The sequence below is a fragment of the Lepisosteus platostomus genome, chromosome 16 (genome assembly GCF_059453375.1).
Source record: "Lepisosteus platostomus isolate fLepPlt1 chromosome 16, fLepPlt1.hap1, whole genome shotgun sequence".
Taxonomy (NCBI): domain Eukaryota; kingdom Metazoa; phylum Chordata; class Actinopteri; order Semionotiformes; family Lepisosteidae; genus Lepisosteus; species Lepisosteus platostomus.
In genome coordinates, this window is record NC_142626.1 from 12169109 (window position 1) to 12277113 (window position 108005).

Here is a 108005-nt window from a genome sequence, read left to right on the forward strand (position 1 = left end):
ATTGCTGCTACACTGTTATGGAGGAAGCTTTCTGTAAAAAAGTATAGCCATTAGGTGAGGCTTCAACTAAAGGAATAGTATCAGTGGGTCTAAGCCAGGTTTCTGTTAGTAGGCACAGGTCAGAGTTGGTGTCAAGCACCATATCATTAACCAGAACTGATTTGTTGCCTAGTGAGCAAACATTTAACAGTGAGCATTTAATGGTTGTTTTCATTTTTAACTGATTTAGGTTTACCAGTGGAATTAAGATTAAATTGTCAACACAGGAGCCCCTAAGGGAACATCTGAATTTTAATCTAGGTCTAGTGATAGCTGCAATACTCTGTCTATTCACACTCATACCTGGTTCTGAATAGTAATATGATTGATGGGATGCCGTGTGGTAGAGAACCTGGGTTGGTACAGGAGGTGAACTAGAGGTGAGAGTACAGACAGCACGTGATTTAAGATCACATGGCTGAGACTTGGGTGGTGCTCTTAGTAGTCAAGCAAGCAACTTCTCTGCTATATTCTGGGATAGAATTAATAATACCCTGTGGTTAAAGTGGAGACCATCCCGTTTATGAAAGCCAGGCTGTTCCCAAAAAATGTCAGAATTATTAATAAAGGTTATTCTATTGGATGCAGACCAAGTCTCTAGCCAGCGATTTAGGGAGTATAGCCTACTATAGGGTACATCCCCTCTATATAGGATTGGTATATTAATGTCAGAAACTCTGGCCCCAGGGAGGCATTTTACAGAGACCACTGCTTTTTGATGGTTAGGAATTCTAACATTCCTGGTTATCGAGTCGCCAATTATGAGCATCTTATCCGCATCTACAGATGTGCTGCCTAAAGCAGAAAACCTGTTGCTGAGTCGGATGGGTGACTAGTGTGCAGGGGTCTAGTCTTTGAGCTCTTAGACCCCTGTCTGACCGTGACCTAGGGCTCCCGTGTGGTTGCTGCTGATGCCGGCGCCGAGCTAGAGACTGCTGGGCCGGGAGGGACTGCAGCCAATTCTAAATTGACTGAGTGCTCCGAGCTGAATCCCATCCCTCAGTCTGTTAATATCTAATAGTGTGCTAATGCGCCCCTCCAAAACACAAATTCTGTCCTCCAACTCTACTCTAACTAAACATTTCTGGCATTTAAAATTATCTATTTTGTTGGTGGAACAGTCTACACTGTACATACCGCAGGACTCGCAAAACACAGGAGTGCTCTCAGTGGAAGACATAATCACAACTCACCCTTTGTCCTTATCCTGCCCAAGCCAGGTGGTTAGTCATCAGGTTTTGGAGTTTGTTTTACGGGGAGACGCCGAATGCCTAAGCCAGTCGCTGAATACCAGGCTTACTCTCTGCAGTCGGTGTAGTTAATCGACAACGGCGTAGTTTATCGAAAACGTGAAGTAAAACTTTACATAAAACAGTGTTAGTTGTTATATTATAGATATACAGATGCAGCCATTCAAAGTGCAGACACGTACCGCGGGTAATTGGCTACATCCTTGCGCATCCTGACGCGCGATGACGCAAAATACCGCAGTACGTGATTGGTTGACCGACAGGGGCATTCGTGGTGTGTTGGTTTGTCGTAGAAAGATTTAAATGTCTTTACTGTGCCAGTTTTAGTATTGAATATTTATATGGAATTTTACCACTGGAGGGAAATCTTAGTAGCTGACCATAAAAAGGGGCGGGGGGGTTCCCTTTAGATCTCCCTTCAGATTTAAAAGGTTATTAATCATATCTTCGGTGTTGCATCTTTACATTGGCATTATTAGTTTTTCACTTGAGTGTATGGAGGATTGTCAGCTGTCACTGAGAGTAGACCTCCCATCTTAGGCTCTTTTAAATTTTTATAGAGAAATGGAGGCTGTACAGTATGTGTTACAATATAAACATTTATATTGATTTAAATCGCGTTTTGATTTAAATCGCAAACAGGTGTATAATTATATGTATTTTTTTATTCACAATCAGACAAATGCAACATAAATTGTTATATGTGTCTTCTAAGTATATTAATAAACTTTCAGCATAGCTTTCTTCCCGTTTAAATTTATTTATTTATTTAAACGCGTCGCGTTGTGAATCTGTTTTTCCGTTTTTTCAAAGAAAGTAGAATACAGTGACACTACTTGCTATATACTGTAGATACATATGTTTAGATATTTAGACCCGGCGCGGCACCGAGAGAGGGAGGAGGCGCGGAGCTCAGTTCTGCTGCCTGGGGCGCTTAATACATCAATCGCGTCTGCTAACTTAGTTTTTAAAATTAGTCAAGCAATATGAAGCATCTCTTTTTACTTTTAAGTCCCTTAATTATCATTAAGCACAGCTTTCTCACCACTTAGACTACTTTTTGATACCATCCTTAGACAAAGCAGAAACTTCTTGTACTTTCTAATGACATACAAGTGGAGAGATTACAGATTTTAATCGTCTTTAATATTGTTACGTTATACATTTTAGAAACGTTTCATCTATACAAACACCACAAAACTATTCTTGATTGTATTTCTGAATGTAATGTTACACTTAGTTCACTGATTTAAATAAATCTAATTAAGAAAGTTAGGTGTTAGCATAAACTATTAGTAATCAACAATATTGAATTTAGCACTGTAATAAGTTGTTGCACTTTCCCCCGCATCTTGTAAAAATATATTTTCATTGTTCAAATATAAATTAAATCTGACTATCATATAATAAGTTAAATACAAAACTAAAGAAAAAATAGGGTAAAATATAATTCAAAATATTTTGCTAACAATGTATAGTGTGCGCTCACTAGGCACCGGTTCTGTAGGGGTTTGGGCATTTACTGGGACAATTATTAATTGTAGCAGTAAATCACAAAATTGATTGTTTTAATGGACTTAGAATCCAGCCATGCAATATAACTCAACGCACACACAGGTACTAATACTAGAGGATACATTTATTAATACATAGAATATGCATGTAAACCTAAGAGATCTTATCGTGAGGGTTATCAGAATACAAAAGATATATATTCATTCAGTTACGAAGAGTTACATATATCAAGAGGACATACGTTCAGTATATCATTCATTTAGACCGTTTCGTAAATGAACTTGGTTATAACTTCTACATTAGATACTCAAAAACAAGTATATAACTCTTAGGAATTAAATTGATATCAATTGGTTGGGATAACAATTGAATTCTCAAGTGGTAATGCAGAAAGTTGAATACTCATCCAATCTGTGTGGATTCAGATCTTCTGCGGACAAAGAAGCAGTGGAAGGCTTGTTGCTGTCCAATCCGCGCTCTCTGGCTCGGTGCCAAGCAGTGCTCGGTGCGGCTGGAGTGAAGTGGGGGAGATCCCTGCTGCTCTGCTGATGCTCTCTGAAGACTGGCTAGTTAATGTTGGCTGCAACTAGCAAAGTTTGTGCACAGGGGAAAAGTGACTGCGGGTCCCAGCAGGTCAGGAAGAAGACAGGTTCGTTCCTGAAGAAGTGCTAGTTTTGAATACTGATTCACGAGGCTTGCTGGTGATGCTAACCTCGGGTGGATCCTTTGGTTATGCGATGGCAACCTCCACTCTCGACTCTTAGCAAACAAAAGAAAGTCCTGCACTCGGACACACTGGCCGTTACGTGGTGGTTCGGTCTGAGTCGGAGGATGTTCAGGAGCAGCCCTGAGACTGAATGTCCAGGCATGCTGCGAGAATGTCCTGCACCCTTGGGAACTGTGCTACAGGCGTTCTGTGTTGCCTGTTTTACCTGGAGGAATTGCAGGCCATTCATTGGTTGAAAGTTTCATGGGCATCAGAGACCCACGTGGGGTTAACCTGCCCTACCAGTTCCTGATTGGCTGATGATGAGTAACCATGCACTCTGACCTTAGGGTTGTAAACCAACTTTGAATAACACTTTCCCTTGGAATCTCAGACTTTAAGGCGCCAGAAATGAGCATTTGTTAGAGTGGTTGATGTGGTTCAGCTTTGGGAGTTGCTTCTTATCAGGACACTCTATTAGCTAGAAAAACACCTTAACTGTGAACCAAATGGAATGGCCTCTCTGTATCAGGCACCACTGAGATGAAGGAGAGAGGGACTGGCAAGGGAGCAGAAAACTTAATTCCTGTACCTTAATAAGCCTCGCCGCTACACAGGCAATGCACTGGGATAGGGCGATGCTGTTCATGAGCCAATAGCATTTAAACCACAACACCCATAATGCTGCAACTAAGTGTTTTACACACTAGGCAGGTCCTCTGACTTTTCACAATTTTGCTTTGTTTTCTGAAACCTTATTTAATTTTTTATGATTTTTTTTTCAATACACCACCATTAGACATGCAATACACTGGAATAGGGAGGTCTTCTTCATGATTCAATAGCTTTTAAACACAACACTCATAATGCTGTAACCAAGTGTTTTTATGATTTTTTCAATACGGCATCATTAGACATTAGAAATTTCTTTTTTCTAACCTTGGTTTCTTATAAGTTCAAGTTTATTGTAATTATACTCATACACAGGTATATGGTATAACGAGGTGCTTTTTAGCTAGCTCTCAGACGGTAAGTAGTGCAAAACACCATACAATTGAAAGAAAAGAAAGAGAAAAATGACAACAGACAACGTGCAAAACAACAACTGATAATGTGCAAAACAACAAAAGTTGTGCAAAATTGTATGTCAACATAATTAAATAAAGCATACAAAATTATGGAGAGTAAATGTCCTGACATGTGAGGTAGAGGTAGATTTCAATGTGCATTTGAGAGGGTTCAATCTGAGGGTTCAGAACTTAGATGAGAGAGGCTGGGAGGTTAATAGTTTGATAGTGCGGGGGTAAAAACTGTCTCTGAGTCTGGTAGTCCGGGCCCAAATGCTCCGGTACCATTTTCCAGATGGTCAAACAGTCTGTAGCTGGGGTGTATGGGGCTTTTGATGATGCTTAGAGCTTTCCTCAAGCACCGTTTGTCATAAATATCCTGGATGGATGGGAGAGCAACCCAGTGATGGACTGGGCAGTTTTCATCACAGGCTATAGGGCTTTGCGGTCAGCAATACTGCAGTTGCCATACCACTGTAGCGGTGAGGCTTATTAATACATTAATACATATCCCCCCTTTTTGACGGTCACGAGGTCCTGAGGCGTTGTTGCCTTCAAAACAAAACAGAGTTAAGTGATGTCCCTTGTCATTAGAACATTAATCTTAAATGTCCACATTACTCCTCGAGAATTCATACCGGAACCAGCATTGGATACAAACATGATGAATAACATCTGGAGTATGTATAAACAAGGTAGGAGACATCATCTCAGTCTAGGCATTACACATCAGGAAGTTCACTGTCAATATCTGATACCTCTGTAGTAGGCAGATATTTGGGGAGAAGTCACTTCCTTTCTTTTGACATGCTACCTTTGACTCATTCATGCTACCTGGAGTACAATTTGATGTGAGAGTACAGCATTCAGAGTACACTGTCATTCAGGATCCAGCTACCAGGCAGTAGTGTTACAATAACAACAGTTCCTGTTCCCAGCCCCGCGATAAACCACGACACCTGTGTTGGGTATCTGCTAGGGTGGTTTGGAGGTTTGTTCCATTGAAGCAAACTAACTACCTGTACCTCTTCAGGGCTTACTGTTTCTTGGATTTCTATCCAATTCAATAGTGTGGTACCTGAAGGCATCCATGACCTCAAGTTTGGTCTTATGTGTCTGGTTCTAGACAGTACAGTGTTAAGTCACCAAGCTGTACTATGGCCTCCTCGGGAACTTGCAGGAAAACTGTTTGATTAGGTAGCTGCATTGTGGTAGCTGTATCATGCCTGTCACAAGTCATAGTGACAGTTAAATGTGGTGTGCTGACCAGCCATTTACTTCCCACCTGCTCTTCATGGGGTTTATTAACCTCCCTCTGCTCGTTAGTAGCTTTACACCCTTCATTGGTGAATCGTTTAGACACAGCCAATGGATAGCTTTGGTAGCCATACCCATCTCAAGATTTGGAACCGAATTCAATCTTGGATTGCCTTCTGGGTGAGCTATGAGCAATAGGGTTAATGTCACATACTCCTCTACTGAGAAGAGTGGAATCAAGTGGTTTGGGAATTGTGCCATGGCTAGACTGGCTACAGTGGCACTAAACTCCCTTAACAGGTCTTGTGTCAACATTCTGGCCTGTTGCACACAAGCATAAACCCACTGTATAACACCAACAATCATGTCCACTGGTTGGGGAATAAGATTGAACCCTGTTGCATAGGAAGTTGCCTGTAGGATTTTCCTTAAGCTTTCCAACTTTTGCTGCTGTTGATACAGCCTGTTACTACCCTCTGGCATCTCTGACACCTGCCTTCTTGGGGCAGTCAGGGTGAGAGTGGCAGTAGCAAACAAACCTACCAGAAATAGCAAATGCACAACAATGGCGGCAGCAATCAGTCCTCCCAAAAGTCTTTTAGGGTGGCTGATCCCAGTCATCTCCTTCTGAGTGACTGTCGCCTTTCTAAGCTGGCGCAGCGTGTACATGGTGTCTTTCTCAGTATGCCATGTGGCATCTTGGGCACCAACATCCTGGAAATCTGGGGAGATCTGACGCAGCTGCTGATGCTGCTCCTCCATTTCCAGGGCATCTGCTTTTTCGATTTGTTCATGCCTGTGCTCTAGGAACCCTGCAGGGGGCGGTGCAGCGGTGGAGCATGCCTGACCCTCGGCTGAGTGGTCATCTGGAGCACCTGAGTGATCTGGGATTGTTACCCCATTCTCACTGTTCAGGTCCACCCTGCACACTTCTTGATTGAGGAATCCCTCTATCGGCATGTTTACAATCGTTCGCTGGGCGTGGGTGTAGGACACCTGCCCTCTCCCCCCTTCCCACTCTAGGGGTTCAGGGAGCTGCCCCAGCACTGGGATAGCTAGTTCACAGTCTTTGAATTCACTATCACTCACCAGGCCCATGTCAGTGCAGGCAGGGATTCTGACATCCCTCTTTGCGATGTCCTGCACTGGCAGGCGGGTGGCTTGACCATCCAGCTCCAGTCTGGGTGAACCACTGTTGGTCAGACTCAGACTGACAAACTGAGCTGGTGGCTGTAAGAAAACCGGCTAGGCTTTCATTCCCTGTCCCTTCCTGGGGACTGGGTGTGTTGATATACGACTTCTCTGTATATCCGGGGAACAAGAAAATATTTTTATTTCTTGTCCAGAGGGAACAGAAGGAATCTCCACATAGGCTTCTGTGTTCGGTGGGCACTGTGTGAGCACAGTCTGCCTCTTGGCCCCCCTTTCCTTCTGTACAGAAGGCTTAGGAGCCTTGACCTGTTTCCACACTTTGCTTTCTGGTGATCCACCAAAGGTTCCACTCTGAGTCGCATGCCCTTTTCTTTTTCTACCCGTTTGAGCTTGCCGTGTGACATCAAACACCTTTCAACCTCAGTGTCAATCACTCACTGTGTAAGACATCTCCCATGGCAGCCTTGAGGTAAAAGCTTCCTGCTTTTCCTCTGTGTTTTACTGCCTGCTCTGTGACTTCAGGGGTGGAGTCAGTCAGAACCCTTCCGCTCAATCAGATAGACTGAAGGAGGGAGAGGGGGCGGGTCTCCACCTCCTCCAGTGGAGAGTATCAGCTCATTCACGCTTCCGGAAGCCTTGGGGAGCGGTTGTCTCTGTCCTAATAAAACTTGTTCAAGCCTGGCCAGGTGGGCGGCTACTGAATCCTTTTGTTCAGCCTTTTCTAGCTCTTTCCCTCCCCCGTTGTTCTCATGGCACTTAGGACGCTGGGTGCGGTCCTGTGTGCCTGCTTTGGAACGGGGCTTAGCCAGCTCAGGAGCCTGTGCTGTACACAGTCGCTTTAGCAGCTTTTTGCTTAGAGCGACTTTGGACATCATACTCCCAGGCTTTCTGCGCGAATCTCCTAATATCAGTCATTTTCATGGTCTGTGCATGCATTAAGATCATCTTTCTGACTGACGGGTGGAGATTTGCAATGAATAAACCCTTGAAATGTGTGTTCTCTTTGTAACCCTCATTTTTCGCCCTGCAAAATAAGTTTGTCTAAGTCTCTCGTAATATTCGTGAGGGGACTCGGCTCTCTCGTGCTTAATGTTAAGGGCGGCGGCTATCACGGCGGTCGGGCCAATAAACGCACTGTATTCTTGGATAAGTGCTTGACAAAGCTGTTCAAAGTCATTACAGACTTTCTTCATCTGCCTATCCATCCACTCATGTACGGCTCTGCTGGTAGTTTTCCTGACCAGAAACACTTTCTCCTGTTCTGTGGCGTTTGGCAGGTACTGCAGGGTATACCTGAGGTCCTGAATATAACTCTCGATATTATTCTCTGACACTGCAGGGTCAAATCTCTCTATGTCCTTCGCTAGCTCTCTCAGAGAATGGAGATTTATTCTTCTAGCTTCTCTGCTGACGGAGATATGTGGTCAGACCTGTCGCTGCTAGAGAGAGTGCTTAATCTTCTTCTTCTTCTTCTTTTTCACAGCCTTAGTCCCAGACTGTTCTGATAGCGACTCGAATTCAGACCTTTTAGCAACCATCGGAAACTTAAAGAGTATTACTGTTAAGTACGAAATCACAGTTCTACCACAGAAAACCACAAGATCAAGTATGCAATCAACCCGGTAGATCGCAAAAGATCACAAAACAATCAAGCACTGCTTAAAGAGCAAGGGGAACTTTTTGTCTTTCGGCTTTCAGCATACTGTATTGTCGCGTATGAAACCAGCGGCATTTTATATGAATTATTCCGCTTGGTTGACTCATTTCAGTCTTACCACGCCCATGTCAGGGACACCAAGTAGTGTGCTCTCACGAGGCACCAGTTCTGTAGAGTTTGGGCATTTACGGGGACAATTATTAATTGTAGCCGTAAATCACAAAATTGATTCTTTTAATGGCCTTAGAATCCAACCATGCGATATAACTCAAACAACGCACACACACAGGTACTAATACACGAGGATACATTTATTAATACATAGAATGTGCATGTAAACCTAACAGATCTTATTGAGAGGGTTATCAGAATACAAAAGGTATATATTCAATCAGTCACGAAGAGTTACATATATCAAGAGGACATATGTTCAGTATATCATTCATTTAGTCCGTTTCATAAATGAACTTGGTTATAACTTCTACATTAGATACTCAAAACAAGTACATAACTCTTAGGAATTAAATTTATATCAACTGGTTGGGATAACAATTGAATTCTCGAGCTGTAATGCAGTGAAGTTGAATACTCATCCAATCTCTGGGGATTCAGATCTCCTGCGGGCTCTCTGGCTCCGTGCTAGGCTGTGCTATGTGGCTTGCGACGGTGCGCTGCTGATGCTCACTGAAGACCGGCTAATTATTTTTGGCTGAAACTAGCAAGAGTTTGTGCACAGGAGAAAAGATGACTGTGGGTCCCAGCAGGTCAGGAAGAGGACCGGTTCGTTCCTGATGAAGCACTAGTTCTGAATACTGATTCAGCTGTCCACAGTTCCGACCTGTTCACGAGGCTTGCTGCTGATGCTAACCTCGGGTGGATCTTTTGGTTACTCTCTGGCAACCTCTGCTCTCAACTCTTAGAACAAAGAAAAGTTCTGGCACTCGGACACACTGGCCGTTCCGTGGTTGTCCGGGCTGAGTCTCAGGATGTTCAGGAGGCGCGCTGCGAGAATGTCCTGCCCTTGGGAGCCTTCTGCTCCTGGGCCGTCCTGCCCTGGAATTCTCCTTAGAATTCTCCTTAGAATTTTTCCCGAATAGTCTTGGAGCTCTGTGTTGCCTGTTTTTACCTGGAGGAACTTCAGGTTGTTCATTGGCTGAAAGTGTCATGGGCATCAGAGACCCACGTGGGTTACTCAGCCCTACCAGTCCCTGATTGGTTGATCAAGGTGCGATATGACTTACTTACTCCTGACACTTAGGAATGCAGTCCAGATTTCCATCTGGCACTCCCTAGACAGCTAGGCGCCAATGGATGACCATTGATCATGATAGCCAGGCTTAGCTAAGTGCATCCCCATTTGGGAGCTGTCCCTTATCAAAAGAAAACATCTTTAAATCAGCCTCCATGAATAGCTTTTCTGTGGCTGCACCACAGCGATGAAGAGAGAGATGGGGCCTCATTTGGGAAAGCACAGCAACACTTAATTCTGTCTTATTAATAAGCCTTACCGCTACATCGCACTTTGATGCAACTTATCAGTATGCTTTCTATTGTGTATCTGTAAAAGTTAATGATTGTTACGAAGAGTCTTTCAGGACCCTATGCAGACAACACAATCCGGAAGGGAGTGAACACACACAAGGAGGAGACAAGGAACAGGGCTAGTAGACGAATGGGGGGGCGTGCCGATGGTGCTCCGAGGGGCATGGTCCTGGAGAACTGTCCAAAAAAGGAGTCCGAAGGGAAGTCGTGTAGGCAGATGACCAGAGCCGGGTGATCGATCCAAGACAAACTAGACAAAGTTAAAAGCAGAAGCAGGATCCGTCCGTTGAGGGGTTGTAGACAGACGAGACAAAGTTAAAAACCAGAGCGGGATCCGGTGAAGGGTCAGGGAGGAAAAGGGGCAACAGAACAAGGCACTCCAGGCCCCAGACTTGGCTGATTCAGAACACCTAGGAGACGAATGCCACCTGAGAAGCAGAAGTAGGGCGACTCGGTGGTAGGCGAGCCTCCGGGCATCTGTGTTCCAATGCAGAGCCCGGAACAGAGTAAGCATCTGGCTTTTGTAGGGAGGCTGGAACAGGGAGCAGATGCACAAAATCAACTAAAAAGTGAACGAACTGGAGTGCCCTTAAGGGGGAGGGACTACAATTGTGACAGTGATGATCTGGGGAGATATCTTTGCCTTCTTCATCCATCTTAGGATGTACAGGCACTGTTGCATTTCTTAATCAGACAAGTGGTGTTGAGAGCATGTGAAGTCCTCAGTGATATGGATGCTGTCATGGAAACTTTATCAAAGAAGAGCCAGGAGAGGGTTCTCATTCACTCAGTAAGGCATTTATTTATATTGCAATATGGGAAAAAGCAATCACTGGTCTGTGCAGAGAAGTGAAGGCTGAGTCAAAGCAAGCAGGGAGAGTCCCTTGTTTTTTTATCTTTTTTAACACTTCAAGGACAGGAGAAGCAGTAATTTACCATTCCTTATAGCTTTCTGCTTTAGGCAAAGAAAGAGAGTAGTTATGCAAATAGTTTCTCATCCTCCTTTTTCAAGCAGCAGAGATAAAAATTATTAAAACATCTCATGCCCTTGACTTGCTGGGTGCAATCACACTTTGTTCTAAAAATCCAGCTGCATCTGTAACACAGCTCTGCCTGTAAACAACATTTTTAGGATAAAACACTTTTTCTCAGTAACTTTCCATTACATTCCCTCCTTTTTATCCTTAAACATGTTCACACCACAGAGTCCTCATAGGGGTCACCTGGTGGGTCCCAGGGCTCCTCAGAGTCTGTTCTGAGCAGTGCACATTGCTGAGTAAACCTTTTCATTACCATAGATCGAAGCATAAGAATCATACAGGACATACAACAGCACAACAGCAAAAACAGTACAACAACAGGCATGAATAGTTTCAAGAAAAACATTCCCCATGACCCAAATAACGATTTTAACAATGAAAAGAAGGGGAATTCAGAGGCTGAGTTCTGGAGGTCTAACAAAAATCTATTTTATAAAGCCATCAGCCTGACTCCTCTTAATTCTTGCTTAATTCCGTCAAGGCCATCCAGCATTACATTATATTAATAAAGGAGTACATTTCATAGAGGGTTATTTGCAGTCAGCGAGCATTAGCTATGGATTGGAGACTTAGACCTGACGAGAAAATCAGTTCCGCCGGTGAGAATAGTCTATAATCATCTGGGATCCCTACCATAGTTTGGGAATACCTTTCTGCTGAGGTTAAAGCCCTCTTGGCTCGGGTTCCCTTCTGGGTAGTCAAGGGCTGGGTGGAGTCTAGCAAGTGGGAGTCTACCTGAACTACTAGGATTGGGTGGTGCAGGGTAACGAGTGCACAAACACCCTTCCACTGAGGAGGAAGGCTATTATACACCTTTGCACCACATTGCCAATACCAGTCTATTAACACCATAGTTCCATCGGACAGGGTAGGGTTGGTGGTAGTAATATTACAGCCTAGGGTTCGTCTTAAGGATGGACCCTGACATTTGTTCTCATAGCAATGTGAGTGGTAGATCATGGATGGGAGGTGAACTACTATTTTGATTGGGGAGTCAGTCCAAGTAATGTGTTTTATCATGATTCCAAATCGGAGGCACTCAGGTTTTTTTGTCGCTGATGTAAGACATGTGAAGACTGAAACTCAACCCTCGTGAGGTAGTGTCAGACGTGTTGAAACTTAGTTCAATGGAGCCTGGGACATGTCCCCCAGACCCATTCATTGTACTGTAGTTGTACCCCTTGGAGTAGGCCAATGAGGTTAGGACAAATCCTCCGGGGTCAGGCCTCTGAAACCCCACAACTAAACTTATACACTCAGAGCAAATACCTGCAACTGGCTGAGGGATGAGCCTTCCTGGTGAGGCTGTGGAATGAGGCATTAGAGAACACACATAACAGGACGCATTCGGTCGAGTACTTTTCACAGTATAGTTCATGTAACAACACCACAAATTGTCCTGGAAATCAGCATGATCGGTCTCATTCAGCCACTCCAGTGGGGAAACAACCTCTCTCTTCTGTCTGCTTTTTGGAACTGGAGTAGTCCCGTTTGGCCCTCCAGTAGTCAGAGTCAGTTGTCAACAAAATGGGGACAATCGTGAACAGACTGAGGGAGATGGGTCCACACAGGCTTTTACCGAGTGACCACCCAAAGCATTGGAATGGGTGCCAAAGACACTGAGACACTCAAACGTCATCATTGCTCTGATAGGCCGTCTACTTGTAGGCCTTCTTGCAGTGTGATGCATGGATCCAGGGTACTCTTTCTGCAACCTTCACGGCGGTGATTGTGGTCAGTAGAACTGGTATGGGCCTCTCCACCTGGGCGAACAGCACTTTTTCCTCCTGAAGTCTTTCACCAGGATCCAATCTCCTGGCTGGAGATCGTGGCAGTAGTCTTGGTCTGGTGTAGTTAGGGCAGCTTTAACCTGTTTGTGAATATTACTGGCAAGTCTAGACATTTTCCAGCAGTATGCCAGCAGACACTCATCAAGTTGCGTGAGGTCTGTGGGCATGCCCCCTTGTATCCCACTGCGTACTTACTCACCATCCCTCCTTTTGACACATGGTCCTTTCCATGTGTCAACTTTGCGATGTAGGGAAGAAAAAAAAAGGAGGGGTAAGCAGGGTTTACCTGTGGGTCCCAGCCACACCCCGTTGGAGAACATCCAGATGTTTTCCACTTACCTCTTTCCGACGCGGGAGCAATGGCTTGCATGTCAGGTAGAGAAGCCACCTGGGGCTCCGGCTGGATGGGGATGGAGAGGAGGAAGCAGCAGCAGCCTTCACGGCCACATCAACCCGAGCATTGCCCTTTGAGACGTCGTCGGTGGCACTGGTATGGGCTGCACATTTACACACAGAAATGGCCTGAGGTAAAAGGATAGCCTCAAGCAGATTACTGACCATAAGAGAGTGCTGAATGGGCGTACCTTGAGAGGTGAGAAACCCTCTGTTCTTCCATAGAGTGCCAAAGTCGTGGACGACGCCGAAAGCATATCGACTATCAGTTTAAATAGTAGCTGACTGTGAGGCAGCCAAGACACAGGCCCATGTGAGGGTGAAAAGTTCGGCGGCATGTGCAGACAGGTGAGACGGAAGGCGGCAGGCCTCAACTGTCTTGTGATCAGAAACAACCGCATACCCCACGTGGTTCTGTCCCATTGAAGAATCCTTCCTAGCTGATCCATCCACATAAAAATCCAAGTCAGAGTTAGGAAGAGGGGAAGAGCAAAGATCCTGTCTGGGGGTTACCTGAGAGGTAATGGCCACCAGGCAATCATGTGGCTCCCCTCATCCTCCGTAGCCAACAGGGTGGCTGGATTCAGCACTGTACACCGTTTGATAGTGATGTGAGGAAGGGACAGAAGGATGTGGTGGTAATGGAGGGTGGACACGGGAGAAAAGTTTGAGGTCTTACTCTGGAGAAGGATGGAGGCCACCGCATGAGGTATAAGGACCGTAAGAGGGCAGTAGCACACCAGGGAAGCAGAGGCTGGCAGGCTGCGGGCCACAGAAGTGAGGCACTGAGAGTAATAGGCCACAGGCTTAAAATGATCGCTGTGGGCCTGGAAAAGTACAGCGCTGTAGAACCCATGTTTCTCATCAACAGTCAGCGTGAAACCCTTAGTCATGTCAGAAAGGCCCAAAGCAGGGGCTGACATCAGAGCTGTTTTAAGGTTGACAAAACTTTTTTCTCCGTAGGGAGTCCACGTCAAGTGGTCAATCATGGTTAGACCTGGAGCATGAGTCACGTCAGACAGGGGCTGTGCCAGTCGGGCATAGACAGGAATCCAGGATCTGCAGTATCCCGTACAACCAAGGAAGGACATCATCTCCTTTTTCGTTTGAGGCTTTGGAATCTTTTGAATGGCTGCCACTCGTTCAGTGCCAATCGAATGAGAATTGGCAGAGATGTCGTGGCCTAAGTAAAGCACACATTCTTTAACAAGCTGTACTTTAGAAAGTGAGGCCTTGTTACCGGTTTCAGATAAAAAGATTAAGAGATCTCTGGTGTCTAGAATGCAAACCAACAGGTTGTCCACATATTGGACAAGGGTGCTACCATGCTTAAAAGAGAACCCTGAAAAACACTCTTGCAGTGTCGAGGAGAAAATAGTAGGTGCCTCGGTATACCCCTGGGGCATCCGAGTCCATGTGTACTTTTTTCCTTTAAAAGTAAAAACTAACCAAAACTGAGACTCAGGATGAACTGGAATGCTGCAAAAGACATTTGCCAAATTAATGACAGAAAAAACTTTGAGTCCCCGGAGATAAAAAACCGAATGGTGGTGGGGTTGGGGACCACTGGAGCCCGAGCATGGATGGCGGCATTTACTTCATGCGTTTACTGCACCAAGATTCCCCATCGGCCTTTTTCACGGTGAAAATTGGAGTGTTACATGGACACGTTGGGCAGGGGATGAGAATCTTTTCAGCAATCAGCTTATCCACAGGTTCCATTCCAGCCTCAGCATCAGGTCTCAGTGGATACTGTGGTCTGCAGGGCCTAAATGTAGATTTTGGTACCACGTCTAGGGGGACAACACCCTTTATCAGGCCCACGTTGTACTTGTGGGCAGCCCAGAGGGAATCCGGGACTCCCTCCAGTGCAGGGTATGAAGTGTCAACTGGGACTGAGGCAAACAATCGGCCCATCCTGTCATCAGAGGCAGTCAGGTGCACTGTCCTCCAGGTGTTAAAAACAGGTGAGCAGGGATGCCAGCTAGCCTGGAGAGCAGAGTTACGCCCAATGCCTTCAGCATCTGGGGCTGTCCATGCTTGGCTAGTAACGCACTGTTGGACAAAGACGCCCACATCTTGCCAGCAGAAGCCTGCAGCTTTTGCCAGAGACATGTGTGGGTGCGTCCCTACCCGATACAGAGACTGCTGCTCAGTAGTCAGGGTCACGGCAAAGGCAGCAAAATCCCTTGAGACCAGATAACCATTCCCTTTTAGTCTATCGCTACACTGTCCATTTCTAAACCAGACTTCCTCAAAACCTTCATCCGGGCCCCCGAAATTAACCGAGGCCGTACACTGCAACTTATCAATAGACCATTTTGAAAATTGCCCTGGCCAGGCCACAGCCTGGCTGCATCATTTAGAATCGTCTGGGAAACCTGACCCACATCCTTTCCTAATAGGTCCCAGCTGTAGTAATAGTCCGGGACCGTGGGGGAGAGTTGGACAACCATGGTTCGAGGCAAGCAATCTTCATTGCAGGTTAGCTCGAGCCCTTGTTCTGAACAGACAATGATGAGGCCGATTTTACAGAGCAAATCTCTGCCACACAGATTAACAGAGCATTCTCTTGAGAGTAAGAATGAATGGTTGGTAGGCCCAATCCCATGCTTCTGGTATTCTACAGTGAGTGGTGTGGTGAAATGAGCCTTTGTCGGGGTGCCAGTTACTCCTATAGTCAGGAAAGATTTCGATGAGAGCTTGAAACGGTGTACGTCGTCTCTAAGCAGGGAACGGGTTGCCCCTGTGTCAACTAAAAAGTCATAGGGATCGCCATTAATATGCAAAGTGACTTTGGGCAGCTGGGAAGGGGAGGAGATGGCAGGCGGTATGAAAGCGGTGTCCTCAGGGCCTACCTCTTCTGGTGGGGACCGTCAGTCTTTCTTTTCTCGTTGCCATGGTGTGCTGACTGTTACTCCAGCTGGGGGGCCTGAATCCCAGCCCCCATCATCTTCCTCTCCTCCCTCCTTGTTGGGGCATTTTCTTGCCCACTGTTTTTCCACAGTGAAAACATGCATCGTGGTCTCCTTCTCCTCGGTCTCTCCCTCTTCCTTGGTAGCCTCCTCATCTGCCACGGCCCCATCCTCTTCCTCTTTGATGGAACTGGAGCTGGGCCATCTGGAGCTGGTGTAGCTGATGGCTTTCTTTTCATGCCTTTCTCTCGTTCTTTGATGCTAATTGTCTCTCAGCATGATAAGCATGGCCACACACCTCTGTCAACCAGGCGATGTCCCAACCGATGCATGAGTTTTTTTTTACCATGCTCCCTATTTCGAGAAGCAGGCCATCCACAAAAAGACGGGTAAGTTGAGTTTCATATACTGAGCCGTTGTCAATAGGGGCAGGCGGGGGCAGGCCACTGAGGTTACTGCAGAGGGGGGCCAGTCTTTCCAAGAAATCATTACATGTTTCTCCAGGCTTTTGCTTGGTTTATCTCAAGGTGAACCAGTCCATTTTAGGGGGATACTTTGCTTCTATTCTCTGGCAAATGGCGTTTAGCTGGTTCTGATAGCCACTGCCTATGGCAGCGTCATATACCACTCCTGGTTTTAACGTGTCACGCACATCGCAGTAGTCAAGCTTCAGGGTCTTTTTGAAAAAAAAAAACAGTCTCTAGTTCACTGCTCATGGGCTTACATTGAGTGACTAGACGCCGCAAGGCGGTGGTGTGTTTTCGCCTGTTTGTCTTTTGTCTTGGGGTTTAATAGTTTAATAGTTCGCCAATTACGGCTGCCAGTTCCTCTAATTTCCACGGACGAAAAACTAAATCAGGGTTACTGCCCTGGGCGTTTGGACATTCTATCATAGGAAACTGAAGACCCAGAGTTTGGTCATCTTTTTCTTATGTGCTTCTTTTTTTTTTCCTAGCCTGTGCCTTGTTTCTCCACAGCTCAAAACATTTCCAATCTACTTTCTTTCCCTGTCCTGCAACTTCTCCATAGGATGTTCATCCTATCGTGGACTAAAGCTGCCATTCTCTGGAAAACCCAACTTACTCTAAAGGGGAGGACACTTTATTCCCACATTACCAAATGTATCGTACATGAACTTGGCTGGGCCATACTGCCCAGCTTTGCCTTTAGAGCTCTCTTTACCCATTGTCGACAATGCCTCACTGTTTCCAGAACAATATCATATTATCTACTCAGCAGAGCAAAAACCACACGTCTGTGTTAAGATATGTTCTTTTCACGAGTCCCAGACTTGCCAGGTCCCAGACCTGATATAAGTCCCTGACTTATTGAAGGGACACCCCTATGGCTCTCTTTTCAAACTATTAGTTCTTTTAAAGGATCACTTACTGATGTCATACGACCACGGATTTCTCCAGACGCTTCTCTAAAAGGATAAGTATTTATCCCCTGAGGTTCGTCCCATTCACGAAAATTGTCCAGGTCCGGATGGAGTTCCAATAGACGTCCGCAATCAGGTTTGTGACCCCATCCTCATCGCCAAAGTTGTCGTGGAATCTTTATCAAAGAAGGTGTTCTCATTCACTCAGTAAGGCATTTATTCATATTGCAATATGGGAAAAAGCAATCACTGGTCTGTGCAGAGAAGTGAAGGCTAATTCAAAGAGAGCAGGGAGAGTCCCTTGTTTTATATCTTTTTTAGCTGATGCTTCAAGGACAGGTAAAGCAGTAATTTACCATTCCTTATAGCTTTCTGCTTTAAGCAAAGAAAGAAAGTAGTTACGTAAATAGTTTCTCATCCTCCTTTTTCTTCAGCAGAGATAAGCATTATTAAAACATCCCGTGCCCTTGACTCGCTGGGTGCAATCACACTTTGTTCTAAGAATCCAGCTGCTTCTGCATCACAGCTCTGCCCGTAAACAATATTTTTAGGATAAAGCACTTTATCTCAGTAACTTTCCATTACAATGCCAAGGAATCTGAAGTTACTGACCCTTTCCACTTCAATCCCATTGATGTGGATAGGGGCATGACTGTTTTGCAGTTTACTGAAATCAACGATTAGCTCCTTGGTTTTGCTGACGTTGAGGGTGAGGTTGTTGTCTTCACACCACGTTGTAAGGAGATTGACCTCCTCCCTGTAGGCCCTCTCATCATAGTCTGTGATCAGACCTACAACTGTGGTGTCAACTTCAAACTTGATGATGAAGTTGGTGTTATGTTTGGCCAGTCATGACAGTCATGGGTGTAGAGGGAGTAGAGCACTGGACTAAGCATACAACCCTGGGGGACCCCAGTGTTCAGAGTTAGTGTGCCTGAGGTGTGGTTTCCAACCCTGACAGCCTGGGGTCTGCCTGTCAGGAAGTCCAGAATCCAGTTGAAGACCCAGCACACTGAGTTTCTTGACTAGTTTCTCTGGAATGATGGTGTTAAAAGCTGAGCTGAAGTCAATGAATAGTTGTCTTGTGTATGTGTTCTTTTTATCCAGATGGGATAAGCCAGTGTATATGGCAATGAAGATTGCATCATCTGTGGATCTGTTGGGAGGTAAGCGAATTGGTATGTGTCCAGTCTGGCTGGAATGGTGTCCTTAATGTGCCCCATGACCAGCCTCTCGAAGCACATCATGATGACAGGAGTAAGTGCCACCTGGCGGTAGTCATTAAGGCATGTCACTGTGGTTTTCTTCAGTATTGGGATGATGGTGGTTGTCTTGAAGCAGGTGGGGACTACAGCCTGGGCCAGGGACATATTGAAAATGTGTGTGAATATGTGTGTGAATCCTGCAGCCTTGTGTGTGTTCACTTTTAGCAAAGATCTCCTCACCTCATCTGCAGACAGCGAGAGCACCTGGTCAGCTGCGGAGGGTGCAGCTATGTTGACTGGTTCTGTGTTGCTGGCTTCAAACCGAGCTTAAAAGTTGTTGAGCTCGTTAGGCAGGGAGGCATCATGGACAGAAGCACAGATGTTCTACCTGTTGTAGTCTGTGAGGGTCTGTATACCTTGCCATGGGTCATTAGTGCTGAAGTGTTCCTTTAATTCCTGTTTGAGTGTGTTTTTTGCATCTTTGATACCATTCTTTAGAATTAGTTCTGATTTATTGTCTGATCTGAATGCTGCATCCCTTATTTTGATTAATATGCGAACCTCACTGTTCATCCACAGTTTCTGGTTGGGAAAAGTTATTATTTCTTTTGTGAGTGTAACATCATTAGCACATTTCTTGATTTAGCTAGTGACTGATGATGCATATTCCTGTATGTCAGTGTGTGATCCTTGAGTGGCTGCCTCATTGAAAACATACCAGTCAGTGCATTCAAAACAGTCCTGCAGGACTGATTCAGCTCCTTCAGGCCACACTTTTATCGTTCTGACCACTGGTTTCACTCAGAGTGATGTGGTCTAAGTTTCCAAAGTGCAGGAGGGGGCCGACCTCTGGTTTTACCGGACTCTGTAGTTCTGTCCATGCGGAAGGCAGAGAACCCGTCTATTGTGTTTAGCCAAGTCTGTAATTTTCCATTGTGTGGGGAGTCTCAGTCTGAGTTCATTTTGTTTGTTGTCAAGGGATCGGACATTAGCAAGTAAAAGGGTTGGTAAAGGGTGTTTGTTGCGTTCGTCCTTTAGTCTAGTTTGCAGCCCAGCCCGCTTACTGAATTTCCTTTTCGTTCACATCGCTTACGACACCTCCTTGCTTGGTTATCTTACTCAGGTGATACTGTAGCTTCCACGCCTTGTTGGCGAAGTCCGTACAAGCTGATGCAGTCCAGATCTTTCAGACTTAGTGATAGTCCTGCGGATCTTGTTCAGATGTCTAAGAGTCTTGTCGATCGTAAGTTATGTACTTGATCATTGATGAGAGAGAGACTGAGAACTAAGAACAGCAACAACAATAACAGCAACAAAAAAAAGAAAAAAGATCCATTTGAGAGAGATTGCTGGGCTGCTGCCTGCATGGGCGCCGCCACAGGTAGATATAATATACTTATAATTAACTTGGTTCGTTATTGTTGACCAAGTAAAGTACTCTTCACCAGGAACTCTGCCCTGCTGCAGTGCTCAGGGATAAAGTACCTTGTTTGCTTCCTCTCGCGTGATCAGCTTCCAATAATTCAACAAAACCATGCGAGTTCATGTTTTTAAACTACATGTTATGTTTTGACTGAGTTAAGTGTTTCTATCTCAATTTTACATCACATTAGCACTTAAAAAACTGCAGTCCTTCCTACATAACCTTCTGAACACTAATGTTACAAAATGTTGTTCTTGGAGATTGAGAACCTGAGAATTATAAACAAAAAGGCACTAAAATATTATTCTATTAGTTTAAAACAATAGTCACAGTATGAAGGCTCAAATGACAAATTCTACAGCACAGAAAAAAGTGCAATGGCATGACTGTCATCAGTCAATCAATCAATCAAAGTTTACTTATCAAATGCACAACAATACAGCATACAGCAGTAGTTACTGGCAATAAAATGTCTTTTCTACGAGCTCACCAGAGTGAGGGGGGGAATCACAAAATAAAGGTTACAAAAAATAAGGTTACATAATAATAGATAATAATGTAATGGAAATTGAATAAAATAAACACAGACAAAACTAGAGCTGCTAAGTGTCCATGGTGTATGCAATATATTATGTCCAAGTAGTGCAGTATGCACAGTACAGTGAAAACAGTATGTCCATGTAGCCATTATGGGTGATTTGCTAAAGGAGCTGCATGTTGGCTATTTAGCAGTCTTATTGCCTGGAGGTAGAAACTGTTCCGTAATCTGTTGGACTTTGACCGAATGCTTCGATACTGTTTACCGGACGGTAGGAGAGAAATCAGTTTGTGACTGGGATGACCACGGTCTTTGAGAATAGACCTGGCATTCTTAAGACATCTAGCTGAGTAGATATCCGGGATGTTTGGTAACTCATAGCTGGTAATGAGCTGCGCTGACTTCACCACCCTCTGCAGTACTTTGCGATCCTGGGCGGAGCAGTTCCCATACCAGGCAGTGATGCAACCAGTAATGATGCTCTCAATAGTGCACCTGTAGAAGTTGACCTAGATATGTGATGGCATGGCAATTGCCTTTAGCCTGCGGAGAAAGAATAGGGGCTGCCGTGCTGTTTTGACCACGACATTGGCGTGTTGAGACCAGGTTAATTCCGCTGTGATGTTAACTCCCAGGAACTTAAAATTGCTGACCCTCTCCACTGAAGTCCCATTGATATAGATAGGTGTGTGATCTCCTCCCTGGTGTTTCCTATAATCCACAATCATCTCCTTAGTCTTACCGATAATCAGAGAGAGGTTGTTCTCCTAGCACCATGCTGCCAGGGTTTCAACCTCCTCCCTGTATGCAGACTTTTCACCATCTGTGATCAGGCCGATGACTGTTGTATTGTCTGCAAACTTAATGATGGAGTTTGAGTTATGCCTGGCGACACAATCATGGGTAAATAAGGAGTAGAGGACAGGGCTAAGGACACAGCCTTGGGGGGCACCAGTGTTTAGAGTCAGGGTAGAGGATATGTTGGTGCCCACCCTAACCACCTGCGGACGTTCCATCAAGAAGTCCAGGATCCAGTTACAAAGAGAGGTGTTCAGTCCTAGGTCCTGGAGCTTGATGTCAAGCTTTGAGGGCACTATGGTATTGAATGCTGAGCTGTAATCAACAAACAGCATTCTCACATATCTTCCTTTCATATCCAGGTGTGAGAGGGCGGTATGGAGGGCAGTGGCAATAGCATCTTCTGTTGACCTGTTCTGGCAATACGCAAATTGCAGTGGGTCTAGGGTTTCAGGCAGTGAGGAGGTGATGGATGCTTTGACCAGCTGCTCGAAGCACTATATGATAACTGTTGTGAGTGCAACGGGGTGGTAGTCATTCAGGCAACTGACTCTGGGTTTATTAGGAACAGGGACAATGGTGGTTTTCTTAAAGCAGGAAGGAACTATAGACTGAGCTAGAGAGAGATTGAATATGTCCGAGAAGACATCTGCCAGCTGGTCTGCACATGCCTTCAGAACACAGCCAGGGATAGCATCAGGGCTAGGAGCCTTGTATGGATTGGTCTTTTTAAAAACTTTACACACATCAGCTCTGGATATGATCAGTGAGTTTTCATCTTGGATTTTTGGAATCCTCCTGGCTGGATCTGCATTACTAACCTCAAACCAAGCATAGAACAAATTTAGCTCATCAGGAAGACAGGCAGACTGTTGTGCTATATAGCTTGGTTGCGTTTTGTAGTTTGTAATGGTGCGTATACCACTCCACATGTTCCGTGTGTTGCAGCCATGATAATATGACTCTAATTCTACTCTGTAGTTGTATTTAGCTACTTTGATAGCTTTCCTAGGGTCATATCTGGATTTTTTGTATCTATCCATATAGCCAGAATTGAAAGCAGCTGTCCTAGCTTTAAGTTTGTCTCGTATCTTGCCATTTACCCATGGTTTCTGATTTGGATATTTGAGAACAGTAATCCTGGTAGCAAAACAGTGTTTTAATATAAAATCCGATTCATCTGACCAACATTGAATGGTTCTTAACACTGGCCTCTCCTGTTTAAGCTTCTGCTTGTAAACGGGAAGTAGCAGAATGGAGGCGTGATCGGATTTGCTGAAAGGAGGTCGGGGGAGGGCTTTCTAACCATCCTAGAAGGGAGTGTAAACATTGTCCAACATGTTTGTTCCACGCATTGGACAGTTGATGTGTAGCAGTAACTGATGTGTTGATGTAGATTAGGCATTGTTTTCTTCAAGTTTGCACCATTGAAATCACCCGCTATGATGAATGTGTAACGCTGCTCTGTAGAGGTGAAAAGGATCCAATGCAGATGCAGGAGTCGTTGGGAGGTAAGTAAGCGAACAGAGCAAAACCAGGAGCTGAGTCATAGTCCGAAGGTGTAAGGTAGGTCGAGATCCGGTAAAGGCACTGGTGGCGAACAATCCAAAATGTGAGACAGAATCGTGGTTGAAAAGAGAGCTGCAGGGTCAAATCCGAAATAGGCACAGATAGCAAACAATCCAAGGGGCGAGACGAGATCAGAAGTCAGAAGGCAAAAGGTGTAGACAGAATTCCAGGATGGCAAAAGGGTAAGAAATGCTAGGCAGAGCAACAAGAAGTGAACTCAATACCGAGCAACGGGAAGAAGGTTAGAATAGTATAAATAACCCGGCGTGCTGCACGGTAGAGCAATTGCAGGTGTGTTAACTCGTGCGGCGGCGCTTGTTAATAGTAACCCGCTGCTGATGCTGATTAGCTCGCTTACGCGTTGATCTCTGCTGGCTGGTGGTCATGACAGAATGCTCCTTCAGGATGTATATTCTCGTGTCTGTTAAGGTGACAGTGTAGTTCATCCAGTGCCTTTGTGAAATTTCCAACAGTGGAATATACACCACTGTGAGAACTACCAATGTGAACTCCCTCGGTAGATAGAAAGGGCGACATTTTATTGTCAGATGTTCAAGATGTGTAGAGCATGATGCTGAAATAATCTCCACGTCTGTGCGCCAGGAATTGTTTACCATGAAGCATACCCCGCCACCTTTGCTCTTACCCGAATCCGTTGTTCTGTCCTGACGGTGAATAGAAAATCCTCCCGGCAGTATAGCAGAGTCCGGAACAGATGGGTCAAGCCAGATTTCAGTGAACGCCAACACGTTGCAGTTGATGTCCCGTTGGAAAGCAAGCCTTGCTCTTAGTTCATCCAGTTTATTGTCCAGTAACTGGACATTAGCAAGAAGTATACTTGGGAGCGTGGCACGATTGCAGCACTGCCTCAGTCATACCAGAACGCCTGCCCGTTTACCCCTCTTCCTATGACGCCATCTTCTTCCCAGTACAGGTACAGGTGAGACACCACAGTCCAGATAGTTGGCAGTAATTATTGGTGTAGATTTAACTGTTCCAATATTCGATCTTGTGTCTATAAGTGTTTGTGGGTCATATCTAATCACTGAGTAAACAGTATGTGCAGTTAGCAGTATGAAAAACAACAAAAAAATGAAGAAATAGACAAGGACGAATGGGAGCTCACAGGATGGCAGCCTTCCGTGTCGGCACCATCTTACCCATACTGTATATACAGCAGATGTCATGAAAATAGCAGTAACTGATGTTCTGTGAAGAAGGACTGGTGAGGTCCCCCACTTCAGGAGACCGGAATGCAACAGAGTCTAAGCTAGAGAAAAGAAGTAATCAGTCTTTTATTTCAGTACTGACATCAAGGCACAGTGCACCAGTGTGCAAGAGCAAGATACCTCTCTGCCACTTGTCTCACTTGTCTTTTTTATGGCTTGTAATGTAACAGGTTGTAGTGTGCTCTCACGAGGCACCAGTTCTGTAGGGTTTGGGCATTTACGGGGACAATTATTAATTGTAGCCGTAAATCACGAAATTGATTCCTTTAATGGCCTTAGAATCCAACCATGCGATATAACTCAAACAACGCACACACACAGGTACTAATACACGAGGATACATTTATGAATACATAGAATGTGCATGTAAACCTAACAGATCTTATCGTGAGGGTTATCAGAATACAAAAGATATATATTCATTCAGTTACGAAGAGTTACATATATCAAGAGGACATACGTTCAGTATATCATTCATTTAGACCGTTTCGTAATTGAACTTGGTTACAACTTCTACATTAGATACTCAAAACAAGTACATAACTCTTAGGAATTAAATTGATATCAACTGGTTGGGATAACAATTGAATTGTAATGCAGTGAAGTTGAATACTCATCCAGTCTCTGGGGATTCAGATCTCCTGCGGGCTCTCTGGCTCGGTGCCAGGCTGTGCTGTGCGGCTTGCGACGGTGTGCTGCTGAAGCTCACTGAAGACCGGCTAGTTAGTTTTGGCTGAAACTAGCAAGAGTTTGTGCACAGGAGAAAAGATGACTGTGGGTCCCAGCAGGTCAGGAAGAGGACCGGTTAGTTCCTGATGAAGCGCTAGTTCTGAATGGTGATTCAGCTGTCCACAGTTCCGACGTGTTCACGAGGCTTGCTGCTGGTGCTAACCTCGGGTGGATCCTCTGGTTACTCTCTGGCAACCTCCGCTCTATACTCTTAGAACAGAGGAAACTTCTGGCACTCGGACACACTGGCCGTTTCGTGGTTGTCCAGGCTGAGTCTCAGGATGGTCAGGAGGCGCGCTGTGAGAATGTCCTGCCTTTGGGAGCCTTTTTGCTCCTGGGCCGTCCTGCCCTGGAATTGTCTCGCACCCCTGGAATTCTCCTTAGAATTCTCCAGAATAGTCTCGGAGCTCTGTGTTGCCTGTTTTACCTGGACGAACTTCAGCTCATTCATTGGCTGAAAGTTTCATGGGCATCAGAATTCCACGTGGGTTACTCGGCCCTACCAGTCCCTGATTGGTTGATCAAGGTGAGATATGAGTCACTTACTCCTGACACTTAGGAATGCAGTCCAGATGTCCATCTGGCACTCCCTAGACAGACAGGCGCCAATGGATGACCATTGATCAAGATAGCCAGGCTTAGCTAAGTGCATCCCCATTTGGGAGCTGTCCCTTATCAAAAGAAAACATCTTTAAATCAGCCTGCATGAATAGCTTCAATGAAGAGAGAGATGGGGCCTTATTTGGGAAAGCAAAGCAACACTTAATTCTGTCTTATTAACAAGCATTGCCGCTACAAGGTTGTAATGGATAATGTTTCATACTATTTTTCTATTTTCATAATTTTGCAGTATTTGGTTAGCAATGATAATCTGTTGGACTAAGTTTGGTTAATTCTCATTGCAGTGCTATTTTATTCTATTGGTGTGTCTGTTATCTACTAGTAGAATTTTCATTCAGATCAGTACCTTATTTATTGCTTATGTCTGTGAAACATGGAGAGAGGGAGTTCTCGTTGCCTTCCTCTTCCTCTTGTGATAAATCCACTGATGAGGAAGCAACAAGTTTGAGTGATTTATTTAATCATTTCCCTCTTCAGGGACACTACGATTTTGGAGGCACCGTTGGGATTGGCTGCAGGGCGGACCATCACCATGCCAGGCAGAATCCTCTCTAGTAGAACTCAACCTTTGTGATCATTCAGGTCAGCATCATAGTGAGGTAGTTGATAGTGGTGGAGATGAGGCATGGAGCTGGTGGAGCAGTGAATGCACTTGAGGTACAATGACTACCAGAGGCAGGAATCCAGTCAGCACCAGGTAAACACCCAGCCACAACAGCACGGTTCACCCTTGCTGCAGTAATGTATGCACTCCGAGAACTTCAAGAGGAAGTTGGTGAAATACTATGCACACTATTCAGAGAGACGCTGATAGAGCTCATCCGCTTTCTTAGTATTCCTGGAGAGAACATAGCTAATAAAACACACTTATCCCTCAGATCTCAGCAGCATACCCGCAGCCATATCACTCTGCAACTCACAACTGGCAACCCACTGAAGCTAAACAGGTGTGAGCCTGGTCAGTACCTGGATGGGAGACCTTCTGGGAAAAACTAAGGTTGCCCCTGGATGAGGTGTTAGCGGAGCCAGCAGGGGGCACTCACCCTGCGGTCCATGTGGGTCCTAATGCCCCAGTATAGTGATGGGGACACTAAACTGTAAACAGGCGCCATCCTTTGGATGAGATGTAAAAGCAAGGAACTGACTCTCTGTGGTCATTAAAAATCCCAGGGTGTTTCTTGAAACGAGCAGGGGTGTAACCTTGGTGTCCCGGCCAAATTTCCCATTGACCCTTACCAATCTTGGCTTCCTAATAATCCCCATCTATGAATGGGCTTCATTACTCTGCTCTCCTCCCCACTGAAAGCTGATGTGGGGTGAGCTTTCTGATGCACTATAGCTGCCGTTGCATCATCCAGGTGGGGCTGCACATTGGTGATGGTTGAGGGGATCCCCATTGCCTGTAGAGCACTTTGAATGGAGTGTTCAGAGAAGCACTATAGAAGTGTAAGCAATTATTATTATTATTATTATCTCTGATCAGTACCCACATTGTAAGAGGTGAATTAGAGGACTTAGAGGACCGTGGCATGGCTGAACTGTTAAGTGCTTAAGATAAATTGAGTGAGTAATTACTTGCCCCTGCCACTGTTGTCGCTGAAACAGCAAATAAATGGAGAAACAGAAAAACTGGAACAAGAAATAAATGCACAACAAGTGTCACTAAGAGAAAAACAAGACAAAATGGTACTACTCTCCAGTGTGAGCATTAACCCTACAGTACCCCCAGGTACAAAACTCCGCCCACTATCTAATGACGTGAATTCTGGTAGCTCCCAGTACTCAGTGCAGAGACAATCAATCTCACAAAAATTTTAAGACTTCCGGTCAGATTGAGGAACCTGGTCAGAAAGACAGGTTATCATTCTCCAGCCTTGCTCACCAGATAGAAAGTGGATTAAATAAGGGCTATCCAGAGGAGGAAATAATTGATGCTGTAATTAGGGCCATCACACCTGGGCTCCAGTTGCGCAGTTATCTTGAGGGCTAATGGATTTGACCTTACCTACGCTAAGACAAATTCTTCAGTGTCATTACCAAGAAAAGGGGACAACAGAATTGTACAAGCAGCTTACCACAGAAGCACAACATAGTAAAGAGACACCACAAAGTTTTCTAATTTTTGCTCTTGATCTGAGACAGCAAATTATCTTTGCTTCACAAGAAGCTGAGTCTGGCCTGAAGTATGATCCTGCTCTAGTCCAAAGTATGTTCTTGCACACATTCCTCACTGGTCTGCAGAGTGACTGCATCCAACATGATCTTCAGCCCTACCTCTTAGATACCAATGTTACTGATGAAGTGCACCTAGAGAAATTAACCCTGAAGGAGAACGGACCCAGGGGCAGCGAACACCCGGAGCCTGAGCAACTCCTGGGTGCATCAGATGGCAAGGGCTACCCAGCAGTGGTCCCACCTGTGGAACTGGAGCGACTCCCGTCCAACAGATACCACAGAGAGAAGATGCCCTTCCACAGGGGCCTGCCAGCTGTGCCCACACCCACCGGCGTGGGTACGACCTGGTCGCTACAGTGGGGAAGTGCCATGGGAGACTTATGACTGCTAACCCTACTCTGGCCCGGCGTCCTCCCCAACACCAAGGGCACCAACCCCCCAGGATGGGAGGCTTTGGCCTGCGGCTGAGGACAGGTGCTGTGGTCCGGGGGGAAGCAGATGCTTGTCATCTGTCTGAGTGCAGCAACGGTGCGCCACCCCTGCTACCTTGCTCCCATCCAAGAGGACTGCATCCAAGAGGACTCCCATCCAAGATTAACTGCAGCGAGTGGGGACCAGTTTGGACTTGGGCTAGCAGGAGTTGGTGTGGCAGGGGGAGCGACTTCACCTGGTGGAGGGCAGGCCCGGCGAAGGCCGAGGGACGCGGGCTTGCTGGAGCCGGGAAAAAAAGCGGCGGCTAAGGTAGTCGCCAGGGCGGACCGGGCCTGCGAGCCGGGGGGCGAACATGCCGGATCCTGCCCCTGAGTCACCCTTTTTTTCTTTTTTCTCCTCGATTACACTGATTTCTAGTTTATCTATTTTCATCCGCTTCACGTTACAAATTCACAAATGCGACTTCCACTGCATTGTGAACTTACTCAACTGAAGACCTTCACCTCTTGCTACCGCCTTCTCTGGATTTCCTTCCCGTCTCGTTTCATCAATCATGTCTCTGAGGTACACTGCACTGCAACTTCTTCAACTAAAACAAAGCTACTTCCTGGTCAAAGACACATTCGATTACTGCCGTTTTACTGGGATTTTACGACCGACTCGCTACATCCATCGCAGCACAGGACGCCGTTCTCTTCGTTCGTCTGCCTGCGGAGTCTCTATCCCTGCCTTTCGGCGCACGTCTGTAAGTCCATCACGTACCGGCGCCGATCTAAAAAATCTCCTCTCACTACCGCACCTGGACCGCACTCCGCTTCCCCCCGCATCCCCGAGACTGGCCAGATCAGCGCTACTCAACACCCGCTCCGTTAACAGCAAGGCTCTTCTTTTATGTGACATTATCAAAGAAAAACAACTGGACCTTCTGTGCTTAACCGAAACATGGCACAAACAAAACGATGGACTCCTGTTCAACCAACTAGTTCCTCCTGGATATGGTTTCTTTGACCTTCCGCGTCTTTCAGGCAGAGGCGGGGGCATCATTGTTATTTACAACCTTTTTTACAGTCTAAGTCCTATAGCTATACCTCCTCCCTCTTCTTTTGAGTGTCTTGTTTTAAATGTTTCTATCCCCCAATCTACTATTATTGCCACAGTTTACAGACCACCCAAACCCAGTGGAGTCTTCTTAGGTGAGTTTGGTGATTTTCTCTCATTCTTATCCCTTAAATTTAAAAGGATCCTTATTCTAGGGGACTTTAATATACACATTGATTCAACCTCTTCCAGTCTGGCTAAAGACTTCCTTTCTCTTTTGGGATGCTTTGACCTTGCTCAGTTTGTTTGTACCCCTACACATAACAAAGGACACACCTTAGATCTAATTATTGCAAATGACTCCTTTGTCTCCCACTGCTCCCCCCTTGATCTAGGCCTCTCTGACCACTTAGCCATTCTCTTCAATCTGGAATTACCTGTTTCTAACACTTCCCCCTCACGCTCTGTAAATTTCCGCAACTGGCGATCAATTGATCACCCAAGGTTTGCAAATTCTGTTCTGTCCTCCTTATCCTGTTTCTCTTCCTCTGACCCTCTAGAGGACAAAATACAGTTACTTGACAATGCTCTTTTATCTACCCTCGACACCTTTGCTCCTTTAAAAACTCGAACCATCTCCTTCTCTCGCCCTGCCCCCTGGTACAATGACCATCTGCGTTTCATGAAGGCAGCCTCTCGCAAACTTGAGCGTAGGTGGCGTCTTTCCGGCCTAAATGTACATTATCAGGCCTGGAGAGATTACTTATCTGATTATAAGGTTACTATAGAGTCTGCTAGATCCACCTACTTCTCTCACATCATTGAAAATCACCAAAACAATCCCAGACATCTTTTCTCCACCATCAACAGACTGCTCAAGCCAAACTGCCCCACCACATTACCTGCCTCATCACAACTTTGCAACACATTCTTAGATTTCTTTAGTTCTAAGATTGACAACATCCGGCATCACATTCTCTCCACTACGGATATAATTTCCACACCTCCTCCATCCTCATCCAACTTCTCTGGTTCCCGTCTCTCCAGCTTCTCTCTTCTTGACTCAGCATCCCTAAACAAACTAGTTACGCGCATGAAACCCACCACATCTATTTTAGATCCCATTCCCACCACTTTATTCCAGTCCTGTTTCTCTTCTCTCTGTCCCATTGTCCTCAATATAATACATGAATCCTTGAGCACCGGCATTGTACCAACGGTCCTCAAAACTGCTGCTATTACCCCAGTGCCAAAGAAGCCTAACATGGCTCTCGACAATCTTAACAACTTTCGCCCCATCTCCAACTTACCCTTTCTCTCTAAAATTCTAGAACGTGCTGTCACACTTCAGTTACATAACCACCTCATGACAAACAACCTTTTCGAACCCTTCCAATCTGGCTTCCGTCAACTTCACAGCACAGAAACCGCCCTAGTCAAAGTCACCAACGATCTCCTAATAGCTTCTGATTCTGGTTCTCTTTCCATACTCATCCTTCTTGATCTCAGTGCTGCCTTTGACACTGTTGACCATAACATCTTGCTTTCTCGTCTCGAGACTGTGTTTGGAGTCTCTGACACTGCCCTCAAATGGTTTAAGTCTTACCTCACTGATCGCTGTCACTTTGTCTCTCTCAATGGGTACAGGTCTGAAATTGGTCTTGTCAAGTCTGGTGTCCCTCAGGGCTCAATACTGGGCCCCTTGCTCTTCAGCATTTACATGTTCCCACTTGGTCAGCTTTTAAGATCACATGGCCTCAGCTTTCATTTTTACGCTGACGATACTCAAATATACATCCATACCAAACCCGACACTGATGTGGCTGTCTCTATTCTATCTAATTGCATCTCTGACATAAAAATTTGGATGACTCAAAACTTCCTTCATCTTAACTGTGACAAGACTGAAGTCATGCTTATTGGTACCCCCCATCAACTTCGTAAAGCCAGTCCTGTAACCCTGTCTGTAGATGGCTCTGTACTTGAGCTCCAATCAAAATTGAAAAACCTTGGGGTTATATTCGATTCTGGCTTAACATTCGACCCACATGTACAGCATACTGTCAAAACATCTTTTTTTCACCTTAGAAATATCGCAAGACTACGCCCTATGCTATCATTAACTGTGGCTGAAAAGCTAATCAACATATTTGTATTCTCTCGAATTGACTACTGCAATGCTCTGCTCCCTGGGGTATCTAAATCTACTCTGAACAAGCTGCAGTATGTCCAAAATTCAGCAGCCAGAATCCTGACCAGGTCTAGTGCAAGTGTTCACATTACTCCTATCCTGAAGTCCTTGCACTGGCTTCCGGTCAAATTCCGCGTAGACTTTAAAATCCTCATGCTCACCTACAAGGCTTTACATGGCCTGGCACCTCAATACCTGTCTGAACTTTTATCGCCCTACTCCCCACCTCGCAACCTCCGCTCTTCAAATTCTGCCCTCCTTACTGTCCCCCAAGCCCGTCTACATTGTATGGGCGACAGGGCCTTCTCCTGCTATGCCCCCAAGCTCTGGAACTCTTTGCCCAAGGATATTAGAGAGTCACCTTCTCTAAACTCCTTCAAATCCAGACTCAAAACCCTCCTTTTCAGAAAAGCCTTTACTTAACTGGTTCCATTCTTCACCCCTCTGCTCTTCTTAATACCATCTTCTACGGTCTCCTCTATTGTTACTGTTGTATTGTTGTAATCATAATTGTGTCCTGTCTTGTGAAATTTTCTTATTTATTGTTGTAGTCTTCTTATTTATTGTTATTGTCATCCTGTAAAGCGCTTTGAGAAGCCACCTTTAAAGGCGCTATATAAAATAAAGTTTATTATTATTATTATTATTATATTTGTGATAAACTAAAATTCTAAATTTTATAATCAGTTACATTTAAAACTGATACATTAGATAATGTATAAATTATATATATAACATTCATTGTATATAGATGATATCTATGTTCCAATTGGAGTAACTAAACAAATTGTACAAATGGTGAGATAACCCCAACACTAACCTGTATGTAATATCTATATATATATTGTAGTAGCTATACTGTACAATTTTATTTTCCATTATTTTTCTGAAAATAATGTCATTGGCATAGTAATGTAATGTTATCATTGTCAATGAAATAGAAACCATGAGTTCCTCAAAGCTCTTATCATCTCACTGCATTCAACATCATTACAACTGTGTGTTATTTCTGTTGCAGAAGTTTAAACTAAACAATCAAACTAACTGGATAACTTGAATGGTCTCCTAAATTATTGTTAACTCTTGAAAGCTATTAACCCTCATTATACTGTTGGGTACGCGGGGCAAACGTTCGAGGTCAAATTTTTCCACAAGGAGGGTACCTTTAAAGCGGAGACGAAAATTTTTGCCGCGCCCTCTCTTTAAAGCCCTGGCCAAATACAAAGACAGTACGTACAGTTATAGTTCAAAGTTCAAGTTATAGTACAGTTCAAACTGAATTAAAAACTACACATCCCAGGTAACATGGTGGTGCTTGTGATCCTTGCATTTAACCAACGAAACAGGGTGAAAAATCAGTCACATGCCTTTGGGGCTGAGTTTCGAAAGCTTAACCTATCAGCAACATAGCGAAATTTGACGATAGGCTACTTCAAACTGTCAGTTACACGACTGTGTATGTCTGTTAAGCCACTCTTATTTGCCTCCTCCTTCTGCGTGCCTGATTTCTTGCCATCTTTAACAGTTCCGTGTTCGAATCGCAGTAGGGAGAGACACGTATGAAGAAAAGTTCATCCCAGCTACAATACAAATATATTTTTGTGGTAAGAGGGAGCAAAACATCAGCATTTACTGCTAATAATTAATGTACGATTTATAGATGAAATTTGACCATAAATATAAAGTTAAAATCTCCACAAACGAAGCAATGTAGGAAATGCACACTTTTTCTGCAACAGAAATACACAAAGAAAATAAATCCTTTCTGACATCTCAAATCAGTTTTGGTCAAGGTCTCCAAAACAAACAAGAAAAAGAACATTTTCAGAGAGCAATTACACTGTGTTTATGTAGAATAAGTGATTAGATTTATGAGCAATCTAATTTCTTATTCATTTAAAATAGTGAAATTTCAGCTGCAAAAGATCGCACCAGAGACAGCACTAGCACTGCTTGTCATAGACTTTCAGAAAGGGGTGAATGAAAGAAGTCATGTCAAGTACAATAATTCGGTGATCAATAATAACAGTTGTAGGACAAGAAACAAAAGATAGTGAAAACTTAAACTTTTTAAGGCTAAAACTAAAATTCAGTTTAAAAATTAAGGCAAAAGAAAATTAACGACGTTTAAGTGCTAGAGGTGTAAAAAATACAAAAATGCACTTTTTTTGCAGTTTTAGAAATGGAGCAGGTGTTACTTGAAATAAGTAAACAGAAAAAAGCCACGACTAGACATAGTGCAGAAGAGGGACATATAAATATATATCGTTATTAATTTCTTTAGATACGCAATTCATATTATATTCCCTATTACTCAAATTCTAAGAAACTCAATAAAATGTCCATAATATTTGCTATTTTAGTCTTTCAAAGAAGCCTTTCAAAGGCTTGAGGCGTATGTTAAATTGCCACACTGGATAAATTGTAAAGAAAACCTGTTTTACAACTCTTCCTCCCTCTTTTATTTTCAAAGAATAATAGGCGAGCCATCCAGTAAAAGACAGTCCCCCTTCCCCCCATGGACAGACTGACAAATGTTTTCTTAGAAAAAGAGATTCACAACGCAAAGCTGTGTCAGTCTTCACAGCCGAAACGTTGCGTTTTCTTTCTTCTCTTTTCAGCACGGAATAAACCTATTGTTCCTTTGCAGACTACACTACTTCTTAGTTAAACATTTGAAACACTTTATTTTTTTAAATTTAACACGCATTCAGTACAGAAATTAAATCATGTTTTCTACAGTTGTTAAGCAGATTAGCAGGTTACTGCCAAAATAGTGCAGCATCCACCACTGCCCAGTGATATAACTTTAATATAAACAAGATCTAATACCTGGTGCAGTTTTTACAAAAATACGTTTTTTTAATTAATCGAATCCCAGGTGTGAGTTCATAAAGCCTGAATTGCGTACTATGCTTACGTCTGCGAAACACCTGATCATCTACTCTAAAGATTTCCATCCTTTGTGTATATTCTAATCGCAGCGGGGGCAGAGACAGGCTAAGGCTGAAATTTAATTGGTGATCTGTATTCTTCACACGCTTCTGCAGCGCCGGGGAAATGTGCTACATTGATGTAGGGCTTTCGGGCTCACATGGGTTTGCGCCCTACACCCTGCGGTACCACTGTGTACATACAGTACGAACATGTTGTGATATTTAGAAATATAAAAAGGTCAATATAGTGCCCATAATATTTCAAAGAAATGTTTATTTGTTAAAAGAAAACTTATGGCAATAGCTGGATTTGAACACCCAACCTCACGCTTATAAGTAAGTCACTTAAACCATCACACCACAGACACAATGACATATCAAGTACTGAAACAACCATACACATATCAGTATAAAGTCTTATACTACTGTTTGTGCTACAGTACATGAATATAATTATATCGTTATTCATTTCTTTAGATATGCGATTCCATATTATATTCCCTATTAATCAAATTCTAAAAGTATGCTTTTGTTTACTCCGATAACGAGCGTACTCGCAGAAAAGCTTAAAAGTATCACTATTCTCACAAAGTAAATAAATGTATAGTAATATTGTCAGAAGGAGCACAGAAAAGCGTTTCCAAAATAACCACATGTAAGACTGATGCTTAAAATGTTTAGGGAGAAATGGAATGCTGGTGTGTATTTTTTCTTTAAACTACCAATACCAGCCAGATACAGTACAGTTTACATAATTTGTTTATATTCCTAAAGTTCCTTTACTTTAGTTGTAAAATTCCATATAAATATTCAATACTAAGAGGATTAAAATGTGCACAGTAAAGAGATTAAATGATTTAATCTTTTTACCAACGACCAATGCGCCACACGTGTCCCTGTCGGTCATTTTGGCCAGCCAATCATGTACTGCGGTACACCATGGTGGCCTGTGGGTAGTTGCGTGCGGTACGGGTTTGTACCGTGAAGTTTGAATGGCTGCATCTGTAGATCCTGAAATGACGATTGTATTTTAGATTTTGTGTAGTTGCTAGCATTGAACTGTGTGTTGGATGCGCATGAATTGAAGGAATGGGCAAATAAAGCTGATGCTGATCCACAGAGCCAGCATCTTAAGATGTTTATATTAAGAGGCAAATTGTTTAAATAACTAACTAGGTATGGATACTGATGTGCAAGAGAGGTGGAAAGGCTGTTTCCTTAAGCCAGCACTATAAAATAATTTATCCTCAGTGAGATGCTGCCATCTCATAGTGGGTTTCTAACACTGTATAGTCCCATCCACACATTCCTTTTACTTCCATCCATTTTCTAATCTTTTTATCCTGTATGGAGGATTTGGAGCCTATCCCAGCAAACAACGGACACAAAACAGAATACACCCTGGACATAGCGCCTGTCCATCACAGGACAGACAAACACGCACACACACGCACACACGCACCAGGGCAAGTTTTCCCATAATCCAATTAACCTACCAGTATGTTTTGGAGTGCGAGAGAAAATCATATCACACATAAGGAGAATAATCAGAGAACCCAGAGAGAACATGCAAACTCCACACACACAGGACAGCAGGAATTGAACCTATTCTTTTTATGCTCAGCTACTAAGATTTCCCTTCAGTGGTAAAATTCCATATAAATATTCAATACTTAAACGGGCACAGTAAAGACATTACATTTACATATACATACTGTATACAGTACAGTTTGCATACAGTAATATGTTTATGTTCCTAAATCAATATATTTTATGAGCATGTGAAAGGCATGGTGAATCAGAAATTCTCAAAAATTACTGTATTTTGCATGATTGGAAACAAATGCGTGATTGCAAAATGCTGTGGTGCTACTTTTACAAAGACGGTCAATGAAAAAAAGAATGTGGACCAGGGCAATACTTTGAGTTTACAGCTTGTCCAAGGTCATTCATTATTAATACTATTAGTAATATCTTCGGTAAAGACTTTGATGGTGACAGCTCAGACATGAGAGATTGAGCTTTATTAGCTCTACCTTGCGGAACTTCCAGATACTATTATTTTACTTGCGGTACCACATGGTATCATGCGGCACTATGCAAGAAATTACAGTATTAATACGGTAACTTGCGGTAAACTGCGTCAAGCGCACTGCAAAATAATTCGGTATCGCCTGCTTGTTTTGAATGGCTGCATCTGTATCTCATTTTTTATTTCTTTTTTAAAAAGATAGAAGACATAGTGAGACATGTATCACACACATCATCTAGAACATGAGAAAGATTAAATATTGCAAATTGTGCTCAGCAGGTAATTCTGGAACTAAGTAAATATGATGAATAAAGAGGCTTTCACTGTAACATATCAAAATGTTAAGTATACTGGGCAGTATTATCTGTTTGACTCTGTAATGGAAACACAAACAAAAAAGTGAACTTCAAGTGCCTACTTTTTGACTATTTTGCTACTTTCATTCTTGCATATTATCAGGAAGTTTCAGAGACAGTCATACATTCACAGCCAAGGATGAAGCGATAATCTTTGAAGCATCTGCAGTTCCATTTTTTCTCAACACTAAAACTTTTCCATCAGATTAAAAGTGGTTTATCATGGTCTAATTTAATAATAATAATTGCTTGCACTTCTATAGTGCTTTTATGGGTACTCCAGTGCCACCAATGTGCAACTCCACCTGGATGATGTGAAAGCAGCTAGAGTGCACCAGAACGCTCACCACACATCAGCTCTCAGAAGACCAGAATGATTAAGCCAATTCATAGATTGGGATTATTAGGAGGCCATGATGGGTAAAGGCCAGGGTGGAAATTTGGCTAAGACGCCAGAGTTACACCACTACTCTTTTTAAGAAACACCCTGGGATTTTTAATGACCAAAGAGAGTCAGGACCTCGGTTTGACATCTCATCTGAAGGACGACGTCTTTTTACAGTATAGTGTCCCCATCACTACACTGGGGCATTGTGATCCACATAGACCACAGGGTGAATGCCCCTTGCTGGCCCTACTAACACCTCTTCAAGCAGTAAGCTTAGTTTTTCCCAGTACGTCTCCCATCCATGTACACTTTTACCACTGTACTCAACAATGGTAGGAAAAGACTCTCTCTTGTTTCTGCACAAGGAAATTCCCAACACCGAACAAGCAGCTGACAAGTCAAACAAGTTAACCCAGCTCAGTTCTGTCTTCAGAGGGAAATTCAAACTCATTAAGAAATTTATTGTGAAGAAAGAAGAGAAAGAACTTTTTCCTAGCAACATGAGGACAGATTTTCAAAGGAGTTACAGTCTTGATGAACTTTGGTTTTTAAGTAGCCTGAGTGTGCAGGTATAAGCAATATTTTCAGAGCACTATTTAGAAAAGCCGTACTTTTCTGATACAGGTTTGAAATTGCTAAGCCGCATATGCCATTGGCAGCTAAAAACATCGCCATAGATGTGGATAGCAACGTTACAAGCACTGTCATGTCTAAAGTGACAGCACCACAACAGGAAGGATCAGGTCTTGCTTACATTAGAAGGGGTGTCAAGAGAAGAAGACAGATGTCATCATTTCATCGTGAGGGGCCACCAAAGCCTGTTAAAAGACAAGTTAAGAGAAGACAGACATCTCACAAAAGACATACAGTAGGACAACCAAGAAGAGGACCGTGACTCGTTTCAGCTGACAAGATTTTAAACATGACTTTTGTTCACAGCGCATGTGTACTGTAGAATGCGCAAAGTCAGATCTGGACATTTTTCAATTGGCCTCTACACAAACAAGCATCAAGAAAAGCTTTTACGTAGAAGTTCCACCCCTCACAGCCCTAGCAGAAAACTCTCCTCTGGAATTCTTCATTGCCGGCAATTACTATTTACCTGACAAGTGATGGTGGAGCAGAATGTTTCGACAGCACATACAACTTTGTTTTTTCATACTTGGTCAGATGTGAGTTTTGAAGAATGTCTCTCATTTCATCATCCAGCCTGCGTGTTGTATTTTTTCTCACATCACTCTCATTGCCAGGCCACTTTCAGAGCCAATCAAGCTGTTTCTGGGGTACAAGGTACATTTTTTCAGTATGCTTCACTATAGTCTTTATAAGCTTTCGCTTTCTCTTCAGGACCCTAAACTGTTTAGCAGTTAGTGGAATGTTCCCTTTCAATGTGTTCAATACGATTTCAACGGTTGTCTGAACAAGGTCATCAGAAGCCCCACAGAGAATAGCTTTCTGCTGACTGGGGCTGGCTTTTGTCAGAAACTGTAAGACAGTCAAGTTTCTCCGAACGCGTGTCGACGACTGGAATGTGGTTTTTCAACTGAGACTGTGGCAGTGAAGTCATCAGCTTTTAGATTTTTTTTAATACATAAGCCGCTGTAGGAAAAATACCTGTTCTTAATGGTAGTCATAGGATGTGTCTGCATTTAAATCCACCAGCAAGTAACCGAAAGGTTTTTTAGTAGTGTCCTTGAACTGAAAAGAATTTGGCCTGACAGGCCAATGTAGTAAGTAGTTTATCTCTAGGGCTTTTAAACAGCACCATGTACTTTGTATTTAATGCTATGGTTCTTCTTTTCTGACCCTGACCAAACACATTTTGTACAATATACATAATGCTAAGGTTTCTGTGGTGTACATATTTGGTAAAAGACTTTTCTATTTCATTATTTTCACACACAGACTCAAATCATCAACAATAATCAAATGTACTTTATTGGGTTGCAGTAACTGATCATTGGAAAATGACTCTGGTACACATTTGAAGGATTGTTATAAATTTTATGAAAGCTAACAAACTGCTTGTCTTTTAGCTTCCTAACTGCTTATAACCCTGGCAAGTGGAAACATACCAGGGGGCATCTATAGGTCAGTGGAAAAATACAGCTCATGTCTTAATGTAGTAAAAAGGGAAGTTGAATGTCTTGTTCTGCAAATGTAAGCAATAAGGAAAGTCTTAATAAGAAGTTGTTTTCATCTACCCAAGCTTGACTGAAAACTAATGATTCGTTTTAGGGATTAGGTAATCTATGTCAAAAGTAGGAAGCTTTTCTGTTACTGTGTATAAAAAGCGCTGAGTGCTGATCTCCCATATGCATCCAAATAAACAGCTCTTCTTTTACCAACACCAGGACTCTGATAGTTTAATGTTTCTTTAATTGGCACTGCGAGCAGGGTCCTACTAGCAGAATGGAACTCCCGTTGGTTGGTGGAGAGAAAAAGTTAGGCGCCATTATTAAATGAGGCAAGGATTCTTCATTTCTAAAAAGTCCCTTCTCCTCTCCACACTACTGAATGGGATTTTCTCAAAGCTGTAGCGAGGACCTCAAGTAATTGGGTGTTGGAGACAGGGGTCTGTTTGAGGTACCTGTTTGACTGTGCAGTAAAGCAAGGACTCCACTGGTTTGCGCAGTGTGTTGCGGGGCACAGTAAAGCTGGGACTCCACCGGTTTGTGCTCCAAGTTTTGTGTGGGGCACAGTAAAGCCGGGACTCCACTGGTTTGTGCTCCAGGTGTGCGGGGCAAAGCCACATTTCTGTGGTTTATGCTGTTGTGGCCTCCCTGGTAGAAACATTTGGTCCTGCCTGGGTGGTATAGGGCTGCGCAGTAAAGCCAGGACTCCACTGGTTTGCACAGTGTTTTGTGGTTTGTGTGTCGAGGAGTAGCTCTGTTAAGCCCTTTTCTTAAGGGTTTAAGATGAGTTGGTGTAAAGACAAGTTAATGGAGGTTTCTGACTGGGTGTCAGAGAAAAAGAAGTTAAAAGATGTAGAAGAAAAGCTGAAAAAGAAATATAGTCTGTCTGATGGAACGTGGACAGAACCAGGATGAAGCAATCAAACAGAATCGGGCGCAAAGGCAGAAGTTTCACAAATAATTAACTGAAATGAAACAAAGTTATATATGCAGAAAAAGAAAAAAAAGAAGAAATAGAACGCCTTAAGAGAGAATGTGGGAGAAGGGTGGGAATTAGTGTGGAGATTTTTGAAAGAGCATTACCCACCGAAAACAGATTGGAGAAAAGTAACAGCACGTCAGCAGAAGGAAAGTGAGGATGTTTCAGATTTTACAGAAAGGTTTATAAATTTATGGACAGTATCCTTGGTGTTAGCCGATGAAAAGGAAGTGAATGTAAACAGTAATGAAACAAATTTACTTGAGTGGGTTAAAACCTGATGTTGCCAAGAATGTACAACTGTGCTTTCCTGATAATACGGAGAACGGAGACAGATTTCATTTAATAACTCGCGAAGCATGTATGCAAAAGTGCGGGTGCTGCAAATAGGAGGTAAAAAAAATTCCAAGGAGGAGATACAAGCTGTCACAATATGCTTGGGAAAAGATGTACAGTTTCAACAACAGATGTGGGTAGGGGATACCTCAGACCTATTGGGCTGGGATGCCCTGCAGCATTTATAAGGAATTACTGTATGAGACAGCATTTATGTGAAATACCTCAATAGAGCTCTGAGGTATTGTGATTGTTTTACCTGATGAGGGAATCCATAAGGCTGGGCTACTCCAAGTACTGGATCTTCTGATGGAAAAAAAAAGTATATTAGCAACTACATAATAAAGGCAGGGTGAATTCCTTCTCAGAACGAACTTGCCTAGTGACGACTGGCAAAAGGGGGCTAGTGCAGTCTAAAGACAAAATTGCCTTGACCCCTGCAGCAGAAAGCGTTTTTATTGATTTGAAATAAGCTTTCTTGCAGGCCCAGGGCTGGATTCTCTCAGACGGATCATCTGTATGTAATCTGTATGTAAGTGAAAGAAATGGGTTGTGAGCTGCTGTGCTGGTGCAGGAGCATGGAGGTAGGCATCGCCCGGTGGGTTATTATTCAGGACCCCTCGATGCGGTGGCCAAGGGGCCATGTTTATATGTTGTGCAGGTTACCTGTCTGGCTGCATAAACTGTGAATAATCTGGTGTTGAACCAGCAGATTGAATGAAAAGATTTAATTGAAACTTGTAAATATGCTAAATGGTCAAACTGTTACAATTTATACGGATTCACGGTATGCATTTGGGGTATACCGTGATTTTGGGAGATTGTGGAGAAACAGGGATTTTCTCACAGCTACAAGGATTCCAGTAAAAAAACGCTGGGTTGGTAGCAGAATTGTTAGAGGTTCTGGCCCTCCCAAAACAGACTGCAGTTGTTAAATGAGGACTCAGCTGTGGCTAAAGGCAAATCCTTTGCTGACACAGCAGCAAGACATGCAGGCTTAAAAGAAGAACAGCAAAAACAGGAACCTGAGGTTTGCCTTAGGCCCGCTGTACAAGGCATACAATAACAGCAAATACAGACAGAGGCACCCAAAGAGGAAAAGTGGGCCTGGCTCAAGAAAGGAATCGGGCTAGGAGCTGAAGGATTATTGTGACATCAGAGCACTGGAAGGCTAGCATGTCCTAAGTCTCTGATGCCTTTGTAACCCGACAAATATATTCTGTCGACACCCGGGTGTGAGTCAAATGGTGTGCCAGTTTTCCCAAAACTGGGTGGGCATGGGGACCGGGTTTGAGTAGTAATCACCTATGTGATATCTCGATGTGATGCTTGTCAAAGGTGTAGGTGATACAGCTCCAAAGGCCTGCTCCTGAGGGACCTTGCATGCACTGGCAAATTGGCTATTATAGCTTGCTGATAAGTAAAGGGAAACCTGGGCTCTAATAATGATGGTGGATCTGTTTTCCCAGTGGGTTGAGGCCACGGCCTCTGTGATTGCCAAAAACTTAATGATGGAGATAAATGCTCAGTGGGGACTGCCCTGCCGCTTGTATTATGAAAAAGGGACACACTTCACAGGGAAGGTGTGTCAGGCTGTGGAACTAAGGAACAGAACTCTGAAAGATCAACAAGACATCAGACTAAAGGAACACCGTGGATAGATGCTCTGCCTACAGTTTCCTGTGTAGCCTGTGGGCTGGATCAAACAGAACTGTGGAATTGAGCCTGTTTGATATCATCACGTGCCAACCAACGAAACTTCCTGGAGGGCCAAATTTGGCTAATGGATAGTTGAATTTGCTATTTAATTCTCTATTGCAGTATTGTAGGTTGTTAATTGAAGCAGTGCACGGGGCTGGTAAACAGGTGATTGACGCTTGTGGATCTCCAGTAGAGGGAAGACACGACCTGATACCTGGCGAGTGGGTGTGGGTAAAGAAGATACCCTGTCAAATGTTGCAACCCCGCTGAGGAGGATACCTGAGGAGGTACTGTATCAAGTGCTACTGACTACCGACTGCCATCCGAGTGACAGGATGAGATAGCTGAATCTACGCTTTGCACTGTCACGAGTTACTGCACCAGAGACTGAGTGAACAGAAATAAATATGTTGTCACTGTTTCTGTGTCTGTCAGGCTTCTTGGGGGGGTGGGGGCTGACAGTGTGAATGTTAAGGGTAAGGAGTGTTACTCAAATGGGGAATATGGAATCAATACCTTCTTGGTATTGTCATATCAGCCACAAATAATAATCAGAGCTTATATTGGGTTTATATTGCTATACAAGAGTATAGGAGTAATCCCCTTTGATAGAGGTGATTATTTAGGTTTATTGGCATGGGTAAATAGTTCTGCTTTTAGTCTGAGTGTACCTCAAATGTATTAGAATGGAACTAACCATATGCTCCCCGCTATAATCACAGTTTTAGTCCATCCTCTATTAGAGTGATAAGCAGTTGTATGTAGTACTTATGTTCCAGACAATTCTGAACATATCATGGACTTAGCAGAGCACATCTATGATGTTGGACAAAAATATCACGACTATAATCTTAATGACTGGGGAGTGGGAAAGTGGCTGGAGTCTGTGTTTGGAGCCTGGAGAGGATCACTGGTAGAATATATCTTTATGACCTAATATTACTAATCATTTTTTTATTTTATGTATTCACTGTCATTAAGCTGTATATAATCATTCAATATCAATTCAATATAATCATGAGGAGGACAAGAATCTCATTGTTTATAACATAGTGGTGTGGAAACAAATATGTTCTAAAGGAGGGACTGAAGGAATGTTATACATTTTATAAAAGCTAACAAACTGCTTGTCTTTTAGCTTCCTAACTGCTTATTATCACAGTCGTTGGAAGGGACGAACTGTGGAATGGCAGGACAGCAAAAAAGACCCTATGCTTTGCAGCGAGACGGGGGTTAGCCCGGACTCTGTTCAGGAAATGCCGTATAGAAACTGTTGTGGAATTTTATCAAAGAAGAGCCAGGAGAGGTATTCTCATTCACTCAGTAAGGTCTTAAATAGGCTACACAACAAGACACACCAGAAAGACATGAATAATCACAGGGAACTAGAAACAGGAGAGAAGTAGAGCATACTGGGTGTACTTGGCATGACACTTATAACCCTGGCAAGTGGAAACATACCAGGGGGCATCTATAGGTCACTGGAAAAGTACAGCTCATGTCCTACATGTAGTAAAAAGGGAAGTTGAATGTCTTGTTTTGCGAATGTAAGCAATAACTAAAGTCTTAATAAGAAGTTGTTTTCATCTACGCGAGGTTGACTGTTAACTAATGATTCATTTTAGGGATTAGGTAATCTATGTCAAAAGTAGGAAGCTTGTCTGTTACTTTGTATAAAAAGCACTGAGCAACATCTTTCGGAGAGACTAGTTTCTCCAAGCTGATCTCCTGTATGCATCCGGATAAACAGCTCTTCTTTCACCAACACCCGGACTCTGACATTTTGATGTTTCTTCAACTTCTTTAAACTAATGTGTGGGAATTTCACAAGCAATTCCACAAGCAAGAGGTTGCCAGCAGCTGTAACACCAGGCAATGTTTTCAGGTTTACAAGTCATGTAAAAAAATAACTTTTACCACAATTCAAAGGTCTGGACAAAATGCACAAAAAAGGGTGCTTTAACCTGATATCCATCGTATTAATATCCATATGGAAGCGATGTAAAATTTTCCTGTACCGCTGGCTTGTCATACACCACCTTCTGCATTTTCTTTAATGTCTGGTTCTTGATGAGCTGGTCCTTTTTAACATGCACTATCCCCTGCTGAATAGAAATGTGTTTAAATTCCCTGTCCTCATCATACAGGTTAATGGTTAATGGCAAAGTCAAAAACCAGTTCCGCAGACTCTGAAAGTTAATTTTTTCTCAATTGTTCACATTGAGCATAATACCTTTCAGCTTTAAAAAGGCTTTTCCTCCAGATAGCTTGTACCCATACACTTAGGCCCTGTTGACACAAATTATGTGATGTGTTCGCCAGTATCGATTTCGTTGGTCAATTACTGGTCAACTAACCGGATTCCACTTCCACTTGCGGGGAAGATGACAAAGATAACCAAGTCTATGTCATGGTAAAGACCTTGCAAAATGTTTAAAAACTTGTAAACTCCATCCTGGCATAGCCAGTGGTAAAGTTGGCTATGAAAATGTGAGCGTTACTTTGACCTGTGTAGTGGTCTTTAGTGTGTTTCCAGGTGACACATGGTGTATGATCATTGATAAAACTCATAAAAGTGGAGAAAGAAAGAGCATTATTAATGCTTTTTCAGATGCTGCTGAGTTTTTGAGCAATGTTAGAATAATAGTTACATGTACTGAACTAATTTTCCTCACCAAAATCTAATTACAGATTGCAACCAGGAGTCTGTAACATCTTTCTCTGTAACAAATTTAAAAAGTTCAAAAGTGACAGCAGCCCTGTTACCCTGCAACTCACAACTGGCAACCCACTGAAGCTAAGCAGGTGTGAGCCTGGTCAGTACCTGGGTGACAGACCTCCTGGGAAAAACCTAAGTTTGCTGCTGGAAGAGCTGTTAGTGGGACCAGCAGGGGGTGTTCACCCTGCAGTCTATGTGGGTCCTAAAGACACAGTATAGTGACGGGGACACTATACTGTAAAAAGATGCTGCCCTTCAGGTGAGACGTAAAACCGAGGTCCCGACTCTCTGTGCTCATTAAAATTCCCAGGGTGTTTTCTCAAAAAGTGCAGGGGTGTAACACTGGTGTCCTGGCCAAATTTCCCATTGGCCCTTACCGATCATGGCCTCCTAATAATCCCTATCTATGAATTGGCTTCATTCTCTGTTCTCTTCCCCACTGAGAGCTGATGTGTGGTGAGTGTTCTAGCGCACTATGGCTGCCATCGCATCATCCAGGTGGGGTTGCTCATTGCTGGTGGAGGAGAGTCCCCATTACCTGTAAAGCGCTTTGAGTGGAGTGTCCAGAAAAGCATTATATAACACTACTGTATGTAAGTGTAAACAATAATTTTTATTATTGAAATAGGAGTAGTAGTAGTAGTATGTACCACTCAACTGAACAAAACACTAATAGGACCTAAACTTACATTAATATCACTTAACATTGAATACAGTGTAATATATATAGAAAACAAAAATCATCGCTAATACACAATATTTACTAGTTTATTTTGGAAAAAGGAGTCTTTCTTTGATAGAAGGAAAACTATTAACCCTATTAAGCGTATTCTAAAAAATATGTGTTTTTACTGCGATAATGAATGCAAGTATTCATAGAAAAGCTTACACGAGAATACACATCCTGAGGGGGCATTCATCATAGCGGGTGATTGCAACGGTGCAAACTTGAAAAAAACAATGCCTAATCTACATCAACACATTGACTGCCCAATGCGCAGAACGAACATGTTGGACAATGTTTACACTCCCTTCCAGGATGGTTACAAAGCTCTCCCCTGACCTCCTTTCGGCAAATCCGATCACACCTCCATTCTGCTGTTTACAAGCAGAAGCTTAAACAGGAGAGGCCAGTGTTAAGAACCATTCAACGTTGGTCAGATGAATCAGATTTTATACTAAATCACTGTTTTGCTACCACTGACTGGCAGATCTTCTGCGAAGCTGCCGAAAATAATATCAATCTGTATACGGACTATGTTACTGGCTACATCAGTAAATGTATTGAAGACGTGGTTCCCAGGATTACTGTTCGCACATATCCAAATCAGAAACCGTGGATAAATGGTGAGATATGCGCCAAACTGAAAGCTAGGACAGCTGCTTTCAATTCTGGCGATATGGGTAAATACAAAAAATCCAGATAAGACCTCAGGAAAGCTACCAAAATAGCTAAATACAACTACAAAGTTAAATTAGTCATATTACCACGGCTGCAACGCACGGACCATGTGGAGTGGTATACGCACCATTACAGACTACAAAACGCAACCCAGCTAAATCGCACAACAGTCTGCCTCTCTTCCTGATGAGCTAAACTCATTATACCCTCGGATTGAGGTCAGCAACGCAGATCCAGTCAGGAAGATTCCAGAAATCCAAAACGGAAACCCACTGATCATATCCAGAGCGGATGTGTGTAACGTTTTTAAAAAGACAAATCCACGCAAGGCTCCTGGCCCTGATGCCATCCCTGGCTGCATTCTGAAGGCATGTGCAGACCAGCTGGCAGATGTCTTCTCGGACATTTTTAATCTCTCTCTAGCTCAGTTTATAGTTCCTTCCTGCTTTAAGAAAACCAGCATTTTCCCTGTTCCTAAAAAATCCAGAGTCAGCTGCCTAAATGACTACTGCCCTGTTGCACTCATATCAGTTATCATGAAGTGCTTCGAGCAGTTGGTCAAAGCATACATCATTGCCTGACACCCTAGACCCACTGCAATTTGCATACCGCCAGAACAGGTCAACAGAAGATGCTATTGCCACTGCCCTCCATACTGCCCTCTCACACCTGGATAAGAAAGGAACATATATAATGCTGTTTGTTGATTACAGCTCAGCATTCAATGGTGCCATCAATACTCGTCATCAAGCTCCAGGACCTGGGACTGAACACCTCCCTCTGTAATTGGATCCTGGACTTCTTGACGGAAGGTCCGCAGGTGGTGAAGGTGGGCACCAACATATCCTCTACCCTGACTCTAAACACTGGAGCCCCCAAGGCTGCGTGCTTAGCCCTGTCCTCTACTCCTTATTTACCCATGACTGTGTCACCAGGCATAACTCAAACTCCATCATCAAGTTTGCGGACGATACAACAGTCATTGGCCTGATTACAGATGGTGAGGAGTCTGCATACAGGGAGGAGGTTGAAACCCTGGCAGTATGGTGCCAGGAGAACAACCTCTCTCTGAACATCAGTAAGACTAAGGAGATGATTGTGGACTATAGGAAACATCAGGGAGGAGACCACACACCTATTTACATCAATGGGACTGCAGTGGAGAGGGTCAGCAGCTTTAAGTTCCTGGGAGTTAACATTTCAGAGGATTTAACCTGGACCCACCACACCAACACCGTGGTCAAGACAGCACGGCAGCGCCTGTTCTTTCTCCGCAGGCTAAAGAAGTTCGGCATGCCATCACATATCTAGGCCAACTTCTACAGGTGCATTATTGAGACCATCCTGACTGGTTGCATCACTGCCTGGTATGGGAACTGCTCCGCCTGAGATCACAAAGTATTGCAGAGGGTGGTGAAGTCAGCGCAGCTTATCACCAGCTGTGAGCTACCAAGCATCCAGGAGATCTACTCAGCTAGATGTCTGAAGAAGGCCAGGTCCATTCTCGAGGACCCCAGTCATCCCAGTCACAAACTGTTTTCCCTCCTACCGTCCAGTAAATGGTACCAAAGCATTCGGTCCTAGTCCAACAGACTACGGAACAGCTTCTACCTCCAGGCAATAAGACTGCTAAATAGCCAACCTGTAGCTCCTTAGCAAATCACCTGTAATGGCTACATAGACACACAATTCTTACTATATTTAGCATAACTGCACTACATGTATATATTGCATACACCACGGACACATAACAGCTCTACTCACATTGAGTTGTATTCAATTTAAAATTTTTTGTGATTTTTGTGTTTTTGTGAATTTTTGTGATTTTTGTGATTCTTGTAATTTTTGTGAGCTCGCAGAAAAAGACATTAGACAGTAGGCAACTACTGCTCCACGCCATATTGTTGTGCATTTGATAAATAAACTTTGATTTGATTTGATTTATTAATACATAAAATATGAAACATATACAGATCTTATGGTGAAGGTTATCAAAATACAAGATATATAGACATGAAGAGATACAAAACAAAGAATATACGTTCAGTACTATTCAGCTCTACCATTTTGTTAATCCATTTTTTGATTACAACTTCTACATTAGATACTGAAAATTATATACATTACGTATGTGAATTAAATTGATATCAACTTGTGTAGAGATACAATTGAATTCTGGAGATGCAATGCAAAATACTGGGTTACTTGTATTTCCCATAGACACAAAAGACGAGCTGGCAGGCTCTGTCGCAGTGGCGTCCAGTAGCCCGGTTCTCCGGCTCAGTTCCAAACCAATCCTGGTGCAGCTCTAAGTCAGGAAGAAGGAGGAGAGATTTCTATTGGCAGCACGCCGGACAGCTGCTCTCTGAGGACCTACTAATAGAGTGGCTGATTAGTAACAGTCTGTGCACAGAAAGTGACTGTGGTCCAGACAGTCACTCTAGAAAGGGAAGAAACCTGGTTCAACCCAGCGTAGTGCTAGTTTCGAATAGGATTCACTTGTCGACTCACTTCGGAACATATGTCGCTCATTGATCAGGCAGGCATTCAAGGCAGGTTACCAGCAATTCACGAGGCCAGCTGCGGGGCTAACCTCGAGCAGATCTGTCTTTTACGCATGGGCGTCCTCCTGGCTTGGGTCTTAGAATGAAAGTTACGTCGCGTGATTGTCCAAGTTGAGCATGAGAACACACAGAGGAGGAGCAAAGTTCTGAGGCCTTGCAGCTGGTTTTATCTAGAGCAACTATGGTCGTTCATTCGTTGACAGTTTGGCAGGCATTGGATACCTACAGTATGTGCGATTACCAAGACTTGCAGGTTCCTGATTGGTTGATCAAATGTAGAAGTGACTAACGTTGACTTCTGACCCTAGGGTTGTAAACTAGGTTCTTGTCAGGTCTGAGCAGACATCCTGGCACCAGGAGTAGCCATTCATTGTGACAGGGTAGGCACAACCTTTTCTGGGAACTATTCCTTATTAGAAAGAAAAACACTTTAAATCTGAATCCACATGGAATGGCCTCTCTGTGACCTGCACCACAGAGATGAGGGAGAGAGACCACTGGAAAAAGGGACAGCCACACTTAACTTTTGTGTTATTAATAAGCATTGCTGCTACACAGTCTTCCAGTTCTGACCTATTATTATCAATCGATTTTAAGGATATGCTGTGTAGCGGCGAGGCTTATTAAAAGACAGAATTAAGTGTTGCTGTGCTTTCCCAAATGAGGTCCCATCTCTCTCTTCATCTCTGTGATGCAGCAACAGAGAAGCTTTTCATGCAGGCTGATTTAAAGATGTTTTCTTTTGATAAGGGACAGCTCCCAAATGGGGGGCGGAGGTTGCCACGAGTAACCAAAGGATCCACCCGAGGTTAGCACCAGCAGCAAGCCTCATGAACAGGTCGGAACTGTGGACAGCTGAATCACTATTCAGAACTAGCGCTTCATCAGGAACGAACAGGTCCTCTTCCTGACCTGCTGGGACCCACAGTCATCTTTTCTCCTGAGCACAACTTCGCTAGTTAAAGCCAACACTAACTAGCCAGTCTTCAGAGAGCAGCGCCGCATGAGTCTCCACCAAGCCGCAACAGCACAGCCTGGTACCGAGCCAGAGAGTGCGGATTGGACAGCAACAAGCCTGCAACTGTTTCTTTGTGCCCGCAGGAGATCTGACTCCCCAAAGATTGGATGAGTATTAAACTTTACTGCATTACAGCTCGAGAATTCAATTGTTATCCCAACCAGTTGATATCAATTTAATTCCTAAGAGTTACAGATGCAGCCATTCAAAATGCACGGTACAAACCCGCGGTACGGTAAACTACCCACAAGCCACCGCAGGGCACTGCTGTAAGTGATTGGCTGGCCAAAATGACCGACGGGGGCACTCGTGGTGCATTGATTGGTAGTGAAAAGATTTAATCATTTAATGTCTTTACTGTGCACATTTTAATCTGCTTAGTTTTGAAAATTTATATGGAATTTTACCACTAAAGGGAAATTTTAGTAGCTGAGCATAAAAAGAAGAGGAGCATAATGCATCTGAAGGTCATAAACGATATTAATTTAGGAACATAAACATTACTGTATGTACGTAAACTGTACTGTGTATGGCTGGTCTTGGTAGTTTAAAGAAAAAATACACACCAGTCTTCCATTTCTCCCTAAATATTTTAAGCATTAAAGTTTTATGAAACGGTACCCAAATATGCGATTGCTGTATAGAATGAATTTTAATTTAAAAAAATTATTTAACACAAAAGTTAAGCTGTTTGCATCTTCTGCCTGAGAACAGTCACCCGTTGCTACCCAATGCAGAAACACAGCCACTAACTAGCAAAGAGGGGACATTAGCTAGCCAATATGATAAAGAAATAAATGATTTATTTCTTTTGCACATTTATTTGAACATTTCCATTGATTGTACAAGCACTTGAAACTGTCCAATCCCTAGTTCATCAGGCATTTTCTTTTACGCTGCGGGCATTCTCCCGGTCTGGCGCCGGTCTGTGTCTTCTAGGATATAATGCCAGCGAACTCTTGTTTTTATGTCCACTATAACAGACAATCTCCTTTACTTTTAACCGAGTGTTTAATAATTTCCTAAAATGAAAATGATTTACTTTATTTCCCTCACGGGATCAATAAAAGTATCTACCATCTATCTACATAAACTATCGGACAGAATTCTGGGGTCTCCCCATACCAGAGATTATGGTAGGGCTTCAGAATGGTGATTGGCTGACAGCATCTGACACCGCTCTGATTGGAGAAAAAAAACGTGCTGGTTTGCTATACATACAGTACTGTACCAGGAAGAGGATTTCTTTCTATTCAAAACGTGTATTTTAAAAGTTTAATTAAGAAGTAAAAACAGCGTACACAGATTTCTAAACTGATCAGGATCGTTATCTTTGTCTTATGCATAATAATGTTCACCACTCTGTCCAGCAAATTAATAATAAACTTTATTTTATATAGCGTTTTAAACGAATAAGTAATTAGATTGCTCATAAACCTAATCACTTATTCTACATAAACACAGCGTAATTGCTCTCTGAAAATGCTTTTTCTTTTTATTTAGGCTCAGATTTCAACTATAGATCGTATTGTAACGCTTACGGCCGACAGGTACTGTGTAAGAGCCGGCGTACCAGAGCAGGTGACGTCACCGCCCTTCCCTGTGATAGCAGGACTACAGCTACTGGGCTGTAGAGAGATCTCTCTTTAGCTCACGGGGCTAGGTCGCTGCAGAGAGACGCGGAAGTCCCGGGTTCGAGCCACCTATACTTTGGGCCGACCAGATGCGGCAAGGGCGCCCGCCTGAGCCCCCGTTGCGTTACAGTATTATTAATAACCATAATAACGACCAACCAACAAAAACAACCATATAAACATAATTCCAACCAAAACATAGATAACAGCCACAATACAAAATCAAATATATCAAACCATTAAACTCTCTCAAATTCCTCCAATTATCATAATCCCGCCTCTTATGCAAAACCAAACCCTCCTCCCATCCCAGTTTATCCTCTTTATTATAAACAAAATTCACCTCAATTTTCAACATAAAGCATTACACAATACCTCAACACTCCATACTCAACAATGATAAATCAGAGCCAGAACATGTAACTCCACATTTCCAAATAGACCTCATTTCCATAGCCCCGCCCCTTATGCAAAACCAACATCCCTCCCCTGTTCTCTCTCTACGCTGGCGTTTGTAATCGTTTTTATTTTTAAATAAATTTTAGCAAAGTCATGTATTTTAAAAATCTTAAGATTTCTATATTTATGTCTTTATTTAGTGGTTTCATTAGTGACAAAGGCTAAACTTTCTTGGAAAAATGTATTTTATGTAAACCATGTTTGCTATTAATTCATTTAGGGCTAGGATATGTTCATTGTCTTCCAATGAAAGAAGGGTTCCTTTCGCCGTAGTCGGGTTGACATTAGAATCTTGCCACGCCCGGACTGTTACACCAACTCATTAGCATGTTAAAGCGATTTCATTGAGGAGCAGAGAGGGGGGTTGTATTTGCAGTGCATCGGTATACAGTAGATGGGAAAGCCGGAGCCGACCGCTACGCCGCCCACGTGTTATGCTCTTCGTTAATGTCTAAGCCGGAACACATCATTATATCTCATTTTGTATTTCTTAAAAAAGAAAAATCGTTTGCCCAGCTTAACAGTATTGTTGTTATTGTTTTTAACCTGTAAAGCGCTTTGAGGAGCCATCTCTAGGTGCCATATACAGTAAAGTTCCTTATTGTTACTATTGTTAATATGCTGGACAGAGAGGTGAACATTATTACACAGAAGACAAAGATAGCTATTTACGTTGCATTGTGCACTGTGCTGCTGTAATACAGTTTTAAATAATTAAAAGTCTAAACAGTATCAGCCTTATTTATGGATTTTAAATAAAGGCGATTTAAACCCAATTTAAATCAATATAAATGTTTATATTGTAACGCCTAGGTGACTATTCATTGTTATTAAAATGACTTAAATTCGATCATGTTGTGATATTTAGAAATATACATTTGTTTGGTGCGAGTGAAGTTTTATTTAATCTCTGAGCCATACTGATTCTTATGGAAGCCAGTTTCCGCCAGGGAGTAAAAAAAAAACACACTATGGTATTCTCTTCGATGCAGTGCAGTTAAAAACATATATCTGATGCTGTTCCTAAATGAATATCGTTTATGACCATCAGACGCTTTATGCTCCTTTTCTTTTTTCCAGTGGATTGAACAGGGAGAGGCATTTCATGATGTACTTTTCACTGATGAAACAACAGTGGCTCTGGAACAGTTTTCAACCATGTCGTTTTATAAAAAGGGGAGATATGTGAACAAGCAAAACCCAAAACAAACACATATGCCATACGGCGTACGCGTTACTGAAGCTAAAAGTTTAGCCTTTGTCATTAATTTAACCACTAAATAAAGACATATAGAAATCCCTACGTTACAGACTGTATATGGCTGGTATTGGTAGTTTAAAGAAAAAATACACACCAGTATTCCACTTTCTCCCTAAACATTTTAAGCATCAGAGTCTTACATGTAGTTATTTCGGAAATGTTTGTACGTGCTCCTTCTGACCATGTTACTGTTTACTGTTACCGACCATATTAAGTTTAAGTGCCTGTTGGCAATTTTCCTGTCCGTGGGGGGGTGGACCTTCTTTCATTAGAAGGTTAGTCTGTTCTACTCTGAGAATGTAGAGGGGGTGGAAAGTGCTCGTGGTCATTTAATTAGTATTAAAATTCGCACTGATTCCCTTGCGAAGATATGGACATAGGAATATTCGTGCGTGGTAAAAAAAAAAATGGCATAAAAACGACAAAGTGAAGGCTGTGAAAACATTCACAATGTACTTTATACACAAAGCAAGTGTTCTCACAACTCTAGGAGGTTTCGTGAAAATGCTACAGGCGTGCCAAAATAGTTTTTTTAAAATTCAAGGTGACTTTACTGCGGTTTTCATTTTCAGATTGTGAATCAAAAAAGGCATTTAATTAAACACGCGATTGCGATTTTAATCAATTACTGTATTGATTGAAACACACATTCTGTACAGATACAGTTGTTAAGCATTCCACTCGCGCCGCTCTTCCTTCTTGCATTCCCACGCGCACACCCTGTAAAATAAGCTCACGCCGCAAGTAAATGCCAATCATCTTTCTCTCCCGTTTCTATTTTAGTTCTCCTTTTTCCTCACTTCCTCTCTCACTATTGCGGATTCTCTTTGAGCTCCCTAGTGCGCGTTTATCTCTTGCTTTTCGATCTCCTAGCCTGCTTCTCGTTTTCGGTTTCGCCTTGTGATTTGGATTGCTGCTTTCTCGTTTGTACTACCGTGTTCTGACCTACTCGCCTGCTTCCTGGATCCGATTTCGCCTAGTGTTTTTGGATTGTTGCTTCCTCCTTGTCTCCCCGTGTTCCGACCTACTCACCTGCCTCCTGGTTTTCGTTTTTGCCTAGCGTATCTGCTTAGTGTCTTTCTCTTGTCTTGAGTCCTGCATAGGATCCTATTGCCCTAGCAGCCCTATCTTTCAACAGTACAGTCGCATTCTCCTGTCGTCCAGTGGTGTAAAACGAATTAGCAGGTGATTGAGATAACAATGCACCGCCCACTGAGTGGAATGTTCTCAAGTGTAAAAAGAGGTGATAATTCTTAATTATTCCGTGTCGCATTAACTAACCTCTTCAGTTTACTCCGCCAGACAGTACATGAATATAATTATATCGTTATTAATTTGTTTAGATACGCAATTCCATATTATATTCCCTGTTAATCAAATTCTAAAAGTGTGCATTTGTTAGATAACAAGCAAATTCACAGAAAAGGTTAAAAGACTATCACTTTTCACAAAGTATATAATCCTAATATGGTCAGAAGGAGCACGTAACAACGTTTCCCAAGTAACAACATGTAAGACTTTGATGCTTAAAATGTTTAGGGAGAAATGGAATACTGGTGTGTATTTGTTCTTTAAACTACCAAGACCAGCAATATACAGTACAGTTTACATACAGTAATATGTTTATGTTCCTAAATTAATATCGTTTATGAGCATGTGAAAGGCATGGTGAATCGGAGATTCTCAAGAATTACTTTGTATGATTGGAAACGAACGCGTGATCGGATCAACTAAATGCTGTGGTGTTACTTTTTGTCAATGAAAAAATAAACTCTTTTCGTTTACAAAGACGGTTACAGAGAATGTGGACCAGGGTAATACTTTGAGCTTACAGCTTGTCCAAGGTCATTTATTATTAATACTATTAGTAATATCTTCGGTAAAGACTTTGATGGATAAAATATTCCTGCTTAATTAAAATATTTATGATAAAGGTGGTAGGTTGTGTACTTTTGTCCAACAGAACAATCTTGCTTTTATAAAATATACCGCCTTTTTAATGTTTAATGATTAACATGCTGTAATACACTGTTTAAATTTAAAAGTCTAAAGAGTATACAACTTAAATTCTTAATTGATTAAAGATTGTCCCTCAGCAGTGATCGGGATTCGAAACCGATGTTTTCTGGTGACAGCTCAACTGCTGTACAGGAGAGGTTAGCCTTTATTAGCTCCACCTGGCGGTTTTACAAGGTGATTCTGGATACTATTAACATAATCTAATTTGCATACGGTATGATGCGGTGTACTGCGACACGCCCACTGTGTTATACTGCAGCATTCCCCGCTTGTTTTGAATGGCTGCATCTGTTTGTACTTGTTTTGAGTATCTAATGTAGAAGTTATAACCAAGTTCGTTGACGAAACGGTCTAAATGAATGATATACCGAACGTATGTCCTCTTGATATGTGTAACTCTTTGTGACTGACTGAATATATATCTCTTGTATTCTGATAACCCTCACGATAAGATCTGTTAGGTTTATATGCATATTTTATGTATTAATAAATGTATCCTCGTGTATTAGTACCTGTGTTTGTGCGTTGTTTGAGTTATATTGCAAGGTTGGATTCTAAAGCCATTAAAATAATCATTTTGTGATTTACGGCTACAATTAATAATTGTCCCTGTAAATGCCCAAACCCTACAGAACTGGTGCCTCGTGAGAGCACACTACAGCTGTAAGGACCGTCTGTCATCAGTGTACTTGACCACAAACATAAATGCTATTTGTAGATGATGATATGAAAAGGAGGAGATACAGAGTGAAGATTCCAAGAACAGAACCCTGGGGCACTCCTCATTGCTTTAGATATAGAAGAGAAAAGTACATACATCAATACACATTTTTCCAATGCTGAATGAAAACCTTCTCATTAAGTGGCCTTCCATTTCTGCTCAAATGTACAACTGTTCAGTTTACCGGAACATGTTAAATCATGAAATCTAGAAGATAGCAGATAGACTTGTACTCTTTTCCTTATTGAAAGTGCTAATCTACAGTATGTTTCCAAGATGGCACCTGTGAATGTGCTAAAGTTAAGTACGGTAGCTGGTCTCCTGTAACAGGCTTGTCACAATGTGAGCTGCCAATTACATTTGTTAAACCCGTAGTTGATTAAGGAGATGAGTTTTAATATCCTTTTCCTGACATTTAATTGCAATAAGGTTAAATGCTTCAAATGTTACACGAGAAATGTAACCCAGCCTGGTTAAGTGGAATTATTATCACATTCTTAATATCAGCACCACAATCATTGACTAAGTCTAAGGTCTGCTTTATGCAGAGCCCGTTCTTTGCTTTTTGAAACCAGCAGACTCAAGTAACGCTCTGGACCAAACTGACAATTTGTTTTATTTGAAAAACAGGAGGAAGCAATTCCTGATGATCAGCTAATCATTTGAACTTCTTTAGATTCTAATTACCTTCATAACTGATATGGAAGCAGTAAGGCTTACTGTTTTACACAAGGCTTCTGAAAGTTGTCGGATTTTTTTGTTGAATAAATCATGACAAAGTAAAATAAGTGTGTGCTATCTATCATGCGAGGTTAGATATATCTACTGGTAGGAGTTGGTGAGGACTTGGTGAAGTTCAGATATGTCTTAATAAGTAAAGCCATAGAATCATATGGGGATTTTTACATCACTATAGTTGATCCTTATCTAAATTAAAACAGTAAAGAAAGAGTTTCAGTAAACAAAGAGGTTGAACGCAATACTAACAAAAGATGCATAATTGGAAACCATTATGAGTTTGTCTTTGTGGTATTCAGCTTTATATGATCATTTGCATGTACAGGGTTAGTCAAAATGCTGTAGAGAACTGACAGTTTATTACAAATTAATGACATGGGTTACTGTGACAAATTCATGAGACATAGGAGCTCTGTGGAGGCAAGAAAAGAGTTAAGTTCACTTTATTGGCCAATTTTCTTCTATTAGGGATTCGTCTTTTCACAAACCCCAACTTAGTCTCCATGAGAAACACAGACACATACAGGGAGAGAAGCTTGGAGCCTAAGCACAGGGTCAGCCATTTATACGGCACCACTGGAGCAGTTGGGATTAAGGGCCTTGCTCAGAAGACCAAAGGAGTAGGATTCCTCTGCCAGCCGTGGGATTTGGATCTGCAACCTTCCAGCCACAGGCACAAATCCTTAGCCCCAGAGCCACCTCACTGCCCCACATACACGTACATCCACAAAAATGCATACAGATGCAGCCATTCTAAATGAGCGAAGCACACTGCAGTAAAACTCAGTGGACGTGGCGTGTCAAAACGCATCAAAACACATCATACCTCAGTTATGATAACAGTATCACCTTATAAATCAGAATCAGAATCAGAATCACCTTATAAAACCGCCGGGTGGTGCTAATAAAGCTTAACCTCTCATGTACAGCATTGGAGCTGTTGCCAGAAAACGCATGGTTTCAAACTCGTCACTGCTGAAGGACAATCTTTTTCCAATTAAGAATTTAAGTTGTATACTCTTTAGACTTTTAATTATTTTCAACTGTGTATTACAGCATGTTAATCATTAAACATTAAAAAGTCGGTATATTTTATAAAAGCAAGATTGCTCAGTTGGACAAAAGTACACAACCTACCATCTTTATCATACAGATGCAGCCATTCAAAACAAGCGGGCGATACCGCATCATTTTGCGGTGCGCTTTACGCAGTCTACCGCGAGTTACCGTAAATTCTCCTATAATGCCGCAAGTAAAATAATAGTATCCGGAATTTCCGCAAGGTGGAGCTAATAAAGCTCAACCTGTCATTTTTGAGCTGTCGCCATCAAAGTCTTTAATGAAGATATTACTAATAGTATTAATAATGAATGACCTTGGACAAGCTGTAAACTCAAAGTATTGTCCTGGTCCACATTCTTTTTTTCATTGACCATCTTTGTAAAAGTAACACCACAGCATTTCGCAATCACGCATTTGTTTCCAATCATACAAAGTACAGTAATTTTTGAGAATCGATTCACCATGCCTTTCACATGCTCATAAAAGAGATTGATTTAGGAACATAAACATATTACTGTATGCAAACTGTACTGTATACAGTATATATATATATGTATGTATATTTAATGTCTTTACTGTGCCCGTTTAAGTATTGAATATTTATATGGAATTTTACCACTGAAGGGAAATCTTAGTACCTGAACATAAAAAGAATAGGAGCATACTGTAACGCATGTGAAGGCCATAAACGATATTAATTTTGGAACTTAAACATACAGTATATGGCTGGTCTCGGTACTTTAAAGAAAACATACACACCAGTATTCCATTTCTCCCTAAACATTTTAAGCATCGAAGTCTTTAACTAACGTGATACCAGAGTCAACAAGCATACCTTTAGAACTTGATTAAAAGGGAATATAATATGGAATCGCGAATCTAAAGAAATTAATAACGATATAATTATATTCATGTACTGCAACACAAGAATAGTACACACTGTACATTGTCTGTTGATAATGTTTCTGTAGTGCTTTTTCAGCACTCTGCATGTGACCTTGCTGGTGGTGCTGTGAGTTAGGTTCCTGACTCCCATGTCACACGCTGTGTGTTTGAATCCTGCTGGAGCCATGACTCTTTTTTTTAACAAACATTTCTTTGAAAAAATAAAATGTTTCCCTGGCTCAGAGATTAAATAAAACTTCACTCGCACCAAACAAATTTATATTTCTAAATATCACAACATGATCGAATTTAAGTCATTTTAATAACAATGAATAGTCACCTAGGTGTTACAATATAAACATTTATATTGATTTAAATTGCGTTTAAATCGCCTTTATTTAAAACCCATAAATAAGGCTGATACTGTTTAGACTTTTAATTATTTAAAACTGTATTACAGCAGCACAGTGCACAATGCAACGTAAATCGCTATCTTTGTCTTCTGCGTAATAATGTTCACCTCTCTGTCCAGCAAATTAACAATAGTAATAATAATGAACTTTATTGTATATGGCGCCTTTAAAGCTGGCACCTCAAAACACTTTACAGGATAAAAACAATAACAACAATACTGTTAGACTGGGCAAACATTTTTTTTTAAAGAAATACAAAATGAGATATAATGATGTGTTCCGGCTTAGACATTAAGGAAGAGCATAACACGTGGGCGGCCAGCGGGAGTGCTGGCTGTGACGAATTAAACCGGTTTCACAGGTATTTTCAAAGTAGAAGGGGGCGAGATTTCCAGCGAAAGACACCTCCCCCCCTCCAAAACCAAGGAAGTACAGTACTTACTATTTAAAAAAAGCTAGGCTCCTCAATGAAATCGCTTTAACATGCTAATGCATTGGTGTAACAGTCCGGGCGTGACAAGCTTCTAATGTCTAATGTCAACCCGACGAAAGGAACCCTTCTTTCATTGGAAGACAATGAACATATTCTAGCCCTAAATGAATTAATAGCAAACATGGTTTACATAAAATACATTTTTCCAAGAAAGTTTAGCCTTTGTCACTAATGAAACCACTAAATAATGACATAAATAAAGAAATCTTAAGATTTTTAAAATACATGACTTTGCTATAATTTATTTAAAAATCAAAACGATTACAAACGCCAGCAGAGAGAGAGAACAGGGGAGGGGTATTGGTTTTGCAAAAGGGCTATGGAAATTAGGTCTATTTGGGAATGTGGAGTTACTGTTACATAGTTACTGTATACTTTTATTTCTTTAGATACGCAAATCCATGTTATTTTTTAATCCCTGACGGGACTGGGAGTCCATAAGAATCGAGTAATAAGTTTCATTGCGCTTTGACAGATCGTCTTTAAATCAATTGTTGATTTAAAGGTTGACAGTAAATTTTTATATTTTAACGCATACTGTACAGCCTCTTTTTCTCTATAAAAATCTAAAAGATATTAGATATTAAGAGAGAGCGTCTGCATTTATAACTTAGTTCTTAAAATTAGTCAAGCAATATGAAGCATCTCCTTTTACTTTTAAGTCCCTTAAATATCATTGAGCACAGCTTTCTCACCACTTAGATTAGAGAGAGAGAGCGTAGAGAGAGCGTAAAACCTGGGCGTAACAGCTGTTTCTTTTTCTGATCACTCACTCTCTGGATACACGTCTCACCTGTCCTGTTCTTTGTTTTCCTAATTTGCTGATTATGCCTTCTGCGATCCACTCCTGCCCTCACACCTAAAGAAGACTATTTTAAATTTCTTTGCACGGTCCATTGTGCAATTAACCCTTGTATGTGCTGTCTTTAAGGTGATATCACATAAAGGTGATATGTAAAATAATGTATTTTATTATTGTTATAGAGAAACATGATCAGATTTTCCCCGGTTCAGAAAAAAAGATCTAAAGTATGTCACTAATATACTTTTAATACAGTCTTTGCTGTGCTCTTGAGGATCCTTGTGATATTTCGAGCTCTGGTTGAATGATAAGTGTCACAGTTTAAATAATTTTCGTAGTTAGAAATTATGAAACGCTCTGTTAAAAGCAAGGGAGTTCTTATGTCCGTTACAGTAAAAGAAAATGCCTGACAAAGTAGGGCTTGGACAGATTCCAAGTGCATTTTTGCAATTTACGTTTGCATTGTGCATTGTGCTGCTGTAATACAGTTTAAAATAATTAGAAGTCTAAACAGTATCAGCTTTATTTATGGTTTGCAATTTAAAAAAAGTCAAAAACCACACTCAAAATGCAATTTAGAGCTTTCTGGCAAAAGGAGACACCCAAATTAATGCCACTGTTTGTGCATGAACAAGGATATACTGCTATTTCCTTAGATACGCAATGCCTGTCTCTCCTGGCTGTGCTCTATCTCTCTCTCTCTTTCTCTTTATAGCTGGTGGTGTACAGCTTTTTAGTATAGATTACACTTTTCTAAAATGTATTTTAAAAATAAAAAGGATTACAATCTAATCTTTCCACATTTGATCCCAAGATCCCAAGAAAAATAAATCTAAACGGGGTGAAAGCTATGCTGAAGGTTTATTAAGATGCTTAGAAGACAAAGATATCAATTTATGTTCCATTTGTCTGATTGTGAATCAAAAAACACATATATTTAAACCCGCATTTGCGATTTAAATCAAAACGTGATTTAAATCAATATAAATGTTTATATTGTAACGCCTAGGTTCATTGTTATTAAAATGACTTAAATTCGATCATGTTGTGATATTTAGAAATATAAATTTGTTTGGTGCGAGTGAGGTTTTATTTAATCTCTGAGCCAGGGAAACTTTTTATTTTTTCAAGGAAATGTTTGTTAAAAAAAAAGTCATGGCTCCAGCAGGATTCAAACACGGAGCATGTGATGTGGGAGTTAGGAACCAAACCCACAGCGTCACCGGCAAGGTCACATGCAGAGTGCTGAAAAAGCACTACAGAAAAATTATCAACAGACAATGTACAGCGTGTACTATTCTTGTGTTGCGGTACATGAATATAATTATATCATTATTAATTTCTTTAGATACGCGATTCCATATTATATTCCCTTTTAATCAAATTCTAAAAGTATGCTTGTTGACTCCTGTATCACGTTAGTTAAAGACTTCGATGCTTAAAATGTTTAGGGAGAAATGGAATACTGGTGTGTATGTTTTCTTTAAAGTACCGAGACCAGCCATTTACTGTATGTTTAAGTTCCAAAATTAATATCGTTTATGGCCTTCACACGCGTTACAGTATGCTCCTATTCTTTTTATGCTCAGCTACTAAGATTTCCCTTCAGTGGTAAAATTCCATATAAATATTCAATGCTAAAACGGGCACAGTAAAGACATTTACTGTAAATCTTTCTACGACCGACCAACGGACCACGAGTGCCCCTGTCAGTCAACCAATAACGTACCGCGGTATTGTGCGTCATCGCGCGTCAGGATGCGTGTCTGTACGTGTCTGTACCGCGCACTTTGAATGGCTGCATCTGTATGTTTTAAACTTTCCAAATATGACTCCCTGCCAGTTTTTAAACTTTCTATCACAGATTAGATGTAAAAATACTTATCAATTACTTTCAAATTATCAGAACTGTCTTAGGTCTGGAACACTTTACAGAATTGACAATGAGAAAAAACAAATTAATATATTGAAAAGGAAATATAGTTTTTTACATATACAGTAATAGGACTAAAAATAATAGGACTAAAGTTAACTTAGTCAAACAACATTAGATTGATTTTGTTTGAACCTTAACCTTGAGTATTGTGTGTCAATGACTTAACACAACAATGTGCAAAATATCTCAGTAACTGTCATTTGCTGTTAAAATACAACAATAGTTGAATTCTGAAATTAATTTAATCAAAAACAATGGACAAAATCATCAGGAAAACATGAAATAAACTTGGGCACAAGGTTTGCTCCATGGTGTGAATCTTGGAATATCCCTGTGATAAAGTTGCAAAAACACTGTGTTATTTATCATTCAGAATGATGCAGCAGCAGATTCCAGCAGACCTGTCTTCACAGACCTCAGTGCATAAATTGTGCTTACAGCTTTTAGCAGGGGAATGTTATACTGTCTGGGACTCTACAGGATGATGCCACCTTCAGTAACAGCACACTGGACCCTGTAATATAACTTTTTGCATGTAACTGCATCTCAGGGATGTGCAAAAATGTTTTTTACAAAGATGAATGAATGTATACTGTATGAGTGAATGATGTAATGGCCCTGCTCAACTATAGCAGCTTTACAGCTGTTCTCAGCCTCAGTCCACTGTGGTACCTTCAGTACACAACAGACCAGGTAATGAAATCAATGACTCTGAAACTCCCACTCCCACTCTCTTGAACAGACTCACGAGTTTGTTATTCACCTCAATCATGTCAAAATCTCAGGTTAGTGTTTAGAGTTTGATTTAAATGTCTCATCTGAAGGACAGCAGCTCCTACAGCACTGCATCCTTGTGCTCCAGCATCATTCTGGGATTGTTTGTAAATCCTGGTTCAGCAGCTCCACTGACAGCAGGAACCTGGTCTTCCTTGGAAGGCTCCCATTATGGTTCTGATCTGGCCAAGCTGTGCTTGGCTTCTGAGATCTGATGAGACCAGGCTACAAGGGGGTAATGCTGTCCTTTCTGAACAATATGATTAAATAGCATATGTATATTGTACTGTCTTCATTTAGTGTTGATTGTTAATGACATGTGAACTAACTGCCAGGTTTTTAAGTTTCTGTCACATTGAAGATGTCAAAATACTTACCAATTACTTTCAAATTATCAGAACTGTTTTGTAAGAGTTTGTCTGAAATACTTTACAGAATTCACAAAGAGAAAAACAAATCAATATACTGAAAAGGAAATGCATATTATTTTGCACAAAATAATTTGGACTTAACTGTTCTCCCAACAAATCTGTGGGTTTTGTCTGGATGATCCACAGTCCAAAGACAAGCTGGTGGATTAATCATGAGCTTCTGGGAAAATTGCCCGTGGTATTTTGAGTGTCTGTTTGCCATGTGTCCTGTGCAGGGTGTATCCCACCTTGTGCCCTCTGCTTTTTAGGATGGGCTCTCGTTCTCCTGTGGCCCTGTATTGTATAGAGTTTAGAAGATGGATGGATGAATTTTAAAATGATTAAAACATCTCTTGTTCATGATTTTTCTAACACAAATACTTTAGTTGCTCAGAAATAACACTAAAGCACTGTGCAGGTTTTATTGATCTGCCTAAGAAAACACATTTATTTCTTTTTTTAAATCTACCCATTGTGAGAGAGAATTATGCTAGTACTAAAATAGTGCTAAAATAATAAGATTAAATAGGATATGATTAAATTTATTTTAGTCAAACAATTTTAGATTAATTTCTGTTTCAATGATCACCTTGAGCAAAGAGCCCCAGTGTCCTCAGCAGTAATTCTTTTATAGCACGTTCTGTCTGGACTTAAAATATCTCCCACTGTCTGACAAGTCAGGGCTGGAAAAACATTCATGGCCTCCTCTTGTTTCCTAAATATACTGTACTGTAGGTACAATAACAAAAAGACAAGCTGCAGGAGAAGCACAAAACAGATTTAGTGAATTTCACCAAAGTCCTTTTCACCAAAGTCCTTGATTTCCAGGAAAATAAATTCCAGCTCTTTGACACTGATCTCAAAATACGACAGCCAAGTAAGAAGCTGTTGATTGTAAGATTATTAAACAAGAGCAAAGGGCACATAGTGTAAGTCAAAGTCAACTTCACAGCCAAAACAACCGTCTTGGGTGTTAGTAATTTTTTGTGATGCATATCGGAATAACAGAGATACAATAAAAATACATGAAAAAAATACAAAGAATAAATAACATACTGTACATGTATCATAAACAAAATAAAATACAATGCTACAGTACATTCCAGTGAAAATAGAGATCCAACAATTTAACAATTCATACTCTTATAACAATCTTGAGTTAATAGCATCCTGCCATGTTGTTATTTAAGAAAAAAACATCTTTAGGAAAATATACTTAAAATCTTTTAATAATTTAAATTTAAAAAATCAGTTCAGTTCACCTGTATCAGCAGCTGTTCTCAGTCTCAGTCCTCTGTGGTTCCTTTCGATGAGCCCGAGAACCTTCTGTAGAGCTGAGGGAGGTTTTTGTACAGACATGTATCACTGTGTGAATGGGTAGCTATAGTCCTGCTGACAGTAATAATCTCCTGCATCTTCAGCCTGGACTCCAGTGATTTTCAGTGTGAACACTGTCCCAGAGTAACTGCCAGTGAATCGATCAGGAATCCCAGTATAACGGTTAGTTGCATCATGTACCAGGAGCTGTGGAACCTGGCCAGGTTTCTGCAGGTACCAGTGTACATCATCACTAGTAGACTGACTGGCTGTATAGCTGATTGAGACAGAGCTTCCTGGTAGAACAGTTTGAGCTGGAGACTGAGTCAGAACAATTTGACCATGGCAACCTGAAATAAAATAAGGACATTTTCTAAAATGAAAATCTTAAACATGTATGACATTATTTAATGTGTGTACAATATATATATAATTGAATACATTACAAATGTCTTAAGAAAATTGAGCATTAAGCTAGTACAAACATTTAAACGTATTTTCTTTTATCCTCACCTTGAACAAAGAGCCCCAGTGTCCCCAGCAGTAGAATCAGTGACATCATTGTCCTGTGTGTGTTAGTGACTCTGAAAGAGCTGAACAGTGATTGATCCACACTGTGAGTCTTAAAGTGTTTGGAGCAGTGAGGCGGCACAGGTATGCAAAGCTTCTTCCTGTATACAAATCCTGTCACAGACAGTTAGAAAAGGCCTGAGCTAGGAGAACAGGTGCAATCTGCAAGTGTTTGGTTACTTTCTACTATTTTATTTTATTTCTGTTGCATTACTAGCAGTGCACTGCAGTACTGTTAACAGTTTGTCCCTAAATAATTGAAAAGCTTGCACATTCCTTAAACTTTATTACATTTTCTGTTTTAGGGCAGTAATACTGTAGCTTTAAAACTGTAGTTTTACTGTACTGTACTGTAGTTACTTACTGTAGTAAGCTTTTATTTACTTAGTTTAAGCAAGTATTTGACGTAGAATCCTTCTTTAAAAAAACACACAAATGTTACTCATTTTAAAACAGTTCTGGAGCACAAAGTTGAGATGAGCATCACCTTGTGGCCACTGTTGTGTCCTGCAAGCAAGCCCTCTGGGCTCTCAGGGTTCTGTGAGATCTGGAGGCTCTTTTTTTCTCTGGATTTCTTTGGAACTCATTTATACAAATTTCATGACAATGACACACCTGTTTAAATATCATATGAGTTATTTTACAAAGGAATGTGTTTTTAACCTCTATCTCTTACAGTTCACACACTGAAGCAGCTCTCTACTAGAACTTCTGTTATACCTGCCACAGATACTGAACCCACAATGTACTAACTGTAGCCAACTGTTCAATTCAATTCAAGGTGCCTCATCTTCACACTTTAACCCCTCACAGGCTGTCAGATCTCCCAGAGCCACCAGTGTACCACAGACAGCACAGGATTTAATATAGGACATTTATTCTTCAATCACCCTCTCGATTACTAGAGAGTGAGTACAGCTCATAGTGTCCTCATTACTCTGTACAGTAACTTGCCTTTGCTATAAGGGTAGGTAAACTAAATAGAAGATGATCAATATATTCTTAACTAGAGGACATTGCAATGAAAAGTTCCAGATATGAAGATCTGGTACAAGACAGCAAAGGGAAAGGGGGGCAGGAGTGGTTGTTCCAACTGCAGGCTGGGTACAGAGGATTCCCTGCACAGTCAGTGTCGAGAGAGATGACAGCTGTGGGGCTGACTGGAAGGGTCAGACAGACAGCAGTCTGAAGGCTGGAAGAGACAGTGGAGAGAGAGAGCCTCAAGCTAGCTCTGGAACAGGAGAGAGGAGCCTGGTCTTCATACCGTAATGTGAACTCTGAACGCTGCAATATAAAAGGCTAAACCAACCAGTAAAGTGTAATAAGATTCCATCTCACCCACAGAATCTTTAAGTGAGTATTCCTCCAAGAAACATTCAAACCTGACACATATGACCATTTCCACACGGGTGGGGCTGCTTCATTCAGATTCCCATGGAGAGACCAGAGACAAAAGCAGATGCTGTAAGCTCTACAGCCCTCGTCAAAGTGTTAGGTAACAGGTGGACAGTAGGGTGCCCCTGATGTGATGTCCCTCCTCCACTTCTGTCAGCTTGCAGACACATTGTCCATCATCGGTGTGGAGAGACTGGACTCCTTGTACTGTACAGCTAAAGAGCCCGAGACAATGGGGTGTCCAGGTTATGAAATAGACTGGAATCTGAGAGTTTGAGGTTCGGTTGGCCAGAGGTTTCATAATGGCTATCAGACCAGTACACCTATTCTCTACGTAAACCTGAATGTGTCCATTTTCTGTGAAAACCCATAGAGATGTGAAACGAGCTGGCAGTGGCAGGCCAACCTTGTCAACGTAAGTCAACACGCAGTTTCGCAAGGGGTTTAAATACTTGCTTACATGTACAGAGGTGTTGTCCAAGTATGCCTGGGGCTTGCCTTTATGAGAAAAGTTGGGCAAAGAGATGGTGAAAAAGTTTTATATTGACTCATGCTTACTTTCCCCAGAAACATTAGACTGAAAAGGGTGTGGAATTTCTCCCACTTTTGATACATTCAACAACTATACTGAATTTGATCTGCTCTCAGAAAATGGCTGTAAGAACTGGAACTCTTCTACACCTGCAGGGAGGTACAAATTATGAACAGATAAATGTGATGAACATGTTCTACAACAAAACTTTGATAATCCAAAAGTTTACTTCAAGTGTAACTCCATCAGCAGAAATCTTAAAGAGGTTCGTGATAAAAATATCACTTTGCTTAGAGGAGAGTGGGCACATGTTACAAGGTTTGAGGCAGCTTGAGAGGGAAGAAGTCACCCCATCCTGCTGATCACCTGAATTTAATACCCTATCCTGCTACAAAGACAACATCACCAGTTACTTGGCGACACTTAAAGTACACACCTATCCTGCACTGTTTACTTATCCAAGGATCAGAAGGATTGCTCATCATGCCCTCCTTCAATAAGTCACATTATGTTCCTGTAAATGTTGAGCCTTTCAACACAATAACGACTGAAATAAGAAGTGATTAGAACAAACCCAGCAACTTCACGTATGGAAAGTGATATTCAAGTTGCAGTTCAGGCCTATGAAGAATAACCAATTAAACCCTATGGAGACTCTGCCATGTACTGGGACTATCACCAGTATCAAGCCAGTTACAGACTGACCGGTTTCGAAGGCTTGCAAGTCCAGTACTGGAGGGGATCAGTGATATATTCAGGGCCCTATTTAGGAAAGCAGTACTTTTTTGAGACATTGTTGTGAAATTGCAAAACCGCACATAAAAAGCAACAGCATATATTGCTAAAGACATGTGCAGACATGTTGCTAATGCTGTGATAAATAGTGAACCCTCAGCAGCAACAGGGTTCAGGACTAATGTTTATCAAACATGGAGTCAAATCAAACTCAGTCACAAGAAATGGGCTGTGAGAAAGAAGAAAGGTCTATGTCTGACGCAATAAGACGGTGAGATATTTTAACCACGGAGTCTGTGCACTGCAGCTCACAAGAATGCACAAAATCTGACTTTGTAAAAGTATTACCAACACAGTCAAGCACCGAGAAATCTTTAAATGGAGTCTCACTGCTAACAGGTCTTTCAAGAATTTTTCGTAACGGGAAACGGCAATGATTACATGAACTTGAACAACACCATGATCTACAGTATCAAACAATATTACCAATATTATCAAAGGAAATGGTGACAAGATTGCAGATACCACCAGGGTAGTCGTTTTGAATTACCCTGTGGCATTGCTTTTCAGACAGATAGGCATCACTGTTGGTGACTGTGAGATCAGTCAGAGCAACAGCCCTTAATCTCACAGGGTTCTGATAGAAACCATCCTTAACTACAATGAATACACCCTGAGAACACAGCTCTCTACAGCACTGTTTTACAGAGATACTGCGGGAAAGCATGAAGTCACTACATTGGATGGCGCAAACCAAGGTTTCAGAAAAAGGAACCAAATTCACAACCGGCAATAATAAAGAAGACCTGTTGTGACACATCCAGGTGGACCTTTTTATCCAGGACAAGATAATGCTGAGCTAGGTGCAGAAATGAAACTCATGAGCAACAAAGAGTCCTTCTGCCTTGTGGCCAATGAGCTGACTTTAAAATTAATGTTCTCTCAGCATCGCTGTTTGTTAAAAGGGTGAAAGTGGCACCATGGGTATGTCATTCCTAGGCCTGCTTAGGCCCAACAAAAATGAACCCCTTTGACAATGTCCATTTGAAAATCTAAAGCCCTGGTGTGAGAAGCAGAATCTAAAACCAAGAAAACAACTTGGGCAGCAGTCAAAGATGCTTGTGCTGGGGTTGTAGACAATGAATCCTTCAGAGGAAGCTACACGGGAAACTACAACTTTCAACATTACAGCATTAATTTCTTGGCTTTGTACTAGGATGGCGAACACATACTGTACCTGCAAAGTCACTACAACCTGTTTTTTGTTTCCGGGGAGATCTGTGTTTGTGAAGATTTTAATCTAGTTCAAACAGCAGATAAACATCTGTTTATGTACTGACCAGAAGTCAGTTCTGGTCCACTGTAATGATTTTGCAAAAGGTTACACCTTGTTTGTATTCAATCTAACCAAGAGTGCAAGGGTCATTATCCTTCAATAAAAACAGGAAACCTGAGAGGTGAAGTGCACTTCACACAACCCCCATCAAGCCCTACCAGCCTTGCTTTCTAGAGTGTGTAGACATCGCTGTTTGTTTTTCTGCTCCAGAGATGCAAAAGCTTGTCTTTTAACCAAGCTGGGGAATTCCACCCCAGAAACAGTTGTGGCATTACATGGGGGTATGTTCAGTGTGGAGACAGAGCCCTGGATTAAGGACGATGGATTGCTGCAGCAACCACGGCTGTGGGGGCACTTAAAGATACACTGAGCACCTCCCTGAAGGGATGCGCAGACCCCCTCAAGACAGTCCTGGAGGGGATTGTGACTGAGCATAAGGCCCTCTTTTTTCCTTTTTGTTTTCTTTTTGCCGGTCCCACCGTGTATCTATATTGGTGCAGACTGACCCTTTTCCCCCCCTCTCCTGCCATGCATCTTTCACCGAGACAGGTTGAGGTTTTATTTTTATTTAGGCCTTACGCTCCCTGCTCTCCCAGACTAGACCCTGTTAAATAGGGTATGTCCAGCCTGGCCACTGCTGTGCTAAGCGGTGTATTTTTTCTTTAGCGTTTTTTAAAATCTTTTTCCAGCCCTATTTGTGTTTTTTGTGGGATTTTTTTTCGCTAACCTCACACCAGTGTCTCTGCCCCCTCAGATGGGGCGGTGACTTTTACCAGTACTCACTGTGGCTCCTCCCACTCCTGCGCTGTTAAATAAACAAAAAAACAAGTAAAACAAGACAAAAGTATCAGAGTTTGATTCAAATGTATTCAAGTAACTGCACTCAAATTTATTTTGGCTCTAGAAAATTTAAAATGTACAATGACTGGAGATATAAAACTGTTGATGAAGAATAATGTGTTGGTGTGCAATTCTAATAAAACAGGCAAAGAAATTATATGTGCAATTCTTTAATTTTAATAATAATCATAATAATCATAATTATAATTACTTGCACATACATAGGGCTTTTCTGGACACTTCACCAGAAGTTCTTTGCAGGTAACAGGGGCTCCACCTGAATGATACAATTTCTTGCATTAGGAATTTGTTTTCTCACATAATCCATCTTGCTCTCCACAAGACACACAAGAAGCTGGGGCTCAGCCATTTATACAGCACCCCTGGAGCCTTGCTCAGGGGCCCAACAGAATAGAATTTCTCTGCCAGCCATGGGATTATAACCGGCAACCTTCTACCCTCAAGTGCAGAGCCTTGAACCACAGTGCCACCACTCCACTCCATTATAAGCTTCCCAGTAGTAGTAATGATCATTTTGTGGGGGAGAGATCTCATACTTCACTATGAATAATCAAGAGGCATCACATGTATAATGTTCTTTCGTTTACTGTGGAATGTTGTTCAAGGCATGTGAACTGACACCACATTTTTGAACTTTCATTTTTTTCACAGAGTGGGGGTAAAATTACTTACAAATTATTTAAAAGAAGTGCCTTGTGTAAGAAGTTCACCAAATTTATAAAGAGAAACAGATCTCCTTCAAGGAGATTTTGTTTCCTTCCGGTTTTTATTATATACACACCATTTAAATTATTAAAATATCAGAATGTTTCAGACTAAAATCCTTCAAGTGCTGAATAAGAAATCTAAACACGGTGCAGTTTTTACATAGCTAGGAGGAGACAAATGTCAGCAATGGGAGAACTGAGTTGACGATTGTTGGAAATTAAGCCTGTTTCACTGATGAAATAATGGTGCTGTTACAGGGGAGACAGCACTGATGTGCCCTGCATCCCTCTTGAGGTCAATACTAATAATGGTAGTCAGTGTTTTTGTGGTTCTGTTTGATTAACACATCTAAATGAAAAACATCCAGATCCCCAGTGTCTCACAATAGTGTCTGTGATCTGTCTTTAGAAATGGAGTTGATTGGATTGCATTTTATATAATAAATATTACAAGATAAAAATAGTTATCTAGTTATGCTTAAAATATTAAATATTAAAAAGCTATACTATTAATTAACATATTTTTTTTTATTTCCAATTTTCAGTTTCATAGCCTGTTAAGCTTAGTACTTAAATACATCTACACACACAAAATGATTATCAGTGTAGAGGCTGTTCCAGACCCACTGCCAGTGAATCCATCAGGAACTCCTGACTGATGGTTTGTTGCATCATAAACCAGGAGCTGTGGAGCCTGGCCAGTTTTCAGCCAGTGCATAGCTGTAACAAATCTACTGGGTGAAGAGACTCAGAGCACTCTGACAACAGCACTTTGGAAATGAAATAGTAACAAAAAATAAATCCATGTTTTCTTACTGTAAACATTTGTGTATTGATTTGCCTATAAAAACAAATTTGCTACATTTTCATTCATTTTATTTTTTAAATTTACCTATTGTGATTGAGATTTATGTTAGTATTGTTACTGCTATAGGTGACTAGGAAGTGTCTCTAAGAGTTTAGATAAAGTGTGCAACACCTGACATTGTAAACATTTCCATCTTTAAAACAGAAGGGGATGTTTGCTGAGATGTAGGGGGGTTACCATTGTTGTAACAAACAAATAAGTTCTGGACCCCGAGATGAAGTTGAAACAAGTGAGTTTAATTGCATGCTAGGTACAGTATATTCAAAGAGTTGTTCAAAATTATAGGTACAAAGCTCCAGTTTATATAGCAAACTTCATCCATTTCTGACGCAAATTGTTACATTGGTAATGGGGGAAGGTCACCTGTGTTTGGACATTCTCTAGATCTTGAACACTTTGAATGGCCAGTCTTATCTTCCCATAGTTAGGGAGTCTCTATCTTATACTTGGAATCTCTTATCAGTTAACTCCCATTCCTGCCATAACTCAAAAGAGCTTAAGCATGGAATGTTTTGTACCAAAAGAAGTCTTTGTGCATAAAGAAACAAGTAAACCATTTTTTCACATTTCCTATCTTTCTTCATTCCCCCCCTTCAGTACTACACAAACAACATGAGGCAGACTTCGCCTTTTTAGGAGTACAGGCATGCATTACCATGACTTTGTGAGTTACACAATTACAGCAAGACGTGATTAAAGTCTTACCGCAAGTGACGATTACAATTGCACATACTGTATAAGCAATACTAACCCTACAAATAGATACTGTAACAAAGTTTCACCCCAGAACCCAAACACAGACCTCAGCCATGTTGAGATCAATCGTCAGGATCTCTGTATAGCAATACAGACCCAACATTAACTTTGATTATAATTTGTGGCTGATAGATATGACAATGCCAAGAATGTGTTGATACCATATTCCCCAATATCAGAGTGATGTTCCTCAGGCCTAACAAGCACACTGTTGGCCGCTCTTAAGAAGCCCGTAAGACACAGAAAGAATAGCAACAGCATTATTTCTGTTCACTCAGTCTCTGGTGCAGTGGCTCGGTGACAGTGCAATGCATGGATCCAGCGATCTCGCCCAGTCATTCGGACGGCAGAGTTGGTAGACTGTAGCACTTGGTATGGTCCCTCTCAGCTGGGTTGCAATGTCTCTCAGGGCATCTTTTTCACTCACACCCACTCGTCAGGTATCAGGTCATGTCTTCCCTCTACTGTGTAGCGGCAATGTTTGTTAATAAGACCGAATTAAGCGTTGGTATGCTGTCCTAAAGGAGGCCCCATCTCACCCTCCATCTCTGTGGTGCAGCCACAGAGAAAGTATTCAAGCAGGCTGATTTAAGATGTTTTCTTTTGATAAGGAACAAGCTCCCAGACGGGGATGCACTTAGCTAAGCCCGGCTATCATGATCAATGGTCATCCATTGGCGCCTATCAGTCTAGGGAGTGCCGAATGGACATCTGGACTGCATTCCTAAGTGTCAAGAGTAAGTGACTTATATCTCATCTTGACCAACCAATCAGGGACTGGCAGGGCGTGGTAATACCACGTGGGTCTCCAATGCCCGCCAAACTCTCAACCAATCAGCACACATCTGTGTCTTGGTCAAAAAGGGAGCGCAAGCTCAGATCGGGGCTCTCCTTGGCCATTTTCGTGCATCCTCAGAGACAATCACGTGACAACTGCTGTTGTCTGCAAAAGGACTTGGACTTTGTTCTAAGCGCGAGGCCGAGGATCCCGTACGTACTCAGAATTCTACCAACGTGAATGCTCCGCTTGATCAACGGCAGCCTACAGTTGGACCCTCGTCGACAACCTGAATAGCTTATTCAGAAGCAGCGCTGGACCGGGAACGAACCAGCTTCTTCCCAAGCAAAAGAGTGACTTGTGAGGACTTGCGGTCACACTCTGTGCATAGAGACTTTCTACTAGCCAGCTGGACTGCTGGTAGATCCCCTCGGAGCAACGACTGCCCTGCGCGCCGCAGTCAGATTCCTCCGCCCGTCCTACTCCGAGCTGCACCTCGACTAGTTGGCCGGTAGCCAGAGGACGCCGACACAACGCCCATCGGACAACCGCTGGAACAGAGGCTGCAACAGAGCCTGTCAGCTGGTTTGGTGTTCGTGCTGGGAAATTCCAAATCCATACACAGTGGATAAGTAAACCCCATGTTCTACATTGGGTCTCGAGAATTCAATTGTACCTCAACACAAGTTGTTATCAATTTAATTCATGAGTAATGTATTTACTTCTGAGTTTAGAGTAACAGTGGGTAATAACACTGATTAGCGATTTGGTAACCGAACGATATATATTGACATATATTCTCTGTTGTGTATCTCTTTGTGTTTGCATCTCTTCGAGATTATATACCTTGTATATTGATAACCCTCACAGTAAGGTCTGCCGCTCGTATCCAGGCAGACTAGTATATGTTTGGTGCACAATTTATATTAATAAATGTATCTCGTGTATTGAACCCGTGTGTGTACGTTGTTAGTTGTTCTGACGATTGATTTTCTAAATGCCCCAACGAACAATCTCGTGATTACTGCTACAATTAATAATTGTCACGACCACCAGGCAGTCAAGATCAAATTGTAAGCGAGCTAATCAGCCCCAGCAGCGGGTGATTATTAACAAACGCCGCCGCACGAGTTAAACCACCTGCGCACACTCACGGAGCGGTGCGCACTGCTATTTATACCCTCTTCACCTGTTTCCCACTGCTCGGTATTGACTCCACTCCTTGAGAGCTCTACCTGGCGTTTTTCCCCGTACCACGTTTATTCTGGATTTTGGATTCCCCTTCTGCCTTTTCGACTTTGCACCTCGCCTCTCGCCTCGGACTGTCTGCTACCGGAGAACTTCCTGGATTACGACTTGCCTTTCGCCTTTTGACTCCGACCTTGCCTCTCGTTTTGGTTTGTTCGCCTGCCTCATCTATCACCCGTGCCTGCGTCTGCACAGGATCCGTGTATCTTCCCATCAGGGATTCCTAACAGAATACCGAGCCTAAAGATGGATCCCGCGGACGCACAAGCTTTTTGCTCACTTTTCAATCGCCATTCCCAAGCTCTCACCCAGCTTCAATCTTCGCTTCACATTCTCTCCAATCACGTCGCTAACCTTCCGCCCTCCCCTGTCCCTTCCCCTCCAGCACAGACCACTGCTCCAATCCCTGTGACCCCGCCCACCTCTCCCGTAGCCTCACCGTTTGTTCTCCCGGAAAGATATGACGGCAACACCGCGGGCTGTAGGGGTTTTATTGCGCAATGCTCCTTGACTTTATGGTTGCATCCTGAGCATTTTTTTTCTCCCCGGGAGCAGATCAGTTTCGCCCTTTCCTTGCTCACTGGCAAAGCTCTGGACTGGGCAGCTGTGTTGCTTGCTAGGGGAGACTTTCAGTTTGCTGATTTCAAGCTTTTTGCTGACCAGCTCCAGGCACGTTTTTCTCCAGTCAACCCGGACCTGACTCATCTCCGGCTCGCCTCGCTTCGTCAGGGTGATGGATCTTTGAATGATTATGTGGCTGACTTCCAAGCCCTCGCCACGGAGTCTGACTGGAACCCTGAAACCCTGATTTGCCTTTTTTATAAGGGTCTCTCTGAACATCTAAAGGACCACCTGGTGCTCTCGCCAATTCACAACCGCTCTCTCGAATCAGCAATCGCTCAGGTGGTTGAACTGGACACCCGCATTCAGCTGCGGAGAGCAGAGAGTCATGATGGAAGCAGTCCTGGCCGTCCTGAAGGTACTACCCCCACGGTGCCCACTCGGCATCATGCACCCCTTTCCTCGGAGGAAAAGGAAAGGCGCCGTCGGGAGGGACTGTGTCTCTATTGCTCTGCACCTGATCACCTTCTCTCTGCTTGTCCCTTGAGACCCCCTTATCCCTCTCGAACCCTTCCGCAGCCTACTGTTAGAGTCAGTAGTGCTGTTTTTTCTCAAAACTCGTCAGGCCCTTTATTCCCAGCTGAAATTTCTTGGGCTGACGCACAACTTCCCCTTCTGGTTTTTGTTGACTCAGGGGCAGCGGGGAACTTTATAGACGTCACTTTTGCTAAGAAGTGGGATATTCCCCTGGCTCCGGTCTCACCCCCGATCTGTATTCAAGCTCTGGATGGATCCCCGATTGCACCTGGACGGATTACATGGCAGACCGTCCCTCTCTCTCTAACAGTTGGTGCTACTCATGTTGCGGAAATTTCACTCCTTCTCCTGGACTCGCCTGCCTACCCGGTAATCCTAGGTCTTCCCTGGCTCAAGAAGCACGATCCCCACATCTCCTGGGACAAGAACGAGCTCATTGCCTGGAGCCACTCCTGTCATGTCAACTGTTGTCGTCAGCCGGTTAAGGTTGCTGCTGCAGTAACCTCTATGGAGGAGCACTCTACCATCCCACCCCAATACAGGCATCTGAAACAAGCCTTTGATAAGCGGAAGGCTCTTTCGCTTCCACCTCACCGTACCTGTGACTGTGCTATAGAGTTGCTCCCGGGAACCCTTCCACCTAAAGGACGGATCTACCCTCTCACTCAGGCAGAGAATCAGGCTTTGCAAGACCATATTAAGGAAGTTCTGGAGTCAGGATTCATTCGTCCCTCCTCTTCTCCAGCCTGTGCGGGTTTTTTCTTTATTGGGAAGAAGGACGGCTCCTTGCAGCCGTGTATTGATTACAGAGGACTGAACTCCATTACGGTTAAACATTGTTACCCCCTGCCGTTAATTCCAGCCGCTTTGGAGTCCATACGGGGAGCCTCCATCTTCTCAAAGTTAGATCTACGGGGGGCTTACAACCAAATCAGGATACGTGAAGGGGATGAGTGGAAGACGGCCTTTATGACCACCCATGGACATTATGAATATCAGGTGATGCCTTTTGGTCTTGTTAATGCCCCGGCTGTCTTCCAGTCATTCATGAATGACATCTTTAGGGACATTATTGGGAATTTTGTTTTGGTTTACCTGGATGATATCCTCATCTTTTCTGCCAACCCTAGGGATCATGTCCACCACGTCCAGGAGGTCCTGACTAGACTCATTAATAACAAACTCTACGCCAAGCTTGAGAAGTGCGTTTTCCACACCTCTAAAATTTACTTTCTGGGTTACATCATTTCCTCATTTGGTGTAGAGATGGACTCTGCTAAGGTGGCGGCCATCAATGACTGGCCAGCTCCTCGTAACTTAAAGCAAATTCAACGTTTTCTAGGTTTTGCCAACTTTTATAGACGTTTCATCCAGAACTTTAGCTCCGTCGTGGCGCCAGTCATCGCACTAACCCGCAATCGACCAGGCTTGGGTAAATGGAACCCGGAGGCTAACCAGGCGTTTTTACGCTTAAAACAACTCTTCAGTTCGGCACCACTTCTACGACACCCGGATCCCTCTCAGCCATTCATTGTGGAGGTGGACGCCTCAGCCTATGGGGTTGGGGCAGTCCTCTCTCAGCGCCACGGGGATAAGCACATTCCACATCCCTGTGCCTTCTTTTCAAGGAAACTCTCCCCGGCCGAGGTTAATTATGATGTCGGTAATCGTGAACTCTTGGCTATCAAGCTGGCCCTGGAGGAATGGAGACACTGGTTGGAGGGGGCTCATCACCCCTTTGTCATTATCACGGACCATAAGAACCTGGCCTACATTCAGTCGGCCAAACGCCTCAATTCCCGTCAGGCCCGTTGGTCTCTTTTCTTTTCTCGATTTAATTTTGTGATCACCTATACGCCGGGCTCGAAGAATGGGAGGGCTGATGCTCTCTCTCGGCTCCATGATCCCCCTGATCTGGATTACACACCGGAACCAATCATTTCATCTAACAGAATCCTCGGGGCGATCCACTGCTCTATTGAAGATCAGATCAGACGTGCCCTCAAAGGAGCTATAGTTCCCTTGTGCTGCCCCCCGGATAAGCTTTTTGAACTTGCGTTCTGCTGTCCTGCAATGGGGGCATGACTCTCGGTTTGCAGGCCATCCCGGGTGCAGACGCACTCTGGACTTACTCACCAGAGATTTCTGGTGGCCTTCCATGCGATCAGATGCTGCAGAGTACGTCCGAGCTTGCCCGGTCTGTGCCAGGATCAAGACTCCGCGTGCCAAGAAGACCGGTCTCCTTCACCCTCTTCCGATCCCACACCGCCCTTGGTCCCACATAGCCGTGGACTTCATTACGGACCTTCCTAGCAGTCAAGGTCATACGGTAATCTTGGTGATATCTGATCGTTTTTCCACGGCAGCCCATTTCGTCCCCCTCCCAGCATTGCCCACAGCCCAGGAAATGGCATCACTGTTTGTGCAACAGGTCGTTCGGATACATGGGTTGCCCAACGATGTGGTCTCAGACAGGGGACCTCAATTTGTCTCGGCCTTTTGGAAAGCGTTCTGCCAAGCTTTAGGGACCCATGTATCTCTGACTTCGGGTTATCATCCTGAGGCCAACGGTCAGGTGGAACGGACCAACCAAAGTCTCCTTACCTTTTTGAGAGCCTTCACCTCCAACTCGCAGGATGACTGGTCATCACTACTTCCCTGGGCAGAATATGCCCATAATTCTCTTACCTCCTAATCCACAGGTCTCTCTCCCTTCCTCTGTTCACTAGGTTATCAACCCACTCTCATTCCTGCCGCCCCTCCGGACACGGCTGTGCCGTCGGTACGTCAATATATTTCCAAGCTGCGCAGGACCTGGAGAATGGCGAGGACGGCTCTCACCAAGTCAACCCAGCGCCAGGCCAAATTCGCAAACCGACACCGCAGACCAGCCCCATGTTTTCGCAGAGGACAGTTTGTTTGGCTTTCAACAAGGAACCTACCTCTACACCTGCCTTCCAAGAAGCTCGGGTCTAGGTAAATCGGCCCCTTCAGGATACTCTCCCGGATCACCCCAGTTACCTTCCGTCTTGCACTTCCCTCCACCCTTAAAATCCACCCGTCTTTCCACGTCTCCCTCCTGAAACCCTTCTACTGCTCACCTCTTGCGGCTCCCCAACGTCGCCCGCCACCCCCGCGTCGCATTCGGGGGCACCAGGCATATACAGTCCACAAGATCCTCGACTCTAGATGGAACCGTGGCACCCTTCAGTATCTGGTTGACTGGGAGGGTTATGGCCCTGAAGAAAGAGCGTGGGTTCCGGAGAGGGATATTTTGGACCCTACGCTAATCGGAGACTTCCACAGGGACTATCCCGATTGGCCGTCTCGGGCGTTGGGAGCTGCCCGTGAAGGGGGGGGTACTGTCATGACCACCAGGCAGTCAAGATCAAATCGTAAGCGAGCTAATCAGCCCCAGCAGCGGGTGATTATTAACAAACGCCGCCGCACGAGTTAAACCACCTGCGCACACTCACGGTGCGGTGCGCACTGCTATTTATACCCTCTTCACCTGTTTCCCACTGCTCGGTATTGAGTCCACTCCTTGAGAGCTCTACCTGGCGTTTTTCCCCGTACCACGTTTATTCTGGATTTTGGATTCCCCTTCTGCCTTTTCGACTTTGCACCTCGCCTCTCGCCTCGGACTGTCTGCTACCGGAGAACTTCCTGGATTACGACTTGCCTTTCGCCTTTTGACTCCGACCTTGCCTCTCGTTTTGGTTTGTTCGCCTGCCTCATCTATCACCCGTGCCTGCATCTGCACAGGATCCGTGTATCTTCCCATCAGGGATTCCTAACAATAATTGTCTCAGTAAACCCATCAAACCACTACAACTGGAAGTCCCCAAGCATCCAGCACCTGTTCACCAGCCCCGTGCACCACTTTAGTTAAGAACCTACAATACTGCAATAGAGAATTAGATAGCAAACTCACCAATCTATTAGCCAAATTTGGCCCTCCAGGGAGTTTCATTGGTCGGCCCATGATGATCTCAAATGGGCTCAGTCCCACAGTTCTGTTTGATTCAGCCAGCAGGCTACACAGGACCATAGGCAGAGCATCTACCCACAGTGTTCCTTCAGTCATTAGATAACATCTTGTCAGTCTTTCAGAGTTCTGTTCATTCGTTTCACCGTTCCTGCAGACTGAGGGTGATGGGGGCAATGAAGGTCCCATCTCACCCCTAACAACGCAGCCACAGCCTGACACACCTTCCCTGTTAAGTATGTCCCTTGATCAGAATCCAAGCGGCTGGGCAGTTAAAGAGGCAGTGGCCTCAACCCACCGGGAAAACAGATCCACAATCTTTAAGAGTCCAGTTTTCCCTTTACATACTGGCAAGCTACAATTGTCAATTTGCCAGTGCATGAAAGGTCCCTCAGGAGCAGGAAGTTTGAGCTGTAGCACCCGCACCTGAGCTGTAGTTGACATAATTATCATGCAGCCCCACATTCTTTTCTAACCATTTGCATTTCTCTGTTCTGGAGGCCTCAGCCTGAATGTCCTGTAACTGTCCCTTTTCTACCAACAGAGGTCTCAAGAGACTCCTGCACTCCCAGGGCTGCCCGCCTCCCTCATGCACCAGAAAGGACCCATCGGTAAACAGTATTAAATCTTCATTAAATCTTCAAGGCCACCCCACCCTTTGGCAACAGCATCTAATGGTCCTGAATAGTATCCCACCGGGAGGTGCCTACCTCCATGCTCCTGCGTTAGCACAGCTGCCCAGAACCCATTTTCCACACTTACATACAAAGGAATGGTTGATCCATCTGAGGAAACTCCAGTCCTAGCACCTGTAAAAGAGCTTTTTTCAAATTATTACGGGCAGCTTTTGCTGCTGTATCCAAGGCAATCTTGTTCTTGGACTGCACTCCCCCCTTAAGCAGATCTGTTATGAGGTGTGCTCACTCTGTAAAAAGAGTCCATCCAGGCCTTGTTAAAATTACACAATCCTAAACACAGTTGGACCTTATCGTAACTAACTTTATGTCCCTTTTTAGCTAGAATCTCCAAAACCTGATGTAGCTCAGACTTGTGGGTTTCCTCATCAGGGGAAGCAATCAGAATATCATCGACATACTGAATGATCACAGAGGTCAGTTGCGGTAGGTCATGTAAGTGCTGTCTCAAAGCCACGTGATACACTGTTCTGTATAAAGTAAATCCCTGTAAATGCTGCAGGGCATCCCAGTGGAACCCACCCACATTTGAGTGATAAAGTGCACGTCTCCTCCTAAATCAATGTAACGACCTTGTATTTAGAGAGCACAGCTCGCTGCCCCCCTACTCCTGTGGCCTCCTGCTGTCTCCCCATATACTCTACACCACACCTTTGAGCAGTGAAATGAGAGAAGCATGACAATTGTGCTATAGTATCCCATAACAGAGAAACAGACACCCCATTAATAGTACATTTTAGCTTGAACTCATTTTGCCCAATTGACTGGGATAGACTAAGGGTGGCTACAAGGGAGCTCTCTCAAAAGACCGTTTATCCTCATCAGACAAATCTCTTAGCTGGGAGATTATTTTTTTCCTGTTCTTCCCTGTCAAATGAACCACAGGGCAAATCCCTGCTTTCTTCATCCTGCATGCACTGTCTACAGATTCTCTTAAAATGACCTGTATTTTTTTACAATAATTGCAAATCAGAGATCTCCCCTGGTCACCCTGTCTATTTCCGTACCTTAGCCACCTTATTTATTTCAATCTGTCGGCAGAGTTTAGCCAGTTCTGCAAATTTCACAGTGGTGTTATTCACCAGTCATGATTCTGAATTTACAGCATTTTAGCGATATCTGGTTTCAAGCCACTCAAATAATTCTGCTTAATTACCAATGAGGAATCACCCCTTTAATTGAACCTAAGCCTAAGTAGTACAAAGCACAAATGCTAACCACTGCGGGACTGTACTGTCTTAATATATTTCAACTTTTGTTTAAATTAATTTAATACAAATACTATGTTTAGATAACTCATTTAGGTCCACCTGTACTGTGCTGGTATTTGTACTTATACGTTTTAGACGCTCTTATGTTTTCTAGTCACTTAAGTTGATTTTGATTTGCTTTAGTCAAGTTTCTTTAGTTAAGTCTCTAGCCAGTCCGGCTGGCTAAACACACTCGCAGCGTCATTTACTGTACCAAAACTCACAGTTACGCACTGAGGTCTTTTACACACACACACGTCGGCACACAAATTCATAAAACACACATACAACTCTTGAATATTTTTTGTACTACACCCTTAAATTATTAGATTATGTGTTACACCTCATGAACATTATAGTTTTGGTTTTAGCGTAAATGCACTGTATTTTGTTTCACCTCTACATGTATCTCCTTCAACAGTGTAACTTTTTATAAACACAATATCACTTATTCCAATATCTGTCTGTTTATCCTTACACCACTGTTCAGCCCAAACACCATCTGAGAGTCTGTGCTTTTTTTCAGCTTTTCCTCACATTCTTTAACTTGCATTTGTCTGATACATAATCAGACACCTCCACTGCTTCATCAGACAGCCAGTTAGCACACATGTACAGTTTCTTACTGTGTCATGTGAGGTAACAGCTCATAGACAATTGCTTTACACTTGGAAAAAAACTGTGCATTGCTGCAGTCATGCAACTAGGGGCGTCTGTTACCTCCAGATCTAAATGCCTCTCAGAGTCTTTAGAGAAGACTTACTGTACCTTGCACTGTTCACAAGTAAGGAACGAGAACACGTGCAACTCTCCTCCCGGATAAGTAACTTACCATCCCCAGAAAGCCAGCATTGATGCTTTTGCCCCAGGGTGGACTTACGCACTAGGCTCCAGTCAGAGCTATTCTCGGCTCCCAATGTCCTTTAAATCCTCCTACTAAGTGATTTGCTCTTTTATTATGAGGTGCGTTTATGTTTGAGTGTTGTGTGTGTATGTTCACAAACAATAAAAACATCAAAAGCGTACACATTATCTACTTCCCACTTTCACTCACATCGGGCATCCCCTTTTACCTTCTGTAGGGGTTTTGTGAATTTATTGGGGCAATTTATTAATTGTAGCAGCAATCACCAGGTGGTTCGTTATGGCTTTTAGATAATCAATCAATCAGCGACGCACGCACATAGATTCAATAAACGAGATACATTTATTAATACATAAATTGTGCATAAAACATATAACAGTCTGCCTGGATACAGGTGGCAGATCTTACTGTGAGGGTTATCAAAATGCAAGGTATATAATCTCGAAGAGATGCAAAACACAAAGAGATACAAACAAAGAATATGCTTCAGTATACCATTCGGCTATACTACCGTTAATCAGTCTACATTAGCTACTCAAAAGTAAATACATTACTCATATGAATTGGATTGATATCAACTTGTGTTGAGGTAACAGCTGAATTCTAGAGATGCAATGTAGAACATTGGGTTTACTTTTCCAGATGTAGATTTGTATTTCCTGGTACAGATACCAAGACCAGCTAGCGGCTGCGTCCAATAGCCAATAGGCATCGTCCTCTGGCTTTTTGCCAACCAGTCTTGGTGCAGCTCGGAGATGGACAAATTAGGAGGAGAGATTTCTGCTGTGGCGACATGCCGACAGTGTCTCTCTCAGGAACCTACTAGTAGTCTGGCTGATTAGTAGAAAGTCTCTATGCACAGAGCGTGACCACGGGTCCGAGCAAGTCACTTTTTAGAGGGAAGAAACTCGGTTTGCTTCTGATGTAGCGCTGTTGCTGAATAAAAACGTATTCAAGTTGTCGACAAGAGTCCAAACGTATACTCTGGTGATCAAGCGAAGCGTCCACATTGGTGTCGGCTAGCAATTTATGTACGGGCATTCCTTGGGCCAACACTTTGCTGAAACAAGGTTCCAGTCCCAGACAACACTCACTGTCACGTGATTGTCTCTGAGGGTGTGAAAAGTGGCCGGAGAAGCAAAGTTTCTGAGCTGTGCAGTGTCTTTTAAACCAGGACCAAGACAGGTGGTGATTGGTCGAAAGTTTAGTGGCCATTTCTGACCCACATGGGGTTACCACGCCCTGCAGGTTCCTGATTGGTTGGTCAAAGTGAGAGATGAGTCACAATGACCTCTGACATCTAGGACCGCAATCCAGATGTTCCCAAAAATCTTAAAGACAGATAAGCGCCAGGAATGGCCATTGATCGTGATAGCCAAGCATGGCTCGGCACATCCCCATTTGGAAGCTGCTTCTTATCTCAAAGATAAATCTAAATCAGAACTGCATGAATAGCTTCTCTGTGGCTGCACCACAGAGATGAGAAAGAGAGATGGGGCCTCTGGAGTCTGGAGTCACAAGTAATGGTTGCAACTGGGGAGGCAGTGTAGCCAAGCACAAGGGGCTGACTGGGAGACAGTGCGAGGTTCAGTCCAAGGAAAAAGCCAGGGTAGAAGCTGTGAGACACAAAGACAAAGCAGAGGGGAGATCTCGGAACACAGCCCGGAGGCAAAGCAGGAGGTCGAAACACAGTAGGCTGACAAGGCGAGTGTTAAAGAAAGGTAGTGTGGACCCTATGAAGAATCCTGAACGATATCCAGAGACGTTGTCGAGTGATCAAGCCAAGGTCCGTAAGCGGTAGGTAGTCGAGCCGGGCAGAAGCACCAAAATAGAAGTGGAGCCGAAAACCATGAGGAAGCCGAGAGTCAAAACCAGAACAAACAAAGAAAGTCAAAAACCGAAACCAGGAGATGTAGGCGGGAGATGAACCAGGATCAGGAAGCCAATATCCGAAAAAGAGAGTCACAGAGATTTAGAAAGAGTAGCTCTAGCCAGGATAAACCCAATACTGAGCAGGGAGATCTGAGTAAAGCAGTTTTAAATAGTCAGAGGTTAACTGACTAATTAGGAACAGTACTGGAATGCGAGGTGGAACGACAAGTCCTCCGGGGACGTGGCGTAACAGCAAGAAAGTGAAGCGGGGCTCGGGAATAAACACAGAGACAAAGCTCCAGGGGCTCAGTATCAGAAACACCCCACACTCTGTCAGGCCTGAATATTTACACTGAAGAGCACCTGGAATGGGCGGGTTTATAAACTAACCCCAGGCGCCCAGAGTCTCCAGGTGATTCGATTCTGCCATAGTCATGAAGGGAGACAGTCACTGATGACGTCACTGGCTGCTCATTTGTATCTGCTATGTAATTACATTTTAAAAAATCTGGTGGAGAATGGTAATTACAAAACAGACAGTATCATCCATAAAACAATATTTTTTTATCCCCAGGAGAGACCACGACTTGACACAGGCCAGCTTCACGCTAGATACACTAGATACTCTTAGTGTAGAGAAGACAGACAGTAAATAACTCATTTAAAAATCAGCAGTGTTCATATACAGATTCTGTCCTCTCTGACTCCTCTTCAACATTAAAGAGTTGTTTATTGCATGTGCTCTCTTCCTTAACTAATCCCCTTAGTTGGTGCCTCTGTGATACTGTACATATTGAGATGTTTGAAAATGAAAGAGCCAATATGTTTACCGGCAAAAAGCAGAGAGATGGATAGGCGGTTTTCTTCAATGCATGAGTCTTTTCTCAGAAGAAGATCACACTTGACCTCATTAACAAAACACACCTTAAAGCAACAATAAAAGCACTTCAGTCATATGCAAGAATGCTGTGTTCAGAAGCCAGCAATAATCCCACTTTTCCTCAGTGTAAACCCAGGGCCAGAATGACTTTTTTCTTGAAAAAATATCTAGAATGCAAAATACAATAGCATACTCCGTGGAGTGTGGAAAAGGAAACATATTTTTTTTCAGTGTTATATATTCCTATTTGATCTTGCAGGTCTGCTGTGATTTCTTCCCACATTGTCCTCCAGACACAAGGAGCAAAGAACCCAAAGTCTGGTCTGGAGTCGTGATCAGGGTTCAGTATTTTCACCGTGGGGTTACAGAGCTCTGCACTGCCATTGAGATACACATGCAGCAGCTGACATTAGATGAGCATGTGTGTTCTCCCCATCTTCTGTTGCTCTCTCTACTGTACAGAGACTTTTGGGTAAATATCCTGGCTCTAAGGTAGGAAGGTAAACAAATTAAAATGGTTGTCCAGTTTTGAGCATAAATTTGTGAAGTTGTTTACCAGGAGTCAATGGCAGGAGACATGTCAAGAGGGTAGAACTCTGCTGCTCCATGTATCTCTGTGTTCGCAGCCTCAGTCCTTTGTGGTTCCTGTTGATGAGCCAGAGCAGCTCCTGTAGAGCTGAGTGAGGTTTTTGTACAGCCGTGTATCAGTGTGTGAAACGTATGCTGTGTCCCTGCTGACGGTAATAATCTCCTGCATCTTCAGCATGGACTCCAGTGATTTTGATGGTGAAGACAGTTCCCGATCTGCTGTCACTGAAATGAGTGGGAACCCCATCAAATCTCTAATCCCCAGCTTTAATCAGCAGTTTAGGACTGTGTCCAGGCTTGAGCTGGTACCAAGCTAAACTCAAGCCAATGTCTTGACTTGCACTGCATTGGAGACTGACATCCTGCCCAGGAGACACTGAGACTGTGGCTGGAGTCTGAGTCATGGTGACCTGACCCTCAGTCCCTGCAGAAACAACACAGAAACAATCTGTATTAGACAGCTCTAGATATTATAGTAATACATTTTACGTGAAAATATAAAACCAGAAAAAGGATTTTCTGACTCACCAATAGAGTAGAATAAAATGATCCAGGCAACTGAACTGAAACAACTGACACCATGGCTGATGTTTTCTACTGATTTGAACAAACGTTGTCAGAATGGGGACAAGTCTTCAGATATAATGGTTTCATGATCCCTTTTATGCAAAGCAGGAAGACGTGGTCTAATCAATTTGCATGTGGGATGTTCATTTGAATAATAATGTCAGAAAGCTGTATCTTGAATCACAAATTCAATGAATCTGTATTTTGTCTGTCTGTTCTGCCTCAGTGCATCATCCTGCTCTGTGGTGGCAAAGTGTGATTTTAACTGCAAAGAAGTGGAAATACAATACATATTCCTGACAATTATTTAGGGTGAAGAAAAAGCTCAGAGAATCTGGTGAAACATTTTAAGTTATTGAATTTGTAACAGTAGAAGATATTATTACGCACAAACAGGTGAGGACTGTGAAAGGAACATCTCACTGCAGCCCTAAGAGTGACAGTAAATGCACTGAGGTTTCTTGACAAAGAGAAGACAGGCTATTTGACATGTTGCTACAGGAAACACCTGTAGGGGGAGACAGAGACAAAGAAATGAGCTTTTATCGTGTGTCAGAGGTCCAGTGTTAAAACTCTGATTCAAATGGTCAGGAATTAAACTGTGGCAGGACTGTGATAAAATGAATATTTAATTCTTTAATCACTGGGATTTTTGCATGAAAGTAGGACTTCTAGTTGTATATCTCTGGTTATTAAAATCACCAGTGTTGCTGTATGTTTAATGTTGTGGTCAGTCTTGATATTTCAGAAGAACCTGATAACTGTTTATCCATCAAACCATTTTATCCAATACAGGGTTGCAGGGACCCAGAGTCTATCCCAACAAGCTGATTGTTTGTCTGTTTCTTTTTAATTTATCTATATGGTAACTCAATAGGGAGTTATGTAATTTGAGCAGGTTAAAGAGCTGAAAGGGTTCTTTCTTAAAGGGGCTTAGTGCTGTTTTAAGGAAAGCCCAGGTCTGAATTTTGAGATTGTGCCATAGCTGGTAAATGGACTCCTTAGCTACCGTATGCCTACTGTACATCTGAATTTTAATTGTGGAAGATACATACATTCGGAAAAGAACACAAGAACATGAGAAAGGCTACAGTTGAGTGGTGGGCTTTTAGCCTATTTAGGCAGTTTGTTGCAAGTTAAATTGTCTTTTTTCCTGGTGCTTATTGTATCTACAGTATATATCACTTAAACTATGTTCTTCACCTGACAGAGTCATTAAATCAAAGGAAAAACTAATTTTCTAAAAGAAACTAAAAGACAATCACATCAGAATAAAGGCACTTTTAAACCCAAAGGAAGAAAAAGGGTATATAGTACTGTCCAGTGCATCAATTCTTGATGTGTCAGAGATGACTGCTTTACTTGGAAGATTGAGATCAAAGTGGACTTTTTGCTGTATCAGTGTAGTTTTCTTTGGGTTAGGAGGGGCATATAAACATGAGAGATGACACTTATGATAAAAAGGTGCTCCACATAATTGACTAAGGTCGAAGAAGTTCACTGACATTGATAGAGATGTCCCTGTACTCTCTAATTACAATTCTGAGATTAAATCCTGGATGTCTCAAAGGTCTTTTCATTTCAGCCATGACAAGACTGAAGTCATGCTTCTCGACACCTTCTATCAATTATGATTAACACGTGTGTCTTTCCCAGAATTGACTACTGCAATGTCCTACTCTTTGGAGTATCTAATATGTCCAGAATTCGGCAGCCAGAATCCCGAGGCTGCGTACAAGTGATGACCTTACTCTTGTCCTGGAGTCCTTGCACTGGCTTCCTGTCAACTTCAAAGTCCTCATGCTCACCTATAAGGCTCTATGTAACCTGCCACCTCGGTACCTGTCTGAGTTACTATCCTCCTATCTCTTTTACATTGTTTTCTTCTCATTTCCTGTAAAGCACTCTGAAAAGGAAGCTTAAAGGCATTATATAAAATAAATATTATTGTTAATTATTAAAGAATTGATGATTCTTAGGGAGCTAGTTGATCCGGGAGTGTAAATACAGGGAAGAACAAAGGAACAGTCAGTTTAAAGAGAAAGAGACAAGAAGGGAGAGAAGAAGAGACTTCCTCCTCATCATCACCCATCTCCCTGCTGTTCCTCTAAAGCTGAACCGTGGGGGACATCCTGTTTCTCATTGTCTTAGAATCAGATTCTATAATATGCAATATTACTTATAATTATATACTATATTATGTATAATACATATAATTTAGTTCCCATTCTCTTGTGTGAATTCATGTTTTAGGAAGGAAGATCTAGTCTTTGAGACTTTTTTTCGGGTGCAGGTTTATAGGACTCGGGAACTCACTGTTTGTAAATAGCTACCTTTAGTTGTAGTAATTGGTGTGTATAATATAATCGTCTTATTAATATATATCTGTTTGCTCATGTGCCATCAGATCTATTGTCAGATATGTGTCGGAGATTTAAAAAAACAGTTTGCATGATGCTCAGAAAACCCCCTAATTTCTGGAGAGAAATAATTTTTATTATTTGCTTTTGTAGGATAAGAGGAAGAGAAGCAGAAAGATCATCATCTCCATCAGTAATTTCCCTGTTCTTTCTCTAAAGCTGAGCTGCAGGAGAGATCTTGTTTCTGCTCTGGAAACTGGAGAGAATCCATCCGGGAGTTACAGATGGCTGGGCCAGTGGAGAGAAGACTTCAGGAGGGGCTGGCGAGAGAGTGTCCGCAAAGAGGTGAGTCTCCACTGGATCGGTGTGTGTTAGAAGTGAAGGAAAAAAGAAAGTCATCTTTCAGAAGGAAGTGAAGCAGGTGCCTTACAGCTCTATGAGCTCAATGTCAGAGCACCGATCCAGGGAGAAATCAGCCTTAAACAGCCAGCTCAATAGGAAGACTGGCCAGTAGATTGTCTGCCTATCTGGAAGGCAGCTGGTCTGACAGAGATGCAGCCAGACCTTGTTCACACAGGGCTGGTAGGAGGCTCAGGTCTCTGGTCACCCCTGGCAACCGTGGGAGGTGAGCAGTTTCTTCTTTCCTTGATAATGTCATGTTATTTTTCCCCTATTTATTTAAAGTGCTCTGTTTATTCTTTTGTCAAATATTCAGTATTATTATATACCTCTGGAACTGGCTCAACAAACCTCTTCCTCTCTGAGTAAAGAGGGCACAGTGTGTCTCCTCTCATTGTTGTAGACATTCTCTGCATTTGAAGATGAGATTTTGTGTCTTTCCTGTGGTTCATTATAGTCCTTGGAATGGAAAGTGCTACATCCTGTAAATGCAATACAATGCATTATTTGAAATCCTTCTTCTTCTTTTCTTCATTTTTGAAATTGTAATGAGAGAAAAATTGTCTTGACCCCATCGCTTTGAGCAGTTACGTTTGAAGGTGGTGGAGCGGCACTTTGAAAGAGCATCAGTATTGTCTTGGGAGAGCTTTGCTCTTGATAGAGAATGTGTCTCTGTAACTAAAGGGACTGCTTCTATACTGTTTGTACTACTTCTCTTCCTGTCCCTCTGAGGTAAAAGGTCAATGTTACCCTCAGAAGTGAGACAGATTTTCTGAAGCAGTTCGTCTCATTGTTAAACATTTTACTGCTCTGAAAATTGATGATTCAATGGTTATTTATACAGATTAATTAAATCAAATTTTACTATTTTTTAATTCTATACACATACTGTAACAAACACTAAGTGACTGACATTCTTCTTGATTTGACAACTACATGCTAATTCTAGTTAAAATCCAACAATTTAACGATTCAATCTTTCATAACAATGTTGAGTTAATAGCATCCATCCACATTGCTATTTAAGAAAAATGTCTTTAGAAGACTTACATGAGATATATTTAATAATTTAAATAATCATTCTTCAGATCAGTTCAACTGTAGCAGCTCTGCAGCTGTTCTCAGCCTCAGTCCTTCTGTAGAGCTGAAGGTTTTTTTTGTACAGATATGTATCACTGTGTGAAAGGGAAGTTATAGTCCTGCTGACAGTAATAGTCTCCTGCATCTTCAGCCTGGACTCCAGTGATTGTCAGTGTAAAGGCTGTTCCAGACCCACTGCCACTACATCAATCAGGAACCCCAGACGCTGTTTGTTGCAGTATAAACCAGGAGCTGTGGAGCCTGACCAGGTTACTGCAGGTACCAGTGCAGGGCGCTGTAACCACTGGTAACATTGTTGCTGGTTGTACAGCTGATCACGACGGAGCTGCCCACTGGACTCTGGAAATTAAATAGTTATAAATTAGAGTTAAATAATAATTTATTGTTATCAACATTTATGTATTATTATACCAGAAAAAAACATTTGTTATAATTTTAACTACATTATCAATACATTTTATTTGATAAGAATAATCTGAATAATCCTAATCAAAGAATGCAAGAATCAGCTTTAATCCTTACCTTGAGAAAAGAGCCCCAATGTCCCCAGCAGTAGAATCAGTGGCATCATTGTCCTGTGTGTGTCAGTGACTCTGAAAGGGCTGAACGGTGACTGATCCACACTGTGAGTCTTAAAGTGTTTGTAGCAGTGAGGCAGCACAGGTATGCAAAGCTCCTTCCTGTGTACAAATCCTGTCACAGACAGTTAGAAAATCCCTGATCTGGGAAAACAGGTGCAATCTGTCAGGGTTGCGTTTCTTTCTTCATTCCTGCTGCATTCAAAGCTCCACTGTTAAAAAAGATGCTGTACTATTTATAGTTTGACCGTAAATCATTTAAAAATCTCTTTATTCTTTACACTGTTACTACATTTTCAGTATTTACACTTCAAGTATGAATGGGTATGGATGTATTTTGATCTCTTGATCCTTCCTGTGAAGCAGAATTCACTCAATTCACCAGACTACACAAACTAAATTTGAACAACCTAGAATGGGTGTCGTTTGTAAGAACATTTCAGAACAATTTCACAACCCTTTCCCAACATTTAATGTAAATTATTTTAACAAATAAATATGTAAAATGTTGTTTTATAAATGACACTAATAAGTCACATCTTAAATCCTTTAAATTTGAAAAAAAAAATTTAACCAAATATCTGACAGTTAAGAAGTGCAATGTTGAGATGAGCACAGTTGTGTACTGCAAGCAATCTGGCGCTCGTCACCCAGGAAGCTGGAGGTTGTGCATTTCCCTGCAGTCCATTTCTTTGGAGCTCATTAATATTAAGAATCACCTATCAAATTTCACCGGTATTTTAAAACCACTGTTCCTTTGTTTTTTCCATGTTCTGTCGAGGGGCTTGTGAGAGGAAGATAGAGCACCTCATTGTTCATCTTCAGGTCTTTTCACCCCTTTTGGTTAGTCAGTCCTCCTCAAAGAGCCCCTGTCTCTGTCAGGAGCTGTTGTTCCAGTTGGTTATCAGGAGGAAGCTAGTGTCATTTGAGAACTCTCAGTATGCATTTCATTGTTTCTTTTCCTGCCCCCACTCTGCCCAAGGTCTGATCCAAACTCATTCAGCAGCCCCTCACTCCTCCACATGCCCATCCTTAATGTGTAATAATGACATTATATCTGGGCAACCAGTGTGTTCTTCAGTTCTTGTTAATTGTTTCCTGCCTCACTGTCTGCGTATGATGACTTTTGATTCAGGGAGAGGAAACCATCACACAGGATAAGGACTAAATGCATTGATACTGACAGAATCACTGGAAGTTACAGGTGCAATAGTTTCCTTCACTTTTTAAGGATAAAAGTTCCATTATCAGACAACAATCTACATCAACTCATGATGTCCATCATCATGACGCTTCAACAGCACTGAAACTCTTGCTTCAGATACCATTCCTTTTTCAAGCTGCAGGGTCTCTTCTGTTGCACTGTTGGCCATTATTTCTAAGATGAAAACACTTTCATGCTCCCTGCATCCTGTTCTTATGCCTCTGTTCAAACCCTGCTCACCTGTCCTGTTTCAGTTTATCACAGGAGGCTGAAACCCTGGTAGCATGGTACCAGGAGAACAACCTCTTTCTGAACATCAGTAAAACTAAGGAGATGATTGTGGACTATAGGAAACACCAGGGAGGAGATCACACACCTATCTATATCAATGGGATTGCAGTGGAGAGGGTCAGCTGTTTTAAGTTCCTGGGAGTTAACATCTCAGAGGACTTAACCTGGACCCACCACACCAACACCATGGTCAAAACAGCACGGCAGTGCCTATTCTTTTTCTGTAGGCTAAAGACGTTTGGCATGCCGCCACATATCCAGACCAACTTCTACAGGTGCATTACTGAGAGCATTCTGACTTGTTGCATCACTGCCTGGTATGGAAACTGCTCCGTCTGCAATCGCAAAGCACTGCAGAGAGTGGTGAAGTCAGCGCAGCTCATTACCGGCTGTGAGCTACCAAATGTCCAGGATATCTACTCAGCTAGATGTCTTAAGAAGGCCATGGCCATTATCAAGGACCCCAGTCATCCCAGTCACAAACTGTTTTCTCTCCTACTGTCTGGTAAATGGTACCAAGCATTCAGTCAAAATCCAACAGATTACAGAACAGCTTCTACCACCAGGCAATAAGACTGCTAAACAGCCAACCTTAAGCTCCTTTAGCAAATCACTCATAATGGCTACATGGACATACAGTTTTCATTGTATTCACCATACTACACTACTTGGACATAATATATAGCATACACCGTGGACACATAGCAGCTCTATTCATATTGAGTTCTATTCAATTTCTATTACATTATTATCCAATATTATGTAACCTTATTTTCGTAACCTTAATTTTGTGAGTTTTGTGATTCTTGTGATTTTTGTGAGCTCTCAGGAAAGACATTTCTGCTGCACACTGTATTGTTGTGCATTTGATAAATAAACTTTGATTAAATTTTGAAAAATAAACTTTGATTTGAATTGATTTGACCTAATTAATAACTCCCCTGAGACAGGAGCTCAGCTCAGAACAGCTGCTGTTTCTCTCCTCTTGAAGAGATCTAACCTTGACCCCGACCTACTCTTCAGTTCCAGATCTCTCTCCAACCTCACCTTCATCTCCTCTTCATCTCATCTTCATCTTAGTATCATAAAATAATAAAGTTTTACTAAATGAAAGGTAAATTTTGTGAGCTTTTAGAAATGTAATTCGTTCTTATTGTTTTAAATCATACTTATTTGCAATAAACAATTGTGAATTTCAACATTAAATTTACTGTAATGAGATAGAGTTTAATATGTGTGATTTTCTTTTGTGAGTAACCAGTGATTTTAACCAAAAAGGAAAGTAGCTGTTAACTGTCTTGAGTGCAATTTTCTCCCTGCCTAGATGTGATCACAGTCACTTGAGGGCTCAGAGCTGTACAGCCCCATTTTCCAGACAGCAAAGAGCTCTGCTCCTCCAGAAGACTAGGTCTCCTACAGCAGGAGAATGGGGCTCAACAGTGTAACAGACTCTTGCACCATGGACTCTGTAATATAATATATACCTTCTCATTTCAGACTATTAGTTTATTTTATATTTACAAAACGTATAGGCTGTAATGCGACAATAATATAACTAATAATATGATCGTATAGTCAACAAATTAATATATTTTTATAATAAATAGTTTGAAAAATAATTAAAATTGACAAGGGGAAAGGTGAGGTGGTGCTGATCCAGTTGGGCCCAGACCTGAGGGACAGGGAAAGCAGAAAAGGAAACTAAGGAGTGACAGGACACCTGAGAATCCGTCAGTTTTCAAACAGCACTGATTATTACACTGAACGTCCTCCTGTAATGAACTGGACACAACTGAGAAATGAACTGGCCCTGACTGAGAAAATCCAAGCCCCCACAGAATGGGAGAGGCTGGAAGAAAATATCATACAGACTGACTTGAATGGATATAGGACTCTCTTTCTCTCACGTACCTCTATGCATGATGGGCAGAGCACAAGAAGCTGTTTTTTGCAAGACCACAGGAAAAGCCTTAGTGCCAGAACTGAGGCCCTGTGCTGGAACTTCGATTTACTGGGGGCAGAATGGGGCTGCAGCGTCGGTACTGACAACACAGAGTGGAGCAGGGCCTGCGGGAGGATTTCCAGTAAAGAGACTGGGGAGAGTGGACTGTGGGGTGTTCTTGCTTCTTCTTTCCAAGAGGGACAATTGGGAAAAAAATTGTTCAAGTAGGTGTGACGATTGTCATCCCTCCTCTTAAGGGCGTTCTGACCCTTTCATATTTTACTTTATTTCATGCACCTGCCCCTTGTTTTGTCAGTCATTATTTAAGCCAAACGTTCTCGCTATTCCTGGCTCAGCACTGGGAGATGGACGCCCGGAAGCCCGCCTACCAGCGGGTGCAGGAGCGACCCAACAGCATCGGCTTCACCATGGCACCCTGACCATCTGAGTCTGGGGCTTGGAGCGCCTGGCCTCATTCTCCACTTCTAGATTATAACGTCTGGATAGGGTCCTGAACTACGCTTCACAGGAGCCTGGACTGGCTTCTGTTACAGTAGGTAGCTGTGTCAGCATCCATAGGCTGCAAAGGAACAAGTAAAGGTTTATTTCATGGTGAAAAGAGAAGAAAAGGGACATCTTTTGGCTGTGGAGCCTTCTTCAGATATGAGAAAGTGAGGAAAGTCACCAGCTGATATAGCGTAGGAAAACAAAAGCTGGGAGTGGAGAGGATGTGGGAGCAGGAGAGAGGTAGAGTGGGCACTCAACTGGTACGAAGTTGAGAGAGGTGAAAAGAGGTGTGAGGTCGAAACCTCAATGAATAGAGAGGATTAGAGGGAAATGAGTCTGTCATTGAGATAAGGGTACCGGTGGAGGGATGGGAAAGTAGGCATTAATGGTCCTGGGGATTCCCTACCACCCTAGCACACTTTCTATCCCACTTTCATGCTTTAAAATACTGTAACGAGGTACAGGGACTGCACTTTACCACAGCATGTGATTCTCTGGCCAAAGATGATTGACAGTCACGATTGTCATCCCTCCTCTAGAGGGCACTCCGACCCTTTTTGTGTTTTGTTTCATTATCAAGGACACCTGTCTCTGGATTCACTGTATTATTTAAACCAGGTACTCTGGAAGCTCAGGTCTCTGCGTTGGAAGACCGATGCTAGGAGGCCCGCCTAGCATCAAGTTGCCCTATGTCCGCGGCTTGAAGGCATAGGCTTCCTAATGGCGTCCGGGGCTCAGAGCGCATGGCCTCAGAGCGCATGGCCTCATCATTTTAATCTCCTTGTTCCATGTTCCATGTTCCTGTTTTCAAGGATTTTGGACTGCGCCCCAGATATTCTACATCGGACTGTTTTCTCGACTTGTTTGCTAGAGTTCCCCCCTTGCACCTAGATTCACTGTCGGCACTGCCCCCTGTTCTCCATCCCTTCCATTCCTCACCGTGCTTTATTAATTTTAGGGATATAAATATATTATACTGTACATACTGCATATGGCTGGTAATGGTAGCTAAAATTAAAAAAAAATACACAACAGTATTCCACTTTCTTCATAAACATTTTATGCATCATATTCTTTAACTTATTGTGGTTATTTTGGAAAACTTTTAAAGTGCTCGTTCTGACTATATTGAATTGATATATTTTATAAAAAGCTATAATGTTTTAATATTTTCTGTGAGTACTTGCTGTTGTTATTGCAGTAAAAAACTGCAATTTTTAGAATCTTACTTTTTAGAATCCACTTAATAGGAAATATAATATGGAATTGTGTAACTAAGGAAATTAATAATGATATTAATTTAAGGATCTAAATAGAATATATTTATATAACCATTAATATTACCATATTCCACTTTCTTTGTAAACATATGCATCAATTTCTTTGACTCATTAATTTGTGATTAGTAGTTGTTACTCTAAGTTATAGATTATTTTAGAAACAATAGTTTCACTTCACAAAGACAGAAGTTCTTTCACTTGTGCGATTCATTAAACACATACAGGTGTTCCCAGTGTACAGGTGACCTATGGTACTATTGATTTTATTGGACCAAGGTTAGAGAAATAAAGAGAAAGAGGGAGCTTACATTTTTAAGCAACCTGAAAAACAATGGATCTGATCTTTAACCCCAGACTGCATATAATGACCATTACTGGAAGCCTTCACATCCAGGTTTCTAAATTGTCCAGTTGTCTTGCACCAACCATTCAGGTGACTGAGGATGGCAGATCATTCCCCACAGCCTTCTGGGGAATGTAGTTTGGAAAACAGCCTCCATCTTGTGTGAATATATTGCTCACTTACACACCCTTAATTGAAGAAAACCTTTTCCATTGATATAGGCTCTTAAAAAGGTGGAGATACTGTAGCTCAATTAAGTCACTAACATCTCAGAATAAAAATCAGCAGACAGACACATTCATCTGTAGTGTTATTCTAAATGAAGATCAGAAAATGAAATTCTGAATTGAATTCTATTACCTTAGAATGATAAATCCCAACAGTACAGGCCCAGATATTTGCTGTTCACCATTCTGAAGGGCATCATGTGTGTATGCGTGTCAACCTTACCCAGGATAGTCTTCCTCTTACTGGTCAGGTTGAAGAGGTCAATAGGTCATGTTAATCCCCAAAGCTTATGAGACCAGATCTGCTACTGATTCAACATGTACCCCTCCCCCCCCCCGGCCCAAACCAATGAATTAATGCTCATTTCAACTCCTAGCTAAATTGGGTGATCAGAGTGCTGCACAGAGCTGAAGCAGGACAGGAAGCATCCTCTGTGTGGGAGAAAGTTGCTCTAAGAGTCACAGCCTCACAACTGGGAGCTGATTCCTCAGGGGACTGAGAGAGGAGGAGGATTAGTGATAAGATAGACCAGTGGGAAAGCAGGGGAGCTTCTGAGCTAGTGTGTATGGGGTTCTCCTCTGACTCTCCTTGTATGATCCTCCCCAGAAGGGGTCAAGGTGGCGCTGGAACCTGAGGTCGGAGATGTGAGCTTTAATCACCCCCCACTCACCACCCTGAGCATTTGAGTGAGGTTTAAATAGAGAGATAACTGAATAACTGAGGAAGAGGACAGAGCCATGCATCTCCCCCTGAACCTTCAACTGGCAGTTATCAAGAAGAACAGAAGACTGTCGTTCCACTGGAGAGCACACTCCCCATACACATTAAATTAGGTGTTCAGTGTCTCTCTCTCCAGCCACAAAAATAAAACCTAAGCCTTTCCTTGAATACTTTGAGGTATGTCTCTTTGGAACACAAACATATAACAGCATATTTTGTCAAATCTGCCTGTGGAAAATTTAAGTTGGCTTAAGACCTTTCCTGTATTTTATAGCCCTGTAGGGAAAACCGGTTCAGGGACGCCAAATATGTAATCATAGTGGCTCTCTGAAGGCACCAGTTCTGTAGGGTTTGGGCATTTACTGAGACAATTATTAATTGTAGCAGTAAATCACAAAGTTGATTCTTTTGATGGCTTTAGAATCCAACCATGCGACATAACTCAAACAACGCGCACACACAGGTACTAATACACGAGGATACATTTATTAATACATAGAATATGCCTTAAACCTAACAGATCTTATTGAGAGGATTATCAGAATACAAAAGATATATATTCAATCAGTTACAAAGAGTTACACATATCAAGAGGACATACGTTCAGTATATCATTCATTAAGACCGTTTCGTAAAGTGAACTTGGTTACAACTTCTACATTAGATACTCAAACAAGTACATAACTCTTAGGAATTAAATTGATATCAACTGGTTGGGATAACAATTGAATTCTCGAGCTGTAATGCATTGAAGTTGAATACTCATCCAATCTCTGGGGATTCAGATCTCCTGCGGGCACAAAGAAACAGTTGCAGGCTGTTGCTGTCCAATCCGCGCTCTCTGGCTACGTGCCAGGCTGTGCTGTGCGGCTTGCGACGGTGCGCTGCTGATGCTCATTGTTGGCATTAACTAGCAAAGTTTGTGCACAGGAGAAAAGATGACTGTGGGTCCCAGCAAGTCAGGAAGAGGACCGGTTCGTTCCTGATGAAGAGCTAGTTCTGAATAGTAATTCAGCTGTCCACAGTTCCGACCTGTTCACGAGGCCTGCTGGTGGTTACTCTCTGGCAACCTCCACTCTAGACTCTTAGGACAAAGGAAAGTTCTGGCACTCGGACACACTGGCCGTTCCGTGGTTGTCCAGGCTGAGTCTCAGGATGGTCAGGAGGCGCGCTGCGAGAATGTCCTGCCCTTGGGAGCCTTCTGCTCCTGGGCCGTCCTGCCCTGGAATTCTCCTTTGAATTCCCTTTAGAATCTTACTGAATCTTGTTGAATCTGAATCTGAATCTCAATCTGAATCTCCCAGGCTCTCTGTGTTGCCTGTTTTTACCTGGAGGAACTTCAGCTCATTGATTGGCTGAAAGTTCCATGGGCATCAGAGTCCCACGTGGGTTACTCGGCCCTACCGGTCCCTGATTGGTTGATCAAGGTGAGATATGAGTCACTTACTCCTGACACTTAGTAATGCAGTCCAGATGTCCAACTGGCACTCCCTAAACAGATAGGCGCCAATGGATGACCATTGATCATGATAGCCAGGCTTAGCTAAGTGCATCCCCCTGTGGGAGCTGTCCTTATCAAAAGAAAACATCTTGCATGAATAGTTTCTCTGTGGCTGCACCACAGAGATGAACAGAGAAATGGGGCCTCATTTGGGAAGCTCAGAAACACTTAATTCTGCCTTATTATTAAGCCTCGCCGCTACAGCCCCAAAGTACTAAGTCAGTGCCATCAATAATCCTGCTACGTCAGAATCCACAGAGCCAAGTACTGTTTTAACTAGACACTCTACACTCCAGTCCACCTGTGTTGAGTACAATAAGGGCTCAGCGATTGTGTCTCATCCTTTGATCCTTTTAAAGCTGCTCTCTGTCTAGTCCTGCTGTCCTAGGAGTGTTCATGCTAAACTGCTCATCTTGCTCTGTCACAACACACAGCACCAGCCTGTGTTTCCAGCACTGACTGGCTACAAGTACTGCTGAACCCAGGAAGACAAATTGCATAGAAGAGACAATTTGCACTGGCAGAACATGCTTCAGTGTTCTGGGAGTGTTTATAGTCCTGTGAGTTTAACACTTCATGACTGAGAGCTGCCCTTCATTGCAACAGAACCCAAAGCCACAATGACCTTCATCACCATCTTCATCTGGACAGTCATCTGGGCTCGGGGTAGGAATGGGATTGAAATATTATACTTATCTCATTACTAAATATAGACCAAAAATACTATAATGGTGTAAACCATTATAATAATAAATTATATAATTAAATTATAATTATAATTTTATCCCCCTTGTGTGTTGTTTGTCATTTTCAGAGTCCACTGGACAGGCTACAGTGACTCAGATTCCAGAAGTGATATCAGCTGAGACAGGAGACATAGTTACAATCACATGTAAGACCAGTCCCGCAGCATTTAATAACCATCAGCTAGCCTGGTACCAACATAAAGCTGGTAAACGCTTTATGCTGGTAAACGCTTTATCAGTCGCCTGATCTATTTTGCGACTAACCATGATAATGGAATCCCAGAGCGTTTCAGTGGCAGTGGATCTGGGACTGACTTCACTCTGACCATCACAGGAGTCCAGGCTGAAGATGCAGCAGACTATTACTGTCAGAGTTACCACTGGCTTAACAATAGATCTCTGTTCACACAGTGTTACACAGCCATACAAAAACCTCCCTCAGCAGCACTGCACAGTGACTGCACTGCTGCAAGCTGGGACCTCTTGCAGGTGCTGAGGGTGAAGAGAAAGACAAAGCACCAGGCTTCTATTACAAGCTTAAAAATATTAATCAACCATGACTTTCTTTAGATTTCACAGTATAAAGGGTTATTAATCAGGGCTGTTATGATCAATATATTTGAAAACTAAATTGATAATATGTGGATGAAGCCATTATACTGCAAGATGGAAAAAGTATAAAACAAAGGAAATTAAAACAAAACTTAAATGTTTCTGTATCAATATATACTTTACAAAAATGTATTGATGATTAAATAATTTCTAAAGTAAATGCAGTGAACAGATTGAAACAGCAAGGAGACTTCAAAAACTGACAAGGTACAGACTAACTGACCACAGCCTGGACATAGACACTGGGCAAAAAAGACGGACTTGGCTACCCAGAGAGGTCAGTCTACTTTAAGCAGAAAGGAGACAGTAAGAACACGGAGTGCTTCTTTGAAAGAAATATGCAGGGATTTTCCACATTAATATTAGCTCTCAAAATCATGTCAGGAGGGAAGTCAACAAATTTGGCAGGCCAGTATGCACCCTCCTGTCACAGACTGAGGAAGATAGCAGGTATCTGAAATAATAATTATAATAACAATTATTAATTATCATAATATAATTATAATTATTATTATTACTGTAAATGTATCGTTAATTGTTATTGGAACAAGTAATAGGTTTATTCCATGCTAAAAAAAAGAAGAAAGAAAACACAATGTTTCGGCCGTGGAGCCTTCTTCAGGTGTCAGGTTAATTGTTATTGTTTCACAACAGTATAATTTGTTAGTCATTCAAGTAATGTTCTTTGAATTTAAATTTGAGCATTTTTAATGTAAGCTCAGAGAGCAGTGTGAGTGTTTCTAGTGTAAACCCTTGACAATTCTCAACAATTATCATCCTAAGCACAGAAACACCGTCTATGAATGTGTTGCTGTTGTTGATTTGGGATGTATACACTGTAATAGCTAAGGAGGAGGGGCATTTCCATTCACCTTTTTGAAAGTTTACATCTCAGAAAAACGTTTGCAATTTTCAGAGTCTGAAACAATGGATAGAAACTGAGCTGTTTGCTACAGCTGAGCTTACAGGCCTGTAAAGACAGAGGATCAAAGGAAACTTTCTGGTTAATTACTCTGGTTTATCACAATAAAGAATACACATTTTGCGGAAAACACAAGATAAAAAGAAAGTGGGAGGAAAAGGAGACAAGAAAGGAATAGAAGGAAGACTCAGAGAAGAAATACCATCACTTTTCCCTTTTTATTTGAGGGAATTATGATTTACTTTCTTGTGGAATCCTCAGGCTAAAGATGTTCTCTCCCAGTTTGCTCATGTATTTTGAGAACAGGGAGGCAGATTTCCATTCCATTTCAGTTACCCAGGTTATAGGAAGGGAGATTTACAGCTGAAATGTAAGTTTTTATTTAGGATGTTGCATATCTCTTTTGTTGACCCGTAAGGGTGTCATATAGTGTTTCTGTTTACAGGGTTAGCAGTCTGGATTTTATATACTATATTAAGACAAATCTGACCTTCATCTGGTCCTCACCAAGTCCAAACAGCACTGTATATAAATCTAACCTCATGAGACAGATAATACACACACATATTATTCTGTCAATATTTATTAAACAAAAAAAATCAGCCAACATTCAGTAGCCTTGTGTGAAAAGTAAGTGCAACCTTTAGTTATCAGTTAAGAAGTATCAAAGAAGAGTCAGGAAAGGTGTTCTCATTCACTCTGTAAGGCATTTATTCATATTGCGCAATAGGGAAAAACAGCAACCACTAGTCTGTGCAGCAAGTGCGAGCTGATTTTCGAAAATAAAATAGGAAAAGGTCCCTTATTTTATACACTTAGCTGATGCAACACCTCATCTTGTTTACTTCATTATGGTTGGTTAGTAATACAAAGACAGGCGAGACAATAATTTTCCAGTCCTTATAGGTCTTAGCCTTGAAGAACAGAGAAGATAACTACATGCAGTTTTGTATCTGCCTTTTTTGCTGGGGCAGAGATTAACATATTCTTAGAACATTCCGTGTCCTTGACTTGCTGGGTACAATCACACATTGTTCACAGAATACAGCTGCTTTTACAACACAGCTCTGCCTGTAAATGACATTTTTAGGATAAAACACTTTTCTTCAGTAACTTTCCATTACAGAAGACAATTCGAATCAGGTGCAGCTAAACAAGTGCTAAACATTACATTGTCTTTCCTGAAGGCTGCAGTCTGACATCAGGTTGCGCTGTGAAGAACATAAAGTTTAGTGTCACAAATGAGATGGAATGGGACATGGGACAGAGCAGGAAATAAAAAATACATAAAGCCATGTTCAGTAAGAGTCATTGTAAGAGTGATGCATGTTACCATCTCTATTTTACACACAATAATTTCAGTAAGTAAATTTAATTTGATTAACATCAGAACACTTTGATTCCAGTGCAGTCCCTGCCATGTGCAGGAAAATGTTCAGAGTGGACTGCACAGTAGTGCAGTGGTTAACATTGCTGCATAACAGTGTTGGGGCACTAGGTTCAACACCAGACCTGAGGTGCTATCTGTGGTGGAGTTTGAATTTTCTCCCTGTGATCCAGGTGGACAATATTCTCCATCACACTGAGGTGCCATTGACAAGAATTCAGCCTTTTCACTGTTACTCAACTGGTTCTCCACTGAAACATCTTTAAAATACTAGAATTTGTTATAAAATGTGAAATTAAACTTAAAGTTTACATTTGTGACAATGTATTTGTATTATTAAATATACAATATAAAGATCAAGCTGTCATTAGATAGTTGTGATTTTTAACATCTTAGACATTAGTTACACATTTCTGACAGGGATAGAACAGAGCAAAACATTAACAGACACAAAACCCAAAACAAAGGCTCCATCTGTTTTCACAGCTCAGATCTCATCTAACTGTCTGTGACAGGATTTGTATACAGGAAGGAACTTTGCATACCTGTACCGCCTCACTGCTCTAAACACTTTAAGACTCACAGTGTGGATCAGTCACTGTTCAGGCCTTTCAGAGTCACTGACACACACAGGACAATGATGCCACTGATTCTACTGCTGGGGACTCTGGGGCTCTTTGCTCAAGGTGAGGATTAAAGAAAATGCTTCTCACATAATGTGTTTAATAAAGCAGTCTTAACTTTCATTATTGTGTGGAAACATTAAAGTGAAATTTTAAGAAGTTCAATGTAAAAGTGCTTCAAAGGCAAATTAATAAGCAAATGTTTATGACAAGCAAGTATTGATATTCATTCTTTGTTTCCATTTCACCTCCAGAGTCCAGTGGGCAGATTGTTCTGACTCAGTCTCCAGCTCAGTCTGTTCTCCCAGGAAGCTCTGTCTCTATCAGTTGTACAGCCAGTCAGTCTATTAGCAGCTATCTCAGCTGGTACCTGCAGAAACCTGGTCAGGCTCCACAGCTCCTGGTTTATGGTGCAACAAACCGTTATACTGGGGTTCCTGATCGATTCACTGGCAGTGGGTCTGGAACAGCCTTTACACTGACAATCAGTAGAGTCCAGGCTGAAGATGCCGGAGATTATTACTGTCACCAATATCAGAGCTACCCTCTCACACAGTGATAGACGTCTGTACAAAAACCTCCCTCAGCCCTGCAGAGTTGCTACAGTGGACTGAGCACAAATAAGTTTGAACATAATGTATTAAACTTTTATCTTAATGTTATATTCAGTATTTTTACCCAAATTACTTCTAAACGTATCTACAGTATGTTTTTAAATGAAACCAAAGATGAAAAATAAAGAATTATTTGAACATTTAACAGCTATGTAGATCTAATTTTTATACATTCTTGATATCAAATAGAATTATAGATCTTTAATATTTTCAACAGTATTAAATATCATCATTTCCAATAAAACCAGTGGTAACTTCCATCACTAAGAAGAGAAAGAAAAAGCTGCTGTTCAGGCAGTAGAGTTACTTTATTATGAACGTGTTGGACTGACTGTGCACAGGACACTGTCATTCTAACAGATCCAATCAGACTAAGCAGGAGCCTGAAACTCTTGGTGGTTCTCATTCTTGTGTGTTTATGGTCAAATAGAGCCACATTAAATGAAGTCTGTATTTCTCAACTGTGGCCACAAGAGGGAGACAGAACACCGCTATCTGCACTGTACAATCACACATTGATAAAGCCAACAGAACAGCCTGCAGTTCTCACCCTTCTCAATACAGTTCCCTCATCGTTGGTACTTATCTCCTCTGTGTTAGTGGTTTCATGTCTTTCTAAGCAACTGAAGAAGGATTCCTAAAATGTCTCGAATGAAAATATTTTAATAACTTAAACCTAGTGTATAAGATACACAATTTTCCTTTTTAAGTATAATACTGTATGAACATCTGCCTTTGCAGAATAAATATAATATATGCAATATATTTTATCATACGCTCAGTTCAATTCTGATAATCTGAAACTAATTGTTTATACACTCTGTAACAAAAAGAAAGCCCCAACACTCGCTGTCCAATATTGTTTTTGACAAACATAAATCTGTTCAAGAATCTGGAAGAGTACAATTAGGTTATTAAAGTCTCATGCAGTTTCTCACTGTTTCTGCTGTCTGTGCCCACAGTGACCCTCTGTAATATCTCAGATCACCCTGAGCCTACACTCCACACACAGTGAATCACAACAGTCTGTTGATAGGAAATCCTCCAGTCCTACAGTATCTGCAGTTATTATTCTCAGATACAAAACAAATTTACCCTGTTTTATCTGACATCTTGGCATCTGTTTCTAATATCTTAATGTTTAAGATATGAGGTCTTTCTGTAAATCACCCAGTTTCACATATTCAGAATGCCTTTGTTTAGATACGATATGTCAATAGAATATATGAACCAACAATACAAGTACAGACAATTCAGTGTTTAATACAGTATATAGTCCATCACTGCAAATTTACAGCACAAATCTAACAAAGAATCATAAAACATTTTTGTGAGTTTTCAGTCTGGTGAATGTACCTTGGTCTTGTTATTAAGTTATTTCCAGTTGCTAAAGCCTGAAATAAATGATTACTTTGTAACATCTGAAAATAACCAGACTGGATTAGAATGGACTGTTTTCCGTATATACTGTTTTATACACCTCAATTTTCTTACTTTCACATAAGAATGAATAGTATTAACTACAAATATCACTACACCTTCCGTCAATCATATCAGCTTTTGTTGAATGTTATGTGTGTAATGCTTGTTTTCAAGTGATTTCAACTTATTTTTCTTTTCATTTTAGAGGAACAGTGTTATGTGTGTAGGTGGTTGAATGTTCGCAAAACCTTTAATGAAGATACATACTTTGAAGATACATACTGTAAGCATCAATATTCAGTCCCCTAAGTAAGTAGTTGTTGGAAGCAAATTTCACAGTAATTTCTGTAACTGCTGGCAATTACTGTAAAGCTCCTAGTGCTATAAAGTTTGTGTCACATTCCTGGATACAGTACATCTCCCTCAGATGTGAACAACAGGATGGTGTAATTAAGTTCATTCCTCCTGTTAAAACTGCTTAAGTCCTCACTTTGTTTGTTGGAGATTGATTATGAACTTCAGTTGTCAAGCCTCTCCATCACTTTTCTATGGGATTCAAGTCTGGGTCTTGACTGGGACTGGAACACTCAAGGACTTTCAGTCTGTTCCTGTCAGACCTTTTCAGTGTGGCTCTGGATTTGTGCTTCAAGTCATTGTGCCAACAAAGAGTGAATTTTCCATTCATTTTCAATTCATTATTAATTAGCATACACGTTAGTTACTGTATCTGTAGAGACTAGAATACTGTCTCAGACACAGAATAGCTTCGTAATGCCATTTCTAATCATTTTCCTGCTTCTCCTACTGCTCAATTTCGAAGAGGGGTCTTATCTAGGGGTCTGGGTGAAATGATGCACATAATGATGAATTAATTACATAATATTATATATCCATATATATAGAGAAAAACTTATTTATTAGGAAGTCAAACTCATTAATTTTGATTACACACAGGCAGTGATCATGGCATAAATTTGTCTCACAAGCAACCTGGCAGAAATGTAAAAGTAACTTCAGCCACCAGTGTCTGAGCACCTTACAGTGAGAAGCATCTGCTGCCTCATTGTGCCTCAACAGACAGCTCTGTTCGGTGATCTTACTGCAGGTGTCTGGTTGTCATATCTCCTCCTCTCCGGTAGAATCAACACTTGAATTGACTTTCCCTCTCAGATGTGGCCGACAGTGACAGTTGCTTTAAGGTGTCTTGTATTTATTTATTCTTACTGCCCTTTCAATTGCAACTTAACAGACAATGACATCATACTGTACGTATTTATAAGAATAGGATTCTGATGTATTGCAATAAAATGATAAATTCTCATTATGTTCATATTCACCTCCTCAGCCGATTTTAGCTTATCATGTTCTCTATATAAATCCTGTCAGGATAAAATTTTTGGTTCATGGAAATTTTATTGCTAATCTTACTCCGTTCAAAGACAAAATATTTTCTTTTTTTGTCCCTGATTCAAATATAAACAATTTGCGTAGAAGAGACACTTTATTAGAGTACTCACTCCATCTTACTCTATTCAAAGGCATTTTTTTTCTATAAATGCCCAAGATTCAAATGATAAGATTTGCATAGAAAGACACTTTGTATTGGCAGCACATGCTTCAGTGCTCTGGGAGTGTTTATAGCCCTGTGAGTTTAACACTTCCTGACTGAGAGCTGCCCTTCATGGCAACAGAACCCACAGCAACAATGACTTTCATCACCATCTTCATCTTTGCTTTCCTTCTTTGTATTCAAGGTAAGAATAATGTACTGTAGAAAGATACATTTGTGGAGGATTTATGTAAGCAAATATTGTACTACATACAATATATGAACAATATTCTAGTTAAAAGATACAATTTTACACTTCCATACACTTCTTATTCTGTCTTATTTCTTACAGAGTCCAGTGGACAGGTTACTGTGACTCAGACTCCATCAGAGAGATCAGTTGTCCCAGGACAGACAGTCACTGTGAGCTGTAAGACCAGCAGTCCAGTTTACAGTAGCTCAGTAGGTGAACGCATGGCCTGGTACCATCAAAAATCTGAAGGAGCTCCTAGACTTCTGATTTATCTTGTAAATAAACTAAACCCTGGGACCCCAAGTCGTTTCAGTGGCAGTGGATCTGGGACTGACTTCACTCTGACCATCACCAGAATCGAGGCTGAAGATGCAGGAGATTATTATTGTCAGAGTTACCACAGTGGTGGTGTGTTCACACAGTGTTACAAAGCCGTACACAAACCTCCTTCAGCAGGACTGCACAGCTGCACAGCTGTACTGCTGCAGCTGGGACCTCCTGCAGGTGCTGAGGGTGAAGACAAAGACACAGGACACAGCCTGAGAACGAGCTCAGTTGCACACAAACACATTGAATTTCATGAATGACATTTCCATAGTAGTGTGGAGCTCAATAATGAGATCCAGTGGTTCCAGCTTTATTCGTATCCCACATGAAATAGGAAGGAAAACATGAGACTGCAATCTATAGTT

At 42.1% G+C, this 108005-nt stretch overlaps 5 long non-coding RNA genes and 1 pseudogene across 7 annotated transcripts; 2 read left to right on the forward strand and 4 right to left on the reverse strand.

The window, feature by feature from the left end:
* Window positions 1-16034: 16034 nt before the first annotated feature.
* Window positions 16035-17509, reverse strand: LOC148646884 (uncharacterized; annotated as a pseudogene).
* Window positions 17510-32394: 14885 nt separating this feature from the next.
* LOC148646885 (uncharacterized) lies at window positions 32395-65771 on the reverse strand. Of its 3 annotated transcripts, none has more exons than XR_015927651.1 (6): window positions 65656-65771; window positions 65088-65492; window positions 64415-64581; window positions 63929-64119; window positions 41074-41120; window positions 32395-38182 (listed from the first exon to the last, which is right to left on the reverse strand). It is a non-coding gene; the product is annotated as an uncharacterized LOC148646885 (long non-coding RNA). The 3 variants fall into 3 exon arrangements; XR_015927650.1 differs by having other exon boundaries at window positions 32395-38642; XR_015927652.1 differs by lacking the exons at window positions 32395-38182; window positions 41074-41120 and adding an exon at window positions 62254-62972.
* Window positions 33177-42934, forward strand: LOC148646886 (uncharacterized). Its single transcript, XR_015927695.1, has 3 exons — window positions 33177-33256; window positions 41299-41398; window positions 42706-42934. It is a non-coding gene; the product is annotated as an uncharacterized LOC148646886 (long non-coding RNA).
* Window positions 65772-85241: 19470 nt separating the features above from the next.
* On the reverse strand, window positions 85242-86770 carry LOC148646887 (uncharacterized). The gene is made up of 2 exons (XR_015927732.1): window positions 86693-86770; window positions 85242-86588 (listed from the first exon to the last, which is right to left on the reverse strand). It is a non-coding gene; the product is annotated as an uncharacterized LOC148646887 (long non-coding RNA).
* A 3569-nt stretch (window positions 86771-90339) lies between these two features.
* LOC148646888 (uncharacterized) lies at window positions 90340-91269 on the reverse strand. The gene is made up of 2 exons (XR_015927698.1): window positions 91114-91269; window positions 90340-90930 (listed from the first exon to the last, which is right to left on the reverse strand). It is a non-coding gene; the product is annotated as an uncharacterized LOC148646888 (long non-coding RNA).
* A 12188-nt stretch (window positions 91270-103457) lies between these two features.
* LOC148646889 (uncharacterized) lies at window positions 103458-104229 on the forward strand. Its single transcript, XR_015927705.1, has 2 exons — window positions 103458-103538; window positions 103730-104229. It is a non-coding gene; the product is annotated as an uncharacterized LOC148646889 (long non-coding RNA).
* The last annotated feature ends 3776 nt before the right edge of the window (window positions 104230-108005 follow it).